The sequence below is a fragment of the Panicum virgatum genome, chromosome 3K (assembly GCF_016808335.1).
Source record: "Panicum virgatum strain AP13 chromosome 3K, P.virgatum_v5, whole genome shotgun sequence".
In the NCBI taxonomy this organism is placed as follows: domain Eukaryota; kingdom Viridiplantae; phylum Streptophyta; class Magnoliopsida; order Poales; family Poaceae; genus Panicum; species Panicum virgatum.
In genome coordinates, this window is record NC_053138.1 from 22883333 (window position 1) to 23022530 (window position 139198).

Genomic DNA, 139198 nt, shown 5'->3' on the forward strand with positions numbered 1-139198 from the left:
GCAGTAGCAAGGGATGGAACGGGAGCTTTCCAGGGAACTTCAGTTCTTATTACCCTAGGGGTTACTGACCCGGAATTGATGGAAGCAATCGCTTGCCGAGAGGGGCTTGCCCTTGCCAGCGATCTCGCAATCAGAAAGGTCAGGATTGCAAGTGACAACATAAATGTTGTGAAGAACATTAGAGGCGACAGCAAAGGTATCTATGGGCATATCGTCCAGGAGATCAAGGCCCGGGCGGGATCCTTTGCCTCGTCGGAGTTTGTTCATGAAGGCAGAGCATCTAATGAAGATGCGCATAAGTTAGCTAGAAGCTCGGTTTATTGTGACTTAGGTAGACAAGTGTGGTTTCTTTCACCGCCTGAAGGCATTTGTATTTCTGTACCCATAAACAATTAATAAAAGGTGGTACATCCCTCAAAAAAAAAACCAGAAGCAACCGGAACACTAGCAATAAGCTAGCTCTCTGCTTAATCTCAAAAAAAAAAGCTCTCTGCTTATCGGGGAAAAAAACGCTAAGCTCTCTGCCGTCGGTCCAAAAATGGCAGCACTCAAGTATCAAACTAACTGCGGCAGATTACGTCAACTGGTACTTAGTCTGGCTCGAGTCTCCATCACGGTGCTTGAATTTTCGGCTAACGATCCTTTTAGTAATGCTGACGTTCCTGACAACAATGGCACGACGAGATGCTCATGATAACTTTGTCAATCTTAAAATCTTCTGACTTAGCCTCTTAAAATATACTATAAAAATGCGTACCGTTTTTCACAATCTTAAGCAGTTAACGTATGCTAATCATTTCTGCATTTTGTCAAATTCGCAACTTATTAAGCTCTAAGTAATGCTGATATCTACGGAATTTGCTAGTAGAGTACTGCCATCTGAAAGAGTCTGGCACTTCTGTCATTTTGCTCTGCAGATAACATATAGAAACTAGGGATGACAATTTTACCCGCGGGTGCGGGCACCCGACCCGATGGGTGAGGGTATAGGTATAAAATTTTACCCGCAGGTACGGGTACATGTATAGAATTTTATCCGCGGGTAGAGCACATGTAAAAATTATTACCCGTGGGTACCCGTTGGTACCCGAAATACAATAATCGTAACGTAGCAAACTTATTCATTCTCAAATTTATGCCTCATTTTCTCGTGATTGTATGAACTATTGTGTAACAGATGTGAAAGCGATATATTTTGCTTATAGTCTGTAGTGAAGTGTATGCATCATTATTGCATTTTTAGATGAAATACTTAGCTACAATTGTGCATTTAGTCACATACAACTACAAAAAGATGATGAATATAAGAAAAAAACAGTACAGATGAACCATTTATTAGTTTTCTATTTAACTAATGCTTTGCATTCACTTGTATAGGCGATAAATTCAAAATATGCTAATCTATAGGACCAAATGACTTGTTATTTACACTATCATTAGTAGACCCGATGGGTACCCGAAATCCGACCCGTACCCGGTGGGTATGGGTACGGGTATAAAATTCTACCCGCTAGACTTCACGGGTACGGGTATGCCTTAGAATTTCAGGTATCGTCGCGGGTGAGTATTTACTGTATCCGCACTATACCGGACCCGTTGCCATCCCTAATAGAAACAGAAACGGAGCATTGGATGCAATGCAACTAGAGCTGCCTTGGCAAATCATGGCTGCAAAAAAGTGCTGGTCCTGGCTGGACACCACCAACCGTTTGAGCATTTTGCTGCGATAGCTTCTCGTGCGCACTGTCCGGGCCTGCATGTGATTGGTTAGCAATCTGGTGCTTTTGGAGTTACCAGCTTAGCTACCACATCAGCGCAGTTTAGAATCCTGATGGTGGCCTTAGCACGCTTGAAAATGCCATCAAGTTAACCCTTTCTCCCCACCATTGCTTGCACCGTCCGGCTCCGGCCATCCTCTTTGGCGTGCTGTAACTGCACCGAGAAGCCACTGGCGTGTGAAGTTTCCAAAGGGAGCAGGGAGGGCGGCATGGAGGCTTGTGGAGTTGAAACCTGAAGACTCAGAAAGCACACCACCCATCTGCTTTCCGTTTATCCCTTTCGTCCACGCGAAACGTTGCTACCACTTGTAGTCCTGTGTACCACCAGTTCGTCCACCACATAGGGCAACCGCTAGGCACGCATAATGATCGTCTGGTTCTTCGGAAGAAAAATAAAGAGTCACCACCTATATTAAAACTTTTTTTTATTTTGAAACTGCAAACAAAGCCATACACTCCAATTGATCCTTCTGCAATGTGCGCCGCGGATCCAGCGGTCAGCAATTGCGCTCACCGTCCCTAGCTAATATTGTACTAGGAGCATATATACCCTAGGCAATAATGTATTCACCATCCAGTACAATTTCTCAATTGAAAACGGGAACGATCTCCCTCCTCTCACACACACGCTAAAAAAATTTGGCAACGATCTTGCATCGCCATTAGCGCAGGATTCCACCCGGTGTCAGGGTTAAGCTCACCGGTCGCCGGTCCGTGGCTGCTCACCTCGGGTTAAGCATCATCGCAAACCGCCGCGAGTCACCCAGCCGGCCAAAGCCCTTGAGCTTGTTCGGTTGACGACATAAATAATGTAGGACTGATAGAATAAATAGTATTTTGTGAAAAAAAATAAATTAAAATAAATCGAGACAGTCAAAACAAAACAAGCCGAACAGTCTCTTTTTTTCCAATCCAAAGGACCCGACCCGACCTGACCCCATCATATCACACGGTGGCTCACGCGCCCGGCCCCCGGCCGAATCAAACCACCACCGATTGGTTTTGGTTTTACCCCCCACGGAAAAAAAATCCCGTCTCGCTCCCCCCCTCCGTCTGCGCAGCCCCCAGATCCGGCGCCGCCCGCTCCTCGATACCCGCGCCCCACGCCCGCAGGTGAGCCCGCCGATCCGCCCTACCCCCCGCCGTCCGCCGCCGCCATTCCCCCGGGGTCGCTCACGCCGCGGGTTCCTCGTCCGCCCTCTGCGTGCAGGTCGGGGGGTTTGCGCGCCCCGGGCACCGGAGGAAGAGGGGCGGCATGGCGGCGCCGCCGGCGAGGGCCCGGGCCGACTACGACTACCTTGTTAAGCTGCTCCTCATTGGGGATAGCGGTGGGTGCCACTAGATCTCTCTCGCTCTTTATGTATCTCTCAGTAGATGGATGTGTTCGTCTGCACGCGCGCGGGCGTTCGTGGGATCGGGGGTTGGGCTTGGCTTACGCGCCATGTGGATCTCGCTTCTGCTGCCTGTAGCCGTATTCGTGCGAATGATGCGTGTCCAGTTTCTACTTCGTAGTACAGAGCGGCGGAGATGTTGCTTGCTGGTTCCTGCTTTCTGCCTAACTCACCGTTCGTTCATCTAGTAGCCGCTTTGCTGCGTTAGTTTGAGATGCGAAACTAGGCGGGCAGTGATGGAAGGATGGATTGTGCCTTGCTGCGCTTTTTTTTTGGCTTGCTTGGATGAACATCCACTTGTGAAATTGCTGTGAGATTTTTCCCCTTCATTGACGAACAATCACTTGTGGAACTTGTTTGGTTCGAGGAATATGCACACTGGAAACAGTCGGATTTGTGGAAGTGCGTTTTGAAAGTTCCTTGCTCTGCAGATTAAGTTGGTAGACCAGTTCAAAGGTTGACGTGTTGAGCTGATACTTCCTGGTTAAGCAATTGTTTCTTTTACCCATTCTTGCATTGAGTGGAGAGACTAGAAAGTGTTACTTCAGAATATGTTCAATATAGGTGCTTCAGATGATGAAAAAAAATCATTCGTATGTGATGTTGTGTGCTGTTCTGTCTTTTATTAAAACCATGAAACTATTGAATTTGCTGTTGTAAGTGGGTAAAGAGGGTTTCTTCTTTCTTGCTTGTGGGGGATGGAGCAGTGAAACTAATCTATCGGCACTGGTAAAACATTACAATTTTTTAAAAAACTTAACCACAAAATATGCCTCAACAAAATTAGATGCATTGCTGTGTACTCTATCTGAGCCATTTTAACCATATTTCACTCTTTACCTGATACAGCGTTACTGATGATCAACTAAGTGGATCTTGCTACACAAGGGTGTCTATGTGTTCTATGCATTGGTTTTGAGCATTTCTAGTATTTGCTTGAAGTCCATTGATTCCTGGCATAACCTTGGTATTACGCTAATTGCTGAGTCTTGCTCTAGTAGCTATGTGTAGCTATGTTGTTATAATATGTATAGTTTTGGACAGTTACTATATGAAGTTTTGTTTTTGACTGAAAAGTTAGTGTGTAGCTAGTCATGTCCGTTGGTTAAGTTTTCTGTTGTGTCAATTGCCTGACAAGCACTCCTGCTACTTGTTTATAGGTGTTGGCAAGAGTTGCCTCCTATTGCGGTTCTCCGATGGTTCCTTCACTACAAGCTTTATTACCACAATTGGGTAAGTCTCTTCGGTGTCGTGAAGATTGTTTAGCTGCTCATCATATCTTTCCACATCCAAAGGGATTGCAGTATTTGTTATGTACTCCACACTGATTTCAATGCTTATTTTGTGTAGTATTGATTTTAAGATAAGAACAATAGAGTTGGATGGCAAGCGCATCAAGCTACAGATTTGGGACACAGCGGGCCAAGAACGCTTCCGGACCATTACCACTGGTATAATGTTTTATTTCATTTCCGATGCTCTGCTTCCTTGAAATTATATGATAAATATTTTGACCTAGTAAACTTTATTTTATCTCAGCATACTACCGAGGAGCTATGGGCATCCTGTTGGTTTATGATGTCACCGATGAGTCTTCTTTTAACAGTACGCTCTTAATCACACACTCTACTCCCTAATGCTTCCATTTTGAACAGTTCTACCCATTTGTTGACAATTGGTTTACCTAACATACAGACATCCGAAACTGGATTCGGAACATTGAGCAACATGCCTCTGATAATGTCAACAAAATATTGGTCGGCAATAAGGCAGATATGGATGAGAGCAAAAGGGTAGAGATCCCTGAAGTTATTTTTCCATTTAATTGCTCTAATGTTCTATAATGTTTGACTGATTTCAGCCAGTGTCCTTTGTTTGAAATCACTAGTTATCATGCTTAACTTTACTGTAACTGTTGCATCAGGCTGTACCTACTGCAAAAGGACAAGCGCTTGCTGATGAGTACGGGATCAAGTTCTTTGAAACTGTAAGTTTCTGCCTGAATCGAATCTTTTCAGTGACAGTCGTTCTAGTCTCACAGCAGCGTTCTGTGTTTTGCAGAGTGCCAAGACAAACCTTAACGTCGAGCAAGTGTTTTTCTCAATTGCACGTGATATCAAGCAGAGGCTTGCGGAGACTGATTCTAAGCCTGAGGTACAGATAATTGCACCTATTTACATTTGGAATTCCATCTCAACCTATGATCTGAGCAGTATATCCTTGCGCACTGTAGGAGAAGGCAATCAAGATTAACAAGCCAGATCAGGGTACCGAGCAAGCAGCTGGTCAGCGATCCGCTTGCTGCGGCTCATAAGCAATGTGTGATGTCCATGATCATTGATTATTTGACGTTATTTATTTCCCGCTTGGCTGTTATAGGAAGAATTTGAAGAAGCCACTTATGATATACTGATGTGGTTGTACTCGTGTTTGCTTCCATTCTTTGAAGCAATCACCTCTTGCTGTTGACGTAGCTATTGCTATTGCTGGGAGCTATTGCACTCTGGATTTCGGTCCGTTGAAAAAACTCTCCCCTCCCTACAGTGTGTAATGAATGAAATCCATGTCGTTGGGTTTGCATTTTATCTATCAATGCATGGAATAACGTGATGCTCTGGCGTGCATTGTGGCATTGTATTTTGCCTTGCGATCTGTTTTTTTTTTCGGAAAACAACTTTGCTGTTCTTTTATTACTGTGGTTTGACATAATATGATCACCAATGACATACTTTGACCGTAAATGTCAAATTGTTCGTGGCTATAAAATTTATAACAGCTGGGAGTGACTTTAAATATTAATCTAAGGATACCAAATTTACGTAGCATAATATAATTAATGAATTGTTAGATTAAGCGTTTCTCAAAGAATAAAACGGTTGAACCTCAGGTTTCATTCGAAAATAGGAGGGAGTGCTCTTTATACCAAGGGATGTTCGTGTCCAGTATAACTCTGTTGATGAAGATGGGCCGGTAGTAGGCAGCTTCTCAAAGAGGGCAGTCCAATATCAAAGTGTTCTGCACGCCTTGCACCGTGTCGCCGAGCACAGCGTTCCTCTGACACTTGGCGCAGTTCTCGGACGGCGCCAGGTTCAAGTCCAAGCAGATGCCACCGGCGCCAACGTCTTCACCCTCCACCGACGTCGCGTCCCCGGATCGGAAGGTCCCGGCGGCCGCCGTGGTCCGGTGCCGCCGCATGTGGCCGTCCAGTGCCTGCCCGACCGCGAACTCGAGCCCGCAGACGGGGCAGCCGTGCACCCTCGGCCCGGCCGCCGCCGCCGCCGCCGCGCACTCGCCGTGCGCCTCCAGCGGCGTCGCCCGGCGCGGCCCCGCCGCGCCGTGGTAGGGCCTGGGGCGGCTGTGGCTGGCGCGGTGGCCGCCCAGCGCCTGGAACGTCGGGAACCGCCGGCCGCACGTCTTGCACTCGAACACGCGCCCGCGGGTGGCGAGCCCCGCCGTCCTCGCGCCGCCGCCGCTGCCGTGCCGCTGGCGCTGCTGCGAGAGGAACACGAGGACGCCGGCCGCGTCCACGCCGGTCTCCATCGATCTCCTGGCCTGCTTGCCTCTCCGATCCGAGCTACTCGATCGATGGCTCAAGTGCAACGGTGTCCAGGAGGCCTGCGGCGTGCCCGGCTATATATAGAGCGCGACGCCCGACTAGCTTTACCTCAGCTCTAGTAGTAGGAATTTGACTGGCGAGTGTAAAAAGTTTCTAGATGTCGGTACGCTTTTTCTACGCTGGATTAATTGGGCTTGGTAACAAGAAACGCACACGTAGGTTTCGCACCAAGCTGCCTCAATTAAAGCTTCATCGGGCGGGCGTCGGCAGCCGTCAGATCGGAGGTTTCGCGTCCGCGCGGCGCGGCGGGTGCGACGTCTGGACGGAGAGCGAGCCGCGGTCGTGGTAGCTCGGCGTCAGGTGGTTGAACTGGGCGCATTGGTGCACTGCCGGAGTGGCTCAGCGTTTCACACCCAGGTTTGGGTTGGTGGTTGAAACTGGACTTGCCGAAGTGGCTCGCTTTTGCCGGACCCTGACCTGAATCTCCATGTCTCGGAAAGTGAGAGCTCACATTCAGCACGCGTCAGCAACAACTTCTATCTGCACGATACGCTTCAAGGTCAATGAATGGCCTAGTCAGCTTTCTCTCTGCTGAATCGTATCGGCTATTCTGGTTGGTGTGGTTAAAAGGCCCCGGTCTGGATGGCTAAGCATAGTATTTGACCAATTGTGCAGCAGGGAAGACTGATGTAATGTAGCAATGTCCACCAACCACTGTGATTTCAACCCTGACCAATCAAGAGGTGACGCCAGCAAATATTGTTGCGCGCACTTCGTTGAACCAGGCAGGTTCTAGGCGGATACACATACACGCTCGCACAGATCAGACGGCAATGATCCAGCAGCAGGTCACGTTCAGCTGCTTCTAACGGATCCATGCTGACTCTGATGACCAGGGTCCGGTCGTGCCAAGTTATACCAACCCCGTGAGGCGGCGAGCCGGCGAGGCAGGCCGATCGCAAAAGTCGGGGAGTAATTGGGACCCGAATGGCTTTCAGTTCTGAACCCGAGTGAACTGAAGCTGCGCGACGCCGGCTCATCGCTGGATGCCACGATCAGGCGGCGGGGCCGGCGCGCCGTGCGAACGAGATCCGGCAGGCCGGCGACCACGGAGCCAGCCACGTTGGCCGCCGCCGGTCAACCAGCAGCCTCTGGAGGCTCTCCTTTTTCCTGACCCGGCGACTTCGCGGTCCCTGGCAGGTGGTGGCCATCGAAACGAGGCCCAAACTGCACGTCGGCCCATCCTAACAAGCCCAACAACCTAGCCTTCTGGAGTTTTTAAAATTTTTATATTATTTTTTTTCGATTTATCAAAAATATATGTTGAATTTTTTTTGCAAAAATATCATCCTGCCGCCAGGTGGGTACCGCCGGATGAACCGGCGGTATGATTACTGTAGCGACGGGACGCTAAATTGACCGGCGGTACTGTAGCAAATCACTGTATCACATTTTCAAAAAATTATACAAATTCATATGGATTCGGATGGAGATAAAATTTATACGAAAATTATAGACCTCGACGAGATCTACAGCTTTGTAATTCAAACTTTTTTCATTTAGAATCATTCTAGTGTTTAAATAATCGACACAACATTTAGATCTAAAAAATCAGATCTAAATAAGTCGTGCTGCTCATCGGGAGTGCACCGGAAATCGCCGATCTAAACAACTTTGTAATTACAACAAGTCTAGCGTTGTTTAGATGAAAAATTCCCGATGCACTCCCGATGAGCAGCACGACTTGTTTAGATTTGATTTTTTAGATCTAAATGTTGTGTCGATTATTTAAACACCAGAATGATTCTAAATGAAAAAAATTTGAATTATAAAGTTGTAGATCTCGTCGAGGTCTATAATTTTCGTATAAATTTTATCTCCATCCGAATCCATATGAATTTGTTATAATTTTTTGAAAATGTGCTACAGTGATTTGCTGTAGTACCGCCGGTTGATTTGGCGGTAAGTCGCTACAGTGCCGCTAGAAGTCGCTACAGTACCATACCGCCGGTTCGTCCGGCAGTACCTACCTTCCGCCGGATGAACTGGCGGCAGGATGACATTTTTGCAAAAAAAAAAATTCGGCATATATTTTTGATAAATCGGAAAAAAATAATATTAAAATTTAAAAAATTCAGCCTTCTGTTCCACTAGTCTCCTACTCTCTCTGAACGCGGCGTCTTCCCTGTCCGCGCTGCGCTACCGCCGGCTACCCCCGACCACCGTCCCCTCCGCCCCCCACCCCGGCGCCCCGCAGCTAGCTCGTCAGCCTCTCGCCATGGTAGGCGACCCCATCCCCCGCCCACGCCCTCCTCCGGTCTCTCTCGCTACACCGCGCGCGCTCGCGGCGCTGCCGGTCTCTTGATCTGCCCCGATCCGTCCCTCCGAGATCCGGCCTCTGGGGCGCGCCACCTCGTTCCCTCCTCTCTCTCTCTCTCTCTCTCTCTCTCTCTCTCTCTCTCTCTCTCTCTCTCTCTCTCTCTCTCCCCCCCCTCTCTCTCCCTCTCTCTCTCTCTCTCTCGTGCCACCGTATTGGGTCATTCCTTCTCATTTCGCTGCAAGCGCGGTGGGATCTGCGGACGGTGGTGGTGGTCGCCTCGATTTGTGGGTCGTTGTGGTAATAGGGTTGGGCCTTTGTTGGTGCAGGAGACCTGCCCGTCGGTGAAGAACATCCTTTTGCTGGACTCCGAGGGAAAGCGCGTCGCCGTGAAGTACTACAGCGATGACTGGCCCACGCTCTCCGCGAAGCTGGCATTCGAGAAGTCGGTCTTCGCGAAAACCCAGAAGGCGAATGCTGGAACGGAAGGTAATTTGCATCTGAATCTCTCTTATACGGGGGGTGTTAGTGTGTTAGCTTACAGTTCCAAAGCACGCGCTTGTTATTATCTCGTAATGAAATCATGAATCTCATAATGAACTCATGAATCTGATGTGTGTATCTGTTAGAATCCATTCCATATGTTCCGGTGCTGGTAAGGCTTAATATATTTGTGATAGACTGATCGCCGGTTGCCATAGTTAATTACTACAAGGGAATATGACTTTCTGCATTCATGGGGATGTGTTGTTGTCCGTCCTGAAGGGGGTAGAGCCACTTCTCCAATGTTAAAATACACCATTCTTGTTTTCAGATTATTTTGCTCAGCAAATTATTACTCATTTGCCAGTGGTGGCTATGCCATGTTATTGTCAATCATATTATTGATTGCTTCTTTCACACAAGGTTCTCCCTTGTATCTTGAATTAACTTCAATTGGAGCGCTGATTTTATACAGCTCCCACTCACAGAATCAATCCGAACATGAGCTTGGGCTAACTCTTCATCTGACTGGCTTTAATTTCTCCTTAAACATGTAGATGTGACTGCGTGAAATTTTCTGCTTGCTTCTTCAAGTATTTAATATATGTGTTGTTCCTCTTTAACAGCTGAGATTGTAATGTTTGACGGTCAAATTGTGGTATATAAGTTCATCCAAGACCTGCACTTTTTTGTTACTGGAGGAGAAGAGGAGAATGAGCTTATTTTAGCATCAGTTCTTCAGGGTTTCTCTGATGCTGTTGACCGACTTCTCAAGTTGTTCTCTCTCTATTAAAGTTTAGCTTTTCAACCACTGTTTGTTCTATTACATTTTAATGCTGATTGTGTATGGATGTGTCTCCAATTTTGGTGGTTTCAGAAACATGGTCGACAAAAGAACAGCACTTGAGAATTTGGACCTGATCCTATTATGTCTTGATGAAATTGTTGATGGAGGGTAAAGCCTTTAAATGATATTTAGGGTTCTATTCTTTTGTTCCTTGTGTTGTGTACATTATTATCATTCTATTGATCTGAAATCACCTGAATGTCATCTCACCTATCTTTCATTTTTGCATTGGAGCCATGGCAATAGAATTCTATTAGGCCTCAATTTTATAAATGGTTGCATTCACTAGATAAAAGGTTTAGTAGTCTGGTGTTATGTACCCCAACCATGCCTCTAGTGGGCTACTGGGGTGGACAATTTGATACGTGAAACGATGTTTTTTTTCCCCTGAAAAATACACATCCTGTCCCCATTGTTTGTTTTCAAATGGAACAAAACTGAGTATGAACATAATGAATCGTGTATATTTGATTTTTAAGGAGTTAGGTTTCGAATCCTTGACTGCAACTACCACACCCCTGTGCTCTAATTGGTGTCAAGCTTAGTGATACGGATAACAGAGCAAACTGTAATCAGCTTGTAATATATGCTCCATTACTATACTTAATTTTCTTGAATGGCTGCACAGGATTGTTCTTGAAACAGAAGGGAGAGAGATAGCTGAGAAGGTGACAGGTCATGGATTGGAGAGTGCTTCATCCGCGGAGCAGGTAGTCTGCAGCTGCATTCACTTTAGTTTTGAACTGAAGTAAACTGGTTGCTTTTAACTTACCATCTATCACTTTTTCGTGCAGACCTTAGTCAATGCCCTAACGCAAGCAAGAGAGCACTTGGCCAAGTCCCTTCTCATGTGATGTGATGTTGTGCTTTCAATTTGGGGGGTGAAGATGGTGTATCATCCTATAGCTATGTTTAAGGATACTATAATACATTCTTTTAGCATTTGAGAATGAAATTTTCTGAAGTCTATTGATGTGTAAAATGGCAACATTCTCTGGCCGTTCAGTTTTGCAAGCCGTCAAAGTTTGTGTAACGTGGTTGTTCCAATTATGATTGGTTCAGTTCCTGATCGTTTAGTTTAACCTTTTGCTGTTTGACAACTGAAAAATGGCATGCTTATGAAGATAACTTGGCATGTCCTATCTAAACGAATTTGGGCTACAATCTTCAACATTGTACCATCTTGCTGAAACCAGCATTATCGGATTCTGCCAAAATTCACCTTACAATTTTATATCCATCGTTCTATATAAATGGGGTGCAAAAAAGCACAGAAAACAACTACGAGCTCACGTTGTCTACTCGCCAGCGGTGACATGATGAGACAGGTCATCTCTCTGCTTGGCTGCATTGTCATCTGCGACGTTGCTGTATTGCTGCTTGTAGCCATGGTCATGGTTGCCCGAAACCAGCATCTCTTTGCTTGGAGTGCCTTCCATGTCGATAATGATGTTGGTGATCAAGCAGCAGACGAATATGATCCTCGGCAGCCGGTGCTTGTCAGGCCTCCACAGCTCTCCCTGGATGACCCGCCACCTCCCCTTGAGTGTCGCCAATGCGGTCTGCACTACCTTCGTCGCTGCCGTGTGCCTCTTGTTGAATTCCGCCTTGGCCGCTGGGAGATCCTGTCCTTGGTATGGGGTCATCAGCCAGGGAAGTAGAGGATAGCTTGAGTCTCCAACGATATATTCCCTGACCGCGGAACCTCCAGGAAGCTCCATTTGCCCGTCCAGCCTGATGCCTTTCTGGCACAGCCTATACAAGCCTGAAGTGCGCAGGATGCACGAGTCATCCAAGCTCCCAGGCCAGCCACTGACGATGTCTCTGAACCTCATGTCGGTGTCAACAACAGCCTGCAACACCATGCTGTTTTTGTTCTCATCGTCCAGCCAGACCCTGCTGTTGGGCTGAGCTGAGGAACACATGAGAATGTGAGTGGTGTCAATGGCACCGCAGCAGTTTGGGAGGCCATAAATCTTCTCGAATCTCGCCTTGATGGTTGCCATCTCCTCAGGGCTCGGCCACTTCAAGTGACAGATGGCGCGTTCCTCCATGGACTCAATGAACCGCCATGTGATGTTTGAGATGGCTGAGTGATTCATGCCAAACCATATTCCTATGTTCTGCAGCGACTCCCCTGTTGTCAGCCTCATCAGAGCCACTGCGACCTGGTCCTCCACGTCCAGTATCGTCTTGTCACCAAACCTGAAGTTTCTGAAACCATATGTCTTTGTTGTCAGATCCTTCTTGACAAGCGAGCAGATATAGTCGAAGGTCTTTCTTGACATCTTGAGGACAGACTCTATGGTCTGGTATTCTCTGGGGAAAGAGGAATTTCCTGTGGCAACAACAGAAAAAAAGATTATGTAGTGTTGTTACTAGGAAAATACATAATATATGTTATGCATCAGGAACACGAGGGCTCTATCTATGGAAGGCAAATAATTTAAAATTCAGATAAAATGATATCTATCAGAAAATGCTAGGAACAACATGATTTACAACCAGAGTGAGACAGATGATGGTGGCTATGTAACTATTAAGCAATCTAAAATGTAACCTTTGCAAACAATATAGCATAGATGTGTGCAGCATTGTCCAACGAAACCAAATGTTTAAGGAAGATAAATTGTTGATCATAACATACATATCCAGATAAGTGTATGAATTTATAATTTATTTTCATAATTTTGCCCAAGAAAATGCAGGGGATATGCATGCCTTGGAGCAAAAAAGTTGAGGATATAGTTTTAGGTTTAACCCTTCACATATTCATTCAACAGAAGTTTGAATTTTGAGTTTCAAGCTCAGATTTTTTAGCCGATGAGGCCATTTAATTTTAACATCTAAATGACCCTACTAACGCCTGGCATATCTTCCAAAAATACATTTGAACAGTGAATGAGCAAATAGCTGTGCAGGGTGTAGGGATTCTCAGCTCCCACTGATTAGTATCAGTTTACGAGTCGAGATAAGATCTAACATCTGTGGAATAGCTGTGCAGGGTGTAGTAGGGATTCTCAGCTCCTGCATATTTTAGAAAAATAAAAGAATTGTGATCTCCAATAATTTTCTTAAAAAATAAAGGACACTGTTCTAGACAAACTTCTGATTGCTACAATTGACCTCTGAACTTGACTATGTCACACCAAACACTGAGGATATATTCCAATGAATAGTGCAAGAGGATCTTGAAACTATCAGATTGCATTACAATTCTCAATAGAAGCCCGTTTGTTGGAGATCCACTCACAATACACAAAGTTCCGAAGTTCTTGTGAATGATGCCTGCACGTTCTTCAAGTACAATGCTCGTGATAATACTAGAGAACTCAAGCTCTCAATGCTTGTATAAACCACACTAGTTGACTCTGAAATTGCCACTTGAAAAATCATACTCAAACTTTAGCAAAAACAATATCATACCACAAGTAGCAATCATACCACTAACATTTACAACTGACTTTCAGTTTCCTAAGACTTTTTCCTGTAAAAAAACACCGCCTAATTGGGACAACCTACTCATAAGTCATGAAACATCTTCAATTTTTCACAATAGCACAGAAATACTGATACAGTTTCAAAACTGCAAAATCACTGTTGGAATGTCCAGTCAGCAGCCCATCAAAATCGAATAATTACAGGATGCAGATGTTCCTTTCCCCTCAAAGCTTAAGAACATAACACTCCGTTTTGGAAAGGAAAATTTTCAAGGCATTGTTGTGTAAATCGTCAGTTGCCGGATCGAGAATCAGCTTTCAGCCTTTCACTGCAGCTGGTTCTGGATCGAATCAACACAAGTGCGCAAAACCGCCGCCGCCTAAATTCAGCTTCTGTTCAAATTGTGATTGCGGCAAGTTTACAGATCTGGATTCCAGAACACACATGACCAAACAGCAAGAAATGGAAACCAAACGCTAAATTCCCAAAATATGCTCTACTGAAAGGATGCTACAAAAGCCACGAGCAATCGCGTCAGCAGCCACGGTTCCAAGCTGTCAATCCACAACCACAACGCACCACTCCAATGCATCAAGCCCCTACGCACCGGCATCCTCAAAGCCCATCTCGCGCAATCAATCGATTAAGCTACACATCGACGCTCACAAACTGCAATTCCAACTCCCTCCAGATCCACCCACGAACTATCTCAATCTTTTGAGGCTCGCGCGCATTACCCAGAACTAGATACTTTCTACATGCGACAGTGATCAAGCTTATCGCAACAAAAGGAGCAAGTAGGCGGACATGGTTAAACTCTAAAGAGCACAGCGATGCAGCCAAGGAAGGAGGGGAGGGAGAGGAGAGGCGACCTGCAACCCTGCGATAGAAGGCGCTCCACCAATCGCTGCCGTCCGGTAGCGGCGGCAGCGGCAACCTTGGAGCCGGCGCCGGCACGGGCTTCTCCGGCCGCTTCCTCTTCTTGGCACCCCGCACAGGAGCCATGGATGCCGAGGAGATCAAGAAAGGCACAACGAGGACTCGAAGACTGAGATGTTGTGCTCCCGAAAAAATAAAGTGTTTTCCAGGACGGGTTTCTTTGGCTGTGCTATGAAAGCGCTGCGCAGCAGGGCATGCAAGAGAGCCTCCGCAGCCTGTGTGCTCCGGCGCTGCGTCTGCGTGGAACATGAGACGGCCATGCAAGACACGAAGATTTGTCCAGGGGAGATGGGCTCACATTTTGGATCGATGGCCTGTATCCAACTATCCATGATTTAAGGTGAAACCGTATCGCAAAGTTTTTTCTTTCGCGACCGTGTCTTAACACGTTTTTCATCTGAAGAGACTTTTAGATCCATCTATACGAGTATAAAGTTTGAAACATGACATGCTATTTTACTTTTAGATCCATTATAAATAGTAGGCAATGTGACATTTTACTTCCAAATCCATGTTACATCATACATCTCCAAACTACTTCAAAATATAATTGTACACCAGGTTAGGTTCACCATTTAATTTTGTGTTTTTTGAATTTGAAAGAATAAAATCGTTTCAGGAACTACCAATGTGTGTAAATATGAATAGCAATTTATGTGAATGTTTGGAGCTGCTTTCCGCCAACTAGTTTGTATGGGGTTAACTTATGTGCTATGTATTTCACAAAAAAAAAGTTATACGCTATATGATAGTATATATATTGTTTTGAACTAATAATATGGAATTATTATGAGTCATAACATTGCTGCAAGTGAAGTAAATGTCTACAATGAAATCTTTAGAGTAAAATGCACTGTGGGTCCTTAAACTAGTTGAGCTGTTCTGTTCAGGTCAATGAACTTTGAAAATGCATTTTTATGTCCAGGATCTATTTAAGTGAGTCACTTGAGGTCCAAAACGCCTAAAACCGCCTCTAACCGTCTACGTGGACGGCCAACTCGGATCCAACGTGGACTCGCATCCAACAAATTTGCAATTCCACCCTCCCAAACTGACCCTCTCTCTCCCTCCCCATCCCCTCCGGCGTCCTCCCAACCACCGGCGTCGCTCCGGAGGAGGCCACGGCGAGCAGCGCCTTGGGGGCGCGCGCGGGGCGGGCGAGCTGCGGAGGTGAGGAGGCCCGCTCCCCAAGAGAAGGCCGCCGGGAGACTAAAAACACAGCCGGCTTGGGGCGGATCGGGCACCCGTCCCGTGGGAGGCGGAGGCAGCCGCCAGGCGGAAGCAGGGCACGGTCGCGCCCGTCGGCCACCGGTAGCCTCGCTGTCGCGTTCGTCGTCCGCCGTTGCCGCAGCTCCATGCGGCCGTCGTGCGCTTGCAGGCCCGCCGCTGCGTCCTCAGCCAGCTCCGCGCAGCTCCTTGCGCTTTGCGGCCGCGCTGCTCTCCGCCCCCGCCGGCGGAGGAGGGAGGGAGCAGAGGAGGGGCGGCGGCACAGGAAGGACGCCGGAGGAGGGGATGGAGAGGGAGAGAGTGGGTCGGTTCGGGAGGGTGGAATTGCAAATTTGTTAGATCCGAGTCCACGTTGGATCCGAGTTGGCCGTCCACGTAGACAATCAGAGGCGGTTAGAGGTGTTGTGGACCTCGAGTGACTCACTTAAATAGATCCTGGACCTAAAAATGCATTTTTAAAGTTCATAGACCTGAACAGAACGGCTCAACTAGTTTAACAACCCACATTGTACTTTACTCAAATCTTTATATGCATGTCTGGATGTCCATACCGTGATGTCCTTGGCAAGGCCACAGCCGACAAACCAGTGGGGACAGAATCAAGGCAATGACCTGTCTCTAGCTTCTCCAATTTTGCTTGCGTTGCCGATTGTATATGTCTAGTGACTTGTGAGGTCAATTCCCAGTCAATTATAGGATCTGTGGTACTCACTCCATCCACTTTTGATAGCTATATTTCAAAAACTCAAATGCTCAAAAATGATAGCTACATTTGCAATTAGCATGAGCTATGTTAATAAATAACACTAGTAATGAGGAGTTCTCAGTTAAAACATTGGAGAGCCAACAAAAAAAGTTAAAACATTGGAGAGCCAACAAAAAAGTCTGTGTTACATTTATTATATGATAAGTAAGATTATTTTTCTTGGTCATTATGTCAAGGTGAAATATAACTATCAAAAGTGGATGGAGGGAGTATAACCAAAGCTGCCGAACTCAAACCCTAAAAGGAGCAAATAGTCCACTCAAATTTGATTAATACTTGTATATATAGTTACCCAATACTTTCCACGGACTATTCATGATACTATCTACTTAGAAGATTAACTTTTATTAATTATTAATAAATACGTACGGCAGAAGATACTATCCAAAATGTAATGTGAGCTCAAATCAGGTTTACTGGCGTATTTCAAAAACTGGGGGGGGGGGGGGGTTGCCTGAGTGAGTTTGAGGAACTATTAATCTAATGGAATTCTGAAAGGAAGTATTGGTTTGTCTAAAGTTATAAGAACCATGCATGCTTCTCACAAGTTGGCGTGTTGTTTGAACCCTGTAATGATAAGTCGTACAATTATGTATATCTTGCATAAATTCAAAAGGAAGGGGGCACCCATTGTTTAGTAGACATGGTATTTTCTTTTCAAGTCTAAAATCCCACTCAAGATTGTAAAGCTAATCAATGTCTAGTCATTCGCGAAAGGACATATAGCCCAGTGGTTATAAAAGCCTGATTAGCACCTCAGATCCTAGGTCCGACTCTATGTGGGGAATGCATATTTTAGGATTTAATGGCATCCTGTTTTCAGTGGTAGGTAGATGACGTTCTCATCGACAGCAAACTGCTTGTGGTGACTTCATCGATCTCGAGAATTTTCCGGCTCAATCTTCAAAGACTCTCATAGAGTAGGGTTTGCGTACGTACATTCATAGGGCAATCTTTGAAGACCCACATAGCGTAGGATTTGCCTACGTACGTTCATAGGGACGAGTGTGCATACGTTGTGAGTATATAAGTTGAAATGTATAATTATTACAAGTGCTCTTTTTGTGGTAAATTATTATAAGAGCTCTTTGTTGGCCCGTGGCTAAACTAAAAGATGTTGGATTGATTAGGATATATTGATTTGGAATGAAATCAGTATTTTGCTTTTAGATCCACTCTTTTGTACAGAAATATAGAGCTCCGCATTCGGAATGCAATTTTTTGATTCATCCTCCCTAAACCGGGTACGAGGCTCATTTAAAACTCGACCTGCTGGGACAGACCACATTGAAGACTTTGTGCTTAAGGTAGAAAAACCTCACACAGACCGAGAAAACCTCCGAACCTCTGCCCCACCCTTACGCAGCGGCACCGCTGCGGTACAAGGCTCATTTTACTTTTAGATCCCACCAAAATTGGATATCTCTAATCAGATTAACAGTGTAGGTGCACATGATATATCATTTTGCTTCTAAATTCATCTAGATACACAAATTGGCGTGGCCAGCGGAGTAGAACCGGACTGATTAATTTGGAGCAGAAAGCAACCCCTACTATGATTTTATCTCTCCCATCATCAATAAATAGCTCTACATGTCATCCTCTTCCTTCATCATTTCTTCCCCTCTCCTCCTTTGCTCTTCTTCATCCGGCCACCTAATCCTCGTGCGCTGCTCAGTGCGGCGGCATGGAGCGGTGCTTCGAGGATGGGAATGAGTGCATGTGCTTCTACTACCTTCAACTCCTTGGAATGTCTGCTCCATCTCCAACATCGCGAGTGGGAACTGTGGCTGTCGGGTAGCAGCGCCTCATCCGTTGCTTCTCCCTCCCGCGCCTCGTCCCCGCGCTCCACCCCCTCCCCTCCTCCACCGCCGCGCGACCCTGCTCCTCCCGTTCTCCCTAGCCACCGAAGACCACCGCCGCGTGACCGTGCTCCTCCTCTTTCCCTCCGCCTTCACCGCGCGGCCCTCTTCCTCCTTCTACATCGTCGAAGGCCGTTGCACGCACGACTGTGCGCCTCCCCTTCCCCTCCACCTGTCACCGCTGCTTATTCTTCTCGCCCCAATCTCGTGCTCCTTCCTTTCCCCTCTACCACTGACAGTCGTGCTCCTCCCTTTCCCCTTCCTTCGTCAAACTCTCAGGGGCAACCACGGGTCGTGTCACCACCACCACGCAGTCCGCCGTCATCTACGCCTCAACCACTCGCCCGGTCCCACATGGTGGTTGTCGTGCTCATTTCACACACTCATGGTCGCAAGATGATGAAGGATTGTAGCAGAGAGAAGAAAGAATGGAGAAAGAGGATGACATGTGGAGCCAACATGAGGGATGGATGATCATAGTAGGGATATTTTGGTCTATATGAGGGTTCCAGGTCCTCAGAGTCTTGAATACGTATAAAATGTTATATTTCAATTTTTGATAAATTATAATAACATCCTTTCTATCAAGCGAGAAGAGTGGCGTCGGTTAAAAAAAACGTAAATTGTAATGGCAGTTACAATTAACCCTTTTGTCAACGCCTCGGTGGTGTCGAAACCACAACCACACAGTGACACGGGCAGCCGCCGCTGGGCGTCCGGCGGCACACTGCGGCAGGCCGGCAGCAATGGCTCGCCCTTCGAAGCTCTACCTCGTCTGCTACAACTCCCTCCAAGCGCTCGGATGGTAGTTGGTAGCCACCTGCAATCAGCGACGACCGGCCGGTGGCCATTACTTCCACTACTAATGTTTCTTTTCGTTTCCTTTGTGGATTCAGGTTCGTCGCCCTCCTCCGCCTCCTGCCCTGCCTCGCCCCTCCCGTCTCCGTCCACTCCGCGTACGCGGTCGCCGGCGACCTCATCTGTACCCTCCTCCCCTCCTCCTTCCCTCCCGTTGTCTGCTGTCTCATCTGAATTACCTGCGGGGTCTGATGCTTTCTCTTTTCTTCTGGTTAAAAGGCGTCCTGCAGACCTGCGCGATTCTTGAGACGGTCCACGCCGCGATCGGTGCAATGAATTGTTTAACGCCTCTATCTTTATTACTGAATTTCTTCTATTGTGATGCTTGCTGTTTGAATTGAGGATGGACTGGTGCCGTTTTGATGCAGGATTGGTGCCATCAGCGCCGCTTCTTGCCTTTTTATAGTGGGGTGGGAGGACTCACTTTGTTCTCGCTCTTGTTCGGCAAATCCCCGAGGTGAGATTGTTCGATGGTTATAAACGATCAGAGGGCTTCAACTTTGCTTGGTTTCATAACTTCCGTTCACGTTTCGCAACTGCAGGTTCAGAGCAGTCCGTCTGTGTTCATAACGTTTATGGCTTGGAGCATATCTGAGGTGCGAATGTATGGCCTTTTAATATTCTTTTTCCTTCCTATGTCCATCTATAAGTGGTATATCTTGTTACATGCAAATTCTCAATGCTGATAATTTTTTTTAATTACAAATATTTATTTATTTATCGTATTGATTTGAACTCTTTAGGCTAGTCTAGACGTTAGATCTTTATAAAATCTAATGGTGTATATTCTTCTTTCTTATGTGCTAACTAATTGACGATCTCCAAATTCAGTCCCTGGACAAGTTGTTTGAGCGACAGAACTCTTCAAATACTTGTGATTCAGTTAATGATTCCCTGGTCAAGTTCTTTGAGCGATCTGACTGGGAGAAGATGGAGAAATCCTATCGGCTAGAAAAAAAAATATGCATTTTACCTAATCAGATGATACTTTGTATGATGATTTTTTATTTATCGATTCTTTGATGAGGGGTTCCTGTCAGATTAAAAGGTAATTATCATAGTACCAAATACATAAAAAAATTATTATTTTAGAATAAAAATGTGTTTACCTCAGCTTGATCATCAAAGTATTTCATCTCAAGCTTATCATTTAGCTCAAATGTTCTTTTAACTAAATAGTATTCCTTTCCTTCTGTCAAGTTATGGTCACTGAGCTTGAATCGAAAGATAAGTGTTTTTCCACAAAGCTGTTGTATGCTCTTAGGAACCTCTTCATAATTTCCATTAAGTGAATCTAGCATGTTACTGATCGTTGTCTTGAGCATTCTTGGTGCTTCATCATCAAATATACTACATGTAGTACTTGTTGTGTGGTCACTAATTTGGAGCCGAATCCAATATCTGTCATAGCAAAATTCTCAATGTAATGTCATAATAATGAATAATAAATGTAAAAGTATTGTATCATTGTTGATCTGTTCGCCATCAAAATCTTTGTCTGAGTCATCTTCCACTATCAGTGCTCTACGTCTTCTTTTATTTATAGTACTGAGCTCCCTTGTTGTTGAATCTTTTTCTTTAGAACCACTTATATAATTGCTGATTTGTTTGCCATCCTCCAATTCTTCAATGTTTGCAACCATGCCTGATAGTTTTTTGATAGGTGAACCACTTGTGACATGTTCCTGGAGAAACCATTAGAACAGAATTAAATTATTGAAAAGTAAGAATCAATAAACTATTCAGATTACAAAATATGCATTTTACCTGATCAGATGATACTTTGTATGATGATTTTTTGTTTATTGATCCTTTGATGAGGCGTTCCTATCAGATTAAAAGGTAATTATCATAGTACCAAATACATAAAAAGATTATTATTTTAGGATAAAAAATGTGTTTACCTCAGCTTGATCATCAAAGTATTTCATCTCAAGCTTATCATTTAGCTCAAATGTTCTTTTAACTAAATAGTATTCCTTTCCTTCTGTCAAGTTATGGTCACTGAGCTTGAATCGAAAGATAAGTGTTTTTCCACAAAGCTGCTGTATGCTCTTAGGAACCTCTTCATAATTTCCATCAAGTGAATCTAGCATGTTACTGATCGTTGTCTTGAGCATTCTTTGTGCTTCGTCATCAAATATATGTCACACTCTGAAATTTTTAAATTTCAGGATGTGATTAAAATTAAAAATAAAACAATAATTTTCTCATAATTTTAAAATTTTCTCAACATTTATTTTCTTCACAGGGAATTTAGTATGTAAATACTAAAATAATTGGTTGTTTTCAAAAATTAAATAAGGTTGTTCTTTTGTGTTGCATGCATGCCGCAATGCATTATTCCATTGCTTGTTGTTCAACTCAAGTTTGAATTCTCCTGAATTTAAATTTGAATTGAATATGTTTGAATCTATTTCAAAACAAAATGCAAAACCTTTCTCCCTCTCCCCATCTCTTTTCAGCCCAGCCGGCCCAATCCCCCTCCTCACCTTTTTCCTTTCCTTCCCCCGCAGCCCAAACCGCCGGCCCGTTTCCTGTCCCGGCCCAACCCGCGCCCCCCCACTCCCTCATCTCGCTGCCAGGCGGGGCACGCCCGTCAGGGTCGTCCTCGACCTCGTGACGGACCGGGACTGTCCCGAGTCCGGATCGAGCCCGGCGCGCCACTGATTTCGTTTCGCGCAAACCCTAGCTACAGCCGCCGCCATTGTTGGGGTTCGCCGGAGCTCCGCAGAGTCGCCGTTCCACCGCCTTCCCGACGACCTCGAGCCCCCCCGGAGGTTCGCATCAAGGTAGTGAACCGTGCGGGCCTGTTCTCTCGCTTCTTCTCGTTCTGTTTCGCCCGCGCTAGCTCGCCGGCGCCGCCGTTCCGCCATGCGCCGCCGCAAGCCTGCTCCGCTCGCCTAGGCCCCGCTCAGACACCCCAGATGAGTTTGCGAGGTCGTGCGCGTGCTCGACTTCGAGCCCCGAACGGCCGATTCGGCCAAGTCCGGCCATCCCGCCGCCGTGCGCCGCAGCCAAGCTTCGCCGCCGGCCGCTCAGCGCCGCCACCGTTCGCCCCAACCTCCCCTGGCCGTCCGATCTTGATCCGTCGGCCTAGATTAGATTCAACTCGAGTCAAACCTAACCCTTACTGGTCAACTGTGGTACTTTTGCAAAAAAGCCCCTCGATTTTATAGGAATCAAGCCGCGGTCCATGCCAGTTCAAAAAAATTTATAAACCAGCCCAGTTTCTTTTGTTTTGGCCCCTGTTCTTTTGTAAATTAGAACCCGTCGTCCCTGTGTTGTAGTTTAGCTTGCTAGCCCCTGCGATTAAGGTTTAATTATGTTTTAGTCCCTGGTTTCTTTAGAGCTAGCCCCGGGAAGTTTAAATCTATCGCAAACAAGTCCTTAGAACCTTGTTTTAGCCATATCTTTCATGTTTCAACTCCGTTTTCAGCGATTCTAGCGCTCACGTGATCCTTGTGACGTGTGCAATAGCTTTATTACCTTGTTATCCTCTGTGACCACACTTTGTTGTGTCTCACAAATCTTTTCTGTTAGACCTTAACCCTTTTGTTAATCGCGACTAGATCCCTGAAGCACCGTTTAGTCTATAGAATCGCCGTTTTAGTTCCGTTTTCCGCTTTTCTTGCGCTCTCGTAACCGTAGCAGCGAGCCCTATCCGTTAGTACGCTCTCTTAAAGCCTTTCTTTTGTTCTGGTGTATTGTTCTTAGATGTATCTTCTTGTTTGCTTTGTATGTTTGCCCGATGATTGTTCCGAGTAGAAGGATCATTGTTCGAAGATCGAAGATCAAGTTTTCCAAGTGAGCAAAAGCTGAAGAGCAGTAAGAGTAGATTTTCATTGGTGAAAGGCAAGTGACCCTAACCATACTTCTATCTATGCTTATTTACAAGAGTATTATGATTTAATTGGAACATGGAGAACCACCCAAGAAAACAGTACAACCACAATACTATATAGCTCTGGTCTTGGCTGATTAATTAGAAACTCTAGCTTGTGACAATCTTACCGAAAGGGCAAGAGGGGATGCATCGACGGGGTATAGCTCGGTCCTCTTGGGGCAATTGATATTGTTTAATGGTCCTTTGGCAAGGTACCACCTCATTAGGACAGTGTTATGACCGCTTTGGTTTGAAACCTTAGCGGATTGTCATAGGTTAGAGAATCTTTGTAAAGGCCTCGTAGCGTCCCTATGCAATCACATCTCGGAAGTGTGGTATTGTGCCTAGATAGCACATTGCGTGGTTGGGTTCAAAGTTCTTCGGAACTTTTACGCGAATTGTGGTGAAAGTGTACAACCTCTGCAGAGTTAAAACTAACCGGTTAGCCGTGCTCACGGTCAAGAGCGGCTAGGACCCTCACATGATTAATAAACTTAAAGATGGATTTAAATCATTTTCTGGTTATTTCTTGTGGCCTTGCTGAGTACCAACCATAAGTGTACTCACCCTTGCTTACTGCTGCTCAGAAGGAGAATGTTGTGGTGAAGTCTGTTGAAGATGTTGCTGAGTTCTAGGCGTACGCAACCCCCAGTCGATTACCTGTGAAGTTTGAAGCCTTCATTTTCAGGATAAGCTGTATAACTCTGATAATCTTCTATTTGTTGAAATTCTCTTTTTCGTGATACTGTTACTGATTATTCACTTATGATGTCTCTATATGTATGAAACTTAATCCTGTCATACATATAGCTATGCATTCGGTTTTGTCCTTAAAACCGGGTGTGACAATATACTACATGTAGTACTTGTTGTGTGGTCATTGAAAGTGATCGGGTGCTCTAGCCTAAGAGGGGGAGGGGGTGAATTAGGCACTATTAAAACCTTAACCTATGGCTCCAACTAGTTTGCACCAAAACTTAAACTAAAACAAGCTAACTAGATGTGCAACTACGGTTCACCTTAGTGTGTAACCCTCATCCCAAAAGAGTTTTGCAACCTATAGCCAATCCTATCAAGATACTATATACTAAGAAGGTAAAGGCACACAAGTTGCAATATGAAATGCGGAAGCTTAAAAGAGAGGGATGAGAGGAAGCGAACTCTCGACACAAGGATTTATCCCGTGGTTCGGATTGCCACAAAGGCGCCCCTACGTCCACGTTGTTGAAGCATTACGAAGAGTATCGCTTCCCGGCAATCAAGTCTCTTCTGTGAACACAATCACGGTCACCTTGATCCCGATCTTCACTAAGGGAGATTGCCCACGAAGGAGGGGTCTCCGTCCCCCGCACAATGTCGTCGACGCCGCTCCACACCAAGCCGGAGGGTCGTTGACTTGCCGGCGAGCCACCAATTGCTCCAAGGGGCCGGCGTACCGTAATATAAGTGTGGTTCACTCTAAAACCAGCCACAAGGATCTCAACCTTACTTGTTCACTCACTCAAGAGCTAATCTAGCACTCACTCTTTACAAAGCTAGTGCTAAAACCTAAGGATATGATCAATGAGCTCTTGTATGGCTTGGAGGTGTTCTTGGGTGTGTATGAGATGTCATGGGACTCCAGCAAACTCAAAATAGCCTGGGTGAGGCGTATATATAGGCCACCAACTCAAGAGAGCCGTTACTAGCTGTTGGTCAGTTTTCTGCGTAGGCATCGGAACTTCCGGTGCATAGGGCATCGGTTATTCCGGTCACTCTGCGCTTTGAAGTAGCCGTTGGCCTCTCTGACACTGCTGCAGCAACTTCAGGGACCATCGGTTGATCCGATGCTTAGGCGTCGGTTCTTCCGGTGACACTTGATCCGCAGATAGCCGTTGCTCTTGCTGACGTCATTGCACCGACGCCTTGCTCCGACGCACCACCGGTTCAACCGGTGCTGAAGGCTTGGCTGCTGCACACTTGACAACGTCTCTAGAACATAGTACGTTGAATGCACCGACGCTTCTCTTGACACCGTCGGTTCAACCGGTGCTTCATTCTTTCTTCCCTTGATCTCCAGAGGCGCTTGGTCTTGCACCAAAGCCAGGCCGTCGGATGTTCCGACAACCATCGGATGCACCGATGCTATAGGCATCGGTTCTTCCGGTGCTACTGATTTCAGTAGAACTTGTCCAATTCAGCATTTCTTTGAGTTCTTTCTTCGTGTTTTGCTTTGCATGGCCTTTGTACATCATCTCTGGGATCTAGAAATGTTCACTCAACAAAACCATTAGTCCCATTGATTGCGTTGTCATACGATCACCAAAATCACTCAAAAATGGCATAAATGGTGCCATGTTCGTTACAATCTCCCCGTTTTTGGTGATTGATGACAACACAATCAAAGCAAGCATAAAATTTGTAAGAATTGACAATTTTAACCACTTACACTCGCTTGGACGTTTACCACCATCCAATGATGGCTTGGCCTCCTCCTAAAACCATGATTTCCCCTTTGTTCCTCCCTCTATTTGCTACTCCTTTCTCATATGTTGACTTGATCCACTCGGCATGTCTCCCCCTTTGGAATATTTTTCCTTCTTGGAACATCTCTCCCTTTTTGTTGGGAACATGTCTTGTTTTGATCCACATTTCTCCCCCTTTGGCATCAAATCACATAAAAGGTCTTGCACCTAAAAGGTCTTGCAAAACAATATAACTCAAAAGAAGATTAGTAGCCTAGGGAGTTTGTTCCATGACTCATTATCCAATTGTATGATATCAATGAAGATACCAATTGAAAATTTATTATGGTGGATCGCAAAATCACGAAACTAGCATGACATGAGCTAAGCTTTCCACAAGTATGTGTACAAAATGATAATGGGAAAATCAAGTGCACAACTAGATGTTATAACTAGAAAGCTCAGATCATATCATGCACGGAGGTAGCTCTAAAAAGAATAAGAAATTGACAATTATACCAATTGAATGAGTTTAGAACCTTGCATACCTCCGGGGATACTTTGTTTACCTTGCGTGTACCAAATTGAAAGTGACTTGCAACACTTGAAGTCTTTTAAAAAAAAGAGCTCTTGGTACACCAAGGTTAAGCAAATGTATGAGCACATAGCCTATGAACTTAGATATGATCATTTAAGTTCAATAGAGCATGGCTCACTATGCATGAAAGCACAATTTATATAATCACTCTTATAGAGTTGTTTGTTCACATTTGATCGTGAATAACATTCTCTTAGAGTGTTAACTCCACGTGAGACTACAAAAGATAAACTAGCAAATATGTTTGTCTCAAAAACACAACCTATAGGATGAACTCACCCTAAATGTGTGCATTTAGTGTTTGAATCACCAAGCAAATGTATGCACATTGATTTTGACACAATTGGAAAGTTTACCGTATAGCTTGTGTTCATGGTACACATATGAAATACATACCTCATGAAGTCCATGTACCATTAAAGGTAACCTTGTGTAGCTTTCTACACACTAATCAAACCATGTAGATTGTTCATGGGTTAGAATCATGATACAAGCAACCTACCATATATAACACTAGGAGATGCAAAACATGCAAACATCCTAGCAAGAGCAATGGAGCTACATGATGCTTGAATTTAAATCTAGCTACCATTACCTAATGGGGGAGTTGGGCAACGATTGTCCAAGTTGTGAGTTTAGCTTGTTTTGGCTTGAATCTTCACTTCAACTTGTAAGCTAAGCCTCCAAATCCCCCGTAGCCGTCTTTGGCTTTAAGTCTCCTTTGGAACCCACACCATTTGAGGCCCCTTCATGTTGGTGATGATGCCCTTGGACACCAAATGGAGTGGTTCCAACTCCTTTCATTCTTCCCAACCTTGTGAGCAACCACCTTGCCATTGGTCTTCTTTTTTATCACATAGGAGGTGCTATTGCTTTTGTTCCTCCGGTTGGGCTTAGTGTAGATGAGAGAACTCTTGATTGTGAGCTTCTTTTTGTTCTTTTCATCCGGAAGCTTCTTCCTTGGTTGAGGACACTTGTTGGACTTGTGGTCTTCTTTGTGTCACTTTGAGCAAGTCACGGTGGACCCCTTCTCAAGCTTCTTCACCATGTCTTCACGATTATCTTGAGAAGGTTGGACATTGCTCTCTATGTCTTTGCCCGTCAATCTATACAAGTCCTTCATGAGCCTTTCCACTTCTTACTTGAGCTCATCATTTTCCTTGGCAATGAGATCATCACATGATTCTACAACAATATTCTCATAGCATTTCTCATTGCAAGGGTTAGAGTAAGAATCATCAATTAAATCAATGCAAGAAGTTGAAGCATCTACCCTAGGGATAGGAATTGCAAAAAGGATAGTTTGCTTTATTTCCAAAGAGTCATTAGTATCATTAACGCTATCAAATTTTAATTTGAGCTCTTCATGCTCCTTGCTAAGCAATTTGAATTTGCACATCAAATCTTCAAAATTTGTAGCAAGAGAAGCATTTAGATCATTGAGAGCATTAAGGTTTTTAATTTCTTTTGATTGCTTCTTAATGACTTTTTGGTGCTCATGAACAAGGTCAAGAAGTTCATCAATTGAAGGAGAGTCGGAGTCATCATCACTTATATCGCTATCCATACCTTTTGCCATGAAGCAAGTGTTGGATGATGGTCCCATGCGGGTGGTGAATTTCTTGTTTGATTCATCACTTGAACTTGCACTTGATTCTTCACCACCACTTACCCATTCACCAAATACGGCATATGATTCATGCTTGGGCTTCTTCTCCTTCTTTTGCTTGTTCTTCTTGAGCTTTCTTTCAACCTTCATAAGTTGATGGTGAGGCCCATCTTTGAGGAAGACCATATACCCCATTGAGTTGATTTCCTTCAAGCATTTGTTCATCTTCTTCACTTGCTTGTAGATGTTGGGGTTCATTGGCTCTTTTTCATCATTTGAGGAGCTTCTTGCATCCTCTTCTTCTTCATCACTTGAGCTACCTTTGATGGCCATCTTCTTCAACTTCTTGAGTTGCTTGCATGCAAGTGCACTATGTATTGGTGAAGAATATGACGCTTTTGCCTTAATGTCATTGCGTAGCTCATGGGTGATCACCTTGTCGAGGACTTGATTTGGTGTCATTGTGTCGAGCTCTTTCTCATATAGAATTGTGGTCACCAAATCATAGTCCGGCCTTCGGAGTGAGTGAAGGATCTTGCGAATGAGTCCAAATCTTCAATTTGCTTCACACCTAAGGAATTAATCTCATTCACAAGAGTGTTCAAGCGTGAATACATTAGTTCGGCATTCTCATCATCAAGTTGCTTAAAGCTATTAAGATTATCAATGAGAACATGATATCTTTCGTTGTCAATATCCTTCGTGCCCTCATGATTCTCAATGATAGTCTTCCATAGCTCTTTAGCATTTGCACAAGAATAAACATGATTGAACACATTATCACTAAGAGAAGACAAGATTATGCATTTTGCGGTGACATCATATTGCTTCTCTTGTTGACCATTATTTTTTACCCCTTCACTCACTACTCTCCAAACATTTAGCCCAGTTGCTTGGAGATGGGCTTGCATTAAGACCTTCCATCGTTGGAAGCCCGTGCCGTCGAACCGTGGAGCGGGTCTAAAAGGATCCATTCTTTCCCCTTAAGAGCTAACTCACTAGACGGTGAAGCCTACCGATCTAATGAGCCGGTAAACACAAATTTGCCAATGGAATTGGCTTTCTTTGTGAGAGAAGTGAGAACCTGGCTCTGATACCAATTGAAAGTGATCGGGTGCTCTATCCTAAGAGGGGGAGGGGGTGAATTAGGCACTATTAAAACCTTAACCTATGGCTCCAACTAGTTTGCACAAAAACTTAAACTAAAACAAGCTAACTAGATGTGCAACTACGGTTCAACTTAGTGTGTAACCCTCGTCCCAAAAGAGTTTTACAACCTATAGCCAATCCTATAAAGATACTATACTAAGAAGGTAAAGACACACAAGTTGCAATATGAAATGCGGAAGCTTAAAAGAGAGGGATGAGAGGAAGCGAACTCTCGACACGAGAATTTATCCCGTGGTTCGGACTGCCACAAAGGTGCCCCTACGTCCACGTTGTTGAAGCACTCACGAAGAGTATTGCTTCCCGGCAATCAAGTCTCTTCCGTGAACACAATCACGGTCACCTTGATCCCGATCTTCACTAAGGGAGATTGCCCACGAAGGAGGGGTCTCCGTCCCCCGCACAATGTCGTTGACGCCGCTCTACACCAAGCCGGAGGGTCGTTGACTTGCCGGCGAGCCACCAATTGCTCCAAGGGGCCGGCGCACCGTAATACAAGTGTGGTTCACTCTAGAACCAACCACAAGGATCTCAACCTTACTTGTTCACTCACTCAAGAGCTAATATAGCACTCACTCTTTACAAAGTGTAATGACCTGAAAAATTCACCAATTAAATCACACACTAAGAATATTTTTTCAAAACTCTTTTTCATCATTGAGCTCAGTTATCCCTAAACCCAAATCCCCTCCCAGTTTTTTTCCCGATATCCGATTTCAAACGCTGACTGAACCCTCCTCTCTTTTTCCTCACCACCCGTCGCGATCGTCGCCGCGAATCTCTCTTCTCTTTTTCTCTCTCCTTCCTCTCTCTCCTCCATGCCGCGTGCACCCGAGCGCCGCTTGGCCGCAAGCGCCGCGCGTGCCCCACCTCCCCTGGCCCACGCACGCGTGACCGATGCCGCGCGTGGCCGACCGCGGCCGCCGGTGTGCACTCGCCCCCTCCTTTTTTTCTTTCCTTTTCCCCCATTTCCTCTTCTCTTTTTCCTCCATTTCTTTTCCCCTTTTTCCTTTTTCTTTCTCCCATTTTTTTCCCTATCTTTCTCTTTTCTCTCCCTCTCCTTCTTTTCTTTCCTCTCTCCTCCCCGAGCACGCTCGGCCCGGCCCCTCGCGCCCTGCCGCACGTGGCCGCCCCGCCACCCCCGCTCGGCGTGCCGCCCCTCATTCCCTACCGCGCACGCCCGGCCCGCACTTCCTCCTCCTCTCCCGTGTCGCACGCCCGAGCGCCGTTCCCCGGCTTGCCCTGCTCCGCTCACCCGCGCGCCTCTGCCGCGCACCGCGCGCTCTTGAGCGCCGCTCAAATCGCCGTTGCTCTGGCCCCATGCGCTGCAGTGCGCGTCCCGGCCGACCCCACGGGCCTGCGGCCCACACGCACGCCACCGCTGTTGCCCGCGCCGCTCGCTACTCCCGGCCCCGCGTGCCCCTGCTCGCCGCGCCGCCCATCGCTTCGCCTGGCCGCACAGCGCCGCTGTCCCGCCGCCCGAGCTGCACGTGCCGTGCGCAGCGACGCCGCCGGCCGCACAGCGCCCCGCCTCGCCGCTCGAGCCGCGCAACGCGACGCCGAGCTGAGCAGCGGGTCCCTCCACGTGCGCGTCCTCCCTGTGCGTCCTTGCTGCCCGAACCATCGCGTCGCCGCCGCGAATCGCGCTGCCGCACGTCGCGACGACGAACGCCATTAAAGGCGCACCGCGCCGCTCGCCGAGCCCGGCCACCGGCATCCTCCCCACCTCCACCGCCTCGTCTCGTCTATAAAAGGCGCCCCAGTCTGCTCTCTGCCACCATCGCAAGCCCTCCGAGCCGCCAGCTGCACCGCCTGACTTCCTCATCGCTCCAATTTCTTCTCCTCTGTTTCTTCCCCAAAAGCAGAGCACTTTCATCGATCTCCTCGCTCAGGCCATCTTGGTCCAATTCCTTCCACGGTGAGCACCCCCATATCCTCCTGTACATGTCCCAAGCCGTGCCCTTCCACCTCCCCGCTCGAGTAGAGCTCCCCACGAGCTCCCATGGCCATGACCATGGCTGCTCGGGGCGGACCATCTTCTAGCCCCTCTCCCATGCCCGGAGCAACCGGAATGAAATCTCCTCGCCCTCCTCTACCTCCCCGTGCCCTCGGCTTTGTGAATGGAGGCCGGAAGCGCCGTTCGGGTGGAGCTCAGAGAGCTCGTGCCCATGGCGGCGCTGAGGACAGGGACGATGTCCCTGTTCCGTTCCGTGAGGCCGTGACCCCCTCCCTCCTTTAATTTCTTTTTATCAGCCCAAGTAGTAGTCACAAGGCCCAACCAACACAAAGTCCTGCGATGCTGCCACAAACCGTGCGGCTCTCTCCCAATTATGTTAATCCATTTTCAAAATTATTTAAGCACCCAATCTTATACCTATATTATCTCACTCAATTCAACTCCGTTTCACCCAATTCTTTTTTTCTAAATTCCTAAAAACTTATACAATATCTGTTGTACCTATTTTCTAGGGCAGCCTTGATATTTTCAGAAATTCTAATTAAGCCCTATCACTGCCAAAAATAATTACAGATAGGTTCCTAGATTCTAGTTTAGCCCGTAAACACTCCTTTAACTTATCATTCCATGCGCCAAAAATCCTTCGATCGCCCTGAAACTTTACCATACCATTTCCTATATTATTCCGACCATGCTATACAAAAATCTCCCAAAAATATTCCTTCTACCATCGTTTCCTAATTTATTTCCGATTCGAGCTCAACGATAAAACTTTTATTTCTTTTTTCTTGATTGTGTGTTTGTTTGTACGTGTCGTAGACCATGGTGTGAACGAAGGAGAGCCCGTTGACGAGCAGTACTGCGAGCCCGTGAACGAGGACCAGTTCCGCGACCCCGAGCCCGAAGGACAGTGCTTCGACCAGGACCTCCCCGAAGGCTTCGAAAACGGCAAGTTCAATCTCATCCTTTGATGCATGTTTTGTCCTAGTTTTTATAAACACAACACATTGGCCTGTTTTACAAAATTGCATATGTTTTGCTTGCATGAAAACACGGTTGGATAGCCACCCTTTGATTTGTTATGATCACTCCTTGACCACCTAGATTAATATCTGATTTTGCTTGGACGTTAATCGATACTAGAACGCTTAGGACCTGTTACTTTATACAACTTGTTTTATAAAGAAAAGGTGTGTGTGGGAAGGGATAAAAGTGGATTTTCAAAAGATGAGTCTAGACGGGATGGATGACATTTCAGTGTGATTTGCCGTTTGGTGTGCTCGTGCCGGTGTGGCAGGGCAAGGAAGGGAGATATCCATCTTGTCACCCCTAAGGACCGAGTTGGTGTTACATCTCACCTAACTCCACTATCGTGCAAACCACTCGACCGTTGTATGGGCAACGGCTTAGCATAAATCCCACTAGTTAGTCTGATAGCCATCAGGAGAACTGAGACCAACGGGTGACTAAGGAGAAGGGATAAGCCCCGAGTGACTTATGCCCCGGTTAAACCTAGGTGAATGGTCGATGACCCCTTGGTGCATCCCGTGATGGCTAGTCAGGTCTAGCTAAGGTGGGTAATGGCTTTGTTGGGATCTGCGGCGACACTAAGGTGATCGAGCTGCGGTACCCCGCTTGTGGATAAAGTTGCACACATATGCAGAGTTAAAAATCTATTCGAATAGCCGTGCCCACGGTACTGGGCGAGTTACGGTGTGGTCTCACAACTAGTGTTTACATTGGGATGGGTTGGCGTGAGTTGTTTTGGAGATGTGTCCGGCAGTTGTGCCGTGTGCTACTGCGGATGAGGAGTCCGGTAGCAGTCTAAAACATAGATCCCGTGTGGATCAACCCTTTGTGTTACTTGGTATAAGGAAACTGGTTTTGGAAATATTTTCTTTCAAATGAACCCCTGCATAAAATATTGCTTTCCGCAAATCAAACCCTAGCCTTATCCTTGATTTATCCTGTGCATTATATTCTGCTTATACCCCCTCCGTGGGTGTGGTTGGACTTGCTCAGTACGTTTGTACTCACTCCATTCTTTATTTTTACAGAAGAAGATCCAGACTTTTTACCCGACGACGTTGAGTAGGGGTACCGTCCTGCACCCAGCCTTGCCTGTGGATTAGGGTCACCCGCAGGAGACTCCGCATGGCGCAAGACTCTGCTGATTTTCTTTTTGTTTTTAATATCGTTGCGTGTGTGTGGATTGTAATCCTCGCGATAGTGGCACTTCTCTGCTCACTACCGCGTAGAGTTGTACGGTAATGAACCATATGATGTAATAAATGTGTCATCAGCCTCCTGGGACTGATGTTTGTAACACATTTAAGTCTTCTCTTATGAGGGGACGCTTCACAAAGCTAGTGCTAAAACCTAAAGATATGATCAATGAGCTCTTGTGTGGCTTGGAGGTGTTTTTGGGTGTGTATGAGATGTCTTGGGACTCCAGCAAACTCAAAATAGCCGGGGTGAGGCGTATATATAGGACACCAACTCAAGAGAGCCGTTACTAGCTGTTGGCCAGTTTTCTGCGTAGGCATCGGAACTTCCGGTGCATAGGGCATCGGTTCTTCCGGTCACTCTTTGCTTTGAAATAGCCGTTGGCCTCTCTGACACTGCTGCAGTAACTTCAGGGACCATCGGTTGATCCGATGCTTAGGCGTCGGTTCTTCCGGTGACACTTGATCCGCAGATAGCCGTTGCTCTTGCTGACGTCATTGCACCGACGCCTTACTCTGACGCACCACCGGTTCAACCGGTGCTGAAGGCTTGGCTGCTGCACACTTGACAACGTCTCTGGAACATAGTACGTTGAATGCACCGGCGCTTCTCTTGACATCGTCGGTTCAACCGGTGCTTCATTCTTTCTTCACTTGATCTCCAGAGGCGCTTAGTCTTGCACCAAAGCCAGGCCGTCGGATGTTCCGACAACCATCAGATGCACCGATGCTATAGGCATCGGTTCTTCCGGTGCTACTGATTTCAGTAGAACTTGTCCAATTCAGTGTTTCTTTGAGTTCTTTCTTCGTGTTTTGCTTTGCATGGCCTTTGTACATCATCTCTGGGATCTAGAAATGTTCACTCAACAAAACCATTAGTCCCATTGATTGCGTTGTCATACGATCACCAAAATCACTCGAAATGGCATAAATGGTGCCATGTTCGTTACAAACTAATTTGGAGCCGAATCCAATATCAGTCATAGCAAAATTCTCATTGTAATGTCATGATAATGAATAATAAAAGTAAAAGTATATTTAGCACAATATTATTACCTAGGAGTTGTAGCTTCTGGATATGTATTGCACTTACTGCAATGATATTTGTTTGCTATCTTAGTGCACATTTTATTGCAAACACTACATGACATGTACCACCACAAATCATTGTCTAGTCGAACAATTGTGGCCCTTGATGTAAAAACGAAATCCTGCAATGTAAATGTCATGTAATTTATAACTTTAACTTTAATGTTCCCTGCTTGTCCATTTGTTGTCAACTGTTTGATTCTTTTGTATGCCAAAGTGATATATCCTGTATAAAAAGAATTTGATGGTCAGCTCATGTTCAGGTCTAAATGATAATATGTATGTTTATGGAAACAAAACTTTTTGTTGCTCAGATGTCGGGACCAAGTCTAACACGTATTCTCAAGCTTATAATATATAAATATAGCACCAATACAATCAACTTTTTGTCTTGCGCAGACATCTTTTAGCCAGATCTAGCCGAAAGGATTAGTCCATCTTCTCTGGACCAAATCGCCTTCTTTTAGTCAGATTGCAGGGACATCTTTCCTCGGCCAGTTTGTCAAGGATTTGTCATCTAAATCGCAAGTATTTGGAGAGCGTTAATCAGCTAGCACATACAATTTGGACCAAGACTAACGCATCAAATTTATTACCTAGATCCAGCACACTGCTACAGAAGTTTGTTCCTGTCAGATTCTGTACAAAGTAATTTGCAACTAATTTAGATAAGCAATGCTCAGGTATGTGTATTTTTATTTATTTATTATTTTTAATATTCATGTGCATTATGACAATAAATAAAGTATCATAATTTAATCACTAATTTGCAGATGTTATGGGATTATTGACAAAGATTAAACAAATAGAATCTAGAATGATATTGAAAAATACAGCTAATCCACGCCAAAAGGATATTCGCGAAATTGAACTTCTCATATCAAGGTAAAACTACACAGTACATAGCCATTGTTTTCTGAAATGTTGTTACTTTAACTTAATTTGGACTAATGATTGAATTCTATGACACACAATATTTCAGGGATCAAAAAGTTAAAGTAACATTGTGGGGAGATTTAGCTCATTCTTTAAGTGAAGATGTTATTGGCAAGCACACAGTTGTAATTGTTACTTCAACAATGGTAGAAGGTTTGCAAGGTTAGTTCTTTCAACACAAGACATCATAAAGATGCGTACTAATTTATGAAAGCTAACGTGTTAATAATCATATAATACGTATGCTGTCTCTGAAAACTACCAACGGCACAAGATTATATAAGAATTTGGATATCCCTGAAACTTGGAAATTTATTGCTAGGTAATGAAGATGTTGTCCTTTTATTTTTTTATTTCTTATGCTTATTTATTCTTTTTGTCCTAATACCACATATATTTTAGTGTTCCATATGAAGAAAATGTACCAAAAATAATGGAGGTAGACAAAAGTACACAAGGTACATTAGAGGATCAAATGTTTTATAATAGGAGAACTTTACAAGAAATTACCCAAATGAGGCACGAGAACCCAACAAATCAGGTAATTCATGAATTTCATTTTTTTATTTCTTGATTGTTAAATAACCTTTTGTTGTTCAAAACTTTTCCATGACATTTTACGTTGCAGGATTTTATTTTTACAAGGGCCACAAATTGATCGACTAGACAATGATTTGTGGTGGTACATGTCATGCAATGTTTGCAATAAAATGTGCACTAAAATAGCCAACAAATATCATTGCAGTAAGTGCAATACATGTCCTGAAGCGACAACTCCTAGGTAATAATATTGTGCCAAATAATATTTTACATTTATTATTCATTATCGTGACATTACATTGACAACTTTGATATGACAGATATTGGATTTGGCTCCAAATTAGTGACCACACAACAAGCACTACCTGCAATATATTTGACGACGAAGCACAAAGAATGCTCAAGACAACAATCACTAACATGCTAGATTCACTTAATGGAAATTATGAAGAGGTTCCTAAGAGCATACAACAGCTTTGTGGAAAAACACTTATCTTTCGATTCAAGTTCAGTGACCATAACTTGACAGAAGGAAAGGAATACTATTTAGTTAAAAGAACATTTGAGCTAAATGATAAGCTTGAGATGAAACATTTTGATGATCAAGCTGAGGTAAACACATTTTTCTTTATCTTTATCCTAAAATAATAATCTTTTTATGTATTTGGTACTATGATAATTATCTTCTGCAGGAACATGTCACAAGTGTTTCACCTATCATGGTTGCAAATATTGAAGAATCAGAGGACTCCATTACCCCGATACGTCCAGGAGACCACGTATCCCGTATCCGATACGTATCGGATACGAATACGCTAGGGATACGCCGGGGATACGTATCCATCGCGTATCGGCGTACTGGGCCGCAGTGGGCCTTGAAACTCAGGTTTGGATACGTATCTGGTGCCGTATCGGAGAGCAGAGAGAGGAGCGCGCGAGCTCGAGATCCGCCGCCGCGGGAGGGGGAGGGAGGATGGAGGTGCGGGGCACCGGAGCCGAGCCGAGCTCGCCGCCCGCCGAGCTCATCGCCCGTCGGGGAGAGAGAGCCAGAGAGGGGCTCCGGCCGCCGCCGCCCCGAATCGAGGGAGGAGGAGGGAGCAAGGCCGTCCGCCGCCCCAAATCGAGGGAGGAGGAGGGAGCAGGGCCGTCCCGCGCCTCCGCTACACCACGAACCGCGCCTCCGCCCCGCACCGCGGCCGCATTGGCCGCCGAGGGAGGGGGATCCAGCGCGACGAGGGAGGAGGGCTGCCGCGCCCGCCGTCGACCAGATTCGGTGGCCGCCCGCCGCACCTGCCGCGCCTGCCGCCGTCTAGCCCGGTGCCGGCGAGGGAGGCCGGAGGAGCGCCGCCGCCGGCCTGGGGAGAGTGAAGGGAGGAGAGAGAGAGAGAGCGGAGTGCGACGGGGTGGGGGGAGTGGGTGGATAAAAAATGAAGTGTATGATATGTGGGACCCGCAGTTAGTAGTTGATATGCTGGTGCCATATTTCTTATGAAATACCTAGGTACTAACATGAATTGGCTCCATTCTAGAGAAGCCATTATTATTATTATTGGTGGAGGAAATACTTTGTAGCGCTGCATTATTTTTATTTTATTTTTTAAATAGTAAACGTATCCGCGTATCGGGTTTTTTAGAAAATTGCCGTATCCGCGTATTCGTATCCTTCCGATACCGATACACGTATCCGTGCAACTTAGTCAGAGGATGGCAAACAAATCAGCAATTATACAAGTGGATCTAAAGAAGAAGATTCAACAACGAAGAAACTCAATAATGTAAATAAAAGAAGACGTAGAGCACTGATTGTGGAAGATGACTCAGACAAATATTGTGATGGCGAACAAATCAACAATGATGCAAGTGGATCTAAAGAAAAGAATTCAGCAACGATGAAAGGAAGACCTCTAAATAAAAGAAGACATAGAGCAATAATAGTGGAAGATGACACAGACGAAGATGGTAAAGAAAATAACAAAAAAAAAGGCCAAGGAATTTGGTGCTAAACCAAATAAGAGATTGTGTGTTCCTAAAGATGCAGTTGTTGTCTATGATTTTGCCAAGAAGGAATATGCTGTGGAACAAGCCATAAAGACTGCAACAAGATTAGGGAAAAAATTATTTGGAAAAAGAAAGATTAGACCAGAAGCGAAGCAACAATCTTTTGAGGAACAAGCCATACATGATCAGAAAGGATTGTCCAAAATAATTGGTTGCAAAAAGGGAAAACGTGGAATCAGAGAAAATCATAAAGATCCTACAAATGTAAATAGTGCCAGCAAATTATCCAAACAGACAAAAGAAAAGGTGAGGAAGGCTACACAAAGAAGAAAAAAGGGCAGATCAATTGTGTTTCACACAGAAATTATAACCAATCAGGTACTAACAAGCAAGATTTTAAACTCCTCTTTTCTATAAATATCAAATATTCAATTTAATAAGATATTTTATTATTTATTTTTTGAAGGATAATGACAATATCGCAGACGATAACAATGTTGAGGCCAACAGCAATGTCATGGTTGAAGTAATTACAGAAGTCAACAGTGATGTAGAGAATATACAAGTAAAAGACATTTCCAAAAGCATAAATGAGATTGGCAATATCCCGGCCAATCATGAACAAAACAACATACCAGTGAATGGAAATCAAACTCCTACTCTTTATAGATCATCAAGAAACAGAAGAGCACCTGCAAGATATAGTACTTAGGTATGCATTTGTCATAAAGTACTAATTTTGATTTTTTGTACAATGCGCAATTCAACTCACTAGATTTTTTTTTGCAGGTGACCAGGTATGGGAGAAAACTGAAAAGCTCATGTATCTCCGTCTCCCTACAATAGCAAAAGTTATTACCTCATATTAGTTGTAATCATCATATATAATTTAATATAGAATTCTATGTTTTTTGAAAATGCTCCCACTGCAATGTACTATATATTGTATGAAGTAACTTCCTGGAAGGAATATTTGAGCATTGAACACTGTCAACAAGACCTGACAGCTCACTACACAAACTACTCGCCATAGCTTCTCATATGTGTTCCGCCACACAAGCGACCAATACTCATCCTCCTAGGAATACTCATCCTCATATGCTGTGATCAACATGCTATCGCTACCTACTACTGAATGCAAAATACAGAAGAATCTAATGCTACATGCTCAAAGTTATTTAAAAAGAAAGAGGAAAAGAAGACAGGCGATTGGATGAACGTACACACGGCGATAAAGCATGGACTCTGATCCAACTAAATCGTGGTAGGCGTGACAGAACAAATCAACGGCCGGTGTGCGCGGTGGAGCACTCCTCGGAGGTGGCCGCCGGAACAGGTGAACGTCGCCGCGCGTGGCCGGAGGGGATGCAGGGCCGGACTGCCGCGCGACCGAGGGCGGACGGCCGCCAGCGTGCTCCGGCTACCGGCGGTGGGCTCGATTTGACCTCCCTGCGCGGATGCAAAGGAGTAGGCAGCGACGGGAGATCTCGCGGCCACGGCGACACAGCTCGGGATCGGCGGTGGCCAGATCTCCAGGCCAAGGATCCACCATCTCCTCGAGCGGATCGAGCGTCACCAACTGCGCACCTTGCCGCACGCCGCTCCGCCCCACGTCCCTCCGCGTGCTGTGCCCCACCCTCCCCCTCGCGCTCCAGCGACACCAGAGCTGGGCCGAGATTTTGGCGGCGGAGGACGGCCGCGCGGGTGGTTCGCTGGGGCCTCCGCACGGATTCCGCCTTCCGGCAGGTGGAGGAGGCAGCAGTAAATAAAATGCCACCGCAGACATTTAGGATCAACAGAAAACTCATCCGTACGGTGGGAAATGCAAATGCAGGCGCAGATGCCAGTAGCAGCGGACTCACCTGCATGCTTGGAGAGGTGCTATGCCTCCAACGCCTCCCACTTGCCGAACTGCTCGCCGCACCGGTTGCAGCTCTGTCCGCCGGAGCCCTTGCTGGCGCTGGCCTTTTGCGGCCTTCTCGAAGCAGGACGCGAGGTGGTTGTCCTTGTCCGCCTCGGAGGTTGACCGGATCGAAAATGAGCAAATCATCAGATGACGCAGCGCCACCGAGCCCATGGGCCTAAAAGATTAGGCATACAAACAATACGATATGAAAAACAAAAATATTTACTTAGGCCCCTAAACAAAATCTGGGTCGATACTGCTTCGGATTGGCCTACGTGTAGCAATAAGGTAATCATACTAATTTGAATCAAATTCAACTACCATTGCCGTGACCCCTATAAGACAACAAACTCACGTTGTATCCTCCCAATATTCAATCCACGACATACACATCCTTCTCAGCAGAAGAAAAAAAACCAGGATCGAAACACAACCACCAACGGAAAAATATAGGTAACTATTATAATTTCTTATATCTTATATCTTACATTGATCGTTTCCCTTTATAAGTAATCTGCATTAGCAACAATTTTTTGCAGCTAACACATTCAAATAAAATATTTGTTACAGATATTAACAGGCCCTTCACGAATCAATCTCGAAATATCATTTGCTACAATAGTCATCGGCATCAATCCCAGCAATCAAAATAAATTGGTACATGTCCACTTCTTTTTAAATCTTGATGCCTGAAAAAACATTGCACGAAGATAAGGATATAATGAGAATTACATATACAACCAAATTTGCGCATTAACTCAGTTTCAAAACTCAATTGCAGGACCAATGGAAAACCAGCTAAAAGAACAAGCATCAAAGAATAGGAAGAGAAGGAAGGAACAACTTGACCTCAAAAAAAAAACAAAAAAAGATCAGTGACTAGAGAGGAAGACAGCACGAAAAAATCAAGAGTGGCTAGAATGAAGAGTAAAGAAATAATTAAACAAAAAAAAGGAAAAGAGGCGTGCAAGAACAGACAACGACCACATATGTGAAGATGCCAACAGCCAAGAACCTAGCAGTAGCACAGTATCAGAAGATGCAGACACTAAGGTCTGGAACTTTGGAAAACCAACACACAGATGCCAATACTACAATGCTCTGTTATGGTACGAAGAAAGACTAAGGCTGAAAGTAGGAACTAAAAGGCCAGCTTTTGGAATCTGCTGCAAACAAGGAAAAATCAAACTGCCTCCACGAAAGAAGCCTCCATCTTACCTTGACAATCTCGCAACAGGTGATGGAAAAGATTCAAAGAACTACAGAGAAAACATCAGGTCTTACAACTCAATGTTCTCATTCACATCCACAGGAGGAATTGTGGATAAAGAAATAAACAAAGGTCATGGACCATATGTCTTCCGCATGCATGGCCAGAACTATCACCACATTGGAACTCTTCTACCTGAAGAAGGAAGCAAGCCACGTTGGGCACAGCTATACATCTACGACACTGAGAATGAGGTACAAAACAGAATAAGCGCAACAAGATGCGGTGATGGAAAAACACCTCTTGATCCCAGCATTGTTTCCGGCCTTCAAAGCATGCTAGATGAAAACAATGTCCTAGCTCAGTCATTTCGAATGGCAAGAGAACAATTAAAAAACTTAGACTACCATGATTACACTTTGAAGCTAATAGGAGACCGAAATAGAAGAGGAACTCACGGCTTGCCAGGAGCAGACGAGGTTGCAGCATTGGTCATCAAAGATCCTACTGACAAAACACAGGGGCGTGATATAATTATCGAATACAAGGATGTGGGGCCAAAAAGAATATCAGAAATTCATCCAAAACTCATGGCAATGCAATACCCTCTACTATTCCCATACGGAGAGGATGGATTCACACTTGAAATACCGTACCAACAGAAGGATGGAGTTGCCTACAAAAGAAACTATGTAAGTATGCTAGAATACAACGCTTACTACCTTCATCATCGTCCTAACCAATCGATGTCGCTGCTGATGTCGGGACACTTATCTTTGCAATTCTGGGTGGATGTTTACACATGCATCGAGCAAAACAAACTGAACCGGATAAGACATAATCAAGGAAAATTACGAACAGAACTCTACAGCGGTTTACAAGATGCAATTGAACGGGGCGACACTAGAACAGAGCTGGTTGGAAAAAGGATATTGCTACCTTCAAGTTTCACGGGATGTATACGAAACAAGGTACAGAATTTCCAAGATGCAATGGCCATATGTCGTTGGGTAGGGTACCCGAACCTCTTTATAACATTCACATGCAACGCAAAGTGGCCAGAGATCCATTACATGCTAGATGAAACAGGAAGCAAGCAAAAACCATCAGACCGTCCAGATATCGTCGTTAGAGTCTTCATGATAAAACTAAGGGAGCTTCTTCTAGATATAGTAGAAGGTCAGCGGTTCGGAGAAACTACATCAGGTTTGCACTCTTAAATATGAACCTATGACTTCCTTTCATTAATTTATAGTTGAGAAACTAACAACATTTAAATTCTGATGCAGTCCTCTACACTATAGAGTTCCAGAAAAGAGGGCTCCTGATGGGATACTGAATATAGGTGATGGGATCACGAAATCAGATGAAGGAGACGAGTGGATACAAATCCCAAGTGACCTGATGCTAGACAAAGGAGATGAACCAAAAGAAACAATCGTAAAAAGCACATATCCAGACCTGTTCAGCAACTACCGAGACCCAAAATTCCTCGAGGAAAGAGCTATACTATGCCCAAGGAACGAAACGGTAGAGGAGATAAATGAGTACATAATGAGCCAAATAGAAGGGGAAGAAGTGACGTACCATAGCTCAGACAGCGTGTGCAAAGCATCTACAAGCAGCGGCATGGAGCATATGTACCCAACTGAATTTCTCAACAACTTGAAGTTCCCTGGAATACCAAACCATGAGCTTAGGCTCAAAGTCGGGCTGCCGGTGATGCTCCTTCGAAACATCAACCAGTCAGCAGGTTTATGCAACGGAACAAGAATGACAATAACTCAACTTGGAAACAAATACATCGAGGCAAAAATAATTACCGAAACACAGGTGGGCCAAAAAGTATACATACCTCGAATCATAATGTCGCCAAGTGACTCTAAGTGGCCGTTTGTGCTGAAAAGAAGGCAGTATCCCCTTTCGGTCTGCTTCGCAATGACCATAAATAAGAGTCAGGGCCAGTCTCTAAACACAGTCGGATTATATTTGTCGAAACAGGTTTTCTGCCATGGTCAGTTATATATGGCATTATCTAGGGTGACAAACAGGAAAAGGTTGAAGGTACTTATTGATGACTCTGAATGTCAGGGAGAGAGTAAAGCAAAAAACATTGTGTACAAGGAGATCTTCTAATCTATTAAGGAAATATAGTGTACAGATATAAATTTGGTGATTCAAAAACTAATTAAACATATGGTGCATCAATGTAAAGTGTAATGTTAACAGTTCAATTGCATACAGTTGCAAACTTTTTGGCTAAAGACCCATCCATCAAGTAAAATACCAAAGCAGGCGTTTAGAATACACGGGGAAATGTGTGGGCTGTGTGTACAACCAGTGGCGGACCCAGGATTTAAGATTAGGGTACTCCTAGCTAAAAAAATTAAAGCACAGTACAATATATTTTAATATATCCTAATAACAAATCGATAACAATATAACATATAATAATAAAATTTACAAGAATATGGCTACAAATGTCGCATATAATACACTTAATTCAACAATGTTTCCATTCTTCACGGCTGAATATCTTGATAATACATGGCCCAAATACAAATGGATCCACGAATTAATCAATTAATCACTTGACGTCAGAATTCAGAAGTGGGATTGAGATGGATTGAGAAAGCAGTACAGACCAGAAAGAGTGCGTGCTGCGGCTGGTGCCCGTGCCCCCCCTGCCGCTCGCAGTGCATGTGCAGTACCCACACGCATCAGGGTGGCCAGGCGAGAAGCAGTAGGCGCTGGCCGGTGACCGCCGGATTCGGGCTACGGAGCTGCACCGAGCGGCCGGGATAAGGTCGCGCCCGCGATGGGTCCTGGCAGAACGAGATCCCACCCTGCGAAGGCCAGCTTCCAGGAAGGGTCCGCCAGAATCAGAGGCAGGCAGGCGGCGTTAGGCTGGGGCACAGGCCGGCAGAGGCGCGAGCGGCCGTGGCAGCGCAGCACCACGCGGAGGCGCAGTCACGCAGGAGTAGGGACCGGCGGTGGAGGCATGAGCTACGTTGCTGCCGCATGGGTTGGATGATTTGGGCTTGAATGGAATTATTGGGCCAAATATTGTAAATATTAGAATTTGGAAAAAAATCCTTTCGGCCTCCTCAACTTTGGACCGAATTCGTTTTTCCTCTCTAGACCACAAAACCGATTATTAGATTCCTCGAACTTTCGAAACCGTTCACGCGATCTCCTTTGAGCGGTTTCAGAGTGACGTGGCAGCGGTTTTCTCTTTTTCTTTTATATTTATTTTGATTGAATCTTTGAAAAATCATATTAAATTATAAAAAAAAATCATAAAATAGAAAATCCAATTTTATTGGACTCTACATGAGTAGATCTATGCAGTGAATATATTATATAGTATACTTTAGTATAAATTTTTTGCTGTAATTATATATATATACTTTTCTGTAATTAATTTATAGATACAGTTTTTATTGTCTAATTATGGTGAAATTTTTATGATGGACTAATCATTATATGGTGGAGCTGTAGTAAAAATTTTATGATTATAGGATTATGTATGACTGGGATATAGATTTATCTAAGTTTATCTATAGATTCGTCTAAATTTATCTAAGTTTATATAGATAAATCTATATCTCAGTCATACATGATCCCATAATTATAACATTTTTACTACAGCTCCACCATATAATTATTAGCCCACCATAAAATTTTTACCATAATTAGACAACAGAAACTGTATTTATAAATTAATTAAAGAAAAATATATATAAAGCTACAGAAAAAATTTATACTAAAGTATATCATATAATATGTTCACTGCATAGATCTACTCATGTGGAGTCTAACAAAATTGGATTTTCTATTTTATGATTTTTTGTGATTTAATATGATTTTTCAAAGATTCAGTCAAAATAAATATAAAAGAAAAAGAGAAAACCGCTGCCACGTCACCCTGAAACCGCTCAAAGGAGGTCACACAAACGGTTTCGAAAGTTCAAGGAGTCTAAATAACCGGTTTTGTGGTCTAGGGAGGAAAAGCGGATTCGGTCCAGGCAGAAAAGACTTTTTCCTTAGAATTCTTTTAGGCCAAAAATTCGTGTGGGGTGGATGTTGCTGCAGCGCCGGCGAGCCCATGGGCATAACAGGCTAGGCATACAAACTATACAAGGAAAAAATATTTACTTGGGCCCCTAAGCAAAAACTGAGACGATGATGCTTTGGATTGGCCTACGTGTATCCATAAGGTAGTCAAAGTATGCTAACATAATCGATAGGCTAATTTGAATCGGATTCAACTACCGTTGCCGTAACCCCTATAAAACCTCAACATGTTGTATATCCTCCCAATATTCAATCCACGACATGCAAATCTTTCTCAACGAGAAAAAAAATAAACAAAACCAGGATCGGAACACAACCACCAAAAGGAAAATATAGGTAACTATTATACTTTCTTATATCTTATTTCTTACATTGATCAACTCCATTTATAAGTAATCTGCATTAGCAATTACAATTCTTTGCAGCTAACACCGTCACAAAAATTATTTGTTTCAGATTATAATAGGAATATCACGCATCAATCTCAAAATATCATTTGCTACATTATTCATCGACATAAATACCAGCTATCAAAGTAAACTGATACATGTCCACTTCTTTTTAAAATCTTCATGCCTGAAAAAAAACATCACACGAAGATAAGGATATAATGAGAATTAAGTCTAGTTCTTTTTAATCTTCATGCCTCAAAAAAACATTGCACGAAGATAATGATATCATGAGAATAACATATACAATCAAATTTGTACACTAATTTATTTTCAAGAATCAATTGCAGGACCAATGGAAAACCAGCTAAAAGAACAAGCATCAAAGAATAGGAAGAGAAGGAAGGAACAACTTGACCTCAAAAGAAGCAAAGAAAGATCAATGAATGAATGGATTGAGTGCATAAACGAGGCATCAGCTTGGGCAACAGCAACACAACTACGGCAGCTCTTCACTACTATACTTACACACTGCGAAGTAGCAGAACCAAAATTGTTGTGGGAGTCAGCCTGGGAATCACTCTCAGAAGATATCCAGTACAAACAAAAAAAATACTAAAATATCCAACATTGCAGCTGACTGCTTCTCAGAAGAAAACATACACTTTGATGGAAATAGAGAAACTGATGAGACAATCAGGAAGGTCACTAAGGGAATATCCAGAAATACAATTACCAAGCACAGATAATATAGAACTACTTGGAAACAGATTGATAAACGAAGAGCTAAACTACGACAGTGACAACCTGAGGAGCGAACACTTGACAATTGTGAACAATCTAAACCCAGAGCAAAAAAAAGCATATGACGCAATAATAGAGTCAGTTGACAAAGGAATAGGAAAACAAATATTCGTCGATGGCTATGGTGGTACAGGCAAAACATACCTATGGAAAGCTATCGCAACAAAATTACGATCCGAAGGGAAGATAGTACTGGCCGTCGCATCAAGTGGTATAGCTGCTCTTCTAATCCAAGGTGGCAGAACAACACACTCCAGATTCAGAATTCCAATTAACATAACAGATGAATCAACATGCGAAATCAAGCAAGGAACTCATCTCGCAGAGCTGTTGAAAAAGACCTCTCTAATTTTGTGGGACGAAGCTCCAATGGCTAACAGAAAATGCTTCGAGACTCTAGACAAAAGCCTCAGGGAAATACTCATATTTAACAATGACAACAGCGATTAAAAACCATTTGGTGGGATGACCGTTGTGCTAGGAGGAGACTTCCGACAAATCCTTCCAATCGTTCCAAAAGGGAGGAGAGAACACATAGTGAACGCATCTATCAAACGATTATATCTCTGGAACCACTTTGAAATTTACAAGCTCACAGAGAACATGAGGCTCAGCTATATATCTAACGATACAAAACAACAACAGGAGAACAAGGAATTCACTGAGTGGATACTGAATATAGGTGATGGGATCAAAACATCAGACGAAGGAGACGAGTGGATCCAAATCCCAAGTGATCTGATGCTAGACACGGGAGATGAACCCAAAGAAACAATCATAAAGTGCACGTATCCAGACCTGTTCAACAACTACGGAACTACCGAGACCCAAAATTCCTCGAGGAAAGAACTATACTATGCCCAAGTAACAAAACAGTAGAGGAGATAAATGAGTACATAATGAGCCAAATAGAAGGTGAAGAAGTAACATACCTTAGCTCAGACAGTGTGTGCAAAGCATCTACAAGCAAAAGCATAGAGCATATGTACCCAACGGAATTCCTCAACAGCTTGAAGTTCCCTGGAATCCCAAACCATGAGCTTAGACTGAAAGTCGGCCTTCCGGTGATGCTCCTTCAAAACATCAACCAGTCAGCAGGTTTGTGTAATGGCACAAGAATGACAATAACTCAACTTGGAAACAAATATATCAAGGCTAAAATTATTATAGGAATACAGTTGGGCCAAAAAGTATACATACCTCAAATCAACATGTCGCTAAGTGAATCTAAGTGGCCGTTTGTGCTGAAAAGAAGACAGTATCCCCTAACGGTGTGCTTCGCAATGACAATCAATAAAAGCCAGGGCCAATCTATAAAAACAGTCGGATTATATTTGTCCAAACAGGTTTTCTGCCATGGCAGTTATATTTGGCATTATCGAGGGTCACAAAAAGGAAAGGACTGAAGGTGCTCATCGATGACTCTGAATGCCACGGACAGAGTAAAGCCAAAAACATTGTGTACAAGGAGATCTTCTAATCAATTAAGGAAATATAATGTACGGATATGAATTTGATGTTTCAAAAGTCACTATCTCAAATAAATGTACAATTCCAAATAAACAACTCCTTGCAAAAAATATATTCCGATACAAAAGTACTTAAACATACGGTGCATAAACGTGAAGTGTAATGTGCACTGTTAAATTGCATACCTAAAAAATTTGCGAAGGAGGGAGGCGCAGATCTCCAGCAATGCCGTGGGACGTGCATGCCTGGCGGAGCTCGAGGAGGCCGGCCAAGGGGGAGGGTGGAATCAAGGAGGCCTCCACCCCGCCACATCCGCCCCACCGCTTCCACCCCGCCGCCTCCGCCCCATCCCCGCCTATGTACTGGAAGAGGGAGCCTGCCTCGATGCGACCAACGGCGGCGAATAGATGCAGAGATGGCGCGGCGAGAAGATGCGGAAATGGCGCAGCGAGCAGATGCGGAGGAGCCGGCGAGCGTCGTGGACGGAGACGCGCGTGGGGGCAGCGGCGGGCCTCCTCTGCCCCGCAGCGCCAGCGCCGGCGCGGACACCACCCGCCGCGCGCCCGCAGTCTCCGCCCGGGCCGTCGCGAGGAAGCCTGCTGTTCGCGCCGCCGCCACCGTCCACGACGAGGCCCGCTCTCCAAGCCGCCCGCCCCGCGCTCCCCTGCTCGGCTCGCCAACCCGACAAGCCGCACACTCCCGCTGCGCGCCGCACGCCCTGCTCGCCGACCCCCTGCTCGATCTGCTCGCAGGCATCCGGGGAGGCCGTGGCCGAATAAGAATGGGGAATGCCTACGACTTTCTTGCCGTCATCGTCATTCCGTCATATTAGCAAACACAAATCAAAGTGCAGATTCCAGTCAAATTAACCCAGCGAGAAATATGGGCCAAAAATAATAAATGGGCCTAACAAAAAATATTTAGATGGGATGCAAACAACGGCGTTACATACATTCAAGCCCAATATTAAAAAAACTCTATAGTTTAAAAAACATATATTTACGACAAAATATTTTAATACATTAATAAAAACCGGAAAATAATAAACAAAACTAATAACAAAATTAATAAAAAACTAAATATAATTTAAAAATTTCTAATTGAGAGAAAAAAACTAGCTACCCGCGCTATTTGCGCGGGCCACCTTGCTAGTTCTTAGTACCCCTATGTTTGTTGTGGTTTTATTGATAGGCTAGTTTATATTTATTATGCATGTCTGTGGAGTTAATTCCACACTAGTTTATATTGTAGTGGAATAGCTTATCTGATAATACTAAGTAGTTTGTTTGTGTCAAGATGAATGACACTATTAACTGGTGATTACATATTGAGAAATAAATATTACATTAATATATCGTTCAGGAGGTAAACGATACTGGAAAAGTTATAGCAAATAGGCTTGAATGAAATATGTTATAACTAAAAATGTATATACATGCACCATGGAGAAACTCTTGACAGTCAACCATGAATTTGCAACCTGTCGTGTATCAGATTATATGTAAATCAGTGGCGGATGCAGGATTGGAGGCTAGGGGGGCTGAAACAATAGAGATGCTGATTTGTGTGAAGATTTAATGGTGATTTGGAGGTCTTGCTACAGTGTTTTACGTGTAATTAGGGGAGCTTAGGGGGGGCTTGAGCCCCCCTAGCCCCCCTCCTGTATCCGCCCCTGATGTAAATGTACCGTATTGCATAGGTCTGTGTAGGTACTTGGATCTGTATATCTTATTCTAGATACCTTATGTTCAAATTCTACAAAATATGTGCTCATCAAGTTGCATCTTTTATGTTAGGTTTGCTTTAACCAAGTACAATCTGCTGCATGTTTTATGATACAGGTCATCCGCTATTCCCACTATGCTCTGACTACCTTAAAAATTTGTCCATCTTGGCTGACTTATCTCAGGTTCCATCCCATGACAATCTCAATGTCACACTTCTATGGCAGTTCATTTTGGTTCCAATTTATGTGCTGTTGTATTTTACATGTGGTTACCTTGTAAACAAATCCACAAGGTAAACCCAACTGATTGGCAGAAGTATTTATCATTTTTGAAAGAACTGCACGACATCTTTCTAACTATAAAAAGGAAAATCTACTCCCTGTAGGTACACTGCTTTCATCCCGCTGTATCCAATCGGGGTCGGACCAGGAGAAAGTAAGCTCAAAAGATCTTCCTACAACAGTGTCACTCTTGACTAAAGTTAAACTAAGCTTGTTCTTGTTATCCTTGCAGTGTGGACTATGTACCAAGTCCTCCCATTTGTGAAGAAGAGGAATCTCTACTCAGGTTTCTTCAAGAATTTCTCCATGAGCTACCATTCATTTCTAGTGGTACGTCGGCTCTGTGAACCTGAAACATCTTGAGTTAGTACTGTGTTCTGTTCGACCATCTGACTGTTCCTTAACAAAATATTCAGCTAATTCTTGTTTCTGATATGCTCCTGGCGGTTCAACAGGGGGTGCTGGTGTGCTATCCGTTCCTGTGGCTGAAGCTGTACATGCATGTGTTCAAGCAACGCAAGTCGAAGCTGGGAAAGAGGAGCAGGAAGAAACGAGCCTGAGAAAATTTGGACTCGGCTCAGCTCCGGAGTGACTTGTCACCGGCATGTGAAAAATGCAAACGGTGTATTTGTGGATCTTTAAAGAAAGTCATTGTGAATTGTCAAGGGATCTTGCAGCTGATGCAATGGTGAAGGCTTTGCTGAATCAACCAGCAACTGAATATAATACTAGCAGATTACTACGTTTTATGTTTATTTCAGTTGCTCTGCATTTCGTGATTCTCTATAAGATATGTTGCGAGTCTAAAACACTAATCAATCAATCTGATGACCCTGAGCTGCATGTTCAGGTGCTAAATTCTGGTAGCCACTGGCCCTGATGACGCTGTTCTCTGAGTCCAGATCACGCGGTTGTCATATAATTTTGCAAACTTGTTCATGTGATGAATCATGGATGACTGCTGATTTACTGACGTTTTTGTCACCTTGCTGTAGAATTAGCACATCAATTCAAATCGCAGATTTGTTTTTTATCCTAAATACGCAGGAGAAGCTTGTATTTTTGCATTAAGAATTCCTAATACTGAAGTAATCGTTTTTTTAATGTTTAGATGGGAGTAATCCTGCTGCATTAGCATTTACGGTCTGAATATGGCCTGCTCTCAAAGCCATCAAGGCGTTTCCGTTTTCCAATCCCCAAAATGCCTAGCCAAGCACGGCTCCCGACCTCACCGCCGCCGGCCAAGACCCCCGTACCCTCGCCGCGGCGGCCACCACCGTGCCGCTCCTTTCCTAGGCCGAATGCTTATTCCTGCCCTTGGCCTCGCCCTTGCTTCATTTGGGCGCAGGCTAACTCTTGGCCGCCGTGCTGCCTGCTCACTCCCCAATGCCTCCGATAGTCCGATCACAAACTGCGGCACAGCCTCTTCCCCACCGTCTGCTCACTCCCCAATGCAAGCGACGTAGCGTATATTTGCTGATCAGGAGAAGAAACGGCGAGAAAAAAAGGACCTGAAGGCGATTGATTCGCAGGTTCGCAGCTGGCCGGGTGCCTGATTTGTTCTAGGGATCGTTCAGCTACGTTTAAGTGCAAATGCAGACACTTTCTAATTCAGGAAACTCTCGGTCTCACATGTTGCTTAAGCATCTAGATCCTTCAAAGGGGAAAAAAAAGGGTCATCGTCTCTTCAGATGCTCTACTACTCTACTGTAAGTCTGTGGGTATTTACTGACTCAAAAAGAAGGGAAGTGACCAGTCTGATTTCGATGGAAATTGACCTGAAAGAAGTGCATGTGAAACCATCCAAAAGATGAGATCTGCAAAAATATCGTTTGTCTGTCATTGTCATGCCCAACTTATATTACATTTGACCCACAACAAAAAGCATTCAAAGGGTGATATCTTGGCATCACCTGAAATGTGCGATGTGTCCAGACGGATGCTGCTATCTTGCAGCTCAGAAATATGTGGTCAGTTTCCCTCCACATTTGGGATTTTCCTTCCTTTATCTGCATGAGCAGATAAGTCAAAGTGATAGGCTGAGAGGTGTTGTGACACTGCACAGGGATAGAGATATATAAACCAAAGAAACTTCGGAGCTGTGAGGAGTAGTAAACTGGAAGTCTCGGATCACCAAATGGACTGTGTCCTCTTGAGCTCTCACTTGGCATCTCACAATTTTGTTAACACAAGGTATTGATTTCCGCACTTAATTTGTCTGTGCACAAGGTCTTTGGAAGTTTCCAAGGACCATAAGTTCATAATTTTATATCTTTTTTCAGTTTGTCAGCTCACTTGATCCTCTTTCAGGTTTCAGCAAGGCTTTAGTGGTCTCAACAGTATAGGATTTGCAGTCATCAGAAAGGGATGCTTAAAATTAAGGTGCTATGCTCTTGGTGATGAACTTGGTGGTTCAGGGCAAGTAAATCAACCATTTAACAAAAGCAATAATGGACCTATTTTCCAAGGACTCAATGCATCAGGCACTTCTTTTCGAACTTTTGGTGCGGAAATCACTCAGGAAACAGGAGATTTCTTCGTGAGTGATGCAGAGGGTGACCCGGACAAACCTACCGATGGTTTCTCTTCAATAGACCAGGCGATAAATGCTTTGCGTGAAGGAAAGGTAGGTGAATGACTATATTAGGATTACCCTTCCTTACACATTGGTACCTTTTTATCTCTATAACATGGTTTTGGTCTGATCTTGCCATCTTGTGCGCAGAACCTATATTCTGTGGAATTATATTCAGAATTTCAGTCTGTACTTTCTTCTCTGTATTTGTTCCATCCATGGGCATTGTCATGGGGCATGCATGATCAAGACTAACTGTACATCTCTAAATGAACATCATATTCCTTATGTACCATGTACAATATGATTCTTAAAAATATATTAGTAGTTCCCAATCAAGCATGATTCATGAATTGTACAACTTAACTAGACAGAATAGATGCAATTGCCCATTCTTACAGTTATAAACACCACGTTGTGCTATTGGTTCATTCCCACAGTGAAAAACTCTGCTGTTTCCACAGACCAAATCAATTTTATCTAAAACTGATAAGACTTGGTTGAAATTCAGGACAGGACCTTAAAAGGATAATGTGATACCCGCATTAGTAATGTTTCCATAGTACAGTTGAATTTATTCATTCTTCTCCAGTTTGTCATTGCTGTAGATGATGAAAACGGTGATAACGAAGGGGATCTTGTCATGGCAGCCACTCTAGTGAACCCGGAGTCAATTGCATTCATGATCAGGAATGGTTCTGGAATTATCTCAGTAGGCATGAAAGAAGAGGATTTAACAAGATTGATGATTCCTATGATGTCCCCAATCACAGAGATCGAAGACATTTCAACTGCTGCTTCCACAGTAACAGTGGTAAAGATCTGTCATTTAATAGCCTTTGCAAACAATTCAGAATCCAAAATTTCTTGTTCAATTGTACCAAACTATGAAGCATTGTTTTAATTCTGTTAAGGATGCAAGAGCGGGTATATCTACTGGTGTCTCCGCTGCAGATAGAGCAAAAACCATCTTTACTTTAGCCTCCCCTGATTCGAAACCCAGTGATCTCAGACGACCAGGCCATATATTCCCCCTCAAGTACCGAAATGGAGGCGTGCTGAAAAGAGCTGGGCATACAGAAGCATCAGTTGATCTTGTCGCATTGGCGGGTTTGCGTCCTGTATCTGTCCTATCCACGGTCATGGACCCAAACGATGGTTCGATGGCAGGCATGACAGTCCTGCAACAGATGGCTATGGAACACGATATACCGATCGTTTCAATCACTGATCTCATCCGGTTAGTATATCTTAAGGTGAATCCTTTCTAAACCTAGCTTCCTTTGCTCTGCTTTTGATTGCACTGCTTGCATAACCCTCCAAGAGCAAACAGATACTTGAAAAGTGAATTTTATTGGTTTTGTGTTGGCATAGTTCCAGCTTCCAGATTGCAACTATCGTTTCTGAAGGTTTCGACAAAACAATTGGTTTGATTCAGGTATAGAAGAAAGCGAGAGAAACTGGTGGAGCTGATTGCGGTGTCTCGCTTGCCAACGAAATGGGGCCTCTTCCGGGCTTATTGCTACCAATCCAAGCTCGAAGGAACTGAGCACATTGCTGTTGTGAAGGTAATGCGATTCAGTTCAGTTCAACCACGTCTCCGTCTTCCAAGATGCTGATGTTGAGACTGGGCAGAATTGTCTCAGGTGGTCTCAGCGTTCTGCAACTTCTCATGCTCGCAGGGCGATATCAGCAACGGCGAAGACGTCCTCGTGAGGGTGCACTCGGAATGCCTGACGGGCGACATCCTCGGCTCTGCCCGCTGCGACTGCGGCAACCAGCTGGACCTGGCGCTGGAGCTCATCGAAAAGGCCGGCCGTGGCGTGCTCGTGTACCTCCGCGGCCACGAGGGCCGCGGCATCGGCCTGGGCCAGAAGCTCCGGGCCTACAACCTGCAGGACGAGGGCCACGACACCGTCGAGGCGAACGTCGAGCTCGGCCTCGCCGTCGACGCGCGCGAGTACGGCATCGGCGCCCAGGTAGCCAGAGCACGTCCTCCATTAACATTCGATCAATCCACAAGAATTCTTATTGGCTCATTTCGTCAGGTTAAGGGGGATTGTTGATATGCTAAAAATTTAAGTGTTTTTTAAACAAAATTGAAATGAATAAATGATTTCAATCCAAATGCCTGTTCCAGATACTCCGTGACATCGGCGTGCGCACGATGCGGCTGATGACCAACAACCCGGCCAAGTTCATCGGGCTCAAGGGCTACGGCCTCGCCGTGGTGGGGAGGGTGCCGGTGATCTCCCCGATCACCAAGGAGAACCAGAAGTACCTCGAGACGAAGCGGACCAAGATGGGGCACGTCTACGGCTCCGACCTCCCTGGCAGCCTGCCGGGGCTCGCCAATCCGCAAGACACCGCCGCTGACAAAGCAGACGATACCCAAAACTGATACCAATACACAATTACAATAACAAATTCTCGTTTCTTTTTGGTGGTTCGTTCCGAACCATGATTGGGATTGAGAACGAGATTTTTACTTTTGAAAGAGAAGAACTGTGCTCATATTGAAAGCAATAAATTGAGAACGAGAATTGCAGAGTATTATCGAAAATATCAATTGCGAGCTTATTACAGTGACAAGATATTCAGATACGAAACGTGGCACAACACAACCATTCATTTCATCCTTTCGTAAACCAGCATCACCAATTACAAACTAATTCCTCGACCCCCTAATCTTCTATATCGAAACCTGGGTTCATTCTCTGGTTTCTCATCGCGCCACGTCACCCAAAAAAGAACGGCCGTTGGATCGGGCCATCGAACGGCCATGGCAACGCCCTCCGCCGCCCAAGGATTACATTACCGGTCATACATCATTTATCAGTGAGCTCCGGTAACGATAATCGATTGAAAATCGGTGAAAAATCGCAAAAACCGATCGGTAAAGGGACCCAAATTAAAAAAATGAAAATCGACAATTTATCGTCGATAATCGATGCAAACCGAACGATTTATCGCTTCGCCTATTGAAAATGTGTTTTGGCAGTGGAAAAAATATAAAGGTTTGATAGCATTTAATTTTTTAGGTTATGTATTATATTATATTAGATAAATTACACATACATGCACAATTTTGCATATGGGATTGCCTAAGAAATAAACATGTTTACATATTTTGCCCATGAATTGCATAAAACACATGAATTTGCACATGTATGCAAACCACGAAATGTATAGTCCATATAAACAAATGAGTGCATAGTCCATACAAACTTTATAGTTCAAAGAAACAAAAGAGTGCATAGTTCATACAAACCTCATAGTGCATAGAAACAAGAGTACATAGTCTATAGAAGCTACATACAAACTAGCAAGCATATAGTCCATACATGAAGGCATTCGGCATATCAATTTAATCATTCTTCGGTCTCTTCTTGCTGGTATATGTGATATCCATAATAATATTCCTAAATATTGAAATGAACTCAAATAAGAGGGGAACACATAATGATGAAATTGTAATATAGATACATACATATCTGTAATTCACCAATCTGACCACTAGTGCTCATGTCAAGATGTACCGGTAGTTGAATGAAGTGGCTTGGATATGGTGGTGGGTGTGAATATGGTTGTGGGTACGGATATGGGTATGGTTGTGGGTATGGATATGGGTAGGAGGGTGGACGTGGATAGCTGAAGGTTGAACTTACTGAGCTGGAGCTATCACCTTCCCGAGGATCAGATCGACGTCGGTTGCTTGTCGTCCTCCGTTGTGACATGGGTTGACCATGATTTTGTGTGGCATGGGTTGCCCCTCCTCCACCTTTTCAACACGATAATACTTGCACTTGAAGCCAATGCTAATCTTCTCTCCATGTTCCCAAAGTAAGTCCTGATTATCAGACATTCACCTACAAGAAGGGAAATCGAACCATATCTGTGTTAAAATTATGCTATGAATAAATGGTACTCACTCTTAATTTGTACCATTTAGGCATATAATATAAAGTAAAGGCATGCACCTTATTATCCTATTTAACATAGCATTTTGTACAACAATAAACTTTTCTCCAGGACTAATATCTAATACTGTAGCCTAGATTTTATATCTGTGATACAACCAACCATCCAAGGAATATTGTATACCAATGTAGTATATTTGGCCAAATCGGTGAGTAGAAATAAAAAAGAAGCTGAACTGAACTGAAAATCGTCCGATACAAATCGATAATCAACGATTTACCTCGATTATCGACGCCACGAGCACAGCTCCCTCGCTCCCAGCTGCAGCATCATCGAAAAAAATATTTTTCCCTAAACAAACAATTGTTGCTTTCAACATGTGACAACATTCTGGAATCAAGAGAATGTCTAGTTTTTTATAAAAATAAGTTCTCTACTTTTTATGAATTTTTTTAAATTTTTGAATTTTCCATTGAAATCCAGCGAAATTCCAGTCGGTTTACGTTTTCAGCTAGCATCGGTAACGATAAATTTCACCGATAATCGCGATTATCGAGCGGTTTTGTATTCCATGCCGCCGCCGCCCGAGCCCCGCCGCGCTCCGCTTCGGCCACCCGCCCGCCCGCCCGTCACGCAGGGGATGGCCTCCAGATGGCGAGATGGCCCACCGCCGCCTGCTCGTCCTCGCCGTCCTCGCCCTCGCGGCCACCGCCGCCGCGTCCGAGCCCGGGGAGAGAGAGAGGGCCCACCGCCGCCTGCTCGCCCTCGCCCTCGCGGCCACCGCCGCCACGTCCGCGCCCGGGGAGAGAGAGAATGGGGAGGGGCGCATGGCACAACGACGGCGTGCGCAGCCCTCGGCCGCGCCGGCTGCCGCCGCGCGGCCCGCTGACCCGCTCCGGCTGCCCTCCCGCCCACCGTGCAGGGGATGGGGATGGAGGGAGCAGGAGAGCCCGATCCTGCCGGCGAAGATGGCCCACCGCCGCCTGCTCGTCATCGCCGTCCTTGCCCACACGCCCACCGTCGCCGCGGCCGAACCCGTGGAGAGAGAGAGGGAGAGAGAGAAAGAATAGGGATCTGGCTGCCTGCGCAGCCCGACCTCTGGCCCGGCGCGGCGGGCGCGGCCCCCGGTGAGGCTCGGCGCGAGCGCATCCCCCGCTAGCTGCCGCCCCAGCCGCCGGCGAGCGCCATGGGAGGGGCGCAGGCATGTGCCCACCTACGGCCTGGTCGGAGCATGGCCGCCGCCGCACATGGGTGGTGGGTGCGAAGGCTCCAGGTCTCCTTTTCCAACGGGCCCCACAGTGAGCACATGGGGCGGTGGTGGGCAGCTTGAGCATAACCTCACGCAGATACAGCCAGGGTTTTTTTTCCCGACCAGTTAACCCAAACCGCCGGCCACCGGTTCCGGTTTACCGGACCGATTGAACCGGTAACCGGTGGAAACCGGTTGAATTCAAATTCAAATAAATTCAAAAGCTCCCGTGCAACCGGTTCCGACCGGTTTACCGGCCGGTTTGACCGGTTTACCGGCCGGTTTGACCGGTTTGAATTCAAATCCAAATTCAAAAGCTCCCGTGCAACCGGTTTACCGGCCGGTTTGACCGGTTTGACTGGTGGGCCTTAATGGGCCGGCCCATTTTTTTCTTTTTTTTTGATTTAACTTTAAATCCCCGCAAACTATACTAAATGAATGAATTTTTGAGAAAATTTGATATCATTAGATTCATCGCAACTTGAAGTATTTTTAGGAATTTTTTGAAAATTTTTCATTTTTTGAATTTAAATTTAAAATTTGAATTTTGGCCGGTTGGGTACCGGCCGAAACCGGAACCAGTCCGGACCGGTTTGACTGGCACCGGTTTGGCGAACCCTGGATACAGCTGCAGAGCTGGTGTGCTCGCCTCTACCTACAAGGCTAAAAGCAAATGGCTTGAAGCCAGCACATTTGGTGGCCGCAAATCCACCGTAAATACGTGGTTAAAAGCCACCAAAATATTAGTGGCATGAGGCGTCAAATCAAACTTGCTCAAAATTTCAAAATCTACAAGTTTATTATAAACTACAATTTCACATTCGTTCATCGACATAAATGTTAATTCAAAACACTTTCGGACTTGGTTTGTACAAATACTTACATGTGATCCATTGTACCTACAATTTTAACACCAAAACGACTTCAAATACAAAATTGTTTAAAATAAAAGTTACTCAGAATTTCAAAATCTACACCTTTATTATATACCACAAATTCACATTCGTTCATCCGCATAAATATTTACGTACGATCCATCCTACCAATAACTTGGACACTGAAATGTCTTTATGTCAAAAAAAAAAGATTTGAATACAAACATATCTAAAAATTTTGTAGCTCACGTACTAAAACATCACATGCATTTAAAAAAACTTAACATAATCTACTCTACGTTAATTACATACTAGTCCAATAACTTGGCTGCGCAGCAATGCTGCGCATGGCTTTCTAATAAGTAGGGGAAAGAGGCAAAGAACAGAAAAGGTCAAAGATAGCGCATCATCTAGCAGCAATCTAGGAGGAGGTGAACTTGGTGACGGCCTTGGTGCCCTCGGAGACGGCGTGCTTCGCGAGCTCGCCGGGGAGGACGAGGCGGACCGAGGTCTGGATCTCGCGTGACGTGATGGTGGGCTTCTTGTTGTACCTGGCGAGGCGCGCCGCCTCCTGCGCGAGCTTCTCGAAGATGTCGTTGATGAACGAGTTCATAATCGACATGGCCTTGGAGGAGATTCCGATGTCCGGGTGCACCTGCTTGAGCACCTTGAAGATGTAGATCTTGTAGGTCTCGACGCTCTTCTTGGCCTTCTTCTTCCCCTTCTTGTCGCCGCCCTCCTTGGCCGGCAGCCGCTTCTCGGCCTTGGGCTTCTTCTCCGCCTTGGGGGCCTTCTCGGCCTTCTCCTCCCCGGGCTTCTTCTCAGCCGGCTTCTTCTCCGCCTTGGGCGCCATGGCGCACGGATCGAAGAGGACGGGAGGTTGAAGGAAACTCGCGAGTAGACTGGAAGAGTCGGTCGGGTCGGGCGGTAGCGTAGTGATGCGGCGGGGAATTGGGTTGGAATTTATAGAAGGGCCCGGTGGCTCGTGATTGGTTGGGATGGGGAGGGCGCGGATCGCTGACATATCATGGGATCCAGAACGTTGGAAGGATCGACGGCGCCACATGAGACATGTGGAGGAAGCTGAGTGGGCAGAAGTGGTAGTTCGCGGATTCAGGGACAGTTGAGGCTGTCAGCGAAAATTTTGGGCGGGCCATATTCTTTTTTTTATCCGTTTGTTTCTGGAAAATCCGAGAAAAATGGAAGCAAAGTAGAATTGTGGGTGTCATATTTGCTGTAAGGGTCCGTTCTTATCATCCATCGCCATAGCTTACAAAGCATTTTTCATCGCTATAACTATTCCTCTATCTTGAAATATAAAGTAGCACAACATTTGAAATTTGTCTCCAAATATAAAGAAGTCGAGGGAACTAACACTAATTTTAATAACTAATGTGCCCTACCTTGGAACCCATCCAAACATGTGCATTCATGTGATCTTTCATATCCTTAATTTGTTCATCCTGGGATCCATTACATTTGGGGCACAAGGAGTAGTAATTTCTATATGGCTAGAATCTCTTGCTAGGACTTCAAATCATATGAACCCTCTATGGTAATGTTCGCGACTTTTGATATCATTGCAATCCATAGAGCTCACCCCACGCCACCTTCTTGCCACATTGTTTGCGGTGTAACTCTTGTCATAAGGCATTATTTGTGCCCAAGATTGCAATGGAGTTTATTGTGAATAGGAGCGAATCATCGGGGGCGGAACTACACTGGTGCATGGGAATGCACGGGAATACCCAACAATTTCGATAAAATAATAAAGTATATCTATGATATATATGTGTGTATTGTTTGTGTTAGACAAATTCGCATCCTCTTAGCTTCCTATCTAATGGGGACGTGGGTTTCCGATCTTCCGTCAGGTTCTGGATAACTCTCGTTGTAGCCGGAGCGAGACACACCGATTCGGCTTCAGATCCTCATACCCGAATCCAGCAATCTTAGCACCACAACTCCTCTGGTTATCAACCGTGTCACAACCCAGTTGACCTCGCCAAGAAGACTAATCCCAGCAAGCGCAACAAAGAATACAAGCAAGAACTTGAAAGAACACAGTTCAATTGAAGTGACTCTGCAGATGAATGATTAATCTCAAGAGTTAGGGTTTCACAAACCGATGAACGACGACAACTGTTCTTGACAGAATGAATCTAAGCAAAACCCAAAGTCTAACGATGGCGGTGGCGGTAGCTAATAAAGGGTTTAGGTTGTGCAAGACCTCCCCTGGTCACACTCCTAATGGGCTCAACTCGATACATGGCCCAAAGACTGAAAAACGGTGATGCAACACCGAGATAGATTCTGGACGTCATATTATTTCGACGATTCCCGTCGACTTCTTATGAATTTCGGCCTGAGACTGGTGCCATTGGAAGCGTCTTGGAATTATCTTTCCAACCATATAAAGTGCGCCCAAATCCTAACCCGTATGCGACCGCGGCGCCCATTTTAGTGCAGACTGCTTCTGGACTCCGAAACCTACTCGAAGTCGAATTCGATTGGTCCTCCAACTTGGGTTGGACGCCCTTGCTGGCCTCCTAAGTAGGTGGCCAAGGTGGAGGATGTCCAAAGACCTTCTTGATGTGTTCTCCAACTTCTTGGGGGTGTGCTCCAACTTGGGCCAGGGTCCCAATTGTGAATAACAAGCCCGTGACGATGACATAGCAATTTTGAGGGACTTGCCCTTTGAGAAATATTTGCACCTACAAGCAAATAATGACATGTACATGAATTGTACCAAAAATCACTATGGAAAAGTAGGAGCAAGCTCACCTTATAAGCAATGGTCGTATCTGAAGGTGTCATGTCCTCATCATCCTCCCCTTTTTAACAACAAACCGTCCTCGGTTTGAGTTTAGTTGGAGGACAGGTTGTTGGTAGTAACCAATATCGGTCCCCTTCTTGAAAGTTAACCTGTTTCTTGAAAACAAAACTATGGGATGCCGACAAGATATGATTATTGTAATTGCGACCTTCTACTTGATCATATTGATGCACGCCAAAAGGAGAATTCAGTTTTGAGCACATATAGACACGATGCACAATGTACTCTCCTTTACAATTATAATTGCCAATAAAGTGATATGTACATCGAGATAACCATAGCAATCCAACACATTTAAATTTCTCCTCCAAACTACTAAGAGCACACAAAGTATCAAACTCTATATAACCCAAAGTATTTAAAGAAGACAACAATTTCCATTCATCTTTTTCAGTAGCAATTGGAATCAAATGTTTATTTTTAGCATAAGTCTTTGGTTCCAAAATAAAAGAATCAGTTTCCTTCACAAGTTGTGGCGCATGAATAAAAATAGAAGTATCACACAACTCTTCTTTATCACAAAAATTAGTAGAATATTCATCATTTGACAATACCAGTTCAGATTTGGTGTCCACTAAATGTTGCTCTATTGTAGCATGAGTGGTGGACAATTTTAGCACATCAAACGAACTCTTACCTGAGTCAATTACCTGTTCATTCTCTATCACCTTGTCTTCTTTTTTGGATACATGCTGCAAAATATTAGTTCCAACAGAAGACAAAGCGATATCTTCATTTTGTACAAAATCAGATTTAGAGGAAGGCACTGTAACATCTAAAATAATCCATTCTTTTCTAAAAGGCTCACTCTTTCTTCTCTCTGCTCTTTCAAGATCAGCTTCTAAAATTTCAGTAGCGGTCATAGCTATAAGAGTAATTTTTCTACCATTATATTTAAAAGAGCATTTATTGGCAACCGTATTATGCAATACATTATTTATATCATTCCAAGATTGACCAAACAATAAATGATATGCTTGCATAGGTATTATATCGAATTCTGCACTATCCTTATAAGTACCAATGAAAAATTCAATGCGTGCAATTTTATCTACCATTATATTATCACAAGAATTTACCGATAGGATGTAGTACGGACATGGATGTGGTTGTGTGGTCAAACCAAGCTTCTTGACCAACTCCAAACTTGCAATGTTACGGTTGCTATCACGGTCAATGATGACACGGCAACATCGATTCCTCACAACAAAGTAAGTCTGGAACAAATGGTTGCACTCATTTTTCTCTGCCTTCTCCATTTGTAAACTGAATACTTGTTGCGCTACATTACTCATGTTGTCCTGCAAAAAGTTAGCAATAGGAGAAAAGACAAAAAAAGATTATCCCTATCAGCTACTACGAAAGTGGATAGTGGTGCCTCTCAACACAGCAAAAGGAAGCGTCTTACCAAGCCCTTACAAGGTTCTTACAAGCACTAGCAGTGGATGGTACAACCGGTGGCGGGTTTGTGATACCTGTGAGGAAGTGGTACCAAGATTGCAAGATCCTCTGGGTGTACTGATCTGAAGTAATATGTGGATCTTGGGAGGCACACAAATGAATAAATATATGTATGCGGCACACAAGTCAGTAACAGATAGCAATATTGAATAAATGTCCAAAGCACTTGTCCTAGTTGCTGGCCTATACGTGTTCCTAGAATAAATTTGTGATAAATAAGAGAGGGAACAAGTATGAAAGGTAGCAACAAACAAGGACAAGGCAAAAGGCACCACAAACAAATTGAGCTATTGGTTGTTGCTTATGTGCTCCTCTCTTCTTGTTTTTTTTCATTCACTATTTTTTTTCTCAACCTTTTTTTGCTCTTATACTTTTGATATATATTTTTTCAGCAAGGAGAACACAAGAACGAACCACAAAAAATATGAGCTCAATTGGATAAAAAATGTGGTCTATGCAAAATCAGGATTGTGCTCTCAAATGCATGCCAAACTTGTCGGCCCCGAAACTCAGTTTTCCTGAATGAATTTCGCAATTCTAATTTTTTCGATGGAAACAGATCTAAATTTTTTCTATAATTCTCCGTAGATATAAAGTTTACCCTTTTTCGAGTTCGGACGCATAAATTATGACTGTTTTATGGAAGACAGCCAAATCAGGATCTTATATGGACGAAAGATGTGGATCTTGTGGATGGTGATGGTAAGGGTTGATGGAAAACAAAGAGATATCACACAAATTAGACTAAAACACGATCTAAACCAGCAACAAGACCTTGACCTAGGACAAAAACTCAACACTACGAACTCTGAAACTGAAATATGCAAAGGTTATGACGCGGATGGTTTTAGGTAGGAAACAAATATAGCGGTGGACTATGGGACGAAGACGAAAACACTCAAACTAAAGGATAGATGTAAACCTGACGGTATACCGGAAGCTCTGATACCAAATAATGGGGACGTGGGTTCCCGATCTTCCGTCAGGTTCTGAATAACTCTCGTTGTAGGCGGAGCGAGACACACCGATCCGGCTTCAGATCCTCAGACCCGAATCCAGCAATCTTAGCACCACAACTCCTCTGGTTATCAACTGTATCACAACCCAGTTGACCTCGCCAAGAAGGCTAATCCCTACAAGCGCAACGAAGAACACAAGCAAAAACTCAAAAGAACATAACTCAATTGAAGTGACTCTGCAGATGAATGATTAATCTCAAGGGTTGGGGTTTCACAAACCGATGAACGGCGACAACTATTCTTGACAGAATGAATCTAAGCAAAACCCAAAGTCTAACGATGGCGGCGGCGGCAGCTAATAAAGGGTTTAGGTCATGCAAGACCTCCCCTGGTCGCACTCCTAATGGGCTCAACTCAATACATGGCTCAAAGACCGAAAAACGGTGATGCAACACCGAAACAGATTCTGGACATCATCTTGTTTCGGCGATTCCTGTCTACTCCGGATGAATTTAGGCCTGAGACCGGTTCCATTGGAAGCATCTTGGAATTATATTTCCAACCATATAAAGTGCGCCCAAATCCGATCCCGTATGCGACCGCAGCGCCCGTTTTAGTGTAGACTGCTTCTGGACTCCGAAACGGACTCAAAGTCGAATTCGATTGGGCCTCCAACTTGGGTTGGACGCCCTTGCTGGCCTCCTAAGGAGGTGGCCAAGGTGGATGACGTCCAAAGACCTTCTTGATGTGTTCTCCAATTTCATGGGATGTGCTCTAACTTGGGCCAGGGGTCCCAATTGTGAATAATAAGCCCGTGACGATGACATAGCAATTTTGATGGACTTGCACTTTGAGAAATATTTGCACCTACAAGCAAATAATGACATATACATGTGGAACCAAGTGAATTGTACCAAAAATCACTATGGAAAAGTAGGAGCAAGCTCACCTTATAAGCAATGGTCGTATCCGAAGATGTCATGTCCTCATCACTATCTCAGGCTAAAGTGATAGTAAACAGACTCACAAGCAAACATGACTGCATGCCATTCTCCTATTGTTTCTAACACACACCATAGAACCGGCAGGCTGGACGATGCAGGCCTCTCTCTCTCTCTCTCCCCCCAGCAGGTAGCAGTACTGTACTATACATAGGATACAACAAAGACTCAACCGGCAATGCCACACGGTTTTATTTAAATATTTTCTAATTTATCCCTATTTTATGGAATATCTTTAGTTTGAACAAGCTATACTTTCCACTTATGCTATTTTAAATCTCTAACACTTTTTAACCTATTATTTTCTTTTTGCTTGGACATACCCAACTTCCAATTCTTGGCTCACCACTGCAAATCATGTATGGATGCTTAGGTGTTCCTCTTTTGGTAAAAATCAACGATATTATAGATGTATGCATTAGTATAGTTCTAGTCCATATTATTTATTTGTAAGTTATTATTTGAGCCAAAACTACACCACATGCCCACTCCTCCCCAACAAAAACAACCAAAAGGCATCGTGGTCTTTTCATGAACTCCCTACTCCTCCACCTAATTCATCAGCAGCTAGCACGTGGCTCCCGCCAAGTGGCGGATGTAGGGGGGCTCCAGAAAAGCCCTCTCCTACTAGCTGCCACTCCATTAGAACAAGGGGAGCTAAAGGAGGAGAAAGAAAGTAAAGGGAAGGAGGAGGAGGAGAAGAAGAAGACTTTAGCCCCCCCTGTGGCTGTGAATGGCTGTGAGTTGGATCGGCCACTGCTCCCACCACTCGCTACTTCGCATCAGCGTCCCTCTCAAATCCCTCACAATTGAAGCCCCTTTATTTTTCTCCCCTAAATCATCAACATGAAAAACCTAGATTAGCCATATAGGAGTAAGGCTGCAGGGGGCACCAATGGTAACTAGTGAACATGACAAACTTACAGTGGCACTATCCCGCTACCCCGCAAAAGCTTATAGTACAAAAGCAATGGTGTTTCGATGCAAAAGGGTAGGCATGCAACAACGAGGGCAGCTGTAGGCAGGCACGAGGAGGGCCTCAACAGAACAGACAGGGCAGGCACGAGGAGGGCCTCAACAGAACAAACAGGTGCTAGGAGATGAGAATGCCTTGGTCACATGCTTTGGTTCTTTTGTATTCATTCATGAAGCCCTTACTACAGCTTTGAAAAATGAAGATGAAACCAATTGATTTGAAATATTTGGAATTGATTTTTTGTCTTAGGAATTCCTAATTACAAACCCTGCCGTCATAATCCTATGTTTTTGTTTGTCATCTCCCTGGTATTTAAAGAGCAGTCTGTGAGCAAACATATTGCATATTTTTGGACTATCATAGAAAATGTATGATATTGAAAAAAATATATGATAAGAATTGTCAAATTGTACACATATATGTCGTAGGAGAATGAATTAGTAAATTGCACTTTGGGTTCTAAATGCATAGGGCATTCTCCCGTGTTGTTGTCACCTTTAGCATAGTCTCCCACTGGCTTGTTATTAACTTGGGGGAAAAAAAGCATCCCACGGAAAACCAAAAATGGAAAATGGCGTCACCCGGACTTGAACCGGAGACCTTCAGTTTGTTAGACTGAAGGCCACTGACGTGATAACTAACTACACCACGATACCTGATTGGTACGACTACTAAATTATATTTTGTTGAAACAAGATTTGATGCCGTTGCCCCACTACAAGTGAGGTGGCATTTTGCTGGCTGAAATGTTCTGCACTTCAGCTACTGAGTCTTGGCCACTTATTACCGCACAATATTAGCTTGCTTGTACGCGGCAAAGTGAAAGAATGTACCATGATATATGGGCATCCAGAAGAATGTGATGGATTTGTGAGTTGTGACGACACTCCTACCATACTCACCTTTCGGTGCTTCGAGCGGCAATTGGATTAGCAGTTAGCACCAGCCTATGTGAGGTAAAAGTAAAAACAAAGGTTACTCTTGATTTCGAGTTCTCACGAGAATATGCATCTGTTGATGTGCTCATTGGATGATTTTTGCTAGGGTCTAGGACCCGCTCGGACATTTTCAGACCGTCTTCAAATTTTGAGCCGTCCCTCTATTTGATGATCCACTTTTCTCTCCTTCCAACCCGAATCCTAAGAAACCTCTTAGCTTCTTCATAAACATGGAAGAAGAGAAGAGAGTGCCGTGCGCACCCAAGGGTCACATCACACGGACCAAAATTGAGCTGATATCCAAGAAAACATTTTAGCTTTTCCCTTCTGCTGACACAGGGTATACCCGGGTTATGTATCATTCACATGAAGTACTGACGATGGTTGATAGAACACATCCATAACATAAATAAATCTGTCAGACCTAGAAAAGTCAAACTGAGATGCATTAGGCAACCGTCACTTCTTTTTTATGATGTTCATAACGAAAATTATGATTAGGTAGCAGCATGTTCAAACATTTTCGACATCAACACCCCATGCCACATAATACAATCAAATTTTAAGGATAAGCAACATTCCCGAGTTTCTCTGGCGAAGAGACCAACACCACCATACTAATGACACTGAATGGAAAATATACAGGGGAGAAGCTGAAATGCGGGCGTGGGGTGATGATGGTGAGACACAGCACCGGTTGCAGCACTCGTCACTCCCCAGATGATCCTCTTTCAGAGCATTTCCTGAGATTTGCGAACAATGTGCCTAACCTTTTTCTTGAACTCATCCCTCTTTTCTCTGCAATCCTTCTGCAAGAAAAATTCAAATGTAAACAAGAGCAAAGCTCATGTGGTAGTTCACTGCCCAACAACAGCAAAAGTGCTAAGTTCCAATCTGTAGCTCAAGAAGAAAATGATCTCAATAACTGGATGAATATGCAGACTCAAGGAGCATGTTGAATGACAGATTATTAAAATAATGTATTCATCAATCGAGAAATTGACTGTTGCAAATGGAAATCGGACAAAGAGGATGATGCTTTTGCCGTTGCATTGGAAGCATAAAAAAAAAATAATTTTGCAGTTCCTTTTCTTATGCAAAGAAAGAGAATAATGTCGAGTGCACTTACAGCCGCTTCAATGTTCGCTGGAGACTCATCATTTGGACTAGAGAGCATCGAAATGATGCTCAGAACTATACTTTCAACCTAAAAGTTACAAAAGCACAATAAATTAGAAAAGGCAACAGACCTATGGATCATTGCCTGAAGAAGGAAAAGAGGTCCAACAAAATTATACCTGAATGCACTCACACTAACCAGGACGTCACCCACACACACGCAACACACCCAGGCACTCAGTCACGCACCACACAATGCAGGGTTAATTGATTGAGTTTAACAGTATATAAAAGGATCGCACAGAAAAAACTATGCCCTGTAAGAGCAAATAGCGGGAGAAACATTATGTGCCTTATAAGAAGCAAGCCTACCGTGTGCACTGGTGTCCACCGTTCACTTGCAAGTTCATAGCCATTGGGATCTTCACCAGGTGGATGAAGAATAGAAATGCACACACGCCCATCAGGATAAACTGACAGTTCAAAATAATGCATTGTCAGAAGACATGATCAAATCATAGACATATGAATATCAGTCAACTAGCAATGAGCTTACCATTTGGATGCCACATCTCAGAAGTAAATCTCACTGATGGTGGGCTGTTGGGATAATTCTGGGGGAAGGTCATTATTGCATTGAAGTAGCCTCCGTCACTGCAAAAATAAAAGCTTACCCTTTCAATTTCATGAAATCCCAGGAACCTTTTTTTCTCAAACATGCAAATTCACAGCACTCATAAACCATCAGATAAGAGAGAGAGAACCACACATGCACGCGCACACATAAAAAGACATGTGTGCATGCACATACACGCACACGTGACACACACACATGCATGCATACCTTTATTTTTTAAATTCACACATGCTAGCAGTAGCAAGCATTTTGTTTCATCATTGATGAGTAAACTGGGAGAAAGGGGTAATGTCTGCAAAATTCTATTTGGGCCTAATGTGTTGAACCCTATGTTTGGTTGACAAAAAATGATTTCAAAATCTGAAAGAACATTTTTCTTCTCTACAGAAAAGGAGGTACAACATTTTTGCAAACATTCTTTTCCAAAACATATACATAGTTCCTAAGCTTTTCCAGGGCACCATTATAACTGATGACGAAATCACAAAAGGTATGTCTGGTGTGGTCCTAAATTTGACCCCACAAAACCTTGCCAAAAATTTGATAGCCAATTTGCCAACCACGGGCTGCCCAAACATTTGCAAGAAAATAACTATGGTAAGCAAGTGGGTGGAGAATCTTGCCAAAACATAGGAGCCTTCTCAGCCAAATTTGGTCAACACTATTAGCAAACATTGGCTGCATAGCAAACAGCCTCGTACTTCCCAAGATCCAATGAACAATAAAGGGAGGTCACAAAATTTCTGATTAATATGATATGTCCCTGGTTGATACGGTCTAGCAGCGTAATAAAGATACGCGCAATTGGTATTCCTTTACAATTACCTCAAATGTGCATCACTTTCGAGCCTTACTAATCCTACATTCCATCCATGTCTGCACCTGAACTCTTAACAAATCAGTTTCTTACTGCTTACCATAAGCTAACTAAACTTGTTCTATTTTTTTGACAACAAGATTATCTGCTCCATTCAAGTGAATTATATCAACACATTTGTCAGCGAAGAAAATAGTCTCCATCTGGCATTGCAGGAAAACAGCCGAAAGTGAAATAAACGTGTACATCCGAAAGCTTCCAACAGTTTAGACCATGGGAAACTTCCAAATCCTGCAAGCCGCGTCATCTTAACATGTAGGCAGTAGCTGGATTTATCAGCAAGCGATCTAAATCATCATCAAAGCATCTATTGCAAACTAATTCCCACAAGTAAACCATGGGCAACTAAACAATCGCAAACCAGAGGAGATAATGCACACCGTGATACCACGGATCAGCATCAAAGCACAGAATCTGCTCGGATTACCTTTCAAAAAAAAAGATCTGCTCGGTTAAACCACAATTCATCAATTTTTCTCTAAAAAAAACACAATACATCAATACAGGCTGTGGATCGACACTGCAACACAGAATTCCCACAGCATACACCATGGAAAATTGGAAACCAAACAATTGGAATTGGAGGCGACTACGAATCGGAATCAGAACACAGAATCAGCTTGACGACACCACAATTCATCGACACAGGCAGCAGATCGAGCAACACGAAATTCCCATAGAGATTAGAGGGCAAACCAAACAATCGGAACCGGTGTCAACTACGCGCACCCATCAAGCATGCAATCTATATCTGCTAGGGCAATCGTGCTGTGATTAGAGGGCTGGCAACATTCGAACTCACTATAGGGTGTCAGGCGGGCCGATGATGGTGACCTGCCACTCGAAGACGTTGCTATCATCCACCAGCCCGGCAGAGAACCCATCCACGGGGTTCTTCGCGAGATCTGCGACAATCAACAAGCAAGGCGCAAGAGATCAGGAGCCGATCGCGGCGAATCGGGGCGATAAAGGAGGAGAGAACAGGGACGCGTTCGGATCCGTACCCTTGAGCTGCTTCTGGAGCAGGAGGCTCGCCTGGCTAACGGTGCCCGCCATGGCAAGGAAGCAGCGCTCCTCGATCGGAATCGGATCGGGGCTAGGGTTTTGGCGATGGGGAGTTGTTCGCCGCCCCACAGGAGGAGCTGCTTTATTTCTGGGGGCGAGAGCGGCTTTGGAATCGGGAGGAAGAGGGGAGAACGGAACAGGCTGGACGATTTATAAGAAGCTTGAGAGAGAGAGAGAGAGTTCCAGGCTGGTTTGGTTAATAATGACAACCGGGTTAATTTCCGCGGCTAATCACCACGTTTTTTACGTTGCAATTACGGATTCACTCGTAAAAAAGTTGCCACTATTAGCAATTACTCCCTCCTTCCCCGTTTATAAGGCATGGTGGAACATGACACGGTCTTCTAAACAACACTTTGACTATTTATTTATCATATATTATATCACTTTTGATTATAAACTTATAATCATTGTAAAATATATTTGATTATGAATCCAATCATATGAAATTTGCATTATAAAAATAAAAATTTAATAGTCAAATTATTGGTCAAAGATGACAAAGTTTGAATCTTGATATACGTGTATGTCTTATAAACAGGGAAGGAGGGAGTAATTGTCGTTTCTTACTCCTAGAGCAAATAAGTCCGGTCTCTGTGGAGTTTTGAGAGTTTAATTTTGCTTATGAGGATATATTTATAAGAAGAGGGAGGGATGTGAGAGAAGTTTTATTCTCACGATACTCATCTCGATTACAAAATACTATTAACTTTAGATAACTGTACAATGAAACTATGTATTGAGACTAGACTAAGACCAACCTCAATGAGTATCATAGGAGTTAATTATGACAACAGGCTTAATTTCCGTGGCTAATGAACACGTGTTTTAGGTTGTAATTAATATTCACTCTTAGAAAATGTTGCCATTATTAAAAATTAATTAATTGTCTCTTCTTTGGTAGCAAATAATAATTCTATGCGGCTTCTCTAAATATTTTTCTTATGCTAATATAAATTATATTTTAATATAATTTGGGAGTTAAAGTTTAGTGAACTAGGTGATTTCTCCGTGCGTTGCTGCGGGACTAAAAGAGTAGTTTCTAATGAATTGTCAATCAATAATAATTTGTAAAAAATAAATCGAACGCATAGAAAAATGGAACTCAATTAGATAACTCTACAAATAAAGTGGCGAAGAATAATAAAATAGAACTCGATTAGATATCGAAATAAAATTAATAGTTAACAAGTCTTATACCACTTGACATATTTGTCTTTTATGCAGAAGAACTTAACTATTATGGTACCATCATATATATTTCATGACTACCCCCGTTGGTAGTATGTCTAGGTGGAAGCCTGCAAGGCGGCTAGCTAAAGTCACTATAAATCCATCCTGTTGTAGGTAGGGATGAAAGTGGAGCAGATAATTTTGCGGATGTGAGCAAGAAGATAAAAAAAGAGAGCCAAGGGCAGAAGGGAAAGAAAAAAAAATCCATAAGCCTTCGATGGCATTCTAGCGGGTGGGATACCTTTTATAATGGTGTCGGGTACCACGATTAGGGACACTCTAATCGGGGTACTAAGATCGCTTTAAAAACACAAACACCTGTTAAGGCAACTGGGCCCACGAAGGCCCACGGCCTGCTTCCCATCCGGAAGAAAGGAAAGGACTCAAAGAAGCCCAGCATGCGGCCCATTTACATCCCCCTCGAAACCCGCGAAAACGATCTCCGCCTCGCTCGAGGGTAGCGGACCTACCTTCGAGCGGGTGACTCATTTTCCGCCTCGCTCGAGGGCTCCCCTCGGGACCCTCGACCGCGCAACACACCTCCGCCTCGCTCGAGGGTAGCGGATCTACCCTCGAGCGGGTGACTCATCTCCGCCTCGCTCGAGGCCGTCTCTCGACACAAGGGACAAACGGCCCCGCCGCCCAACTGACCGCCGTACGAAAGCATTAAAGGCCAGCCACTCCGCCACGGCTCAAAGGACGGGCGGCGTCAGACTGCCACTCCCACAGTGGATGTGACCGGGGTCCCATCCGCTAACTTCGGTCACCGCTCCGCCGCCCAGGTTGCTATAGCAACACTGTGGGACCAGTGATACGGGACAAGACAGGCCCGGCACTGCTCCCGCACCATTCTGCCGACACCGACCATCCGGACTCACCTCCCCGCAGGGGAAGAGGTCCGGCGATGTCACATGTCCTTCCGAGAGGGGCACTCAGCACGCACGGGCGGGGCCCCGGACCTCCCCCCTTGTGGAGTCCGGGACCTCCGCGCGTCCCCCGGACCTCCTAGTGTGCACGCCCGCACCCCGACTAGGGGGTCCAGGGCCACCGCGCCCCCCGCTACCACTGCCGCTGGTGCATGCAGGATCCTAATCCGTAGGGCCCACCGAATGCCATCGCGCCGTATATCGGCGACCATACATCAGCGACGACCACGCCGCCTACAGGGACACTGCAGGACGGCCGGCGCGATCCTCGCAGAACCAAGGACGAAATCCAGGACGACAGCGCCGCGCGCCGCCTTCCCACAGTGTACTTCCTACAGTATCCGACCACTGTACTCCGCGATTCAGGGGAAAACAATGACTTCTATGCCCTCACTCATGTACCCCGCCTCTCCTTGTGACTATAAAAGGAGGGGGCGGGCTTCCTTTAGCCGGGGCTGCTGACTGGTTAGTCTCTCTCTCTCTCTGGCTTCTCTTTTCCAAGAGGACGTTCAGGGACTACTAAGCACTCATCTGAGCCGACTCCACTTCTAGCAGAGACTTAGGGGCTTCCCTCCTTCTCTCGCCTTGCTTGTATCCCCTGCTACAAGCACTCCGGGTGCAAGATAATACAGTGCCCTCGCACACCCCCTTTGCTGGACATACGGCCCCGCGGCCGGAACCAGGATAAACCGCGCATTACGGTGTTGCCTCTTGCATCATCATCTGGGACGAGGAAGCACGCCGCATTTACTAGTTGGGATCCGGGCCCCCCGGGTCGGGACACCGACAGTTGGCGCGCCAGGTAGGGGAACGGCGTGACATTTTTCTCCCTTTTTCCCATTTGATCTCCAGGGATGGCGGGCAGATCCCACCCATACCCCATGGGCGTTTCGGATCCGTTTCCAGCGAGACGCGTGATCTCGTTTGGGAGTCTCGAGTTCAGAGCAACCGGCAACGGTTACCTCATGCAGCTCCTCTCGCCCGGACGCAACCCCGTCACCCCGACTTCACCAGCCCGGCGCAACAGGCGCTCGGGCCAACGTTCGCGACAAGCGCGGGCGGAGCGGCGTCGCGCGGCACGCCACAACTCCCCCACATGGGTCGAGGCTGGCATGTCGCTGCTCAGCATCATGACTAGCGGGGCCACCGCCTCGTCATCACGTGCCTCGGCGTCATCTGCGCCGACATCGTCACCTGCTGCGGCACTAGTGCCTCCCAGGGGGGGCTCGACTTCGGCGTCGCCCTTTCCCTTTGGGATGCGCAACGCTGCCGCCCACGCCTTATCAACCAGCGCTAACTTCATCGAGCATGAGGATCTGCCGGGTCGTCATCTTCTGTCGATCCACAGCCTCGTCGCGTCATCTTCTGACGAATCCTACCCCGAGACTGCGAGCTCGATCGCCGACGACGTCAGCTTCTTCATGAACAACTTTACGGCCGAGAAGGCCGAGGACTACTCCGGGGTCCGCGACCCCGACGCTCTCCGCACGTTCTAGCTAGCGACGGCTTACTGCCTCACCTGCTCCAAAGACTCCAGCGAGGGGGATTTCAATCCTTCCTGAGAGTGCTTCATGGCGGACCTCGCGGACGAGCAAAACGACAACGCCCCGAGCAACCACGAGGACGGCGGGGCAGACGCGCAGGCAAACCCACCGGTGGTACCGCTTGCAGCCCCTTCTTCGTCAAGCTCGGTGGCGCGACAGGCTCAGCTGGGACAGCTCAATGAGCTTCAAGCCACGCTCGACGAGCAGCGTCAACAAACCCAGGAGCTGCGCGCCGCACTCGAGCAGTAGCGTACCGCGCGTGGTGCACACGCCCAGGCGGCGGGACGTGTTGCACGGGAGCGCATCCTGGCCGACCACAACGTCGACAAATCTCCGGAGCTGAAGACGGCGGACGAGAAGCTCATCGCTGCGGCTTACCTACTCCAAGCTATGCCCGAGCCATCGACACCCTCGGGCTGCAACCTGCGCCGCGAGGCACAGGAGCTCATCGAGCAAGCTGCCGTGCAGCAGGCCGAGAGTTCTGCGTCTCGTATGAGCTCGAAGGCCCCGGAGCAGCGTGATGGGACTGCGCACCAGGACCGTGAGGTTTCTGTGCACACACCCCCAGCTGGGAAGGGCAAGGCAGCCGTAGCGCCCAGTGCGAAGGCGCCCTCGGTGCACGAGCGCATCGGGAGAGTTCCCGTAAGGGAGCGAATCCGTGACACTCGCGGGCACGCAGGCGACGGCGACGCCCGCAACGTCATCGACGGCAGGAGGTACACCCCTCGACGGGGTGGACACTTCGACCCTAAGCATGACAGGGGTGAGTCACCGGAGCCTCCGGGCACCCGGGTGTTCAGCCGGGAGATTCGAACTACATCTTTTCCCCCGCGCTTTCGACAACCCAACACCCTCGTCAAATACTCGGGCGAGACTGATCCTGCAGTCTGGCTCAATGACTACCGCCTAGCGTGCCAGCTAGGCGGCACGACGAAGGACGCGGTCATCATCCGCAACCTTCCTCTTCATCTTGCTGACGCCACACGAACGTGGCTCGAGCACCTGCCTGCGGATCAGATCCACAACTGGGCCGACTTGGTCCACATCTTCGTGGGCAATTTCCAGGGCACGTACGTGCGCCCTGGGAACTCCTGGGATCTCAAAGGGTGTTGCCAGAAGCCCCGCGAGTCCCTGCATGACTACGTGCGACGCTTCTCCAAGCAGTGCACCGAGCTCCCCAGCGTCACCCACGTCGAGGTCATCAACGCTTTCCTCGAGGGTACGACTTGCAGGAACCTGGTGCATGAGCTCGTGAGAAGCCGACCCGTCAACACCAATGAGCTGTTCGACGCTGCCACCAACTATGCCGCCGGCGAGGAGGCTGTTGGTGCCATTTTCGATGACAAATCGAGCAAGCGCAAGGACGATGCGCCCGCGGAGGGCAGCAACGCCAAGCCCAACGCCCCCACCAAGAAACAGAAGCGGGGGAGGAAGGGAAAGAAGCTGGTCCCACCGAACCAGCGCGAGTCGGGGCAGGCAGAGGACTCCGACGAGGCCTTCGCTGCCGCCCCGGACCGCAAAGGACCTCGAGGACCCCCTCGAGGCGGTGGTGGCCAATTCGACGACATGCTCAAGAAGCCGTGCCCTTACCACAAGGGCCCGGTCAATCATACCCTCGAGCAGTGCGAAATGCTCAAGAAATACTACAACCGCGTCGCGCATCGCGACGAGGACAAGAAGAAGGATGCTGGCGACAAAGGTGGAGATGACGAGTTCCCCCAGTGGAGAACGCCTTCTTCATCTTTGGAGGAGCAACGACGAATATGACTTCTCGGCAGCGCAAGCGTGAGCGCCGCGAAGTCTTTTCCGTCACCAAAGCCACGCCATCCTACCTCGACTGGTCGAAGGATACCATCACCTTTGGCCGCGAGGACCACCCCGACTGCGTCCCGCATCCGGGACGGTATCCGCTCGTTGTCGACCCCATCATCGGCAACACTCGCTTCTCCAAGGTGCTCATGGACGGAGGCAGCAGCCTCAACATCATGTACGCCCCTACCTTGGAGCTCATGGGGATCGGACTGGACAAGCTTCGCCCCAGCAAGTCGCCATTCCACGGCGTCGCGCCGGGGAAGCGAGTCCAACCCCTCGGCCAGATCGATCTGCCTGTGTGCTTCGGCACAGCAGCCAACTTCCGCAAGGAGGTACTCACTTTCGAGGTGGTGGGGTTTCGAGGATCCTACCATGCCATCCTGGGTCGTCCTTGTTACGCCAAGTTCATGGCCGTCCCCAACTACACCTACCTCAAGCTCAAGATGCCGGGTCCAAAGGGCGTGATCACCATCGGCTCTTCGTTCGAGCACGCCTACGAGTGCGACGTTGAGTGCGTCGAGCGCGCGGAGGCTCAAGCGGAGGACGAGGCCCTCGCAGCCACCCTCGACAAAATGGCAAGCGAGGCCTTGGACTCCACACACCGACACGCCGGGAGCTTCGAACCCGCCGAGGGTATCAAGAAGGTGCCCCTCGATCCGAACCACTCCGACGACAAGGCGTTGCAGATCAGCGCCAACCTCGACGGCAAATAGGAAGTGGTGCTCGTCGATTTCCTCCGCGCCAACGCAGACATCTTTGCGTGGAGCCCCTCGGACATGCCTGGCATACCGAGGGAGGTCGCCGAGCACTCCCTTGATGTCCGACCCAACTCCAAGCCGGTGAAGCAGCGCCTGCGACGCTTCGACGAGCTCAAACGCCGGGCGATCGGTGAGGAGTTGCAGAAACTTCTGGTGGCCGGATTCATCAAAGAGGTATTCCATCCCGAGTGGCTAGCTAATCTAGTATTAGTGAAGAAAAAGAGTGAAAACTGGAGGATGTGTGTAGATTACACTAGTTTAAATAAGACATGTCCGAAGGTTCCCTTTCCTTTGCCACGAATCGATCAGATTGTAGATACTACTGCGGGATGTGAACTCCTATCCTTTCTTGATGCCTATTCCGGTTACCACCAAATCAAGATGAAAGAGTCCGACCAGCTCGCGACTTCTTTTATCACACCCTTCGGCATGTACTGCTACGTTACGATGCCCTTTGGCCTCAGAAACGCCGGAGCCACATACCAGCGGTGTATGCTCAACGTTTTCGGAGACCATCTCGGGAGGAGCGTAGAGGCATATGTCGATGATATCGTTGTAAAATCCAGGAAGGCGGACGACCTGGTTGCCGATCTCAAAATCGTGTTCGATTGCCTATGGGCCAAAGGGGTGAAACTCAACCCCGAAAAGTGCGTGTTCGGGGTGCCTCGAGGCATGCTCTTGGGCTTCATTGTCTCCCAGCGGGGCATCGAACCCAACCCTGATAAAGTCTCGGCCATCACTCGGATGGGACCGATCCGAGGCCTAAAGGGGGTACAGAGGGTCATGGGATGCCTAGCATCCCTTAGCCGTTTCATCTCGCGTCTCGGCGAGAAAGGCTTACCCCTGTATCGACTCTTGAGGAAAACCGAGCGCTTCACGTGGACCCCCGAAGCCCAAGAAGCCCTCGAAAGGCTGAAGGCGTCGCTCACTCGCGCCCCCATTCTCACACCACCTACGGACGGCGAGCCCCTCTATCTGTACGTAGCTGCGACGACCCAAGTGGTCAGCGCGGTGATCGTGGTCGAAAGACAAGAGGAGGGTCATACTCTGCCCATCCAACGACCGGTATATTACATCAGCGAGGTGTTGTCTGAAATAAGACACGCTATCCGCAGATTCAAAAGCTGCTCTACACAGTGGTTTTGGCTCGGCGCAAGTTGCGCCACTACTTCGAGGCTCACCCCGTCACCGTGGTCTCGTCTTTCCCCTTAGGAGAGATAGCCCGCAACCGAGAAGCCGAGGGTAGAATTGCCAAATGGTCTGTGGAGCTGATGGGAGAAACACTCACCTACGCCCCCCGCAAGGCGATCAAGTCCCAAACCTTGGCTGACTTCGTGGCTGAGTGGACGGACACTCAGCTACCCCCACCACAAATCCAGGGCGAATGCTGGACTATGTACTTTGACGGATCGGTGATGAAAACCGGCGCCGGTGCCGGCCTCCTCTTCGTCTCACCCCTCAGAGAACACATGCGGTACGTGATACGCTTGCATTTCCCTGCTTCCAACAACATGGCGGAGTACGAGGCCCTTCTCAGTGGCCTCCGCATCGCCATCGAGCTCGGCGTCAAACGCCTCGATGCGCGCGGCGACTCTCAACTCGTCGTCGATCAAGTCATGAAGGAGTCTAGCTGTCATGACCCGAAGATGGAGGCGTACTGCAGCGCAGTGCGCCACCCCGAAGACAAATTCGACGGCCTTGAGCTCAATCACGTCCCGCGCAAGTACAACGAGGACGCCGATGAATTAGCCAAGATCGCGTCGGGGCGGACCACCGTCCCCCCGAACATCTTCGCTCGCGACATCACCAAGCCCTCCGCCGAATTCAAAGATCCGGCGGAGCCGGGCCCTTCGTCCACCGGGTGCCCCGGAGGGAACCCCCCGGCGGACGGGGTTGAGCCCATGGACATTGACTTCGGGACCACCTCCGCTGACGAGGCCGAAGCAATGGAAGTCGACGAGGCCCCCACTTCGCGAGATTGGCGCGTCCAGTACATCGACTAGATGACTCGAGGGGTCCTACCCTCGAACCGCACTCAGGCGCGGCGCCTCGTTAGGCGGGCCAAGTCCTTCGTTCTAATCGACGACGTGCTATACAAGCGCAGTCCCTCGGGCATCATGCAGCGATGCATCCCCGTCCCCGAGGGCAAGGAGCTGATCCGCGACATCCACACCGGCATATGCGGCCATCACGTTGCGCCGCGCACCCTCGTGGGTAACGCGTTCCGGCAAGGCTTCTACTGGCCCACCGCGGTCGCTGACGCCACCGACGTCGTGCGGACCTGCGAGGGTTGCCAGTTCTATGCTCGAAAGACACACCTCCCGGCCCATGCTCTGCAGACCATCCCCATCACGTGGCCATTCGCCGTGTGGGGACTAGACCTCGTCGGTCCGCTGAAGAAGGCGCCCAGGGACTTCACCCACTTGCTGGTGGCGGTCGACAAGTTTTCCAAGTGGATCGAGGCTCGACCCATCGGCAAGATCAAATCCGAGCAAGCAGTTCTGTTCTTCACCGACATCGTCTTCAGGTTCGGGGTTCCGAACTCGATTATCACCGACAACGGCACCCAGTTCACAGGCAAGAAGTTCTTGGCGTTCTGCGATAGTTTCCACACACGTGTGGACTGGTCGGCTGTGGCACACCCACAGACGAACGGGCAAGTGGAGCGTGCCAACGGCATGATCCTCCAGGGACTGAAGCCGAGAATCTTCAACAAGCTGAACAAGTTCGGCCGGAGGTGGCTCACGGAGCTACCCTCGGTCATTTGGAGCCTGAGGACGACCCCAAACAGAGCCACGGGTTTTTCCCCGTTCTTCCTCGTCCACGGCGCCGAGGCCATTCTCCCCACTGACTTGGAATACGGATCGCCAAGGCTCAAGGCATACCAAGAGCAACAAAACCAGCGAGCTCGCGAAGACTCGCTGGACCAAGTGGACGAGGCTCGAGACGTGGCGCTCCTCCACTCCGCGCGCTACCAGCAGTCCTTGCGAAGGTATCAAGCGCAGAGGGTCCGGCGCCGAGACCTCAACAAAGGGGACTTGGTGCTGAGGCTCCGACAGGACAACAGGGGCCGCCACAAGCTCTCACCTCCATGGGAAGGGCCGTACATAATCGCCGAGGTGCTCAAACCCGGCACGTACAAGCTGGCGAACGAAAACGGCGAAGTCCTTACCAACGCTTGGAACATACAACTGCTACGTCGCTTCTACCCTTAGCATTTCAAACTACTTGTATATTGTTCGTACTCGCATTTTCAATTTCCCGAAATAATAAGGAAGTACGCTTTACTTATTGCTTTTTGGGAACCTTCCGGACCCTCGAGGGCTCGGGTGCACACGAACATTGAGGTACGCTCGGCTTTACCCTCGCCAAAGCCGAGCCTCCCTCGGGGGCAACTACGGGGGGAACCCCCGAACGTCCCCAAAAAGTCGCCAATATTTTTTCGAAATATTTCCATCTCGACCCTAATCTTCTCGTATCCTTGGAAAAAACGGACGCGAGGCGTAAGCAACTACGGTACGGGGCTGGCCGAGTCGTGGGGCCGCCTACGCCTCCGGGATACGGCACCCCCTCACCACCCTACGCCTACGTTGCTTATGAACGCGAACTTCCTCGCAGATGTTTATCTAAGTCGCATACGAAGAACACGGAAATAAAGTAAAGAAATATAGGCTCGAACTCACAAGGCCTCGATGGGCCACACATTCAAATTACGAAAATAAAATCTCTTATATTCATAGGATGCGATTACAAAGCGCGACTATGATAAACACTAATCTATTTACATGGGCTTCGAGGCCCAGTTTTCCTACAGGCTACCATCCCCCCTTGCGGGCCCTCAGGGGCGTCGAATTCGGCGATGGGAGGGATGTCTGCTTCGAGCTTCTCGGCGAGGACGGTGGCAAACTCCTCCGTGGCTGCGTCAGCTTCATCCATGATGACCGACGCGGTGTCCGCATCCGCATCATCGGGAACGACGTACCCCAACGACACCCTCTGGAGATCCATGAGGTAGTGTGTCGAGGCCACGGCGAGAGCCCGCAGGACACCGAGACGGAAGGTGCTCTTGGCGTGTTCGGCAATCCGACCGCCTAGCGCGCGCAGGTGGCTGATCACCGAACTGCCCGAGACGGCACCCTCCCCCTCGAGCTCTTGACACACGCTCACGGCGGTCTGCTCCAGCTCAGCAAACTCCATCTGCGCCGCCGTGAGCGCGGTGTGGACCGCTTCCTTCGCCGCGGTCTCGTCCGCAACCTTCTGCCTTAGCTCTGAGCAAAGGAAACCAACGTCAGTTACGAAAAGTAACAAATCAACGAAAAATCGAAGGTACTCACCCGTGATGTTCCTCTGCGCCTCCTCCCTCTGGGCTCGAGCGGCCTCTTCGAGTGAGGACAAGGAGGCTTCCTTCTCCTTAAGGGTAGCCCCCATGTGCTGGAAAGCCACCCCCTTCTCCTCGAGGACCTCGCCCTGTTCCCGGAGGGTCCCGGTGAGCGCAACCACGGCTACCTCCCTGTGGAGGAGCTCGGCCTTCTGCTGCTCGAGCGTGGTGCTGAGACGCTGCAGCTCGGCGCTTTGCGCCTCAGCCTCCCGAGCTCTATCCTCGAGCGCCATCCGAAGGCGCTACAGCTCGGCAGCTTGGGCCTCGGCCTCCCGGGCCTTCTCCTCCGCTGCCGCCCTCTGGACATCCCGCTCACCAGCAACCCGCGCCAGCTCCTCCTCCAGCGCCTGCTGACGCGCTCCCAGATCCGCCATCTTCGCGTTGGCGTCAATGTTCTTGAGTACCAGCTCGGCGTTGTGCTGCCCGAGCTGGCTCAGCTGGGAGTACAGTCGGTTCATCTCGGCGCTCTTTTCGCGCGAGATTTCCCTCAGCTGCTGCAAATGGGAGGACGTGGGTGAAGACGCGTAAAAGTAAAACCAACTTCGAGCAATTTTCGGGGGGGGGGGGAAGCATTTACCTGGCTGACTTGGTAATCTGCATTCTGGTGGAGCGTGAAGGCGCGGTCGAGGGCTTGCAAGATCTCGCGACCCACGCCCATCTTCTTGTTCCAGGCCTCCCCCTCCTCTTGCTCCTTGCGAAGGAACTCCGAGGGGACCCCGGACAGAACGATCGCCCCGAGATGGCCCCCCTCGGACGTCCCCGCCTCGAGCATGCCCGCACTGGCTAACACGAACTCGGCGATGTGCGCGGCGGCGCTTGCCGTAGCAGCGGGGTCGATGTCCATCGAGTCCCCGTACTCCTCGCTGCTGTCCGGCAGCTCCACTACCGCCGTCACACCCCCTTGCGCCGTTGGCACGGGCACTACCGCGATAGTAGCCTCATCCCGGGCCTCCGCGGACCCCGGGACGGGAGCTCCTTCCACCATCGGCGCCTCTTGCGCCGTCTCCTCCTCTGCGACGCTCTCACCCTCGGCCCTCGGGGGCTCAAAGACAAGGGTCTCCTCCACCACACGGTCGGCAGGGCGCTCCTGCGCGCCCCCGCCGGTCTCTCCTCCTGTGTCCGGTCGGGCGGCGCTGGCCGCATTGCCCTGACCGGCCTCAACTTCAGTAACGTCCAGGGTGGCGCCATCCACACCGCCCTGGCCGGTCTCCCCGGCGTCGGCAGCCGGAGCGGCTGCTTCGGCAGCGCTCTGGCCAGCGTCACCCTCCTCCTCCTGTGCCCGAGCTTGCTGCACCGCCTGGGCACCCCGAGCCATGGCCTCCCATAGCCTCACGGCCGCCGCCTCGAGGTCCACAGCAGGCAGGGGCTGCGGCGCCGTGTGCGGTGTGCTTCGTGCCCCGGTCTTGAGAGCCTTGGCCGGGGCAAGCTGCACCGCATCTTTGGGGACGGCCCTGTGGCTGGAAATCGAAGAACATGAGTTGAGGACAACAGGATCGAAAAACCCACCAAACACGCAACAAAAACGAAAGCGAGGTTTGCTTACCCAGATCGAGCACTCATGCTCCGCTTCCTCGTGGCGCTTCTTCGGGCCCGAGTCGCCGAGCCGCCCCTCGAAGACTGCCCCGAGGGCGCCCCCCTCATGTCGGCCTGGTGATTCGAGGCTGCCAGCACGGACGACTCCTCGCCCGCCGCAGCCTCGTCGCCACGGACCGGCACCTGGGGCGTAGGCGTCTCCTCACCGGCCACCAGAGGCGACGACCCCCGCTCAGCCCCCTCGAGGGATGGGTGCGCCGAGGACTCTGCTATGGCCCTCGTCACCTCCGGCGCCACCGGCTCCCCTCGTCGTCATCCCACAGGTAGAACGGCGGGGGGCTCGCGCCCGCGGCTTCCCCGTCGCTCCTCAGAGCGTGGTCCTCGGCATCCGAGGCCTCCTCCTCCTCCTCCGAGGACTCGGGCGTGGCGGGCCGTGCTTTCCCCTCCGCACGAGCAAGCTTGCACTCCTTGTCGTGCTTCGCCTTTCTCTTCCTCTTCCTCTCGGCCTTTGCCTCTGTCGCGTCCTTCCGCCTTTTCATCTTCTCCGCATGGAGACGATTGATCAGGCGTTGTTCCGGGCCCGGGGGCTTCGAGGTGCCGCACCTCAACCCCTGCAAAGCACGCCCGAGGTAGGGTCAGGAAAGGGGGACCACACAACATACAGCGGATTCGAAATCAAAACTTACCAGAGAAATATACCCCGGCTCGGGGCGCATCTTGATCCTCCAGAGGTCCTCGGGATTTTGAGGGAACTCCGCCACCGCGTATTTCACCCTACGGGCGGCGGCGGTGTGGGAAAGCAGCTTCTTCGACGTCCTCGAGCCCTCCACCTTGCTCCCGGGGGTGAGCTCGAAAATCGGCAGGGCCCTTTCCATGAGAGGGATAACCCTCTGCCGGTGGAAGTTCGCGATGACGGCCGCTGCCGTCAGCCCCTTCTTCGCCAGATGCACTAGCGCGTCGGTGAGGCCCTCGAGCTTGGCTTGTTGCGCTGGGGGCGACACCCCCCAGTCCCACTTCGGCGGACGCTCCCGGAGAACTTTTTTAGTGAACGCCGGGAGCGCGCCCTTGTAGTTCCGAAGGTAGAACCACCCTCGGCTCCACCCGGAGTTGTTTGTCATCATCTTGCTCGTGATGTAAAGATTCCTCCGAGTCGGGCGGACGTGGAGCGTCAGGCCCCCGGCGCGCGCGAACCGCCTCGGTTGGCCCCGCGCGTTCTCGACGAAAAGTTCACCTCGGAACAGATGGACCCAGAGGTCCCAGTGGGCTTCGATGCCGAGGTACCCCTCTGTAGGGTCGAGATGGCGGACTAGAGGGGGGTGAATAGTCCTTTCTAAAACTAATTACGCCGGCTAACCGAAACTTATGCGGAATTGAAACTATTCGCTTAGCCAAGATTTCACCCCTCTAACTATGACTCTAAGGCACCTCCAAAAAGGTCCTACACAAAGCAAATGGAGTGCCAAGCTAGTAAGAGCTCTCCTAACAATTCTAATGCCAAGTCATACAAGCCTAAGCACTAGTACTTCACAAACCGGGGGAGCTCCTACACAATTCTAATGAGCAAAAGCACAAAGCCAAACCTAAGCTCACTAGATGCTCAAGGACAAAGATACACAATCCAAATCCAAGAGCTCAACTTGCTTAGCTACACAATCTAAGCAAGAGCCACTAATTAAGCTACACAAGCTAACTAGTTACACTAGGATCTCTACTTCTAGCTACACAAGCAAGAAGATGATTAGCAAGCTATACAAGCTAACTAATCACTAGAGAGCAACTACACAAGCACAAAATATAGATGAATGTAAACACGAGACTTGTGATTTGGAGAATGCAAACCACCGAGAAGAGTAGACAAGATTGACACGGTGATTTTTATCCCGAGGTTCACTTGGTTGCCACCAAGCTAATCCCCGTTGAGACAAGCTCCAAGGTTGCCGCCGATCCTCTTGCTAGTGGTGACTCTCAAGTCACACTCTCCCACGTGGAGTGCTCACGCCGAGCTCTAGCACATGATCCGGCCGAACCACTTGTTGCTCTTCACGTCTCGCTCAACTAGAGTTGCTCTTCGCGGCTCCCGCGGGGTGAGCACAATACCCCTCACAATCTCTTCTCCGGAGCACCGCACAATCTTCTTACGGGCTTCAACGGAGCCTCTTGCCACCAAGCCGTCTAGGAGGTGGCAACCTCCAAGAGTAACAAGCACACCGGCTTGCAACACGATAACCTAGTGCCACTCGATGCAATCTCTCAAAGCAATCGCACTAGAATCGCTCTCTCACTCGATAGGATGATTACTATCAAGTTAGAGTGAGTAGAGGGCTCTCAAGCACTCTCACACATGGACACCAAGTCCCCAAGGTGCTCAGCAACTTCAAATGGCCGGCCACACCCTCTATTTATAGAGGGAGGCCCCAAACTAGCCGTTACACTCAAAACCCGTGAAAACAGAGTTTTCGCGGACTGTCCGCCACACAAAAACCGGATTGTCCGCCATTCAAAACCAACGGCTAGAACTGCAATGATTATGTGTCAGAGTCGACCGTTAGAGCCCCGGGCGGACTGTCCGCGGTTCAAAACTTCGAACCAACCGATTTGCAAACGTCTCTGACTAAATCTGGAAGTGACCGGCGGACTGTACGCTCCCCAGGGGCGGACTGTCCGCTGTTCAAAACGTGAGCACACACAGAAACCGCAGTGTTTCTGTCCCAGAATTTTTAGTAGGAGGCGGACCGTCCGCCCCCAAGGACCGGACGGTCCGCAGTTCATTTTGGACACCCAAGACATTACTACCAAGTTTCTGCGCCCGTTTCAGCTTTTAAAGGCGGACCGTCCGCCCCCATGGACCGGACGGTCCGCAGTTCATTTTGGACCACCAACAGAGCCAAAAACGGTTCTGTTCGAGCTCATCCGAGATAACGGCGGACCGTCCGCCCCCCTTGAGCGGACCGTCCGCATATATATTTCCAGCAGAAATGTACCTCGGTAAAACGGCAATAACTCTTAGCTCCGATGTCCAAATTAGGTGATCTTGGACTCTATGGAAAGCTAATTCAGAGGGCTACACAACCCAACTGAATACTTGATCCAAAACACAATGGATCAAAGCAGTATTCCACTCCAAGAGACCACCTAATTTCCGGAGAAAACCGAAAAACCTTTCTTGCTTCCCAAAGTTGATCAACATCAACTCCAACTCTTTCTCCTTTGCAAATGTGCCAACACCACCACGTGAACAACACCATGTGCATGTGTGTTAGCATTTCACAATCATTTTCAAAGGATTTTCACTTGATCTCACCACGCCACTCGATCCTAGCAACATCGCAATGTTAGATCGCTCAAGTGGCACTAGATGACCGATATGCAAACAAGTTTGCCCCTCTTGATAGTACGGCCATCTATCCTAAATCCGGTCATGCACTTCTCTACAAAACCTTTGACCGGTGAAATGAAATGCCCTACAAGTCATACCTTTGCCTTGCACATTTCATTTCATCTTCCCAAATGTTGATGCCACACAAGCACCAAACTCCATCAAGCCTTTTGATCATCATCATGAGTCAATACTTGGCTTGATCTTTCTTAAATGATATGATCCACTCCATATCATCACATGACCTCTTTGGTCCATCGATCTTGACCTTGCTCGCTCTTCACCGTTGCCTCGGTCCATCGGCGCCAAATCTTGCCCAAGCTTCACCGCCTCGCGGTCCCTCGCTTCAAAGCCTTGACTTGCCCTTCTCCATTGCAACCGGTCCATCAAGCAAAGCCTTGTCTTGATCTTCTCCACTTTGGTCACATAACTCCATGTCATGTCTCATATGCAATGAGCTCCTCGATCACACTATATGAGCATAGCATCAACACTTAGTCATTTCTCCTCCATGGCACATGTTGCTCATACTAGTGTCTTTGTGTGGACTAATCTCCTGTGTATCTCAACATAAACACTTATTAGTCACATAAGTTGTCACTCAATCACCAAAACCAAACAAGGGCCTTTCAATCTCCCCCTTTTTGGTAATTGATGACAACTCTACAAAGATATGGAAATTAAGCATATTCCAAGCTAGCACTTCACATACGTGTAAATAGCTAACTTGGTTTGGATTTTATGTTTCTTATCCACCATTAAGACCACTTGTAAAAGATTGGATAAGCACCATAAAAATCCAACTTGGTAGTGATAACTCCCCCTACATGTGTGCTCAAGAGATTTGGTTTTAAACTCACACACATGCATAAATATGAAATTTGTGGGATTGTTATCACTACTAAGTGATGCTAAGGTATATAGGATAAACCTTTGAAGCGTGATACCAATTGGAGTTGCATCCTTGAAGTTCATTCCTTAGCATCAATGAGTAACTAGACATTCATCAAAAACTCAAGATACCTCATGAGATCAACAAAATTAGCAAGGCTCTTGATTCACTTGTTAAAAAAATGTCTATCTACAATCTATGCATGGTAGTTATCAAATCATCAATCAAGTTCTATGACTAGCATACATCACACACAAGCAATGCATATATAAATTTTAAAACTTATGCAAATGCAAGCAAGCACATGAATATGCACATATCAAATGCAAACAACTAAGTTCATGAGCTTGCTCCCCCCTACTTGTGTGCTCCTCTTGTCCAAGAATATTGATCCTCCTCAATATTGCTCCTCTTGATCCATGTCCATGATCGCACTCTCATCTCATCTCCCCCTTTGTCATCCAAGGATAATTCATATCTTTGTTCATTTCTCTCCCCCTTTGTCATCAATGATCATAAAAAGGGCCGAAACCACATGAGATTTGCCATGTGAAGATCAATGGCTACCACTTGAAGTTGTACCTCTTGTACTTGTAGGGTTACCACTTGAATACCCCTTGTAGGCAATCATATGAAGCGCTTGTGGTTTGATACAAAGAGTTTGACTTGGGTAGATGGTTGAGTCTTGAATCTTCATTTTTGATGGACACTTTCAAGTTGATTGGAATTGACACCACTTGTAACAACAACATGTGGAAGCATGAATACCACCTTAAAATGTCACATGTAGGACACTAGTAGGATTCTTGACCTTGATACGTTGTAGTGGGGCTACTCCCCCTATGTCAAAGTGTTTGTCAATTTACTTGAATCTTGAGCTCTTCTTGATGAGGGTAGCTTTCTTGATTTGAATTGATCACTTAAAGTTGAGGATCACTTGTGGAACCACCATTGTTGCACTAGATCTTCTTGAATGAATACCACTTGTATGACCATGTATATCACTTGTAGAGATACAATGATATACCTTTTGTTGAATCTAGTATCACTTGTAAAATTATGATGGACCACTTTGTTGAATTTGACATTGATAACCAATTCTTGAACTAGATTGTTTCCATGAGCTTCTTTATCTTTGACTTGATCTAGACTACTTGCCCAAATAATTCAACTCGGTTTGAACCAATGACAAGCTTCTTCACACCTCATTCTAAGGGTTATCTTGACAATGTTGAGTTAAACACTTGAAAGCTCATTTTCTAGATCAACTACTTGGGTTTACTAGCTCATGAACATGTCATATGTTACCACTAGATCATATCAAGCATAGAAGCAATAGTGGCATCATAAAACATTTAAAAATTATTTTATTTTTCATGAATGATCACTATATATGACTATATGCACTAATCATGTCCTTAGCATAGTATGAATGCATATGTCAAGCAATTTCACCTTGCTATGTTGGTGTAGAGGATAGTCATTAGATTCCAATTTAGCTTTCCAACTAGCATCATGAAGTCCAATTATAATAGCTTGGTGAAGACAATGAATACCAATATGAAAACCATTCTTCACCCATATGAAATGAATATCACTTATCATCAAATGCATTATCTTGTTGTGGTTGGCTTGCTTCATCTCTTTGATCCTTGCTTGCATGAGAGAATACCATTTGAATATCACTTGAATTTTCATGAATTTCTCTACTTTGGGTGTTACTTGATTTTCTTGATCAACCCATTTGATATCTTCAACTAAGCATCTCCAATGACTCTAGATCACCACTTCCATATTGGCCTTCCAAGCACCTTGCTTGTCAATCCCATTATTGGGCCCATTAGTGCGGTAGATTTTGCTCTCGCTGACGGTTGGGCCCCACGACAGCGGAGTCTCCCACGCGCGCACGGCGCGACTGTTGAGCTATCCCATCCGTCAGCCGCCGCCCACGCCGCTTCATCTACCCGAGGCTGTGGCCTGAAAAGGCGCGCCCACGCCGCACCACACAGATCGGGCCACGTCGCCCACCACCAGCGGAAGACCCGCGCGCATAACTCGCAACTCTGCGTCGTTTCCGAATCACGACAGAATATTCCCTCGAGGGGTCTCTTTACCCTCGAAGGAATCGCATTTCGAGGCCTTACTGATCAGGGGGTCGAAGCCTGGCCCTTCAGGGGGTTCGACAGGCGCCCCAGATCACCAGAGTCAGGGACTGCATGGATGTGCCGTACAAGCTACCTCGAACGCGGAGTTCGAGACATCCTACGCAGTGTTCAAGGCCAGTCGAGGGTGCCTAGAAGGGGGATCCCATCGAGGGAGAGCATCGAGCCCTCGGACCCTATCGAATGGGTCCGAGCCCCGCCTAGCGAACCTTCGCAAGTGCTCTATGTGACGTGTCTATAGACCACGAGCCGACCCTTATCGAACGGGGCACGGACGTCCGCTTGAACAACCCACTAATAGCTCACTGAAGCAGCCATAGCTCGCGGCCCGGGCATGGGTAGCATGGTGCGCTTCACCCCTCCTCCCTGCGGAAGGGCGACGAGGGTCGTAATCGAAGTCGAGGGTTCCCCTGAACGCCTTCATACGGGCCTGGGCTCGGGGGCTCCTCACACACCATGGTTCAAAACCGCACCATCGAATAAATCGACAACCGTCACTTATGAAGCTCCACGTGTATAACCGCACCCCCCCCGCTATTAGCGTACGTTCCCCTAACGGCTAAGCTAAACGCCGGGTCGCTGTACCAGCACTGAGAGTGCCGAGGCCGGCTGAAAAAGTGTCGATGCCGGCTGAAAAAGATGATGGACGGCCATCCCAGTAAAGCTACCCAGTGGGACAACGTTTTTAGCCCTTGGACGAGCACAAACACTCCTCCAAGGCCTCGGGGGCTACACCCGCGGGTGCGCTGACGCGCCCCCACGAAGGAGACTTCACAGATATTCGAGGGTCGTAACTCTATGTACACCCCTATACCCTCGATAATCCTCCCCGTAGAGAAGAAAGGGGACTTTATTGCTCAAATGCAAATAAAGATTACAAAGGGTTACCGGCGCGAAGCCATCGAAAGATACAAACACGTTGCCACCTACGTGGCAATTTTCCCTGTCTTGGGGAGTAGCGAGCAACGAAGAAAGGCACCAGGTCCCTGGCTGACGCAACAGCGAGGCTGCTAGGGATGCGAGAAGCAGCCCCCAGACCTCACAGGTCCAGCGGGACGCTCTCCTCGCAAGCCTTCTTCTAGCGTCTCCTCCACCGAAGACCACGCGGGGGGTCGAGCTGGCGGACAACGCCCTCCGCACCATCTCCCCGAGAGCAATCTTGTCACCGGGGGGACGATGCGAAAAACAGCCGCCAGACCTGGCGCCAGCGCCACGGTCAGGCGTCTCCATCCCCCTTCAGGCTAGGGGACATCGCAAGAGTAGGACCCCATGGGCCCAATGCTCCTCTGCTGATCCCACTGAAGCTGAGGGATGGTGCGCACGCCCACTCCGGTCTTCCTCCACCGCTCGCAAGCTTTCTTCTAGCGCCAAAAGCCTGAAAAAAGCCAGGCCACCCCATCCGGGGGCCGGCCACCCCATCCGGGGGCCGGCCACAAAAGGGCAGAGAAAACATTACAAAATTAGGGCGATACTGGAAGAAAGAACTGGGAGGTTGGAGAAGAAAGGGAACCCCACGACCCCTATTTATAGCTGCGCCGGGTACAAAGCTTCAAGCTTATCAAAGAGCGGAGGCTTGTATCGCCCGTGACGAAGTGGCGCTCCACGAGCAAAGGACGTCCTCGGTCCCCGCGCCGAGACACGACCAAACGAAATAAAGCAGAGCTGAGCCCCTGGACGCTAAGCGGGGCGGTGTCGGCTCTGGCCGGCTGCCCTCGAACGACGCGCCGCAAAGCAACCAGGAATGTCGGGGCCAAGGCTCTACGTGCGTGACAGCGCGATAAGAGCACCAGCTGCCGAGCAGCGGGCGCCACCGTCGCCCTGGCCCCCCTCAGCGCACGGACACGTCTTGTCCTTCAAACAAATAAAGAGGCGCGCGCCTCGAAGTACTCCCCCCGCGGGCGTACTACCCCGACCGGCGTGTTGTCACATCCGCCGGACTGGCGCTCAGGCGCGTCTGGCGGATGCGCAGCATTGAATGATCACGTCAAAGGGGAAATCACCGAATCACCCTTTGGTCGAATCCATTGACTCGACCAAAACCTCGGGGCTACTGTCGGGTACCACGATTAGGGGCACCCTAATCGGGGTACTAAGATCACTTTAAAAACACAAACACCTGTTAAGGCAACTGGGCCCACGAAGGCCCACAGCCTGCTTCCCATCCGGAAGAAAGGAAAGGACTCAAAGAAGCCTAGCATGCGGCCCATTTACATCCCCCTCGAAACCCGCGAAAACGATCTCCGCCTCGCTCGAGGGTAGCGGACCTACCTTCGAGCGGGTGACTCATTTTCCGCCTCGCTCGAGGGCTCCCCTCAGGACCCTCGACCGCACAACACACCTCCGCCTCGCTCGAGGGTAGCGGATCTACCCTTGAGCGGGTGACTCATCTCCGCCTCGCTCGATGTAACACCTGGTTTATAAAAGGACATAAACCGAGCAATCATATACATGCCAGGATCAAGTCACACGTATATACAACAGAATAAACAGTATATCACAGCACATACCACGTAAAAAGACATAATAAAACGAGTACGAAAATTATTTATTATATTAATGACAAAATGTCTGATACAGCGGAAGCGTAGAATACATATATGAAGAAACTATCGGAAGCAGGGCGCCACAGGGACGTCGACTGGGAGACAAACGCCTAGAAGTCCTCGTAGTCCTGGTAGCTCCGGGTGAACTCCCTCGCATCAGCAGGAACTGAGCAGCAGTAGCGTATCCAAAGAGGAAAAAGAGTAGAGTAGGCAAGAGTGAGTACACAACTTGTACTCAATAAGTATAACACAAACTATGAGGCTCTAAGGTTGGCTGACTCAACTGCATTAGCTTTTAGGTCTTGACGAAATTTTATTAAAGCTATTTTCTACAAGTTGGTGAATTACCATAAACCCAGTTACATAGTAATTAATCAAAATTAATCATGTTGCTACTGAGAACCAAACCACAACCACCAAGGTAACCCCGAGAGGCACCCCCTCGTCGGAAGGAGTTAACCCCACTAATCAAAAGGAGGATCTGGGCCGCTCATAACCGTGAGCACGGCTAGTATACCAGTTTTACACTCTGCAGAGGTTGCACATCTTTACCCATAAGTCATGAGCTACGCCAGTTGTTCATCACACTTCCTTAGGTGAGATGACTAGCAAACGCACTACGAGGCCTTTACAAAGAATCTCGTTGGTAAGGAGTAACCGTGAGGGTTGGATCGGCGACTATGGGGCAGGTCTAGTGGGCGTCATCGACGAGGCCACTCAGTACGAGGGACATAGAAGCTTACCACCCTTGCCCCGTCGGTAAGTTACTCCAAACCAAAAAGACCTAATTATTAAGCCAAGACCGTCCCATTCCAGTCTTGTGGTAGCGCTATTGTCCCAGGTTGTCGCTCTATGAACCGGTCCTTATGGAGAGTGGCCAACCAGGCAATAAGCACCGTGCTGGCCCCCTAAACCATGTTTCTATCAAAACCAATTTTTAATGAGAAGTGAGCCACTCAAGCCACACAGAGGGCCACTCTCAGAATTAAGTTGCATATACCATTAATCAAATTAATTAAAAAGGACCATTATGTGTTATAGCGCGGCACCTAGCACAACTAACCAAAATGCATCCCAAGGATATATATAAAGGATATAAAGTGGCTAGGAAATCCTTATAGGCATACAGTATTAAAATGCAGTATGAAAGTGTATTTAAAAGTGATAGGTTGTTCATGTTATACTTGCCTTCCTCAAAAGTTCTCCTGCTACTCAAACTGCTCAAAAGACGGCTGCTCCGGGTATTGGTACTGGGGCTCCTCAGATGGATCAGCGTCTACTCACGAACACATGGCCAGAACAATGCACAACAATAAGCATACAAGAAAACACTAACAAAAGCTAAGAAACAGTACATCAATACATTAAAACAGCACACTAAACTAGTCTAAAGCTATTCTACGCATTACAACGATCGCGAGGACGTAAAGAACGCCTAAAACGGAGCTAAAACGCATATTCTAGGCTAAAAACAAGTTCTAGGGGCTTATCTGCGTGAAAAACTAAGTTCCAGGGGATTTTCTGCAAAAACCGAGGGCCTAAACATAATTAAACCAAAACTCTGGGGTCTAATTTGCAAAAAGGCAAGGGCTGGACGGCGGGTTTGATTTCTGGAAAGATCAGGGGGTCGGTGCAAGTTTTTGGGCCAAACTGCAATTTCTTTTGACTTGTGAAGGACTGCGGGTTTAATAGCAAAGAGTCCAGGGACTCTTTAACAAAAGTGATAGGCCGAACCGGTATGCACGATTCTTAGCCGTCGGATCTGGATCTGGCGGATCAGATCAAAGTGGCCTACGATCTAATCTGGGCCGCTGCTTCCGAATCGGGCGGCTCAGGGGGAAAAGGGGTGCGGGCGGCGGCGCGACTCGCCGGCGGCGCGTTCCCGCGGCGGCGCACGACCGGAGAAAGCCAAAACGGCGCTCCCATGCATGGTTTGGCCTGGGATTTGGCCCAGGAGCTCGAGAACGGCACGCGTGGTCCACCTATGTGCTCAGGACGGGGGATTGGAGCTCGGGACGGCATGCGCGGCGGTGGGGCGGATCTCTGCGGCGGCTCTGGGCGGCGGGGCCTCGCCGGCGTGTGGCGTCCTAGGGACTATCGAGGGCTACGGTCGTCCATCCTAGCGCAAAATGACCAGGGAGGCGAGCTGGTGCTTACCGAGCCCTGGAAACGGGAGGAGCGCCGGTGTAGAGTGGTCGACGGCGGGGTTCAGGCGGCAGGGTGTGGCGGAGCTCGCGGTCCGGGTGCGGGATCGCTCCTCCGGGCTTCTGAGCCCCCCGAATCGACGCACAGGTGAGCTGTGAAGCAGGACAGATGGTCAGCAGGGCACGAGGATCGCCAACGGCGAGGAATCGAGGCGGCGCCGCGACTCACCGGCGGCGACGTCTGGTGCAATTCCGGCAGCAGCACGGGCCGGGGTCGCGGGTGAAGGCTCTGGGAGGCTTCCCGGTACCGAAGCGGAGCCGCTGCGGTAGATCTTGGTGGGTGTGGTGCGGCGGAGCTGCGACTCCACGGCAGCGCAGAGGAGCGGCGGCCCGGCGGAGCAAGATGCGCGGCGGGCTAGGGTTTAGTGGTGGCTGAGGAGGGGAGGAGGGTGCCGGGGAGTGCGGGCTGGGGCACTTAAGAAGGCGCCGGGGATCTTGGGGGGGCGTTCCCAGGGGAAGGCCGGCGAGCATCTCGGCGGGGATTGCGGGCGGGCGTTGCGCGAGGGCTGAAGGAACGGGATCACAGGTGGGCCAGGCGGGGCAGCGAGAGAGCGCAACGCGGCGCGAGCGGGGTCGCTGGTGTGCGGGACCGGGCCGAGGGGAGAGGAGCGCGTGCAGCGGGGCGCTGGGCTGCGGCGTGCGGGGGGGGGGGGGTGCTGGGCCGCGCACGGGAGCAGGCCCGTGCGGCTGACGGCTGGGCCACTCTTGTCAGGGACAGCGCGCGCGCACGAGCTGAGAGCGAGAGTGGGCCGGTGGGAGCGTGGGGGGGTTCTGCGCGAGCTGGTTTGCAGCGCTGTGCGGGAGAGAGCTGGGCTGAGCGCTGGAGGGTGGGCCGCGGTGCTGGCGAGCTGGGCCCACGTGGGAAGAAAGAAAAGAGAGCTGGGCTGGGTTGCCGGTTGGGTTTGGGCTGGGTTGGTGTGGGTTTCAGGGTGTTGGGATGTTTTCTTTCTATTTCTCCTCTCTCTTTTCTATTTCTAAATCAAACAAAGTTTGAATTCAAATTTGAATTTGAATTCAACTCTAGTACTCAAACAAATAAAATAATGCTCCAGCATGAATGCTCAAACATTTTAACCCTATGATAAAATTTTAATTACTTATAGAGCAAAAATTTAGATTAAATGCAAGACTAGACATAAAAACCTTAGAAAATTAAATAAAGTCAATTAAATTTATTATTAACTAGGAAAATTAAATTAGGGTGTTACACTCGAGGCTGTCTCTCGACACAAGGGACAAACGGCCCCGCCGCCCAACCGACCGCCGTACGAAGGCATTAAAGGCCAGCCACTCCTCCACGGCTCAAAGGACAGGCGGCGTCAGACTGCCACTCCCACAGTGGATGTGACTGGGGTCCCATCCGCTGACTTCGGTCACCGCTCCGCCGCACAGGTTGCTATAACAACACTGTGGGACCAGTGATACGAGACAAGACAGGCCCGGCACTGCTCTCGCACCATTCTGCCGACACCGACCATCCGGACTCACCTCCCCGCAGGGGAAGAGGTCCGGCGATGTCACGTGTCCTTCCGAGAGGGGCACTCAGCACGCACGGGCGGGGCCCCGGACCTCCCCCCTTGTGGAGTCCGGGACCTCCGCGCGTCCCCCGGACCTCCTAGTGTGCACGCCCGCACCCCGACCAGGGGGTCCAGGGCCACCGCGCGCCCCGCTACCACTGCCGCTGGTGCATGCAGGACCCTAATCCGTAGGGCCCACCGAATGCCACCGCGCCGTATATCGGCGACCATACATCAGCGACGACCACGCCGCCTACAGGGACACTGCAGGACGGCCGGCGCGATCCTCGCAGAACCAAGGACGAAATCCAGGACGACAGCGACGCGCGCCGCCTTCCCACAGTGTACTTCCTACAGTATCCGACCACTGTACTCCGCGATTCAGGGGAAAACAACGACTTCTATGCCCCCACTCATGTACCCCGCCCCTCCTTGTCACTATAAAAGGAGGGGGCGGGCTTCCTTTAGCCGGGGCTGCTGGCTGGTTAGTCTCTCTCTCTGGCTTCTCTTTTCGAAGAGGACGTTCAGGGACTACTAAGCACTCATCTGAGCCGACTCCACTTCTAGCAGAGACTTGGGGGCTTCCCTCCTTCTCTCGCCTTGCTTGTATCACCTGCTACAAGCACTCCGGGTGCAAGATAATACAGTGCCCTCGCACACCCCCTTTGCTGGACGTACGGCCCCGCGGCCGGAACCAGGATAAACCGCGCGTTACTGTGTTGCCTCTTACATCATCATCTGGGACGAGGAAGCACGCCGCATTTACTAGTTGGGATCCGGGCCCCCCGGGTCGGGACACCGACAAATGGCATATTGGCGAAATACCTTTGCGGGATGGCATTTCTCCGAAGCCCATCTCCCGCGATGGTCAAATCCAGTTGTCTAGGAGATGCACATGCCACAAGTATGTTTTTGGAAAAAGATTATTTAAAAATAATTTGTTTACATCAACAACTACTAAAAATTAATTTCTTTATACATTTTCTTAGGGATCCCCATACATTTATTGGCCCTCGTATGAATAGCTTATTGACTGGCCGATATATTTTCTAATAGGATGGGATCAAGATTATAAAAGTTATATCCCCAAACATAGCCCGTCTATACCTTTCCCAGTCGAGTTGAATAAATTATGAAGATTTATTGACCGGTCAATATCGTTCCAAATAGAGTTGAATCGCGTGATAGGTAAGTCTATCAGCTTTTTGAATTTACTTTCAAAATAATAGGCGAGTCTCTCACCTCTTTAATTTCTTTTCAAAAAGATAGGGAACGCCTTATCTTATTTAATTTCTTTCCAAAATGATAGGAAATTAGCATTAATTATCCCTAGGATTAAGGGGGTGGAGAAAAGAAGCTTGTGGCAGGTGGAGGGGTTGCGGTGGGACCTACAGGGTGAGTTTATAGGTGAAAAAACTTTGACTTTTTGAGAAAATTCATTTTTAAAATTGTGGTTCCGAGGTTTTATCGGAACTTTGGTACCCCTAAACTCTGACAAGTGGGTCCTCTATGAGGAGGTGAGCCTAATCTTAATAAGAAAATGTCGGTACCCTGTAACAGGGGTACCCACTCTTACTGCAGCAAGGCAGGACCCGCGTAGTTATCCGTAGCTGCGCGGGAAAGATGGAGTAGCCAGGCCCCACTGGCCAGGTTTTCCCCTCATCAGACCAACGGCCCCGGACCGTTCCCCGCCTGAGGATGGGTCCGGTGACGCCACGTGTCTCCACGGAAGGGAAGCTCCGAGCTGACCGCCGAGGCCTCGGACCCCCAGAGGGGTCCGGGACCTCCCGCGCCCGTCCGGACTCCCCTCACCGTGTAGGGGTCCGGAGCCGCCACATGTCCCGGAGACGTGGGATCGTGCGCGAGTCTTCCGCGGGAAGACTCGCCCACCTACCGCATTTAATGCGGTGGACAAGGCGTGCTCTACCGCCGCGGTACACAAGACAGCCTTTTGTCAGGCCCCACTGCGCGCCGTGTATTACCAAGGAGCACAGTGCAGCCGCCTGGGCCGCGCCCGCGCAGAGCCCGACTGCAGCATTAAATGGATATGACAGCACGGCACTTTTCCATCATGCCGCCTACGCCGCAAGCTACACCACCCGCTTAAGCAACGTGACGGGCGGTGCCACTAGCTACGACGAGCCCGACCTGACAAGACGACGCTAGGACATGATGGACGAAGGGCTCCGGGAGCAGGCGAGGGAATCCAAGAGAGAGATCTCCTTTGCCTGCGACGTCATAATGTATGAGCAGTACGTTAGGTTATACTGCATCGTTGGACCCACCTGTCGGGGATCCAACGGCTGTGTACGCACCCCCTTGAGATATAAAAGGGAGGCGCTCGCTGTGCACAGGACCATCTCCACAAGACAGACTCAAGCTCTCGCACCTTCTCACTCTCGTGGAAAGGCAATACAACACACAGTGGACGTAGGGTATTACGCTCCGGCGGCCCGAACCACTCAAAATCTTGCTGTGTTCATCGTGTTCTTGAGAGAGAGAGATCTAAGACTAGCTAACCCCCGAGTACACACCCTCTGGGCTAGGGCGGGTGCCTTCCGCCACCCGGCTGTGGTTTGCAGCACCACGACATTTGGCGCGCCAGGTAGGGGAATCAGCTTGTCGCTTTTCATCATCTTCTTCGTCCCCATGGTTCGCGTGGACGACGTGGAGATGACGGAGGGGGTGGCGTCCTCCACGCCACATGCCTCTCGCGTTCCTGCTCCAGGGGCAACTGTGCCTGTGGAGCAGGCACCGTTGGCGGTGGCGCACGCCGCCCGCCGGCAAGAGTCAGGGCGCCCGTCAAGGGCCCCCTCACAGGCTGCGAGCGGCGGAGCACTGGCAGCGGCTAGGGAGTTGCTTCGCAACCCCCCGGCTGAGGCAGCCTCGCCAGACGCCCTGAGGCAGTGGCGGGACGACGTCGATCGTCTCCTCCATCTGGCAAAGGCCTCCCCCAGTTCTGCAAAGACTGGGCAACGACCTCCGCCTGGCAACGCGGTGGTACCTTACCACCAGCGTCAGGGCGGTGCGTCGGCATCTGTGCATTCCCCTACCGTGAGGGGTGCACGAACAGAAGACTTGCGGGCGGAGCTCAACCGCCGGCGCGCGGGGGAGGATGCCCGCATCGCTGTCGAGAGGGCGCGAGAGCGCCGTCTCAACGTTGAGGGACGCAACCTCAATGTCGATCTGGATGCGGCGGCACCCAGGCCTCCGGTGAACGCCCGGATTCAGTCAGGTGCACCGGTGGCCGGGGTGGGCTATGCTGCGCTTGCGGAGCACCTCCGCGCCGTGGCGTGGCCACCCAAGTTCCGCCCCCACCTGCCGGAAAAGTACGACGGTACTACTAACCCGTCGGAATTCCTGCAGGTGTACGTTACCGCCATCACAGCGGCTGGTGGCAACGGCGCCGTCATGGCAAGCTACTTTCATGTAGCCTTGTCTGGGCCAGCCCGGACCTGGCTCATGAACCTCACACCTGGGACAATCCAGTCCTGGGAAGAGCTCTGTGCGAGGTTCACAGCGAACTTCGCCAGCGCCTACCAGCAGCATGGTGTGGAGGCACACCTTCACGCCGTGAGGCAAAGACCCGGGGAAACGCTTCGGGCCTTCATCTCGCGCTTCACCAAGGTACGGGGTACCATTCCTCGTATCTCAGATGCATCTATTATTACTGCTTTCCGCCAGGGGGTGCGTGATGAGAAGATGCTCGAGAAGCTGGCGACGCACGAGGTGGAAAGCGTTACTACGCTTTTCTCCCTGGCAGACAAGTGTGCCAGGGCCGCTGAGGGCCGTGCATGGCACTCAGCCCCCCAAGACGGAGACACCAAGGCTGGTGGCTCCAGTGCTACCGCTCAGGGCGGTGGCAAGAAGAAGAAGAAGAACCGGGGTCGCGGGGAGCCGCGTTCTGGCGGACCAGTCATTGCAGCAGCAGTGCCAGCAGCGGCGCCGGCCGCGGCTGCAGCGGCTGGGGGCCAGAATACACACGGCAAACGCCCTCGCCCGCAAGGTGGAAACGGGGGTTCATGCCCAGTGCATCCCACCGCTCGCCACAGCGCCGCCGACTGCCGCGAGATCCAAAAGCTCGCAAAACGGGTCAGCGGGCGGCGTGAGCAGTCCTCTAAGGATGGCTCACCCCCTCCTCAACAGCGGGCCAGCAAGGAGAAGGCCTCTGACAGTGGGGCCGCGGCCGGGGAGAAGGAGCTGGGGTACCAATCCCCCGCTCGAGAGCTGAAGGGCGTCTATCACGGCGATGACTCCGATTCCGACAACGGCGACCGCCGCAAGAAGCTGTACGTAATGTATGGCGGGAGCTGGGAGCTTGTCTCCCGGCGGGACGTGAAGACCCTTCGCCGGGAGGTCCTTTCGGTGAAGCCGGGGGTCCCGAGGGCGGCGCCGCACCAGAGGTGGACGAACACCACCATCTCTTTCGGGCCATCCGACTGCCCGGAGAATATGGCCGGAGCTGGTGTGCTACCTTTAGTCACCGCTCCTGTCATATCCAACGTGAGGCTCTACCACGTGCTGATTGACGGTGGGGCTGGCCTCAACGTCATCAGTCATGCAGCATTTAAGCAGCTGCAGATCCCAGAGTCCAAGCTGACTCCCTCTCGCCCATTCTCCGGAGTGGGCCCACACCCGGTGTTCCCCCTGGGGAGCATCACATTGCCGGTCACGTTCGGGACTGAGGAGAACTTCCGCACAGAGAGCGTCATGTTCGATGTTGCGGAGGTGAACCTCCCGTTCAACGCCATCATTGGCCGACCGGCACTCTACCGCTTCATGGCCATTGCCCACTATGGGTATTTGGTCCTGAAGATGCCTTCCCCTGCCGGAGTCCTCACCGTGCAGGGTGACCGCACCGCTGCCGTCGCTGCAGTTGAGAGACTGCATACTCTTGCGGCAGAGGCTGCATGCTCCGAGGAGGATCCGTCCACCTCGCAACCCAGGGCGCCTGCAAAGACTCCCAAGGTCCAACCATCTGATCCGGACCACGTTCCTGTGAAGTCGGTACAGATTGGAGCAGACTCCACCAGGACCACCCGCATTGCAGGGAACCTGGAGGAGAAATAGGAAGACGCACTCATCGCTTTCCTCCGGGCAAATGTCGACGTGTTCGCCTGGGAACCGTCACAGATGCCCGGGATCCCCAGGGAAGTGATCGAGCACAATCTGAGGATCTACCCCGACGCCACGCCGGTGCGCCAGAAGCCTCGGAAGCAGTCCGTGGAGCGGCAGAACTTCATCCGCGAGGAAGTCCACAAGCTCCTACATGCCGGCTTCATCGAGGAGGTCCACCATCCCGAGTGGTTGACCAATCCGGTCGTCATCCCAAAGGCCAACGGGAAGCTCCGGATGTGCATCGACTACACCAGCCTCAACAAGGCATGTCCAAGAGGCCCCTATCCTCTTCCGCGTATCGATCAGATCGTGGACTCCACCTCCGGGTGTGATCTTTTGTCTTTCCTAGATGCATACTCTGGTTTCCACCAGATTCAGATGTCTAGAGAGGATAGGAAGCATACTGCCTTTGTAACAGTAGATGGGCTTTATTGCTACATTGTCATGCCGTATGGTCTAAGGAATGCCTTACCCACGTTTGTACGAGCTATGAACAAAACCTTCGGTAATCTAACTAGAGACATTGTTGAGGTTTATGTCGATGACATTGTGGTCAAGACTAAGGTAGGGTCAACACTAGTGGAGGACCTGTCCCTCGTCTTCGACCGTCTTCGCGCCACGCGCACGAAGCTGAACCCAGAGAAGTGCATCTTCGGCGTCTCAGCAGGGAAGCTGCTGGGTTTCCTGGTCTCACATCGAGGCATCGAGGCAAACCCAGCCAAAATCAAGGCGATCGAAGCAATGAGGCCTCCTGGCCGCATAAAGGACGTCCAGAAGCTTACTGGATCTCTCGCTGCTCTTAGCCGCTTCATATCGAGGCTGGCAGAGAGGGCCCTTCCCTTCTTCAAGCTGTTGAGGAGGTCCGGTCCATTTTCATGGACCGAAGAGGCTGAACAGGCCTTCCAGGAGCTGAAGCAGCACCTCACCTCGCTGCCAGTATTGGTGGCTCCAGAACCCGGTGAGCCGTTGTTTATGTATCTTGCTGCATCTGCGGAGGCGGTCAGCATGGTGCTGGTCGCCGAAAGGATGGAGCAAACTTCCCAGGGGAGCACCAAGGTCCCCTTGGCCAAGGATGGTGAGCCGGACCCCGGACACGGGGGCCCGTCAGCCTCACCCCAGCTTGAAGGTCCGGATCCTGCACAGGCAGGTCCGGAGGAGCCTCATCCCAGTGGGAACCCAGAACCACTGGGGGCCCCAGGGACAGATGTAGTGGACAAGGGCGAGCCGGACCCAGGAACTAGGGTCCGGACCGTCCAAAAGCCAGTCTACTACGTCAGTGAAGTCCTTCACGAGGCAAAGGCCAGGTATCTTGAGACGCATAAGCTTATCTATGCAATACTTATTGCGTCCAGGAAACTGCGCCACTACTTTCAAGCACACCGAGTTGTTGTAGTGACCTCTTACCCATTAAGAGCGATCCTGCACAACTCCAACGCCACAGGCAATATCGCCAAGTGGGCAGCAGAGCTGGCAGAGTTCCAACTGGATTTCCAGCCACGCCATGCGGTCAAGAGCCAGATCCTGGCTGATTTCATAGCGGAGTGGACTCCTTCCCCAAGCAACCCTGGGGGTCCGGTCATAAATGCTGGACCCCCGAAGCCGGAAATCAGGACACCAGTCTTCACCGAGCCTCACTGGACACTCTTCTTTGATGGGTCCGCCCGCGAGAAGTGGGCCGGGGCTGGTGTGGTCCTCATCGACCCAAACGGAGATCAGCTGAAGTACATGGTGCACCTTGAGTTCAAGGCCACCAACAACATGGCGGAATACGAGGCTTTGATCTTCGGCCTGACGCAAGCCCTCTCATTGGGGGTCCGGCAGCTTCTGGTGAAGGGGGACTCCCAGCTAATCATCAAGCAGGTCCGAGGGGATTGCAGCTGCAACAATCCCCAGCTCACGGCATACCTCATACACGTGAGGAAGCTCGAGAAGGACTTCGACGCCTTGGAACTGCAACACGTTCCCCGCGAGCACAACTCAGCAGCAGATGATCTCTCTGCGAGAGCATCTACCTGGGCATCTGTGCCTGAGGGTGTCTTTGAAAGACGGCTGCTAAAACCTACCGCCCAGCCTCCCAAGCCGGGTGAGGGGGATCAAGCTGGCACCTCGAAGCTAGCGGTCCCGGCAGCATTCCACCTATGGTGCCCAGCCGGGGCTGTGTGTTCTGTTGAGGAACCTGGTGTTCTCACAGAGCCACCCCCACCTGCTTTGGGAGCTCCCGATGCATGGATCTCCGAGATCCGGGACTACCTGAAGGATAACATCCTCCCTGATGACGATGTGTCCGCTGAGCGCATAGTCCGATTGGCTAAACGCTACGCGGTGGTAGAAGGGGATCTCTACCACCGTGGCGCCAACGGAATCCTCATGCGATGCATTTCCCAGGGAGAGGGCCGCGAACTGCTCGCGGAGATCCATGGAGGCGAGTGCGGAAGTCATTCCTCCTCTCGTACGCTTGTTGGCAAGGCCTTTCGGCATGGCTTCTACTGGCCAACAGCACTCCAGGATGCGGTTGAGCTGGTAAGGTCCTGCAAAGCATGCCAGTTCCATGCAAAGCAAATACACACCCCAGCTCAAGCTCTGCAGATGATTCCACCCTCATGGCCATTCGCTGTGTGGGGTGTGGATATCCTGGGGCCTTTCCCCCGGGCTGTCGGCGGATACCGGTTCCTCTATGTCGCCATCGACAAGTTCACCAAGTGGCCGGAAGTTACTCCTGCGGTGAATATTACTAAGAAATCAGCAGTCGCATTCCTCAGGTCCATTGTGTGCAGATTTGGCGTCCCAAACCGCATCATCGCGGACAACGGGACCCAATTCAAAAGCAGACTCTTCCATGAGTACTGTGAGGACATCGGCATCCAGCTATGATTTGCGTCCGTGGCACATCCCCGCAGCAATGGACAGGTTGAGAGAGCGAATGCAGAGATCCTCAGGGGACTCAAGACCCGCACCTACAACTGCTTGAAAAAGCATGGTGCCAAATGGGTTGACGAGCTTCCGTGTGTACTATGGGGCAACCGGACCACACCCAGCCGAGCTACCGGGGAGACTCCGTTCTTCCTGGTCTACGGGGCTGAAGCATGCCTTCCCCCAGAAATTCACCTGGGCTCACCACGGGTCCAGGCCTTTGACGAATCCATGCAGGAGCAGATGCGGTGCGACGACGTGGACTTCGTTGATGAGCGAAGGTGGCGAGCAGCAATCCAAAATGCACGCTACAACCAGGCGCTCCAGCGCTATCATCAACGGTTCGTGCACAGTAGGGAGCTCCGGGCTGGCGACCTCGTCCTCAGACGGATCCTGAACCGAGCGGGGCTCCACAAACTCTCCCCCAGCTGGGAGGGGCCTTTCAAGGTTACAGAGGTATGCCGGCCCGGATGCGTTCGCCTCGCCACAGAAGACGGAGTGCCGCTGCCCAACCCGTGGAACATAGAGCATCTGCGTAAGTTTTACACCTAGGCAGAGCAGGGAAATAACTTTTCCTTTGTAATAATATAGAGTTAGCGTGCGGCCGGAGCGGTTGAGGGCCACCCTCGTAAACCCGACCTCTGGCATCCATCGCACTAGCGGCTAACGCGCGGCTCAGAGCGGTAGAGGTCCGACCTCATAAACCCGGCCTCTGACATCCATCGCGCAAGCCATGTACATTGAGATTGCAAAGGAAAGATTTTCGCCTAGTTCTATCTTTGTGTCAAAGTTAAATTACGCATTTCGATTCTCAGAATTTTCGCTTTTTTCTAACCCCCGCGGGACCTCTACTCTTGTTGCTGTAGCTAAGATCTGCATTGAGCTGCTGGACTACCGTACAGGTCCGGACCCTCTTGCTGCTGGAGAGGGGTCCGGACCCCTAGAGACCTACTCTGGGGAGCGGGTACTTGTTTCCTGGGGTGGTTCGGAGCCCAGTGTAGCCGCTTAGCTGGTTCCGTACCCAAAAGCCTGCACTCTCCACCACCCTGTAACGAGTGCTCTAGTACCTGGAGCCGGGTAATTAGGGGCCCGGACCTCGTCTCAGCTCAAGAGCTGGCTTCCTAAGCCTAACACGGCGTGTCCAGCACTATATCTCAAAGGATCGAGCACAGCAAAGTGACCTCACCCACTGCTGCGAAGAGTCTGGGACAGTGAAGCCAGGTCCGGAAGGATCGTGCTGTTTCCTGGAATGGTCCGGAGCCCTGCGTAGCGCCTTAGCCTGGTTCCGACCCTAAGCCTACGCACTCCACCACTCTGTAACAAGCACTGACCAACCTGGACCTGCGCATCTTGAGCCCCGGACCCTGTACCAGCCTGGCACTGGTCAGGGATGAGTCCCGCGGGCCTGCTACTAAGCTGTGAATTTGAAGTGGTATACAGGTTAAGCCTCCTCTAGGGTGGTAGCCAGCCTCAAACCATTGAGCCTACCTACCAGGGGGTCCTAGCATCCGCTTCAAAGCCTTCATGCAGACCAAGGTCCAGTTTCAATGGTAGACGGACTCAAAACAACTGAGTCTATCTCCCAGGGGGCCCGAGCATCCACTTTGTCCCAGACACCATGAATGGATTCTGCATGCGCCAAACAGCTAAGTTGCAGTATCATTGCTACCATATAAGCGAATTTGATTCTTCTCTCTGTAGTTCTGTATGCTACGCAGGGAACAAGACGCTTGCTCGTCTTACAAACTATGTGACACCTATGCCCAAGGAGGTCCGGAGTATCTTCTACGGCTCACGTGGCAGACAGGTCCAAACAACTGAACCTATCCGCCAGGGGGCCAGGGCGCCGGGGTGCCGCATACCGCAAATCAACAACCGACAAACAGCTAAGTTGAAGTTTCTTCTATTTCAAAAACTTTCAACTAATACAATGTTTGTTACATAATGCAAAAGGAAAAAAGATTCAATTCCCAGCCTAAGGGTCCGCAGGCTCTCGCTTGAAGTAGGCGGCGACGAAGTCAACGACCTCTTGCACGCTGTCCCGAGCGGCGGCCTCCGTCTCCGCTACAGGGCCATCGATCACGGGCGCCAGCGAGATGGTCGGGTCGTGGCTCCGGAGGCAGGTCAGGATGTGCTCCGCCACCTGCCGGATCAGCTCGCGGCCCTCGGACTCAAGCTGTCCAGCAAGCACTGGCCCCAGGCGCTGGAGCCTATCCGAAGCAGAACTCAGCACCGGGAGGGCGTCAGCTACCGAAGCTGGCGGCACCGCCACCTGGATCGGGCTCAGACCAAGTGGCACCAGCGCCAGGCTTGCTTCGCTTGCCCAGTCAGCAATCCGCTGGGCCTTGACGCGCTGGTCTTCCTGATGCTTCCGGACCGCTTCCCGGACAGCCTCCTGCATCCGGGTGTCCAAGGCCGCCTTGGCCACCTCCACCTCGCGGGACCTCTCCTCGAGTTCGCGGGACTGCTCCTCCAGCTTGGCCTTCTTCTGCTCTGCATATGCCTTCAGCTTCTTGAGCGACTCTCGCTGGCGCCTGAGCTCCTTCTCTATGCCGGTGGCGTGGGCCTCCCGCTTGGCGAGGGACTTCCGGCCCTCCTCCAGATCCGCCTCGTCGGCAGCCAGCTGGCTGGCTCTCTCCTGCAGTTGCTCGCGCCATCCCTGCAGAGTCACAGAGAAGACGTGGAGCTCCTGCCTCCGTAGCTCGAGGTCCTCGTTGCGAGTCTCCAGCTCTGACTGCTGGGCTGCGAGGTGGGCCTCGAGGTCGGATCGCTGAGCAGCGAAGCCAACAACCTCCAGGGTGAAGTCCTGCTCCCGCTGCGCCAAGGATTTCTCTCGGTTTGACACCACGAGCTCTCGGTCAAACACCTTCTTAAGGTTGACTCGGTAGGCCTCTTGGTCCGCCTTGAGCTTTGACCGAGTTTCCGCGGCGTGGGAGGCTTCAGCCTTCGTGAGCGCCTCCAGGCGGGTGTGCCAGTCGGAGAGACGCTGACGCTAGCTGACTCCCGCTGGAAGGCCACTTCGGCGGAGGAGGTTGCCTCCTCGATCGAACGCCGAACTCGCAACAGCACCTGAGGAAGCGGAGTCGCATCCTCCTCCGGGGATTGGAGCTGCAGGAGCCGCCTGCCAAACACCACCTCCAACTCTTCCTCCGCAACAGGACCGGAGCTGGAGGTAGGGGCTTCCGCTGCGGCACTTGTCTCTGGCGCCTCCGCCGCCGCCGAGTCGGGAGCGGCCGAGCCCAGCTCCGGCGCCCCCGCTGCTGCCAAGTCGGGCGCGGCCGGGCCCAGCTCCGGCGCCCCCGCTGCCGCCGAGTCGGGTGCGGCCGAGCCCAGCTCCGGCGCCCCCGCTGCCGCCGAGTCGGGCGCGGCCGGACCCAGCTCCGGCGCCCCCGCTGCCGCCGAGTCGGGCGCAGCCGGACCCAGCTCCGGCGCCCTCGCTGCGGCCGAGTCGGGCGCGGCCGGGCTCAGCTCGGGCGCCCCCGCTGCCGCCGAGTTGGGCACGGCTGGGCCCAGCTCCGGCACCCCCGCTGCCGCCGAGTCGGGCGCGGCCGAGCCCTGCTCTGGCCCCTCCACCACCGTGTCGGGTGCGGCTGCACCCCAGCACCGGCGCCACCGCCGCCGCCGCTGCTGCACTGAGCACTGCAGAGTCTGGAAATGGCATGACAGTCAGCATCGCATCATGTGCCACGGAGTAAGCAGCAGGACGCCGTACCTGAGGGTCCCGCACCTGCTGCCACCGTCGCTGTCGATGCCGAGGTCGCCGCCGCCCGGGCACCTGCTGATGTGCCAACGGTGGTAGAAGAACCGCTGGGGCGGGAAGCCCTGGTAGCAAAGCAGAAAAGCCATCAACAAAAAAAACGAACAAATAGAACACCAGCGCAAGGCAGGAGAGCAGGATGACACTAACCCAGCAGTACCGGGTACCCAGTGTCCCCGGAGCCCGGGCCTCTTCTCTTGCGGCTGCTGCTGTTGCTGTTGCTGTTGTTGCCCCTGCAGCTGCGATGCGGGCGCAACCCGGGCCTGCACCCGTTGTTGCTGTTCTTGCGGCTGCGGCATGGGCGCAACCTGGGGACGCACCTGTTGCTGCTGCTGCCGTCCGCGTGCCTCCTGCCGCTGCTCTTGCGGCTGCTCCTGCTGCTGCTGCTGTTGCTGCCGGCGGGAGGAATTCCGCGGCGGCGATGGTGGTGGTGCAGTCGCCCCAGAGGATGCGTGGGGGCCGGCAGCCCGGGAGCTACCCTGGCCCGCCCCTCAGAAGACCTCTGGCGCTTCGCGGCGGGCTCTGAGACCAGGGTCCCGTCGCCCCAGAGTAGCCTGCGCCGGCCTCCGTCGCCCGACGATGCACCGGAGCTGTCTTGTGCCCGGCTGGAGCCGGCTGTGGCCGCGCTGCTAGCCGCGGCCTGCTTCCCCTTCGTGGTGGCGCCGGATCCCGCAGCGCTCAGTATGGCCTGATCCCCGGATGCACCTAGGATCCGGAGCCCGCGGTTCGCATCGCCTCCGGTCTGGCGTGGGGCCAGTCCCCCGTCGTCCAGAGTCGGCAGGGTTGCCAGCACCGCCACCCTCGCCGGGTCCTCGCAGAGGGGGACTATGCTCTGCGGGAGGATCAGGTTCTCTGGGATGAAGGCGTCTCCCGTCACGTTCCGCACCAGGACCTCCAAGGCCTCCTGGGTCAGATCGCTTCCCTCCCCGCGGTGGGTCCTGCTGCAATCGTTGAGGCCGGTGAAGCTCCACGCCGGTCGCGGCCGCTGCTTTAGGGGGGCGATCCGGCGCTTCACGAAGTCGCCGAGCACGTGCCATGAGGTGAGGCCGCTCCCTGCCAGTGACCTGATCTTATCCAGCACGGAGTCGAACTCCGGCTGCAGCGATGGCTTGGCCCTCCAGGATGCTTTATCGGAGGCGGGCCCCGCGGTCGGCAGGACAAGGCGCTCGTTGGCTTCGGTGGTGGCGATCACCCAATCCCTGCGCCACTCCTCCCACTTCCCGCCAGCCAGGCCGGGAATGTAAGGAGTCGCCAGGTCACTCCTCACCTGGAAGTAGTACCCTCCCACCTCGTCCTTGCTCCTTCCGGATCTCACCAGAATGAAGAAGTAGCGAAAGAGGATGACGCAGGGCCGAACTCCCACGAACATCTCGCATAGGTGCACGAAGATGGACGTCAGGAGGAGGGAGTGCGGCGTCAGATGCTGAAGTTGGAGGCCGAAGTCTTCCAGCAGCAGCAGCAGGAACGAAGAAATCGGCAGTCCCACGCCAGTGGAGATGTGCGAGATGAATAGCACAAACTCCCCGGCGCGGAGGTTGCCAAGGGGAACCGAGCCTGCTCGCACCCCCCAGCCGGTCTCCTGAGCGCTCCATCCCAGCAGACGGCGCACTGTGTTCAACTCTCCCTCGGTCTGGTATCGGCGGGGGTGAACAAGAGATGCCATTGCTCAGAGGAGATGAGAGGCAGCCGGCGCGAGGGAACAAAGGGCAAAGGAGGCTCGAAGGCAAAGGGGCGCAAAGGTTGGGAGGGAGAAGACGAATGCGGGAAAGTAACCACGGAATGCGGTACACCCCATTATAAAGCCTGACTCAACCGGCGCGCCCCGGAACCGTCGCTGGAACCCAAGCGACGTCCGCACCTAGTGTTAACCGCCCATTCCATGGCAAGGGGGGCCCAGGCCCACCTGTCAGGGAGAGAGGGTAACCAACAGAGGTGAGAAAAGGCGGGATCCGAACCGCCGCCCGCGCGCGTGAAGCGAGGCGGAAGCTGAGCTGACGTGCGCGCATTAATCGCAGGCGTGGCCAAGCTTTTCGGGAACTGCGCCGGTGGTAAATATTTCGTTTACTCCGGTCGCAACAATGCCGAGCGTCGCGCGCATGACTAGGTGAACCACTATTATGCGTGGGGATCGTGAGTCAGTAAGCCGTTGCGATGTGATGAGGCAGCAACCAACCCAATGGGTGGTCAAAGCCGGTCAAGACCCCTGCGGAAAGGAGCTTCAAGCTATATAGAGCCAAATCGCAGAAGTGGCCCCACCTGTGGGTTCGTACCTCCCCCAAGGTGGGCCCGGGGGCCACTGTCGGTACCCTGTAACAGGGGTACCCACTCTTACTGCAGCAAGGCAGGACCCGCGTAGTTATCCGTAGCTGCGCGGGAAAGATGGAGTAGCCAGGCCCCACTGGCCAGGTTTTCCTCTCATCAGACCAACGGCCCCGGACCGTTCCCCGCCTGAGGATGGGTCCGGTGACGCCACGTGTCTCCACGGAAGGGAAGCTCCGAGCTGACCGCCGAGGCCTCGGACCCCCAGAGGGGTCCGGGACCTCCCGCGCCCGTCCGGACTCCCCTCACCGTGTAGGGGTCCGGAGCCGCCACGTGTCCCGGAGACGTGGGATCGTGCGCGAGTCTTCCGCGGGAAGACTCGCCCACCTACCGCATTTAATGCGGTGGACAAGGCGTGCTCTACCGCCGCGGTACACAAGACAGCCTTTTGTCAGGCCCCGCTGCGCGCCGTGTATTACCAAGGAGCACAGTGCAGCCGCCTGGGCCGCGCCCGCGCAGAGCCCGACTGCAGCATTAAATGGATACGACAGTACGGCACTTTTCCATCATGCCGCCTACGCCGCAAGCTACACCACCCGCTTAAGCAACGTGACGGGCGGTGCCACTAGCTACGACGAGCCCGACCTGACAAGACGACGCTAGGACATGATGGACGAAGGGCTCCGGGAGCAGGCGAGGGAATCCAAGAGAGAGATCTCCTTTGCCTGCGACGTCATAATGTATGAGCAGTACGTTAGGTTATACTGCATCGTTGGACCCACCTGTCGGGGATCCAACGGCTGTGTACGCACCCCCTTGAGATATAAAAGGGAGGCGCTCGCTGTGCACAGGACCATCTCCACAAGACAGACTCAAGCTCTCGCACCTTCTCACTCTCGTGGAAAGGCAATACAACACACAGTGGACGTAGGGTATTACGCTCCGGCGGCCCGAACCACTCAAAATCTTGCTGTGTTCATCGTGTTCTTGAGAGAGATCGATCTAAGACTAGCTAACCCCCGAGTACACACCCTCTGGGCTAGGGCGGGTGCCTTCCGCCACCCGGCTGTGGTTTGCAGCACCACGACAGAAAAGTTTTCAATTCCTTGCTCCTTTATATTTATATTATTGTTATTATTATTTGTTATTATAATATATAGTATAGATAGTAGATAGACTAGCATAGTGCCCATGTGTTGTCACGGTTAATATATAACTATGTTGTTTTGTTTAAAGATTTTAAAAAAACATGATAACCATTAGATTTCATTCCAAAATAACGTCCTAGTCTCGCGAGTTTTACTGGAGTGTATAATTAGTTATAGTCCGATTTTACCAGAAAGCTATATATCTATTGTCTGATTATGAATTTGTGATACGCATACGGATGAGAAAAGTCGGACACATGAAACAGTTCATTGCTACGAGAAAATTTAAAGAGAGTCTGTCACATTAGATTGGTTGTGTTATCCCCTTGCTCTCTTTTGCATGAGCTAAAGTCTAGAAACGTGTCAGGCCAGAAAGGTGGGATGTGGGAACGTTTCGGCCCAAGAAGGCCCAAGCCCAAAACGGATCAAAGAAACAATTTTTACTTTAGAAATAGAAAATAGATAAAGATAAAGATTAAAAAATAAATTACCAAATTAAATGTTGAATCAACGAGAATGCAAAATAATTAAGTACGACTAAACATATGTTACACGTATCTTTATGGGTGCCGATTAAAATTCGGCTCGATCCACAGGGAGTTTATTGGTTCTATCAGCCCATAGAACTCGGGTTTATACCGACCATCCTCCAAATCATAGAACGCACTAGCTTTGCGGCCTTCTGCTTCGCTAGATCCAAAGAACGGCAAATATATTCTGTTGTGGCGGCACCCGTACTCTTGAGACGACTTGATAGTTGCATTCTGATTATCTAAAAACAAAACTGCATCATCCAATCGCAACACTTTTTCCCATGACATGTGAGATCGGTCAAGCTTAAAAATGTCAACTGGGTTGGCATCATATGGTCTAAAAACTGCAATTAAATCCCCTTTAAATTCAATAAGGTGACAAAATCTATCACCAATACGGACGGGCTCTGGTTTATCAAGGACTCTCCACGTCATTTCATTTGGGTTGAACACACCAAGATTCCCATCAGTTCCCAAGCAATAGAATTCATTATCAAAGAACACTGGGTTGCTACGAGCCATACGAAACAGGTTGTCACAAAGCAATTCTTTCTTGGTCCAACGGTTATCTCCAGCTCGCCACAACATGATATTAACTGAATCCTGACATGGATACTTACGGATAGCAAAAACTATACAATCCGGAGATTTTGGAACTGATGAGAATGATAGACCGGCAAAGCACTGGGGATCCATCTTCGGAAGTTTACAGACTTCTTTGGTGAACGGGTTTGCTGCATAGATGCACCTCTTGCCCTTTGTTGCTAGAACCCAACCATACTTTGAGAAACGAAGGGTTTGCCGACTACCATGTAATAGCATGCTGTCCTTCATAATGTATTCCTTTTCAACCATGGGATCGTAAAATCTGCACATAGATACCGCCGCCTGATGTAGCATGAATGCTCATAAGCATTGGGTGTGCTCTTGCATGTTGGATGGGCTTGTCTATCAAACTCCATTCCTTGCAGACAGCTCGTGTGCGCAAATAGTCAACAAATGACAGCTTAGGAATAAGTAGCTCTATCAACTCAACAGGGAGTACTGACCATGGTGACGCAATCTGCTCTTTGTCTTCCATCAATACAACATTTTTATTGATCTGCACGCACAAAGCCAATTTGAATATCCAGATCCAGACCCAGACCCAACCCCCCCCCCCCCCCCCCCCCCCAAAAACGCACATGATTTTTCAGCTACGAAAAATTTTCAACAAGTTATAAGAAATTTCCTACAAGCATGTGTCCCTTTTTGCAGCATATTTTCTAAACGTAAGTGTTTAAGTGTATTATCCCCATAAATGTCGTTATCTCTATATACTACATGATTAAGATTAGCATAGGATAACTTGTAAGCACAAACAATTGGAAAAGGGATGCTATAGGTGCATGCCATGGTATATTTGTGGTTTAGAAAATGGACGTGGACTTGCGTGTAATTAAGGCCTATTTGCCAAACTGACCACAACTTGCAAAGGTTGGAACTTTTTTTGTAACCTCCAAATTTTAATATTATTAATACTTTATTAAATAATGCGATGAAGCTGTAACATTGCAACTTTTGGAGACTTCGCTGAAAGCCTGAAATGATGGGTTGCACATCATTGAGTCATTACCGACTTGGGTCTAACCATAAGCACCTAAAATCCTACACATTTTATTATGTAGTTCCTACACAAAGCATCCATGCATGATACTGTAAAATACTTTAGGACCATCTAGCAGTAGATCGGAGGGACTACTCACTGGTTCTTGAAGAAGAAACCGTCCATGGTCGATGACGAGCATGATGACGGAGTCCAGAGTGCTGCCAGAGTTCGTCGATGGAGGCTGCGCATAGGCAGCGACGGGCGATGTAGAAGTTGTAGTGCCGGTGCCGGTGGTGATGACATCCTGCGACGACAGTGGCATGGTCGACGGCGATGGTGCGTCACTGGTGGCGCTTCCCGCCGCAGCAGCCTTTCCCTCTAGATCGGGTTAGGGTTTAGGACGGTGGGAACTGTAGCGGCGGCGAACCTCGTGACCTGAGCCTCTAATCCCACCTTCACTTTATAGAGCTGCGCGACGGGGGCCCACCAGCCTCATATTGGGCTGGGCGTCCCCGATCAGGACGCGAGTCAAGGTTGGCCCAGTCGTTGGACTGGCCTAGTGGAGATCAAAACTAACATTCTCCCCCTTGATCTCACCTTTATACTTTAAAATTTCTCAATTTGAACTTAACTCTTTACTTTCTCTTTAGTTACTTTGCTATTGGCCTCATCTCATTGCAGATCAGTACGTAGAGCGTGCCTCATCATGACAGTTATTAGTTACCGTCAGACTTAACAGCCACAATGTACCTTACTGTATTGAAATAAGACCTTAACCTTTCTTTGGGCCCTTTAGTAATCCAGAAATCGTAGGCTTCCCGTAAAACCCATGTCGACTTGGGCGGTAGGCCTTTTGGTAAGCGCATCCGCAAGCACTTGCTTGATACTTTGGTGCTCCATGATTTCATATGATTCTGGATTTTCTCCTTTGCAACATATGACCCATTGCCAATGTGTTTGGCAGCACACTTGACATGTTGCCATAGGAGTGAAAACATTCGGATGGTATATTGCTGTTGTCTACCATTATCAATTCCGGGTAATGGTTTTCTTAACCATTTTGCCTGTCCTGCAGCCTCATATAATGCTAAATCTTGGGTACACGACCCACAATATCACAACTATTTTGCTTTGGAGTTTTTCCACAATAAAACTCCAAACTCGAGTGTTAGCTACTACTGTGGGCTTCACTAAACTCGCCAAAACTTGATTCTTTTTACTCACAACCTTTTGAGAGTAAATGTTTCTTTCTTACTTAGCATGAGGCTGACAATATTTTGCAAAATTGCAATACATTCTATAACTCCATTCCAGTGATCTATTGCTGGACTGGACTTCTGCCAAAATGTCCCGGATACTTGTACTATGTCAGGGTAAATTCTTTTGAGCACTAATTTTGCTTCCAACAGCTGAAGCACATGGAACCTTTTTCTTTTGATCGATCATATAATGGTTCCTGGAATTCTGAAAATTCCAAAACTATTACCCTTGACAATAGGACAGGCGTAGCTTATTCGCATGCATACTATATATCTTTATAACTCTTTTCTAAGTATGCTTTCTGCGATAGTCTTAATACTCCTTTTTTTTCTTTTATTCCGGTGAATTTCTTTTCCTAGAGCGAATGACTCTTTACCGAAATTATTCTTATCAAAACTAGAGGTCAAAATAACCTTCTTTGAATCTTTTCAGGAAAAGAATTTCCCATCTTTTGAATTTTGCATATTTGCAAATTGTCATTTTGCATTGACCTTTACTTAAAACACAACTTTTCTTTGTTCTCATAAAACTTTAGATACTACTATTCTATGATCTAATATCATCAAGTGGTATCGCAATATTCTTTTCTTTTCACAACAAAACCATTTGGTTATGTCAAATATAAATACTTTTTTGTGCAAGTCTCCGTCGGGAGATATTGCTCTAACATCCATCTGATGCAATTACATTATGATTCTAAAAGAATCCTTTTATGAGACAGAATAAAATGTCTCATTATAACTTATTCTTTTCTTTGCACAAAACTTTTTGCCATAAGTCGTGCTTAGCAACTTTTCATGTTCCCTCCGGAGTCACGTTTCAATCTTGTAGACCCATTATAGCCTATTGTCTTGGCTCCATTAGAAACTTATTCCATGTTCCAAAATAAATTTGGAACTTTTAGGTCTCATTTTATCTTCCTTTGCTTCTCGCCACGTCGATGAATGAGACAACTCAATTTATGACATTCATACAACGTGAAAACATATGTTGAGACAATTTCAGTGCTTGAATCATAGGACTGAATATATAGTCTCATTTCTCTTCAAGCCTTAGTTTTTGACATACTTTACTCCCCCAGATTATCCCATCTATTGCAAAGATGGAATATCTTCAAACTTTTGTTTGGGTTTGTTCTTTACAAGCCTCGGTTTAGTTTTTACAAGCCTCGTAAGGTGCTTCAAGCACCACCTTTTCTTTTTTAGTTGATTTGAGGCTTAACTATATTTTCTCCCTATTTGGAGCTGAAAACTCCAGAAATTTCACTTACTTTATTGTTGGGGTATTAATATTATGACCGTTGTACTCCCTTTTCGGTCGGTCATATTCACTTTAATAGATCATCTTTGCTTTTAAAAATGCATCGCATTTAACTTTGCGGGGAAATTCTTTCTAAATTTTAATCTTTCTTATCTTTCTAATCTTTCTCCCCCTCGAAATATGGCACAAACTTTGTTGCCATAATTTCGAAACTATTTTTAACACTTGTGAACGAGGAGCATTTCATTACTAGAACTTTATTCATATGACCAAGTCATACAAAGTAATGGGAGTACTATTTCCTCATTTCTTTTCTAGGGCTCCTCAGAGTTCTTGATTTGTTGCACTTTCAAGAACTCATCAAGTTCTTCATTATGCTATACTTTTACAAGTCATGCTTGCAATCTTGGTTCGCATACAACTTTCTTTTTATCCTTCGATTCTTTTCAAGTCACTATAGTAGTGCATGAGAATTAGTGGGATAACTTTAAAAGGTCCCCCAGACTTCTTTACTTTTATGTGATACTCAAGTAGCACATGATTCATCACAAAAACTTTCCCTGTCATGCAGGATATGAATAGCACAAGTGCCAAAACTTTTCCGACTTGCGGTAATAAACTTTAAATGCATTGGTAACACATGTTTAATTCAACGTTGGTCAAATTGAATATGCGTCAAACTCATTTCAACCATTATCTTTACTGTTGTTGAAGGACGGAGAAACTTTGATCACAATGACTAAAACATGTATATCTACTTTATTTTCTGATTAAATCTTCTCGTTGGTTCCAATTTAATTAGAAAATTTAACGAATTACAATATTCACAAAACTTTAGTGAGAGAAACCAAAAAAAATTTCTAAACCAGTTGCATCTCTTTTCCATAGCAACTAAAAGTCATAATGGAACAAGCACTTTTCTTTCTTAACCTCAACTATACAGCTGAGTAACCTTAAAACTTTATCTGTAACGTTGATCAGAATCAACTTTTATCTGTTAATTTCTCTCTACTTGAGGAGAATTGTATGTCTTAATTTAACATTGGTCAAAATTAAAACATACAACTTTCCTTTACATTCAATTCTATATCACCGTTGGGCAGAAAAAGAACACATGACTAGAACAAAAAATTATAGTGTTGCCATCATCAACTTTGGTCAGAAAATGACAACATCATAATAAATTTTAAATTTCTTTTCTTTTAAGAGCAAACTAATGCTCAACTTGATACTTACAATGGCAAAATGGTGCCAAAACATTCTTTCTTTGACATACAACAGCGGAAGCTTTTCTTAACCTTAAACATAGACTCCTTTTTCCCACAGGGAAAAACTCATCCGAGTCTATCTTTCTTTATTGCAGCGGAAAATATTTCTTTCTTTTCAGAAACAATTCTTTGTCTTTCCCTTTTCTCTGAAAATTTGATCATTATGATGCAAAAAGTCAGAGATTTATCATTGAACTTAAAATTATAATATTGTTATCATCAACGTTGGTCAGAAAATAACAATATCATAAATTAACTTTAAACAAATACCTTTTTACTCCTCTATTTAAATTTTCCCGTTGGTTCCAATTTAAATGGAGGATGAAACTTTTACTTTGCAGCGGAAACATAAAAAAACATTCTTATTCAGAAGCTATAAAACTGTAAACTTTAATATTCTCTAAAACAAATTATCCCGTTGGTTCAAATTTGTATAGAGATCAAAACTGTGCAAAATTCATTTGAAGAAATGCTTCTGAAAAAGAATAAAACATTTCGCAAACTTTACTGTTAAACGGCCTATCTTCCAATTCGGCCCGCGGCCTGCTTGCGCGCAAACCGCTCCCCGCGCCCAGCAGCCAGCAGCTCGGCCCGCTTAGGCAGCTCGGCCCGCTCACGCCCGCGCGGCCCAGCAGCCGACCTAGGCCGTCAATGGCCCGAAACCAGCCCGACTTATCCTGCCCGTCACATCTCATCCGACGGTCACCCGTCATTCTCGCCAGACCAAAACACGGCCTCCGGCCGGCTCCCCCGTAACCCTAGATCACTCTCTCCTCCCCTTTCTCTCGGTCTGAGCGCGGCGGCGCCGCCGCCGGCGCCACTCGCCGGCGCGCCCTTGGTCCGGCGGCCGTGCCATGGCTGCTCTGCCCGAGTCCGGTCATTCTTCCTCTTTTCTCTCTAAGCATATCGAGTGGGCGGTGGTGGGGCGGACACCCGTGGCCCTGGTTGCTCCGCCGCGTGGCCCTTCGCCGGCGCACCTGTCCGGCCGCACCATGGCCGCGCTCAAGTTGAGCCTTCCTTTCCACTTCCCCTTCTTACCTCTAGCCTCGCACCGAGCAAGGACTAAGGTCCGCCCATGGCGTCGTGGCGGGAGATGGTGGCGCCGCCGCCGGTCCCCACGCCGGCGCGCGTGCTCGCCCCGAGTCCGCGGGTGAGGCATGCGTGGTGGCGTGATGTCCTCGCCCGGTGGCTCGGCTTTTCTTTGCCACACGGCGTCAAGGCGACACCGGCAGTGGCGGCGGCCAGAGGAGATGGCGCCGCCGCGGGCCCCCTCGCCGGCGAGCGCGCCGCCGTCGAGCGGCTCCGGGACGGCGCACTGGGCCTAGAGCAGCGGCTCGGGTCTCCCCCCGCGCGGTGGCGGCCGTGCACCGCCGTGCGGCGCTGGAGCACCGGTGAGCCGGCGGCTCGCGCCGGTCTCTATCCCCTCTTTGCTCTTTCGATTCGATTCGTAATCGAAATTTCTTTCTTTCCTTTCTGTAATTCTTTCGATCCGAGTTCGGATCCATTCCCAAATCGATCTACTTCGCTAGATCGGCTAACTGATACCAATGTAAAATACTTTAGGACCATCTAGCAGTAGATCGGAGGGACTACTCACTGGTTCTTGAAGAAGAAACCGTCCATGGTCGATGACGAGCATGATGACGGAGTCCAGAGTGCTGCCAGAGTTCGTCGATGGAGGCTGCGCATAGGCAGCGACGGGCGATGTAGAAGTTGTAGTGCCGGTGCCGGTGGTGATGACATCCTGCGACGACAGTGGCATGATCGACGGCGATGGTGCGTCACTGGTGGCGCTTCCCGCCGCAGCAGCCTTTCCCTCTAGATCGGGTTAGGGTTTAGGACGGTGGGAACTGTAGCGGCGGCGAACCTCGTGACCTGAGCCTCTAATCCCACCTCCACTTTATAGAGCTGCGCGACGGGGGCCCACCAGCCTCATATTGGGCTGGGCGTCCCCGATCAGGACGCGAGTCAAGGTTGGCCCAGTCGTTGGACTGGCCCAGTGGAGATCAATACTAACAGATACAAGACTTGGGGACTAACCTTGCTCGTGACGGTGCTCAGAGATTTAGTTTGTTCCTGACAGTAGCTGTACATAGGAATCCGGTGAAATAAGAGAACCGTCAATGTATATGAAGTGAAGTTTGGATTGGAAATATAATTGAGCGTAGGATGGCAGTTTTTTACCTTGGAGGAATCACCCCGAATAGATTATACCATGTACCCGCCCAATCATCATCAGGATCAGCAGTACATGCAGGTACCAAAACGAAACTTATAGTCCAATCATCCAATCGGACAGAATACAATCTAATACCATCGTAGGACCATAGCAGAAGATAGATACAATCAGCCTGGGTTCCTCCAACTTGACAAGACGTTGCCACACAATTCGCTCCAAGGAAAAATGTGGCACCACCAATACTGTCAACCCTTCTCCAGACGTATCTTGAGGTATCCATTCGATAAACCTCAATGTCGCCCACCCCTAATGCTTGGTAGGCATGGAAATAGACCCGCACCAGGAAGACATCTCCATTTGACTCAACCCAAAATGTAGTATAGATATCATGCTTATTAGTGGATGCTTCGGGGTCTGCCATACCAATCTTCTCGATGTAATAAGCACCTGAAGTAGTGGTGTTGATCACAAAGCATCGTCTCTTCTTCCAGCAAGTTTCAACATACATTTTCCCTTTGGATCCAAAAATAGCACCCCTAAAAGTCTCATGGCTGTTGTCAAGATCAACGTCATGCCTTTTCTACTCCTTGTCGCCGGGGCGACAATACAAGACAAACCTCTCGTCTGATGTGCAGGAAAACATGACGGTGCAATCAGGGGGAGTTTGTGATGACAAGGCACATCGGCCAAGTGAATCTATTGGGTGGTGTAGTGGAAGAAGGGCAATTGTTGAATCAGAAGCGATGTTAGCTAGAAAGCACTCTTGGGATCCCTCGTCAAACATCAGCAACCAATTTCCCAAGCATCTTAGGCATTGTTTTCCCTCTAGAATTGGCAGAATTACCTCGTTGGAGTGTCCATTGAAAGGATTGATGAGTAGAGTTTTGAAAGGATCGTGGCCCAAGAAGCGGGGTTGAATTGGGACTTTTTCAAATTTCTATCTAATCCTTAACCTAGACTAGTATTGCCCAATCTACAAATTTGAAACCTAGTCACTAGAGCATGCTAGCACAAGGTCCTTAGGTAGGTAAACACACTATCATGATCATTTTATCTAAAAGGTTTCACACTAGCAAGATCAAAACCTATACAAAAGATCACACTACCATGCAAGTTGTCCTAGTCAAACTACAAGCAATCAAAAGCAAGAATAACAACAAAAGGATTTAATTGCTTGAAATAAAAGTAAGGGACACGAGACAACCGGATTTTTCCCATGGTATCGAGGAGTTGACGCTCCCCCTAATCCACGTTGGAGCACCCACACAAGGGTATAGCTCCCTTGCTTCACCAAGGAGCAAGTGATCACTAAGAATGCTCCTTCTCCATCTCCGGAACGGCGAGCTTCATACCGTGTACAATCTTCTTGTCTTGGGGCTCCCACAAACTCCAAGAGCTCACCAAGAACCCCCCGATCACCAAGACCGGCTAGGTGCCGTCAAACACCAAGAGTAACAAGCTCCTAAGCCTTCACTTGACCTACACTCAGTTGGCCTTAGCTCAAGCACACTTTCTACACTTGCAAAGGGTGAATTCTTCAAGGTTGAATCACAAACAATGTACTAGATCTTCTCTCTTTTGCTCAAAGCACTTTCTCTTCTTCTCAAGGGTGGCCTCAAGTATTCAGGGTGTCAAAGTCAACTGAAATGAGCCAGGGGGTACCCTTATATAGAGTGGAAAGAGTTACATAGCCGTTAGAAGTCCACTGCAGAAAAACCGTGACCACCGGAAGAACCGACGGGATAGAAAGTATAAGCATCGGTTCAACCGGTCTCTCTGTGTCCAATTAGTAGCCGTTGGAGTTCTGACACAGTATCCAGGCTTGCGTCATTGCACCGGTGCATGCTCCGTAGGGGCATCGGTTCAACCGGTGCTGAAGAGGTTCACTGATCAACTCAAACAAGCGTTCTGGAACATAATACATCCAATGCACCGGTGCTTGATTCTGAAGCGTCGGTTCAACCGGTGCTGAAGGGGAGTTGAGGTCCACCAAAACATACTCTCTGGAACAAAATACTTCCATTGCACCGGTGCTTATCTTTTGACCATCGGTTCAACCGGTGCTATAGAGTTTTTGACTTGGTTCCTGCCTGCATCCAGAGAAGATAGACCGACAGGGCATCGGTCCTTCCACCAAGCATCGGATGCTCCGATGCTAGGGCATCGGTTCAACTGGTGCAGCTGTTTTTCTTTGTTTTCAGCTGAATTGACTTGGATTTGAATGTAACTTTGATTGTTTCTTCTTCTAAGTGTTTTTGTTGATTTCAATTGACCATCCTGGGCTGTTTTTGAGTGAGTGTGCAAGATTTCTAAGGCCAACTCAATTTTGGTCAAGCTACTAACTCATGAACCCCTCTTAATAGTATGGTCAACAACTAGAAACTATAAAACCTAGCTAAATCAAGTGTCCTTCATCTCTTTGTGACACTTGAGACTAGAAAGGTCCTTAATCTTTCAAAATGAGTCATTGGCACGCATGATTGTTTCGAATTGAGGGGTCTACTTTCATATTTCATATGAGACTAATCCAGTCATTGATTTTTCCTTTAAAACACACGTTAGTCGCATACGGTTGTCATTAATCACCGAAACTTACCATTAGCATCTATCGGCCTAGATGCGCTTCAATCTCCCCCTTTTTGGTGATTGATGACAACACAGAGTAGAGATACAAAGATATGAAATTGAAAGCAATAAACAAGCATGCATTACTCGAAATAAAGCACATGTAGGGACATGTCAACACAGAGCATACACAATATCCAAATAACATGTCCATACACAAAACCCATGAAGATCCAATCACGCCACAAACCACCAAGCTCCCCCTATCTCTACTCCCCCTATCTATCTCCCCCTTTGGCAACAAAGCACCAAAAAGGAAGGCAATCTAGTCCTGAGCTGGAGAAGGCGGAGTCCTCAAGCTGGGTCCGGTGGTGAACTGCATGGCGGTGTCGTCGACGTCGTCGTCTGTCCAGTCCTCGTCAACCGTAGAAGACTTCTGCTCGACCGGAGTCGTCGGAGCGGCAGAAGTAGCTGGAGCGGTGGTAACAGCTGGCTCGGTGACGACCGTGGAGTCCGTCGGAGGAGCAGACGTGACAGGAGTCGTGTCTGTCTGAGTGGGGCGAACAACGGACAGACGGAGCACCTCAGGCTGTGAAGGTGACTCGAACGTGAGGGACTGAGCTGACAGGTGCTGGAGCTGGTGTAGGATCTGCTGCTGCCTAAGGAACTCTGCACGCTGCTTGGCAGTCCAAACACTAGGCTGTGGAGCAAGAGCCGGAGCAGAAGTGGTAGTAGCAGCAGGGCTGGCAAACATCCCGGTCTGAAGAAGAGGTGACATCGGAAAGGACGCCAAGGGTGTCCGCACAAAGCCGCCAACAGATGGAGCAGGAGCTGTGGGGTCGAACTGGAGCTGTTGGGGTGTGGGGAGCTGAGGCTCAGGCAGTCCAGTGTGACGGTATAGCTGACCGAAGCATCCCAAGAAGAATGTGAACATCTGCTGCTAAATCTGGGACTGCTGCTGTAGCTATAGCCTCATGGCCTCCTTCTGCTACCGGATCCCCTCAAGAACAAGTGTCTGGGCCTCCTGCTGGCGAGCCTGCTCGGCTTGCATGCTCAGCTGAGCTACAGCAAATCTATCCTGCTGGTCTGATAGCCGAGTAAGTATAGCTGCAAGAGAATCTGGCTGTGTGACCTGAGCAGTGGTAACTGGGGGAGCAGGGGCTCGTGCTGCACCGGAGGATCCTGCCTCATCATCATGAGCACCTCGAGGAACAGTAACAGTGGGTATATACTCCTCGTCATCCTCCGAGTCCTCTGAGTCTGTAACTAGATAGTGTGGGAGCTGGGCCTCTGCTGCTGCGAGTGAAGCATCCTCGGCTGCTGTCGGATCATCTGCAACTCTGCCCTCAGCCAAGACACGTTCATCCAGAATCCGCTGTGCTCGGCGCTGGCCTCTCAGACCGCGGCGGCCGTCTCGAGGAGCAGAAGGTGAATAGAAGCTGAAGAACGTCCTCGACTGTGCTAGCTCATCCATGTGTGCATTCTGACTGAGCTGAGCAAGTATCCAGCAGATCCAATGAGTGAAGGGGTGGCGATGGTGAACTGTCATCCCATCCATGATCACGTCCTCTAACTCTCAGATGAAGAAGTCGACAAGGTCAAAGTCACGACCTGTCATGATGTACAGTAAGAGCCACTGCTGCAGAGCTGTAATCCCTTCGTTGTATCCAATCCGGAACAACAAACTCTTCCTCAAAGCTAGGTGGATAGAGTGTGCCACGGGAGTCAGCCTGTCCGGAGTCCTCGGTGTGCCAGGTAGGAAGGGCTGCTGAAAGAGAACGCTGACCTCCTCATCAGACGGGAAGAGAGTCTCGTGAGGGCGACGAGGGGGCACCGTGTTGCCATAGGCCATGTAGTGCAAGTAGTGTGGCTCCTCGGCAATCTGAACTCCAAGTAAGGTAGCCAAACGTGCTCGAGTCAAACGATAGTGCCTCTCCTGGAACATAAAGTCAATAAACTACCGGTCCTCCTCAACAAACAGAGTGGCGTAGAAGACTCGAACCCACTCTCGAATGTATCTGGACCTCTCATTGAGTAGAGCAGGCAATCCATCATATCTCTCGAAGAAAGGAAGCACTGGAATCCCACCTGCTGCCACACGCATAGCCACCCAGTGAAGCATCTTGTGCTCACTAATCTTGATATCCAGCTGGCAGTAGGCGTGGTAAAAAGACTCCTAGAGCAGAGTGTGAAAGCGACGATCAACTCCAACGTCTCTCTGCTCTGGAAACCACTGCTCCGGGGTGACCTATCTCAATCTCTTGACTCTGGGTCCTGGAATACCCCTGAGATCCAATAACTCAACCTCGGGCAGCTCCTCACCACTGTCCTGACCTCCTGTCTCAGTGCCACTGCCGGTGTGCTGCTGCTGTGCATAACCTGCTCCCCTCTGAGTACCACCACCTCGAGTCCGTGGACGAGAGCGGGACTCAGGTGTGGTCTGTGCTGTCTCTGGCTGACGAGTACGTCCTGAACGACGTAACTGCTGCTATGGCTCCCCCTGAGTCTGAGGATCCCTGATCCGAAGTGATCCCTGCCTGTCTGCAGCATCTGCAACTGCCTCAGCTTGCTCTCACTCGCGGTCCTCGCGGGTGCGCTTCTTCTTCTTCTGCACAACCATCTTGCCCTTACCCTTCTTGTCACCAGCCATCTGTCATAGATAATTGATAGAAGATAATAGATTAAGATAGGGAATTATGCATATACGAGATATCCACTAAAGATAAGAAATGTCCTTAAGCAGAGCATGGATTTGATTGAGCCTAAAGCATGAAACCTAGTGGATAATCTCTGAAAGGACACACTAATATAGATTTCACCAAAACAAGTGTAAGTGTGTGAGAGATAAGATAAGTGACAAGTGAGGTGCAAGGGTCATACTAGTGCATATGTACAAAGGATGTGAGATTGAGGGTGCACCATATGCATAGGATGGTCAGAAAAGTACCCTTGTAGATCAGAGACAAAGCCAAGTCAAACAATGACGAAGTTTGTCCTTGAGACAATTCGTCGAACACCTTGAGAGCGCCTGATCAAAGGGTGTAGGGGATGGAACAGAGCCCTCGCTGCGGCGCGAGGAGGGCAAAGGAGTAGAGGAGTGTGGGGAAGGTGCTGCGGCGGCGCTGGTCGTGGATGGCGGCAGCGCGTGGTCGTTGGCTCGCGGGCGGCGCAGGCATGGAGCAGGCGTGGCGCGGGTGCAGTGTTGCTTGTGCGCGAGTGGCGACGGAGTAGAGCTGGAGGCGCGTGCGGGCGGCGGCGTGTGGAGCAGTGGCGGCGTGTGGGCGCGCGGCGGCGGAGCAAAGGCACGGGCGGCGGTTCGTGAGGAAGAAGGAAGAGAGCGTGAGACTGACACACGGGGCTCGCGGAGGATTTTAGTGAAACAGGACGTGCGGGCCCGCCAACCCTAAAGCATCGGAAGGACCGACGGTTCAGAAAAAAAGCATCGGTGTAATCGTCGGTTTGAGTTTGACCAGATCTGGTTGAGAGGAAAACGTGGTCAACAGGGGCACCGGAAGAACCGCCACTAAGGCATCGGAACATCCGACGAGCGTCGGTGCAACGGCAGGAGTAAGGTCCCGAGACGCTGCAAGGGCCAGAACTCCACGCAGTAGCACCGGTTGAACCGATGCTGAGGCGTCGGTTCATCCGCCAACCATCGGATGCACTGGTGGCCATCGGTGTAATGGACGGAGGTTGTTCCAGAGACGATGCAGAAACCGAGCAACGAAGACTTTAAGCACCGGTTGAACCAATGGAGTGAAAAACAAGGCGTCAGTTTAACCGGTGGTTAAGGAAATTTTCTTCTGAACTACAAACTCTACTTCTGATCCAAATTTTCAAAAACCAAAGCCATAAGCACTCAATTTGGACCATTTTCGAGAGACAACCTCACCCCTCAAACACTCTTACTTAGTGCTCACAAGCTTTTACATAAACATAGACAAAATAAGATCCAAACGAGGTTTTAAACACAAAAACCAAATGTATGAGCCACTTTGCCTATGAACTTAGAGATTGAAGCTTTAAGTTCATTAGGACGTGGCTCAATAGGCATGAAAGCGCAATATTGATCTTATCACTCTTATAGAGATGATATATCATATTTAGCATGAATATCTTTCTCGAAGTGTGATTTGCTCCCTTGTGATGCTACTAACGTGATGCAATGCCAATGCAAAACTAGAAATTAAACATGGATGCATTCTATATGACAAGCACATGCATTGCAAAAAATTTAAATCTATCTTGTCAAGTTTGAACCCTTGGCAAGCTTCTTCATGATGAACCATTCTTCATGCCATGAGCGAAACCAAGACCACCGGCTCATGCAAGACCCATGTTCATCACTATCTTGACAAGGTTAGACAAGCCCCTAGCATTTGTACATATGAGATGCATCTATATGACAAGCCAATTATATGACGTTAGAAGCATCTAGAACGTTAAGCTCACTTCGCAACCTACAAAAGGTGCTCTCATCTAAAGGTTTGGTGAAGATATCCGCCAATTGATCTTCGGAACGAACACCACAAAGTAGTATATCATTCCTTGCCACATGATCTCTTAGAAAGTGATGGCGAATATCTATGTGCTTAGTGCGAGAGTGTTGAACCGGGTTATTAGAAATTTTAACGGCACTCTCATTATCACAAAGGAGCGGGATCCTATCTAATACTACACTATAGTCCAAGAGGCTTTGCTTCATGTAGAGGATTTGAGCACAACAAGCCCCGGCGGCAATATATTCCGCCTCTGCGGTTGACAAGGCCATGGAATTTTGTTTCTTAGACGACCAAGAGACTAAGAAACGCCCTAGCAAGTGGCACCCACCTGATGTACTCTTGCGATCCACACGACATCCGGCAAAGTCCGAATCCGAGTATCCCAAGAGTGTAAAACTAGCGCCTTTGGGGTACCACAAGCCTATGCTAGGCGTATGCTTGAGATATCTAAGGATCCTCTTAACGGCACTAATGTGTGATTTCTTAGGATTAGCTTGAAAGCAGGCACACATGCATAAGCTAAACATGATATCGGGCCTAGATGCGGTTAGGTAAAGAAGCGACCCAATCATGGAACGATAGAGAGTTTGGTCAACCGATTTACCTCCCTCATCCAAGTCAAGATGTCCATTAGTTGGCATTGGAGTCTTGATCGGTTTGCAATCATCCATCTTGAATTTCTTGAGAATATCATTTGTATACTTTTCTTGATGGATGAAAGTCCATTCCTTCAATTGCTTGATTTGAAACCCAAGGAAGAAATTGAGCTCACCGATCATGGACATCTCAAATTCCCTAGCCATCATTTATCCAAATTCTTTGCAAAGAGTGGGGTTAGTTGAACCAAAAATGATATCATCAACATAAATTTGACATACGAATAGTTCTTCATTGATGATTCTTGTGAATAGAGTTGTATCCACCCTCCCGATCTTGAAGCCCTTGTTGAGAAGGAAGTCACGAAGGCGTTCATACCAAGCCCTTGGCGCTTGCTTGAGCCTGTAGAGCGCCTTGTGCAACCTATAAACATGATTAGGATATCTAGGGTCCTCAAACCCGGGAGGTTGTTCAACAAACACCAACTCATTAATAAAGTCATTTAAGAACGCACTCTTCACATCCATTTGAAAGAGTTTTATGTTATGATGTGAAGCATACGCTAAAAGGATACGAATGGCTTCAAGTCTTGCAATGGGGGCAAATGTTTCACCAAAATCCAACCCTTCAACTTGTGCAAAGCCCTTTGCCACAAGTCTTGCCTTGTTGCGAATCACTACACCATGCGCATCTTGTTTGTTGCGGAAGACCCACTTAGTACCAATGATATTCTTGTCTTGAGGACGTTCTTCAAGAACCCAAACTTCATTGCGGGTGAAGTTGTTGAGCTCTTCTTGCATGGCTATCACCCAATCCGGGTCCTCAAGAGCTTCATCTATATCTGTGGGTTCCAAGCAAGAAACAAACGAGTAATGTTCACAAAAAGAGGCATATTGACGTCTACGAGTTCTTACTCCACCGGAGGGGTTACCCATGACCAAGTCAATGGGATGATTTCTTGAAGTTCTTGTAAGCCTCTCTTGTGCTTGAGACGTTGATTCTTCTAGTGATTCGCCATCTTGATCTTGAGCTTGGCCTTGTTCACTTGTGATGTGCGTGTCATCAAATGGAAGTTGTTCTTCAACCACTTGTTCATCTTAGACATCATGGAAAGGAGGTGAGGCATCATCTTCTTCATCGGATGACTCATCATTGTGATGTGATGATGTAGACTTGTCTTCATCCTTTGAGTCATCCTTGGAAGTGACTTCAACTTGAGTGGATGAGGCTTGTAGCTCTTCTACCTCCTCCTTTGACTTGACTTGCCCAATAGTGATGTTCTTCATGACTTTTCGAAGTGGTTCATCACCTACATCATCACAAGAGAAAACTTCCCCTTGGGAGCCATTAGTCTCATCAAACTCCACATCACAAGTTTCTTCAATCTTGCTAGTAGCACTATTGAATACTCGATATGCTTTGGAGTTTGATGAATAACTAACAAGAAAACCAACATCACATCTATTTTCAAACTTGCCTATGTGCTTCCTTTTCTTGAATATGTAGCATTTGCAACCAAACACCCAGAAGTAGGAGATATTGGGCTTCCTCCCAATGAGAAGCTCATAGGGTGTCTTTCCCAAGAAGCGGTGAAGATAAACTCGGTTGGATGCATGGCATGCGGTGTTGATGGCTTCCGCCCAAAATCTTTGTGAGATGCCATAGTCATCCAACATTGCTCTTGCAAGAGTGATCAATGTCTTGTTCTTCCTCTCCACCACTCCATTTTGTTGGGGTGTGTATGTTGATGAAAACTCATGCTTGATCCCCATGTCGTTGCAAAGCCCTTCTACTTGAGTATTCCTAAACTCCGTGCCATTGTCACTCCGGACCATCACAATACTCGACTCAAATTCATTTTGAGCTTGCTTGACAAAAATCTTGAAGATTCCCAAAGTCTTGCTCTTGTCCTCTAAAAAGAAAGTCCAAGTATATCTAGAGTAATCATCAACAATTACAAGACAATAGCGATTACCGCCAAGACTTTTGTAGGTGGTTGGCCCAAAGAGATCCATGTGTAGTAGCTCCAAGCTTCTTGATGTTGACAAATAAGCCTTCATGGGATGTGATGATGTAAATTGCTTCCCGGCTTGACAAGGACTACACAATTTATTTTTGTCAAAAGTAACATCTTTGACACCAACCACCATACCTCGTTTGAAGGCCTTCTTGAGTTGGCTCATGCCAATATGAGCAATGCGGCGATGCCAAAGCCAACCCATGGAGTTCTTGGAGAAGAGACATGTCGCCAAGCTTGCCATGTCGAAATCAACAAGGTAAATGTTACCATGTCGAAATCCTTTGAATATTAAGCTCTTGTCCTCCTTGCTTGTCACTACAACATCACTGTCACTAAAGGTGCATATTAGTTCTAAATCACAAAGTTGAGCAATAAATAACAAATTGAAACTAACCGACTCAACAAGCAACACATTAGAGATAGAAAGATCCTTGGTGATGGCTACCTTACCCAAACCTACCACTTTTTCTTTTGAGTTATCACCAAAGGTAACATGTTCATAATCGCCCACATCTTCATCTAGTGAGCTGAACAACTTTACATAGCCGGTCATGTATTGTGTACATCCGCTATAAAGCACCCAATGCTTGCCACCGGCTTTGTAGTTCACCTACACACAAATGAATCACTTTTGAGGTTTGGGAACCCAAGCAAGTTTGGGTCCTTTGACATGAGTCACTAAAGCTTTAGGAACTCATAATTGGCGTGGTAGCATTTCCTTCATGTGAGTGCAAATAAACTTTTCCTTAACCTTGCCACATTTAAGCTTGCTTAACAAGAAATGATGTTCATTGAATTGAGACTTGTAATTAGGAGGCAAGATAGGAGGTGGACGAGTAGGAATTGAACACTCCCTTGTGTGATGCCCGGTGATTTGACAATGTTGACAATATGAGCCAACTTCCTTGTTGAAGCATGCCTTGAGCTCCGGCGACTTGGGACAATTTTCCGGAGGCTTGGGAAATGATCCAAGGCCATTTGTCCCAAAGTGCCTTGCATTGTGGAAGAGAATCTCCTTATGCAAGTATTCTCCTCTTGTCACATTGAATATGCATTTGGTCATGCTTTCAAGTTCCTCCTCAATTTGTTTCTCCCTATCATGGTTAGTCTTTGAACAAGAAGGAGAAGTATGATGACAAGTAGTAGGGTGAGGCAACTCCATAAGATCATCACAAGAAGTAGCTATATTGACTTTGATGACTTTCTTTTGTGTTTCTTTTAGTTCTTCATCCAAAGAATCAAAGTCAAGGTCAAGTTCTTGATACTTCATATTTAAGTTGGCATAATCAAGCTTAAGCTTCTTGTTGCATGAAGTAAGTGACTTGTTAAGCACAACTACTTCCTCATATTTAACACTCAATTCATCATGCTTAACAAGTAACTTGTCATGCTCCTCTCTAAGTTGCTTGCTAGGAACAATGCTTGTATCATGAGTTTCTACTACCTCATTGTGCCTAACAATCAACTCATCATTTGAGACCTTAAGCTTGGCATATTCAATTTCAAGAATTTTACATTTTGATTTGTACTTCTTGATCACTTGTTGGTACTCATCTAGGATGTTTTGCACTTCATTAGGAGATAAGCAATGTTCACTTTCATCACTAGAGGAGTCGTCATTATCACTCACCTTGGAGTTACCTCTTGCCATGAAGCACATGGGTGGTGGAGGTAGAGGTGCCTCATCACCATCATCTTCATCATCATGCATGGCAATCCCCACAATCTTTTTCTTGGAGTCTTCATCACTTGAGTCATCATTTGAGGATTCACCATCCATGATCCATTCTCCAAGAAAAGCCTTGACATTCTCTTTTTTTGTGAAAGACCCTTTCTTCTTATGGTCCTTCTTCTCATGACTTTTCTTTGAAGTCTTGTATTGATTGTCATCATATTCTTGTTTCTTGTTGAGCTTTGAAGGCTCCGGACAATCATAGGAGATGTGGCCATATTTGCCGCAATTGTAACACATTTTCTTGATATTTTTCTTGCTTTTCCGGGTACGAAACTTGTTTTTCTTGGGGTCATAGTTGTACCCTTTCTTGTTCAATCTTGACATCATCTTGGAGGTCTTCCTCATGAGAAGTGCTAGATCAACATCACCATCTTCATCACTTGAATCTTCATTAGCTTCTTCTTCGCTTGAGCTTGGTGATGAAACTTTGCACTTGTTCTTTTTCTTGGACTTATGATCACTCTTAGCTTTGAGTGCAAGATCTCTCTTGTCTTGCGGTGGATCAACTTCTCCCAAGAGGAACATCTCATGAGACCGAATCTTCCCAACAACATCACTCACTTCAAGTGTTTCAAGATCATTCTCATAGAGCAATGAGGTGACGATGTTGTACTTGGGCTTATGTAGACAATGAAGGATCTTCCGGATGATATCACTAGTAGAGAAAGGAGAAATTTCAAGAGCGTTAATGTCCTCAATAAGCACATTCAATCGAGCATACATTTGTTCAACCAATTCATTTGGAAGCATTTTGAATTCATTTAGTTTTTCCTTAATCACTTGATATTTTTCTTCACGAAGCTTTTTAGAACCAACATAAATAGTTTCAAGTGCTTCCCAAATTTCATGAGAGGTCTTTTTGCTGTGAACACAAGCAAAGATCTCCTCACTAAGAGCATCAAACAAAACATTCTTCGCTCTAGCACCATATTAGACTTGATCTTCATTCCATGGATCAACAATAGGTTTTTTCGTGACCGCCCAAGCGATGGGATTAATAGCCTCAAGGTAACCCGCCATGCGAGTTTCCAATAAGCATAGTTTCTCCCATCGAGCTTGGGTGGACCGCCACTTCCCCCGGCCATTCTCTAGGATTTTAAATCTAAAAAGAGAGCCCTTGCTCTGATACCAATTGAAAGGATCGTAGCCCAAGAAGGGGGGTAGAATTGGGACTTTTTCAAATTTCTATCTAGTCCTTAACCTAGACTAGTATTGGCCAATCTACAAATTTGAAACCTAGGCACTAGAGCATGCTAGCACAAGGTCCTTATGTAGGTAAACACACTATCATGATCATTTTGTCTAAAAGATTTCACACTAGCAAGATCAAAACCTAGGCAAAAGATCACACTACCATGCAAGTTGTCCTAGTCAAACTACAAGCAATCAAAAGCAAGAATAACAACAAAAGGATTTAATTGCTTGAAATAAAAGTAAGGGACACGAGACAACCGGATTTTTCCCGTGGTATCGAGGAGTTGACGCCCCCCCTAATCCATGTTGGAGCACCCACACAAGGGTATAGCTCCCTTGCTTCACCAAGAAGCAAGTGATCACTAAGAATGCTCCTTCTCCATCTCCAGAACGGCGAACTTTACACCGTGTACAATCTTCTTGTCTTGGGGCTCCCACAAACTCCAAGAGCTCACCAAGAACCTCCCGATCACCAAGACCGGCTAGGTGCCGTCAAACACTAAGAGTAACAAGCTCCTAAGCCTTCACTTGACCTACACTCAGTTGGCCCTAGCTCAAGCACACTTGCTACACTTGCAAAGGGTGAATTCTTCAAGGTTGAATCACAAACAATGTACTAGATCTTCTCTCTTTTGCTCAAAGCACTTTCTCTTCTTCTCAAGGGTGGCCACAAGTATTCAGAGTGTCAAAGGCAACTGAAATGAGCCAGGGGGTGCCCTTATATAGAGTGGAAAGAGTTACATAGCCGTTGGAAGTCCACTGCAGAAAAACCGTGACCACCGGAAGAACCGACGGGATAGAAAGTATAAGCATCGGTTCAACCGGTCTCTCTGTGTCCAATTAGTAGCTGTTGGAGTTCTGACACAGTATCCAGGCTTGCGTCATTGCACCGGTGCATGCTCCGTAGGGGCATCGGTTCAACCGGTGCTGAAGAGGTTCACTGATCAACTCAAACAAGCGTTCTGGAACATAATACATCCAATGCACCGGTGCTTGATTCTGAAGCGTCGGATCAACCGGTGCTGAAGGGGAGTTGAGGTCCATCAAAACATACTCTCTGGAACAAAATACTTCCATTGCACCAGTGCTTATCTTTTGACCATCGGTTCAACCGGTGCTATAGAGTTTTTGACTTGGTTCATGCCTGCATCCAGAGAAGATAGACCAACAGGGCATCGGTCCTTCCGCCAAGCATCGGATGCTCCGATGCTAGGGCATCGGTTCAACCGGTGCTGCTATTTTTCTTTGTTTTCAGCTGAATTGACTTGGATTTGAATGTAACTTCGATTGTTTCTTCTTCCAAGTGTTTTTGTTGATTTCTATTGACCATCTTGGGCTGTTTTTGAGTGAGTGTGCAAGATTTCTAAGGCCAACTCAATTTTGGTCAAGCTACTAACTCATGAACCCCTCTTAATAGTACGGTCAAGAACTATAAACTATAAAAGCTAGCTAAATCAAGTGTCCTTCATCTCTTTGTGACAATTGAGACTAGAAATGTCCTTAATCTTTCAAAATGAGTCCTTGGCACGCATGATTGTTTCGAATTGAGAGATTTCCTTTCATATTTCATATGAGACTAATCCAGTCATTGATTTTTCCTTTAAAACACACGTTAGTCGCATACGGTTGTCATTAATCACCGAAACTTACCATTAGCATCTATCGGCCTAGATGCGCTTCAAGTTTTAGTTTCATTGAAACTAATTATCCGTGGGCTCGAACCAAAATCACCGAGAGATCCATGGCATAGACTTGTCTGTTCAAATTAACAGGGTGTTGTATGTCTTGCCAGATACCAGCAATCCTGCTGGCTGCTGGTAAGAACGAAGTAAAAGGCACAGTTCAAAAGTTGTTGAGGGAAGTGTTACTAGAAAGTCTTAAGAAAACGGGAAGGGTCAAGGATGCTCCTCTGGTTAGCGCGGCGTATAGTTGGAGCTAATCTATCTAGTGGATTACTAAATTGTACCACAGCCATAAGCCAATATGATGCGTGAAAGGTGGATTACTAATCTATCTGGTTAGTGGATTACTAAAAGGTCAATGAGTGAAAGGTCACCAGAATTGAGATGGATGGCTCTTCTTTTCGTCTAGTAGGTATATGTTCGCTGCGCCATACTACTAGTGAAAAGCATACATCGGGCTTTTTTTTAGTAGAAGCATACATCGGACTTGGGTAATGTACTCTAGTTGGGACGTGATACATATGAATTAGCGCAGCGAACAGAACAAGGCGAGGTTTATTTTCTTTTTCTTTTCTTTTCTTTTTGAAACGAAGGAGAGGTTTATTCTCTTTTTCTTTTCTTTTTTTTTGAAACGAATGAGAGGTTTAGTTTTGACTTTTGAGTTTTGATCGGAAAGAAAATTAACCCAAGAGTAAGCAAGATGGGGCTGCTCGCCAACAGCTCGACGGTGAAAGAACGTACCGGCGGAGGAATCGACAGGAACGCACCGGCGGCGGGTTAAGTCGCTATCCGGTGATACCACGGCGGCGACGGCAAGGCGTCCACGGTGGCGAGAATCTCTCTCCAGCAGCTAAAGATTGTCTACCGCGCTAGCTGTGCGTATGTATATAAGGACGAAGACTCCGTTCAATTCGACTCCGAAGCGGACACAAAATCAATATCCAATCAAACTCAATTAGATTAGATGACGATCCTTTCCTAGGGACCGAAAAGCCGACAAGAGGGGGGTGAATGAGAGCTGATTAAAATTTTCGCCAAAGCAAAAGTACGATCTATCTCCCAATTGCGCACCCAACCCCTAGAGTTCTAGGTGAAGTGTGAAATAGCTATGGAAGAGATAAACCAACACAAATAGACCCTAGGAACGAGCGAGAGAAAACACGGAATCGAACAAGAAAATCTACAAACCTCACAGCCAGGGACCGGTCAGACCGGTGCAGCACCCCGGTCAGACAGGTCGGACCGGTCAGACCGGTCAGACCGGTGGTCGACACCGGTCAGACCGGTTGCTCCCAGAGAGCCTGTGAACAAGGCTTCAAATGTTGAATCTTGAGCGAACGAAGTCCAAATCTAACGAAACTTGGAGGATACCTTCACAACTGTCCCGTGAACATATCCCCAAGAGATCTCTCCCAAAAGATTAAAGAAACTTGAGAATTCGAGGGAAAATCAAAGTGGATTGGGGTTTACTCAAGAACGTGAAAAACTCCAATTCGTGAGAACTCGCGATTCCAGGGGGTTTGGCACTAGACTAGATGGATTAGAATCGTCACAACGAGTTCAGTAAAACACGAATCTAAGGGCTTGTCTCCTTCAAACACAAAACACACCAAGAGCCGGAAGTCGACTTGCGATCCAGCTGACACCCACCAAAATCGGCATCCGAAAAACCAACCAAAACAAGAGATGAATCCGCAGAATACCAAAGACCGAATTCAGGAGTGAACTTGAGGTACCTGAAGATACGTTTCACCACTTGCTTGTGGGAGGTGCGCGGCGAAGCCTGATATCGCGCACAGAGGCCGACCCCGAACTGAATGTCCGGTCGGGTCGCCGTCGGGTACATGAGAAAGCCAATCATGTTCCTGTACTCCTTCTGGTCCACCGCCTCGCCATTCAAGTCCGCATCAAGCACCGTCGATGTGCTGATCGGAGTCGGCTGAGGACTCAAGTCACTCATGTCGAACTTTCGCAGCAAGTCCTTGGTATACTTGGCTTGATGGACGAACGTGCCCTGAGGAGTTTGCTTGATCTACAGCCCGAGGAAGAACTGCAGCTCACCCATCATGCTCATCTCGAACTCTCTGGACATTTGCTCAGAAAACTTGGAGACAAGAACGTGAGAAGAGCCACCAAATATGATATCATCCTTGTATATATGAACCAACAAAAAGTCAGAGCCAGAGCGCATGAGAAATAAGGTTTTATCAACACATCTCATTTTAAAACCTTGAACAAGCAAGAAGTTTTTAAGCCTATCGTACCAAGCTTTAGGCGCCTGTTTCAAACCGTAAAGAGGTTTCTGTAGTTTGGAAACTTGGGATTTTCAAAACCAGGGAGTTGTTTCACATACACTTCCTCTTCAATAAAACTATTCAAGAAGGCAGATTTCACATCCATTTGAAAAACTTTAAAACCCTTGGAAGCAGCAAATGCAAGAAAGATTCGAATCGCTTCTAAGCGTGCTACCAGGGCAAAAGTTTCCTCATAATCTATCCCTTCCTTTTGGTAAAACCCCTAGGATACAAGTCGAGCCTTGTTTCACACTACCAACCCATCTTCACCTTGCTTGTTCTTGAAAACCCACTTGGTTCCAATTGGATTACAAGCAGGCGGAGGCTCAACCAAAACCCAAACCTGATTCCTTTCAAAATTTTCGAGTTCCTCATGCATGGCATCTACCCAATTGGAGTCAGAAAGTGCGTGTCCAACATCTTTGGGGTCGAAAGAGGCAACAAACGTTGAATGAGCAAAGCCAGCGATACATGTTACCTTGGACCTTATGACTCGCTCGTTGAGGTCACCCAGCATCTGTTAAGGTGGATGACGACGCTGAATGTGTCGCGGTGCTTCCCTTGTCGAAGTCGCCTCCTTCTCAACCAAAACTGGTGTCTCCTCAGGTGCAGCTGGTGAAGGCTGAGTCACCTGCTCGATCGGCCCCCGGGAAGTAGATGTAGTCGGGTCGGGGCCGTCATCATCATCCAAGCTCGTGGCGGAGGCGGCTGGGTCCACAGCACGCGTGGTAGCCTCAGCATCACCCTCCGCAGCTTCTTCCTCCTCATCTTCAAAGCTGGGGGTGCCGAGCTCATCATCTCCTACAACCTCAAAGACAGAAGAATTGCACGGTGCAGTCTCGTCGAAAGTGACTTCACAAGTCTCTCTGACGATGTTAGTATCAATAATCAGCACTCGGTAAGCTCTACAGTGAGAAGCATAACCGATAAAAATGCCGTCAGACGATCGAGACTCAAACTTATCAAGATTTCCTTCCTTTAGCACAAAACACCGGCAACCGAAAACTCTGAGATGGTCAACACGGGGCTGGCGTCCAAATCGCAACTCATAAGAAGTCTTGTGCATGAAAGCACGCAAGAAAATACGATTGGACACATAACAAGCGGTGTTAACTGCCTCAGCCCAGTACTTTCTAGGAGTCCTATGCTCATCGAGCATCGTCCTACCCATCTCAACCAACGTCCGATTCTTCCGTTCTACAACTCCATTCTGCTGTGGAGTGTAGGGGGAAGAGTACTGGTGTTCAAGACCTTAATCATTGCAAAAGGTGTCAAAATGAGCATTTTTGAATTCTATGCCATTGTCACTGTGAATCGCTCTCATGGCCTGGGGTAGCTCGTTTTTCAACATCAAGATCAAGTCTCGAACAAACTCGAAAGCATCATCCTTGGTTCTCATGAAAAAGACCCAAGAATAGTGAGAAAAGTCATCCACGATCACAAGAACATACCACTTCCCACCAACAGACATCACCCGAGAAGGACCAACAGTGTCCATATGTAGCAACTCTCCAGGGTGAGTGGTCATCACTTGATTAACAGGCGGATGAGAAGTGGCAACCATCTTCCCGTGGCGACACAGATGTCAAACAAGATTCTTCTCAAACTTCAATTTGGGCAATCCTCGGATTAGGCCAAGTGAGCTAAGTCTCGGCAATAAGTCAAAGCTCAAATGTTCAAGTCTCCTATGCCACTTCCACAAGTCAGAAGAAGGACCAGCCACCAAGCAACAAGGAGGACCAAGAGAAGTTCCAGAGAAGTCAACCAAAAAAATCCGATCGCGAGGTAAAATCCGGCAAACCAAATCTCCCCTGAAATCTAAAACACGAGAACAACACTCCTTGAAGCGAACTTCAAACCCCTCATTAAGAAGTTGCGAAACAGAGAGACATTTGAACCCAAGGTTCGAAACCAAAGCAACTTCTCTCAGAGTAAAACGATTAGAAACACGAACAGCGCCAATTCCACGAACCCTTCCTTTTCCATTGCCCCAAACACAATGTACTCCTTTGAGCGCATCGGGTGAGGCTGGAGAACCATTTGTCATTCCCGGTCATATGGCGCGAACAACCGGAGTCCATGATCCACCTGTTCTCCAAGCCTCCAACCTGCACATCAGTAGTGAGATAAAGAGTGAGCAAATGTCTCAACACCGGGGTTAGCAAAGTATGAAGCAAACTAGTGTCGAGCCATTTGCTCTACAGAAGGGTTAGCAAAATCAGGCAAAACATATCCCCCGTCCCGTCTACCGCGAGGCTGACGACCACCACCGCGAGGAAAGCGTGGTGCATCGTAACCTCCTCCAAAGCCTCGGTCCCGTAGTCCATAGCCGTACTGATGACGACCAGGAGAATGACCGGCAAAGCGACCACTTGCTAGAGCACGGTAAGTACCACCGTCTCCCTGTCCTCCACCTACACGGCGCGCCCTACCATCTTGCCAATCACCACGCCAAGGAGGACCATGCACCCGAGCAGAGTACATGTTCGAGTTACGTGTCTCCTGCTCACGCCTCACAGCCCGCTTTCTCCTGAAGCAAAACTCCTCCAGGTGACCGTCTCTGTCACAGTACACGTAGTGGTACCTCACCTCTCTCTTGGGAGGTGGAGGCCTTCCCTTTGGACGGGGAGGAGCAGCCCCCTTCTTCTGGGCAACCTGGGCTGTGGCAGCAGGGAGCGTATCGAGGGGATTCCTTAGCTCATTGGGCTTTGGAACCCAAACCTGCTTCTGTGGAGGTGCTTTTGATGGTTCTTTAAGCACACCATCCACGGGGTCAACAAGCGAAGGCTGTGTGCTCGTACTAGCAGTATTTAGAGCACTCGGAACTCCAGCAGCCTTGCCGATCTTACCATACAACATGTCAAAGTCTGACTTCGTGTAGGTGTAACCGACCCCAAACCCGTCACCATGCTTAAACTGTTTGATCATCATGCCCAACTGCGGCTCACTAGCAGAAACCCAACTAAGAATCGCCCTAAGATATGTGTTCTCATTCTCCAAGTTGGCTTTCTCTACCGCAAGATCATCCAAATCAGAAATCAGACCAGGGCAAACAAGACAATCATTAGGTGGGCTAGACTCTTCGACCTTAGTCTTCCCCAAAGACTTAATCAAAGTGTTCTTCTCATCTAGCTCCGATCTAAGCGTGGGACAAAGCTTACAAGCACCAAGCAGAATAGGCCTAGACCTAAGCTCCTCTAGCTCACACACAACAGCAGCAAACTTAGACTGCAAAGAAGCTAGATTAGACTTAAAGATGGAACACTCATCACATTCAAGTACATCACTAACAATAGGAGCGTCCTTGGCCAATTCAAGCTCATGCTTGGCCTTGGCTAGATCGTGAGACACATCAGCAAGCGAAGTCTTGGCAACATCCAAGTTCGCAACGTTCTCATCATGCTTGGCACGGAGAGCAACAAGATCATTTATGTGAGATATGCAGCCAGCGCACTCATCCTCACCAGATTTCTCTCTAGCACAAGCCAGCTCGGCCCTAAGCTTCTTACGCTCTCTAGCTGCTTCCTTAAGCAGCCTTTTCTGATTGTCGAGAGCGGCGTACAACTCACTAACCTCAGTATCAAGCAGGTCGATAGTGGAGTTTACCTCTGAATCACTCTCGGATCTAGGAGAAGAGTCGTCGTGTGTCGGTGTAGCATGTCCACCTGGAGACGCACAAGCACCATTGGCCTCGCCCGCCATGGTGCAGAAACTCTTGCGCCGACCAGCCGCCAAGCAAAAGCCGATGAAGCCGGTGGCTTCCTTGTCCCGCTTCTTCTTCTTCTTGTCATCGTCATCGGAGGTAGGTGAAGAAGAGCGGTCAGTGTCGGAGCTCTTATCGAGGTCGCTGAGCTGCACCAAGAAAGCCTTCTCCCGCTTCTTGGCCTTCTACTGGAAGCGCTTCTTGAGCGACTCCTTGTCGAAGCGCCCTCCCTTGTCCCGGTCATGACTGCGATGCTTGTGGCGCCGACGCTCCTTGTCGGAGCCTCCCTCGTCGCGGTCGCGGTGGCAGTAGTAGTCGAAGTTGTTGTTCTGGCCACCGTCGGACTTCTTTGGGCAGTCGGTGACGAAGTGGTTCAGATCGCCGCAGTGGTAGCACCCGGGGTTCTTCCTCCTCTGCCTGTTGTGGTAGACACGCTGGAACTTGTTGATAAGGAGGCATAAGTCGTCGTCGCCCAGCGTCT

General features: G+C 48.1%; 11 protein-coding genes and 3 long non-coding RNA genes across 38 annotated transcripts; 6 read left to right on the top strand and 8 right to left on the bottom strand.

The window, feature by feature from the left end:
• Positions 1 to 2725: 2725 nt before the first annotated feature.
• Positions 2726 to 5793, top strand: LOC120698433 (ras-related protein RABE1c-like). The gene is made up of 9 exons (XM_039982031.1): positions 2726 to 2891; positions 2989 to 3106; positions 4330 to 4402; positions 4520 to 4620; positions 4709 to 4774; positions 4865 to 4962; positions 5094 to 5156; positions 5231 to 5323; positions 5403 to 5793. The coding sequence occupies exons 2-9, from the start codon at positions 3034 to 3036 to the stop codon at positions 5481 to 5483; spliced, it is 648 nt and encodes a 215-aa protein (XP_039837965.1). The 5' UTR covers positions 2726 to 2891; positions 2989 to 3033; the 3' UTR covers positions 5484 to 5793.
• Positions 5794 to 5868: 75 nt separating this feature from the next.
• On the bottom strand, positions 5869 to 6709 carry LOC120698434 (zinc finger protein ZAT12-like). Its single transcript, XM_039982032.1, has one exon. The coding sequence runs from the start codon at positions 6707 to 6709 to the stop codon at positions 6155 to 6157; it is 555 nt and encodes a 184-aa protein (XP_039837966.1). The 3' UTR covers positions 5869 to 6154.
• A 2157-nt stretch (positions 6710 to 8866) lies between these two features.
• On the top strand, positions 8867 to 11448 carry LOC120698436 (coatomer subunit zeta-1). Its single transcript, XM_039982034.1, has 6 exons — positions 8867 to 9006; positions 9372 to 9531; positions 10152 to 10299; positions 10403 to 10480; positions 11001 to 11082; positions 11167 to 11448. The coding sequence occupies exons 1-6, from the start codon at positions 9004 to 9006 to the stop codon at positions 11224 to 11226; spliced, it is 531 nt and encodes a 176-aa protein (XP_039837968.1). The 5' UTR covers positions 8867 to 9003; the 3' UTR covers positions 11227 to 11448.
• A 68-nt stretch (positions 11449 to 11516) lies between these two features.
• On the bottom strand, positions 11517 to 14983 carry LOC120698435 (protein ALP1-like). Its single transcript, XM_039982033.1, has 2 exons — positions 14686 to 14983; positions 11517 to 12710 (listed from the first exon to the last, which is right to left on the bottom strand). The coding sequence occupies exons 1-2, from the start codon at positions 14816 to 14818 to the stop codon at positions 11671 to 11673; spliced, it is 1173 nt and encodes a 390-aa protein (XP_039837967.1). The 5' UTR covers positions 14819 to 14983; the 3' UTR covers positions 11517 to 11670.
• Positions 14984 to 19213: 4230 nt separating this feature from the next.
• On the top strand, positions 19214 to 20592 carry LOC120698441 (very-long-chain (3R)-3-hydroxyacyl-CoA dehydratase hpo-8-like). 4 transcript variants are annotated; one of them, XR_005684841.1, is made up of 6 exons: positions 19250 to 19412; positions 19504 to 19589; positions 19685 to 19732; positions 19834 to 19922; positions 20008 to 20061; positions 20297 to 20592. XR_005684841.1 is itself a non-coding variant. In XM_039982057.1 (5 exons), the coding sequence occupies exons 1-5, from the start codon at positions 19236 to 19238 to the stop codon at positions 20033 to 20035; spliced, it is 435 nt and encodes a 144-aa protein (XP_039837991.1). In that variant the 5' UTR covers positions 19214 to 19235; the 3' UTR covers positions 20036 to 20592. The 4 variants fall into 4 exon arrangements, 2 of the variants coding, with proteins under 2 accessions (XP_039837991.1, XP_039837993.1); XM_039982057.1 differs by having other exon boundaries at positions 19214 to 19419; positions 20008 to 20592; XR_005684840.1 differs by having other exon boundaries at positions 19249 to 19412; positions 19685 to 19922.
• Positions 20593 to 20803: 211 nt separating this feature from the next.
• LOC120698438 lies at positions 20804 to 39770 on the bottom strand. Of its 4 annotated transcripts, XM_039982036.1 has the most exons (5): positions 38687 to 38751; positions 38550 to 38606; positions 21370 to 21619; positions 21233 to 21292; positions 20804 to 21150 (listed from the first exon to the last, which is right to left on the bottom strand). In XM_039982036.1, exons 3-5 carry the CDS (start codon positions 21583 to 21585, stop codon positions 20884 to 20886), a joined length of 543 nt encoding a protein of 180 aa, XP_039837970.1. In that variant the 5' UTR covers positions 21586 to 21619; positions 38550 to 38606; positions 38687 to 38751; the 3' UTR covers positions 20804 to 20883. The 4 variants fall into 4 exon arrangements, 2 of the variants coding, with proteins under 2 accessions (XP_039837970.1, XP_039837971.1); XM_039982037.1 differs by lacking the exons at positions 38550 to 38606; positions 38687 to 38751 and adding an exon at positions 25780 to 26075; XR_005684838.1 differs by adding an exon at positions 39138 to 39770 and having other exon boundaries at positions 20873 to 21619.
• Positions 34956 to 37613, top strand: LOC120698437. The gene is made up of 7 exons (XM_039982035.1): positions 34956 to 35123; positions 35214 to 35325; positions 35423 to 35698; positions 35779 to 35917; positions 36005 to 36157; positions 36237 to 36528; positions 36609 to 37613. The coding sequence occupies exons 5-7, from the start codon at positions 36063 to 36065 to the stop codon at positions 37227 to 37229; spliced, it is 1008 nt and encodes a 335-aa protein (XP_039837969.1). The 5' UTR covers positions 34956 to 35123; positions 35214 to 35325; positions 35423 to 35698; positions 35779 to 35917; positions 36005 to 36062; the 3' UTR covers positions 37230 to 37613.
• Positions 37620 to 38908, top strand: LOC120698443. The gene is made up of 3 exons (XR_005684843.1): positions 37620 to 38292; positions 38381 to 38626; positions 38704 to 38908. It is a non-coding gene; the product is annotated as an uncharacterized LOC120698443 (long non-coding RNA).
• Positions 39771 to 40244: 474 nt separating the features above from the next.
• Positions 40245 to 44170, bottom strand: LOC120698439. 17 transcript variants are annotated; one of them, XM_039982048.1, is made up of 6 exons: positions 43676 to 44170; positions 42886 to 42961; positions 42618 to 42758; positions 41489 to 41537; positions 41331 to 41368; positions 40245 to 41225 (listed from the first exon to the last, which is right to left on the bottom strand). In XM_039982048.1, the coding sequence occupies exons 1-6, from the start codon at positions 43749 to 43751 to the stop codon at positions 41222 to 41224; spliced, it is 384 nt and encodes a 127-aa protein (XP_039837982.1). In that variant the 5' UTR covers positions 43752 to 44170; the 3' UTR covers positions 40245 to 41221. The 17 variants fall into 17 exon arrangements, with proteins under 17 accessions (XP_039837982.1, XP_039837979.1, XP_039837978.1 ...); XM_039982045.1 differs by having other exon boundaries at positions 40245 to 40509; positions 41489 to 41534; positions 43676 to 44167; XM_039982044.1 differs by having other exon boundaries at positions 40245 to 40509; positions 43676 to 44167.
• A 1259-nt stretch (positions 44171 to 45429) lies between these two features.
• On the bottom strand, positions 45430 to 48575 carry LOC120698442. The gene is made up of 2 exons (XR_005684842.1): positions 47501 to 48575; positions 45430 to 47373 (listed from the first exon to the last, which is right to left on the bottom strand). It is a non-coding gene; the product is annotated as an uncharacterized LOC120698442 (long non-coding RNA).
• Positions 48576 to 51807: 3232 nt separating this feature from the next.
• On the top strand, positions 51808 to 54931 carry LOC120698444 (probable monofunctional riboflavin biosynthesis protein RIBA 3, chloroplastic). Of its 3 annotated transcripts, none has more exons than XM_039982060.1 (7): positions 51808 to 51971; positions 52089 to 52404; positions 52946 to 53167; positions 53268 to 53593; positions 53792 to 53921; positions 54000 to 54332; positions 54494 to 54931. In XM_039982060.1, exons 1-7 carry the CDS (start codon positions 51916 to 51918, stop codon positions 54752 to 54754), a joined length of 1644 nt encoding a protein of 547 aa, XP_039837994.1. In that variant the 5' UTR covers positions 51808 to 51915; the 3' UTR covers positions 54755 to 54931. The 3 variants fall into 3 exon arrangements, with proteins under 3 accessions (XP_039837994.1, XP_039837995.1, XP_039837996.1); XM_039982061.1 differs by having other exon boundaries at positions 54036 to 54332; positions 54494 to 54916; XM_039982062.1 differs by having other exon boundaries at positions 51889 to 51971; positions 52962 to 53167; positions 54036 to 54332; positions 54494 to 54909.
• An 869-nt stretch (positions 54932 to 55800) lies between these two features.
• On the bottom strand, positions 55801 to 56849 carry LOC120701336. The gene is made up of 2 exons (XR_005686049.1): positions 56555 to 56849; positions 55801 to 56222 (listed from the first exon to the last, which is right to left on the bottom strand). It is a non-coding gene; the product is annotated as an uncharacterized LOC120701336 (long non-coding RNA).
• A 1934-nt stretch (positions 56850 to 58783) lies between these two features.
• On the bottom strand, positions 58784 to 59316 carry LOC120701337 (histone H2B.4-like). Its single transcript, XM_039985437.1, has one exon. The coding sequence runs from the start codon at positions 59249 to 59251 to the stop codon at positions 58820 to 58822; it is 432 nt and encodes a 143-aa protein (XP_039841371.1). The 5' UTR covers positions 59252 to 59316; the 3' UTR covers positions 58784 to 58819.
• Positions 59317 to 67011: 7695 nt separating this feature from the next.
• Positions 67012 to 70412, bottom strand: LOC120698445 (ubiquitin-conjugating enzyme E2 7-like). The gene is made up of 6 exons (XM_039982063.1): positions 70207 to 70412; positions 70005 to 70107; positions 68245 to 68342; positions 68061 to 68161; positions 67699 to 67776; positions 67012 to 67378 (listed from the first exon to the last, which is right to left on the bottom strand). Exons 1-6 carry the CDS (start codon positions 70256 to 70258, stop codon positions 67301 to 67303), a joined length of 510 nt encoding a protein of 169 aa, XP_039837997.1. The 5' UTR covers positions 70259 to 70412; the 3' UTR covers positions 67012 to 67300.
• Between the last annotated feature and the right edge of the window lie 68786 nt (positions 70413 to 139198).

Bases quoted from the DNA above. Each gene is read 5' to 3' on its own strand.
- LOC120698433 (XM_039982031.1), top strand. From the start codon at position 3,034: ATGGCGGCGCCGCCGGCGAGGGCCCGGGCCGACTACGACTACCTTGTT. The intron at 4,775-4,864 runs GTACGCTCTTAA...CCTAACATACAG, and splicing joins CGATGAGTCTTCTTTTAACA to ACATCCGAAACTGGATTCGG. The intron at 5,157-5,230 runs GTAAGTTTCTGC...TGTGTTTTGCAG, and splicing joins GGATCAAGTTCTTTGAAACT to AGTGCCAAGACAAACCTTAA.
- LOC120698434 (XM_039982032.1), bottom strand. From the start codon at position 6,709: ATGGAGACCGGCGTGGACGCGGCCGGCGTCCTCGTGTTCCTCTCGCAG.
- LOC120698436 (XM_039982034.1), top strand. The intron at 9,532-10,151 runs GTAATTTGCATC...CCTCTTTAACAG, and splicing joins GGCGAATGCTGGAACGGAAG to CTGAGATTGTAATGTTTGAC. The intron at 10,300-10,402 runs GTTGTTCTCTCT...TGGTGGTTTCAG, and splicing joins GCTGTTGACCGACTTCTCAA to AAACATGGTCGACAAAAGAA.
- LOC120698435 (XM_039982033.1), bottom strand. From the start codon at position 14,818: ATGGCTCCTGTGCGGGGTGCCAAGAAGAGGAAGCGGCCGGAGAAGCCC. The intron at 12,711-14,685 runs GTCGCCTCTCCT...TTGTTGCCACAG, and splicing joins CTTCTATCGCAGGGTTGCAG to GAAATTCCTCTTTCCCCAGA.
- LOC120698441 (XM_039982057.1), top strand. From the start codon at position 19,236: ATGGCAGTTACAATTAACCCTTTTGTCAACGCCTCGGTGGTGTCGAAA. The intron at 19,420-19,503 runs GTAGCCACCTGC...TTGTGGATTCAG, and splicing joins AAGCGCTCGGATGGTAGTTG to GTTCGTCGCCCTCCTCCGCC. The intron at 19,590-19,684 runs GTACCCTCCTCC...TCTGGTTAAAAG, and splicing joins GGTCGCCGGCGACCTCATCT to GCGTCCTGCAGACCTGCGCG.
- LOC120698438 (XM_039982036.1), bottom strand. From the start codon at position 21,585: ATGCTCAAGACAACGATCAGTAACATGCTAGATTCACTTGATGGAAAT. The intron at 21,293-21,369 runs GTAAACACATTT...TTAATCTGATAG, and splicing joins ACTTTGATGATCAAGCTGAG to GAACGCCTCATCAAAGGATC. The intron at 21,151-21,232 runs GTAAAATGCATA...TGGTTTCTCCAG, and splicing joins ACAAAGTATCATCTGATCAG to GAACATGTCACAAGTGGTTC.
- LOC120698437 (XM_039982035.1), top strand. From the start codon at position 36,063: ATGTCATGCAATGTTTGCAATAAAATGTGCACTAAAATAGCCAACAAA. The intron at 36,158-36,236 runs GTAATAATATTG...TTGATATGACAG, and splicing joins CCTGAAGCGACAACTCCTAG to ATATTGGATTTGGCTCCAAA. The intron at 36,529-36,608 runs GTAAACACATTT...TATCTTCTGCAG, and splicing joins ATTTTGATGATCAAGCTGAG to GAACATGTCACAAGTGTTTC.
- LOC120698439 (XM_039982039.1), bottom strand. From the start codon at position 43,751: ATGCGTGTGGGTACTGCACATGCACTGCGAGCGGCAGGGGGGGCACGG. The intron at 42,962-43,675 runs GTCTGTACTGCT...GTCATTGCGAAG, and splicing joins CGCAGCACGCACTCTTTCTG to CAGACCGAAAGGGGATACTG. The intron at 41,369-41,488 runs GTGAGTTCCTCT...GTTTTCATCTAG, and splicing joins TCGTCTGCTCCTGGCAAGCC to CATGCTTTGAAGGCCGGAAA.
- LOC120698444 (XM_039982060.1), top strand. From the start codon at position 51,916: ATGGACTGTGTCCTCTTGAGCTCTCACTTGGCATCTCACAATTTTGTT. The intron at 52,405-52,945 runs GTAGGTGAATGA...ATTCTTCTCCAG, and splicing joins ATGCTTTGCGTGAAGGAAAG to TTTGTCATTGCTGTAGATGA. The intron at 53,594-53,791 runs GTTAGTATATCT...GGTTTGATTCAG, and splicing joins TCAATCACTGATCTCATCCG to GTATAGAAGAAAGCGAGAGA.
- LOC120701337 (XM_039985437.1), bottom strand. From the start codon at position 59,251: ATGGCGCCCAAGGCGGAGAAGAAGCCGGCTGAGAAGAAGCCCGGGGAG.
- LOC120698445 (XM_039982063.1), bottom strand. From the start codon at position 70,258: ATGGCGGGCACCGTTAGCCAGGCGAGCCTCCTGCTCCAGAAGCAGCTC. The intron at 68,162-68,244 runs GTAAGCTCATTG...TTGAACTGTCAG, and splicing joins TGAGATGTGGCATCCAAATG to TTTATCCTGATGGGCGTGTG. The intron at 67,777-68,060 runs GTAGGCTTGCTT...TGTAACTTTTAG, and splicing joins GGTGGACACCAGTGCACACG to GTTGAAAGTATAGTTCTGAG.